The following is a 144,179-nucleotide window of genomic DNA, read 5'->3' as shown; positions in this document are numbered from 1 at the left end:
CTTCAGTGGTCTATGCTCTGTTGACCTCACATTTGGAGTACTGAAATTCATTTTAATTTGAATACAATCCAGAAGATGTAGCTAGTGCAGAATACGGCAACAAGATTATTGACTGGGACCAAGGTTTATAAATATATTGCACCACTCTGATCTCATTTGCACTGACACCCCAGGTTTGCTTCAGCAGCACCCAGCTGGTTCTTCAGGGTGCAGGGTTTGTGCAGTACATTACATGCAACCTGGTTGCATTCACATGACCAATAATGAAGCATACCCCTTTGTGAACGTTCTCCCCCAAAGCACACAGTCTGGCTTTTAGTGAAAACAAGGTACATTTAGAAACAAGGACAGAGTAGGGAAAAGGTCAGATTCAGAGAACAAAGCAATATGCACTTTAAAGTGCTGATTCAGTGGAAGGTGAGAAATAGAAAATCCAGTCGAGTTAGCACAGCCCTGCACTAAGGCTCCCACTCAGTTTCTGAAGACCTGCAATTTCCATGGTGAAGTTCTAGTGACTGTGTCAGGTCTTTCTCTCACCTTTTTGCGGAAACCTGCAACTAGGTTGCCTGTATTGGGGTGGGGGGGGAATACAACCTTGGTGTGATCTTCTCTGGTGCTAGCATACAGCTCTTCCACTTCCGGGAAATCTGTTCTTAACACCTGTAACAAGACAGAAAGACTCTCCACTTCCTTTTCCAGTGGGGTACATCTCCTTTAGTCCCTCCCCACACATATCTGGATGGAGATTCCAGCAGAATCTCTTGTTTTAGCTCCTCCTTGGAGGTGGTGGAAGATTCATGGGTACCCGATGATGGGTTAGTGACTGCACTTGTGGCAGGGATGTCTCTTTGCTTCTGATAGGATCTGCTTTACAGCTGTAAATAAAACAAGTATCTCAACGCCTCTGCTCCATTTTATCATCACAACAATCCTGTAGGTAGGTTAGGGTGGAGTTAGTGGAGTAACTATGACCCTGGAAGAATTTTGAGTCAATGTTAACTCTGCTACGTGACAGAATTTGGTTTTACCAGCAAAACACTGACTGGATAACTTGAATGTGTGAACCAGCCATTAAGAAAGGAAGAAAAGAAGCTTGATTGGAGAAACTATGCTAAAATTGTTAACACATTAACAGCACAATCATTTGCCTTAAGGCTGAAAGAGTTGATGGATGATATGATAACAGCCCCCTGACAATCTCATTACCATTGTAAATTTTCCATCCTAAATAAATTAATCTGTCTAAAGTCATCTTTGCCTTTACCTTTTACAGCAGCTGCACAGCAACTCTAGGGTTTTGTCTTTGTCTGCTCTGTTTGTGTGTCAATTACACTAATCAGAAACTCATCGGCTGCCATGGGAGCAGAAGATAACAGACTCCTGGAGGACTATCCACTGACATTTAAAATGCCAACAAATTTCTGCCCAAGGTAGATACATTCAGTAAGGTCAAAGAACCTATGCAGACTTCCCTTCAAGCTTTATAAACTGGAAATAAATTTATCCATCTAGTAGGAATATATCCCCTTCTGCTTTTACTGAAAGGGCCAGTAACATTTGAGAAGTGATGAGGATGACTACTCAGTTTCTCTCTTAACTGATAAATCACCATATGTTTCCAAACAGACCCTAATTAGATAAATGGAGGGGCAACAAATCTTATTCAAAATGTATTGACTTTTATCCTGTGAAGCTAATAAAAATGCTTGAGGTTTATGTTCAGCTAGTTCTAAATTCAGAAAGATAGTAAACGTCCATCTTGTGCTTATGCCAACAGTACAAATGTACCATTTCTCTACCTATCTGTAATGCTCATGGCTTCCCCCAAAGAATCCACCATGGAAACTGTAGTGAGGCGGAGGTACAGATTATTCTGTTAATTGGTCTGACTAGTTTCTCAGAGACCTGCAGTTGCAAGGAATTCCTAGAAGACAGAATAAATGTTACCCCAGTTCAAAGGTGTGACATAGATATGTCCTCAGTGTAACACACCAAAGGCAGCTAATTAATTAATTAATTAATTAATTAAAAGCACAGAAACAAAGACCTCTGCACTATTTTCCCCTTCCTCACTTCAGTTTGCCCCTCCCTTCATATGACCTTTCATCTACCAGACAAGACGGAGGTCCTGTTGGTTGGCGGTTCGGGCTTCGGAGAGGGTGAATTGAATCTTGTCCTGAACGGGGTTGCACTTCCTCCTAGGGACAAGGTCCGCAGCTTGGGAGTGCTCCTTGACCCGGAGGTTTCACTCGAAGCTCAGGTAACAGCAGCGGCGAGGAGCGCTTTCCTCCAACTTTGGCTGATTCATCAGCTGCGCCCCTACCTGGAGTACGACTGCCTCGCAACAGTGACTCATGCGCTGGTGACTTCCCATCTTGACTTCTGTAATGCACTCTACATGGGGCTACCCTTGAAGACGGTCCGGATACTTCAATTGGTTCAAAATAGAGCTGCCAGGCTGCTGACGGGGACTGGACGTTATGATCACATGACTCCAGTTCTCCGTCAGCTTCACTGGCTTCCCATTGAAGTCCGGGCCCAATTCAAGGTGTTGGTTATGACCTATAAAGCCCTAAACGGCTTGGGTCCTGGTTACCTGAAGGAGCGCTTACATCCATATATGCCCAGCCGCCCCCTGAGATTGGCAGGAGAGGCCCTTCTCCGGGAGCCCTCTGTGAAAGAAATTAGGAGGGTGGTTACTCGGAGGAGGGCTTTCTCAGCGGTGGCGCCTAAGTTATGGAATGCGCTCCACAGAGAGGTCCGCCTGGCGCCGTCGTTATTTGTTTTTCGGTGCCAGGCGAAGACCTTTTTATTTAAGCAGCATTTTAAATGTTAATACTATTGAATTTTATCTGGCCAGGGCGGCTTATTTTATATTGTATATTGTATCATATTGTGTGTGTGTGTGTATTAAATTATTATTATTATTCTAATATATATATATTAATTTTTATTTATGTGTTTTAAGCCGCCCCGAGGCTTCGGTGAATGGGGCGGCATAAAAATGTCTTAATAAATACATAAATAAATAAAATACCACCAGTAGAATATTTTTATTTTCCCTGGCTGCCCCCACCAAACAACTTAAAAAGCCCCTGGGTCTCCTCTGAGATTTAGACTGATGGCAGCTTCTCCCCTCCACAAGGGTGGGTGTCCTATTAAGATGGTCTTGCTCTAGAGAGGAATGGTACTGGATGGCTTCCAGAGGACTTTGGGTGATTTTCCAGCTGATGGAGCTCGCACTCTTGCCAAACTCCTCATCAAGCTTTGAGGCATAGCAGTTGACATAATCGCTCCTAAGCACCTATCTGTGGTAGAGCTCATAGAACCCCATGGTATATCCCAAAGCTGAGAGCAAAGCACAGCAGGTAACCTGAGTGCAGATGGATGCAATCAAGCCCTGGTGGGTGCCTACAATCAGGCATATTTAGAGGCAGTGAAGGTGATAAATCACACTGCCTCTATTCAATTTTCCATTTGTTGCCCAGTGGAGATTTTTAGGGTCATAAGGGCCTAGGACAATGCTGGCCCTAAGGACATTTTAGATCCATCTGAGGTCCACTGTAATATGTTTGCTGGGCATTTCCAGGAAAAATCACTTGCATCTGCTGGAACTCAAGACTCACCAGTTTGAGCAGGTGAATCTACTGAGATACCCAGAGCAAAGCTAGTCTAGTTTTACTGGATAAGTTTTAGTTGGTGCAGCTCAAGGAGGTTGACACAGTACTTGAACAGGTTCATGCAACCACCTCTGTACTGGATCATTGTTTCTCCTGACTTACAAAAGCCCACAAAGGAGGAAGAACCAGCTGGGCCAGGTTAATTGATACTGATTAATACTTCCTTGAGAGGGAGTGCTCTGATGCTGCCTGAAAGAAGTGATGATGAGAACACTTTTGAAGTAAACCTCTGTTTTCCCAATAGAACTTAATAACTTCGGGCAGGTAGCAATTTTTACTTTCCTAGGAAAGGTTCTTGAGTGGGTGCTTGCCAACCAACTTCAGACACTTTGGGATGATTACCTGGCTCCATTTCAGCAAGGGTTCAGGTCTGGTTTTGGCACAGAAACTGCCTTGGTCACCCTGTATGATGACCTCTGCCAAGTGAGAAACGGGAGAATGTGACCCTGTTGATATTCTTGGACCTCTTAGTGGCTTTCAAAACTATTGACCATGGTGTCCTTCTGCGAGTTGGGAGTGGGAGGTACGGCATTGCAAGTGGTTCCACTCCTACTTGGAGTGCCATCTCTAGAACATGATGCTTGGGGAATACCGTTCAGCTCCATGGATTCTCCAGTATGGAGTTACTCAAGGGTTTGTTCTGTCCCCCATGCTACAGGTCTGAATATAGAAGTTCAGTTCTGGCCCACTTGCACTGGCTGCTTGTAAGCTTATGAGCACAATTCATGGTGCTGGTTTTAACCTAGAAAGCCTTACACAGCTTACACAGTATTGGGACCACAAAACTTGATGGAGCACTTTTCCCAGCTTCTCTCTACCTGGACACTGCACTCAACAAGTGGGTAGTACTAACTGGGTTTTGGTGAAGGGGGGTTGGTACTGTCTACCAGGACTTGTGTCCTTAGCACCAGGTCAACACAGAAATATGTAGCAAATCCTTCATCTGAGAATTCCAAATTCATGCTAAACTGGAGGTGAAATGAAAAGCAAAACAAAACAGTGTAATATGGGAATGCCCATTCTCTATCATTAAAGCATATGAATCGATATGGAGTTGTTGAAAGAGGTCCCTTCATCCCCTGGTGTTATCTAACCCCCACCCTGCATCCTACTCATTCATCACTACGGTGGTGTGAGAGCCAACTGCCAATGGTGATTCCCACGGGAAAGGCAAGGTGATAAGGGAAGAGGCCACTTCATGCATGTGGGACACCAACACAGAGAAACCATATCCATTTTCCTCATTTGGCCCTGATAGGGACCAGTTGATGGTCACTGCACCAAGAAGCATTCCTCATGAGCAGCTTTCTTCAACAATGTAAGGACCTGGCTGCAGCCTTTTATGCCAGACGTTCAGATCAGCCATCTCAGGCCCTTGAGAAGTGAAAGTCCTTAAAGTTCAGATCTCTAGCCTGGAGCCTAGTGCTCCTTCTCCCCTTTGGATCCCTTCCAAGCTTTGTCAGCACTGATGGACCAACACAGGGTCCATGGCCAGTTCCTGGGTGAGCTTTTGGAGTCCAGCTTTGGAGATCAGGGTTCAAGGGGTCCCATGACATGCACTCATGCTCTGCCTCAGGTCTAGTCATGATGCTAGGCTCTGGGTTGGTCTCTACCACATCTGTGGTGAGTGGAGCAGGCACTCGCTGGCTTTAGAGGCAATGGGAGGGCAGGAAGATGTGAGGAGGGGAGGGGAGAAAACTGTGAAGCCCTATTAAGGCTGTTGCCTGTAGTTTCCCAGGCGGTGAGAACAGACATGCTTTCAAGGAGACTGTAGGGGAAGAAGAGGTGTTGCCTTGTCTGATCTCTGATGAAGTGTCAGGAGAGACGAGTTAGAGGGCTTTGGCAGGTCTCTCCAGCTGGCTTTCCAGCAGCAGGAGCCACCCTGAGGGTGGAGCCTGCAGCTTTAGTGTAAGGGGAGAAGTCCCCAGTTTAGGCTCAACCATCATGCACTCTTTAAATGAGCAGGGACTGTCATTCAGCCTGATAGAGCATTGTCTGGTTAGCTGCGAAGTGCCAGTAAAGATCTGCAATGTACAGGACTGACAGGTGTTTCGGAGTCTAGGGCAGGAAAGGAAGGGTTTGGCTCAGGGCAGCATCTTCTGGTAGTGCTTCTCTTACTGTTGGTTTAATGGATCTGGCCATTAATATTTTTAGTGAATAACTTCGTTTTCGTATAATTTGGTATGTTTTTGTTGTGAGCCGCCCCGAGGCTTTGTTGCGATGGGGGCGGCATAGAAATGTTTTAAATTAAATAAATAAATAAATAAATAAATAAATCCAGGATCCCTGTAGATCAGTCACTGGTTCCCAGCTCTTTGTGGCAGGTAGAGGAAGAAGGGAACGCGTGCAATTTGGCTAAAGATGCAATCATCACAGCCTAGAATCCCCTGCTGCTGGGAAGCAGAGGATCCAGCCTGCCAGGTGCTTGCCACTGCCTGCTGCAAGATGCTCAGTGCTGATGTGTTCCTTCAGTCTGCATCAACTAGTTGGTAAGGGTGACCATTGCAAGCTGTCCTTTTGCATCACCAGGCTGTCTGTAGATATTGCCGAGCCCTCAGACCCAGGCATCTGTTTTGGGTAATCAGAACACCCAGTGAAAAGGCTGAAGTGAATGAGAAAATTACCCGTGCAGAAATCCATTCCTACAGAACTGTAAAGCTGCCTTTCCTTGGAAATCTGTAATGCAGTTCAGACTGAATGAAGTTTTATTGGCTGAGGGTGACTACTGGTTACCTTTCTTATTTCAAGAATTGATACTTTGCCCCTGCAACAAGAGTTACCATAGAAACAGAGTTTCTGTTGCATCTCATGTTTATATTCATATCATAGCATATGTAACCTGAAAATTGTACCAATATGAGATTACCAGGTTCATTCTCCCACTGATTCCTATTTGTCCAGAAAGTCATCCTTTCCCCTTCACCTGTTATTTCTGTGGATTCACACTGTCTGATAAATTTCCCAGTATAATTCCATAAATTTTGTATGCAAATGTGAATTGAATGAGCTGAACTACATTTCCATTTATCTGTCCTAAAACATACTGAAATAAAATATTATTTAGCATTTTATTTTGTATAAGAACAGGAGAGTTGAAGTTTTTTGTGGATACATTTGGAAATCGGAGAAGCTGTTGTGAACACTGCCACAAAATGGCTGCTACAGGGCCTGCCTTGCCACAATACACAAACTACTTGCCAACATTCCCCGCCCTCAGTGTCTGCACATCTCCACACTTGGGGGCTTAGCTACATCCAGAATGCAGAGCACAAGTGTTCTTTGTGCCTTGCACTTCAGCCATCTAGGTGAGGAGGCACGGAGGGGAAGGGAAAGAGCCTGGGTGGCTTCTGGTTGCTGCCGAACCTCCCCCCTTCCTGTGCCCCAGTGCTCCCCGTTTCTTCCCCTCTGAGACCAATTTATAGCGTCTCAAGTCCCAGCACCAGAATTGCAGGCCTCGAGATTCTGAGTAACCCTCTGCCCTGCCCCAGTGGTGTTGGAAAGCCTCAGGCAGGGTTGGGATGGACCCTAGTAGAGTCTGACCCTCTGGCATCTCACAGACTTCCTCTTGTGCTCAGCCCAGTCCTGCAAAGTGAGCTGAGAGGAAGTCTGTGAACGCCTGTGGAACCAAGGTTGCACAAACCCGCAACCTTTGGCATCAGGTGCAGCGGCAAAAAGGCTGCCGCTGGCGCAGGAGAGGGAAGCTGCTGGTGATCACACAGGACTTGCCAGGAACAGAGCCCCATGCAGCTGCCAGCAGCATCTCTCTTCTGTGCTGTGTGACTTTTAAAGAAGTCTGTGGTTTCTTTTTGCAGTGCTGGCAAACCCCTCATTCTGAATTGGGCCTGCATAACATGCAGGTTAATGTGGCCATAACTCTAGCAGAAATACAGATTCATAGACTAGCAGGGGCAGAAAGGACCAAGAAGGCCATTGGGTCCAACCCCTGCTGGTGCAGGGCACCAAGTCACACCATCCCACTCAGATGGCTGTCCAGTGATGCCTTGAATATCTCTAGTGTGAGAGACCCCACAACCTCTCTTGGCAACTGGTTCCACTGCTGTATTGCTCTGACAGCAAGGAAACATTTCCTGCTATCTAGCCTGAATCTGGTGTGCTGCACTTTCAATTAGTTGATCAGTGTCCTACACTCAGGGATGAATGAGGTCTTTTCCTTCCTTTTTGTGACAACCTTTGAGTTACTTGTACAATGCTGTCATATCCTCTTGTAGTCTTCTCTTCCCAGGGCTAAACATGCCCAGCTCTCTCAGCCTCTCGTTGTAGGGCTTAGTTTCCAGACCTTGGATCATCTTTGCTGCCCTCTTCTGAACACTTTCTAGTTTTTTGGCAACTTTTTAAAACCTGGGGGCCCAGAACTGACCACAGTATTCCAGTTTTCCAGTCTGACTAGGGCAGAGTAAAGGGGAACTACTACAGCTCTTGTTCTGGAAGTGATGCTTCTATTTAGGTATCTCCAAAATAGCATTTATCCTTTTTGCTGCTGCATTGCGTTGCTGGCTCATATTTAGCTTGTTGTCTGCAACAACTTAATCCCCTCAGAAATATTCCAGACTACTTTTCCGAATGTTTTCACTTTTTAAAAAAATCTAGCCCCTTTATGTGTTAGAAAATGTGGGAAAATACATGAGGAAAAGTGCAGGCAGTATTCATTCCAATTTCTAAATAAGAAGGAATCCCGCTCATATATTCCATTGTTCCAGCCAGTAAGTGCAAATGACTGGACACTTATTTTTTAACTCATTACATTCTTTAATAACTGTAAGGAGTTAAAAAATAAGTGTCCAGTCATTTGACACTTATTTGATTGTGTCAAATGACATTTATTACCGTATTTTTCCGTCTATAAGAGGTTCCCGTGTATAGGATGCCCCCCACTTTTCTCACTGATCTCTGAGCAAACAAGCTGCTGCCGCGCACACGCACACCACCTCGCCGCTCCCCCCTGCGCCCGCATGCCCGCGCCAGTCTCCACCCCACCCAGCGTGCCCGCGATTCTTCTCTCGGGCCCCCATGTATAAGATGCCCCTCCATTTTTAAGTAAATATTTTTAAGAAAAAGTGTCGTCTTATACACGGAAAAATACGGTAAATTTATTGAATAAATTGGGCTGCATTCTCATACTCACTTCCCTGGGAGTCCCATAGGACTGACTTCTGAGTAGACACATACCTGATTGCAGCATGCAAAAAATTAATCTAAATATATGAGACAACTTGCATTTTGGCTTAACTATTTCACGTATTGATACATGATGCTTCCCTTCATAGGGTGTACTTGGATCACACACACATGATGCCAGCACACAGCATTCTCAGGCAAAGGCCACGGTGCTCATTTAATACCTCCAACTACCCATGACAGAGCATCACGTTTTGCAGCACTATGTTGGTGGGATGGAGCACATTAAAAGCGGGTGTCTGGCCAGCTAACTCAGCCTGAGTGGAGCTCTCTGCACAACTCCCTACAGAGAGTGGCGAGGGCGCACACTTCTTTAGGCGGTCTGTGCATGCAGGCAGCCAGCCAGGCTGCACTGGGCTCTGGGCATCCCTTTCAGCCTTGCTGCTCCAGACCGTGAGGCAGGCAGGGCAGCTGTGCTCAGTGAGCAAATGGCCTTTATTCTCCTCCCAGTGGCCCCTGACAAAGCTTAGGGAAGAGAATAAAAAAGTCTCTTGCTTAGTGCAACCGCTAGCAAGTCTCTCCTGCAGAGGGGTGCTGGGCAGCTACATGGTGCAAGAGAATGAGTGGGAGAGAAGAGAGGGAAGAAAGGATGCCTTTCTTCCTTTCCCACAGCTTGCTCAGTGCAGCCAGCTCTCACCATCCCCACCCTGGCTATTCTCCAAGCTCCATGGCCCAGTAAATCTGGAAGGGTACCCTGAAGGCATCTGGCCAGCCCTGTCCACTCACAGGGTTTCTGGGGCTCAGCCTGACCCCACCTGTCACAGCCCTCCAGAGTTTATTGTCATCTTTGCTAATTAAGACCAGCTAGAAAACATGCAGGATATGACCCACAAAAATGGGAGCTCCCCAGTTATGAGGGAGATCACATGCAGAGAGGAGGAGGGGAAATTCCATCAGCATTTTTTCCCTGACCAAGTATCTGTACTTGTAAGTCTCTGTAACAAAAAAAAAATGGGGCTGCATTAGAATTTATCTAGTTCAATCAGAATCAAAATAATGTGGGATATTTTTTTCCAGGCCACCATCAATTATTTTCTAGAAACGACTAAGTTCACAATCCATAGAGTTGCATCTAGCCATGTGCCCAGTGGGGTTTCCGGCTTCTTCCTTTTTCCAAAAGTGGCAGTCCCCTCACTACTCATATGCATATACCATTCTTCAGTCTAACTTTAACCTGGCGGGATGCAGGGGTTAGTAATCAATAATGCATCACAAAGGACTGCCATTCAAATAAAAAAGCCACTGACTTGAATGCACAGAGTGCCATTAAGCTCTGCTTCTAAAGGAGATGGCGGTTAGAGACTGTACTCTTCCTTCTGCACACAAAGACTGGAAGAGCTCCTGTAGGATTTCCTAATAACCCCTCTGGCATAGCACTTTACTGTATTAAGCAAGTTGCTTCTGTGTGGAGCTTGCTGCACCCCACCAGGCCATTCATAGCAAGCAAAATCCTCCTTGTGCCACGCTGTGAAGCATCCAGTGGCCTCTTCCTGTAAAAGGCCCCAGTATTCCTCTTGTCAGAAATGTTTGTGCAATTCTTCCCATCCAGATTGCTCACTAGAGTTTAGGCTTCCTAATAATCTGATCTAATTTTCAAAGTACCATCAATGCTTGTTCAGTTCTGATTTCCAGAGTTTCTTCAGACTGCTGCACAAGTACAGTTTTCAGTTCATGTCTTCTTGCCCTTCCAGTTTGCCAGTGTTCCCCTTTGCATATGGATATCAATCAATTCCAGCTCAAAAAGGAATTTGATGCACTCATTGGTTCATATTGTTGGGTCCAGGATGTAGAAAGTAGGTGCCTATAGCTGGGAGACCAGGACCGGGGATGATGGACATAGATGGAAACTCTTGGTGTGATGCAAAGAAAGATCAGAGACAAGCAAGGTCAGGAATCAACAGGGCATGGCAAGTCCAGAAGCAAAGACAGAATCAGGAGCAGGTAAGGGTCAGACACTGACAAGCTGAGGCAGAATCAGAGGCAAAGGCAAGGTCAGGAAAAGGCAGGATCAGATACTGACAAGGTACAGCAGCACAAGAGATGATCAGGTGCCTTGGCAAGGCAGAGTCAGACCGAAGGCAAGGGCAGGAGACAGTATCAGAAGCACCAACTGAGCAGGACAGGGAAGCCTTATATAAAGCTTTCCTGGCCTTCCAGATGTGCAGCATAATTCTGGATTCCAGTGCTGCAGGCACTTGCAGGATTCACCCTGCTGCTCTTCGCTTTCACAGCACCAAGAGACCTTTGTGCCCTGCTTTCATCAATGTCGATATGGATGGCTTTGTCAATTGCCCATAGGAGATACAAAAAAGTACACCAAACTGTACATGTACCCGTTTTGAAATTAACTGCAGAAGTTCTGCCAGGTTAAACCAGAGTGCAAGTACAGAAGAACATGGGGCAATGTGAATCCAGAGGTTGGTAACAGGGATAACATGTTCATACCTACATCCTGTTGTGTCATAAATTCTTGGGGTAGCGCTGGGTGCAGGCTAGCCTTTGTTTGATGTACATTGTCTTGGACAAGACCAGGCAGTACTCAGTACTCAGTCGGCATGCCTAAGAGTCAGGGTTGATAGGAGTGGCAGGCCAGCAACCTCTGCATGGCCGGGTTCCTTATCCCTGCCCTAATAGCATGCTTGATGCATGTGTGGAATGGTGAAGTGGGAGGAAGAGAGAGCTATGAAACGATATATATGCCCCCTGCTCTTTCCAAAGAGCAGGAGCAGGTTGTGGCCTAGATCGTGTGTGCTTGATCCATATCACCCTCAGTAATGCATATGGACATATATGAAATAGGCTATATGGCTGCGCATGTGGCAAATGAAATTTTGTTTATAGAGAGACATTTACCACTGTACATTTGAGTGTGTGATTACTGCAGTCAAAGCCCCCCTTGCATATGTGATGGAAAGTCCTTTACTTCCCATCACAGAAAAAAGGATATATTTTAAGAGAATCTGTACCAGTCACTGAGCATTTAGACACATCCCTGATGTTAGCTTCAGTCATTTTAGATATTGAAAGATGACAAAAAAGAAAAAATATTGTTCCAACTACCTAAGCAAACAACATTTTGTACCAAACAGCTCTTCTACCAAGTAGCTAATATATTATACAGAGCAGCCGAACAGACCTATAAAAGAATGTGCAGATATCCCTCTGTGTTGTTGTTGTTGCTAGTTGCGAAGTCACGTCCAACCCATCGCGACCCCATGGACAACATTCCTCCAGGCCTTCCTGTTGTCCTCCATCCCCCTGAGTCCACTTAAGCTCACACCAACTCTTGAAAAATGGCACAACAATAAATAAGATTAGTTGAGGAACCAGGATGTAAAGGAACGTATTACATATAAAAGTTTTAGAAGGTTGGAAGAGGTCCAGGAGATAAAGCTCATTAGAAAGGGGAGGAAGGAAAAGAGTTTGGAACTGAGCCATGTGGAGTTGTATCCAAGATACTTTTTTCAAGTGTTTACTGCTGTCCTTGAAAGTGAGTTTCTCCTTTGTTGTGAAGTACCAAGCTACCCAAAGTGTTCACATGACTATCCGAAGGAGAAAAATCCTCCATCTGTGCAAGGCCCTATAAACTGGATGAAAGCTCTGCAACAGTGCATTGGTATTCCATGCATGTCCGTGGAAAGCACAGAAAGCATTTTGGTTGTTTCCACCCTTTGCTTTCTTTCCTTCCTTTTCCAGGTATGGTGATGATGAAAGAAAGTCTTTGTTTTCCACAAACTCATTCACAGAATTTTTAGGTAATTGGAAAGCAGTGGTTATCACAAATTATGCCATCTGGAAAAGGCTCCACATGGGAAACCTGACTCATGAAAGAGCATGGGTATAAATATGTTACAGAGACCAAATATGTGGACATGTTCAGACCTGGCTTCTGTAAAGTCCTTGGAGAAAGGAAAGAGTGGGAGCAGTGGAGTGATAGAGAAGTGAAGCAAGACAAGGCAGGTAAAGAGTTGCAGGGCAAAGAAAAGGAGAAACCAAGCAAGGTATGGCTAGGAATGGATTAGGGCCAGATTCCCTTTATAGTGCTGAAAACAGACAGCAAACCTGACCTAGAAAGTTGGTTAAAGCTGAGGCCTTACTTTGGCATGCCCCTGTGAAAGAGGCCTTCTTGTTGGTCATTTAGCGGCCATTTGGCATTCCCCAGGCTGCAGTCTGATGCTCTTGGGTATTCTTCAAGCGGGAGGCACCTGGCAACCTTTCCCAAGCCACTGGGAGGCTTTTCTTTCTTCTAGTCAGGCAGAGACAGTGTGTGCAAGACTCAGCTGGTGGAGGCCTTTTCAGGCCATCAATGTTTTTCAGTCAGTCATTAGGCAGGCAAGTTCTGACAGACTCCATTGCTGCTTGGGTAAGGGTGAAACTCTTTCTCATCACAGAAAGAGGGCTTTGCTCTCCTCATTTCTTCGAAATCTCCCAGCACAGAAGAGTCATGTTCAGTCAGAGTCATGGTCAATCGTGTCTAGCAGTCTGTTTGCACAGTGCGAAACTAGCTGCCCATGGGATCTCACAATATGGCAACCCAGGATATGAGCATGGCAACTCAAGTTCCTCAGCAGCTCGTATACACAGGTACACTGCCCCTGATACTGGAGGTAGCACATCCCTCAGGACTAGTAGCCATTGATCACCTTCTCCTCCATGAATTTGCTTCAACCCCTTTTGAAGCTAGTTACTGATCCATAAGAGGACTTCTCCTCTAGTGCTGTGTCTGCTTAGGAATCTTTGCTGAGAGACTTTGATTTAAATAAAGTTTTTAAAGTCCAAACAAACAATGCCTGTGAAATTCTTAGAGAACTCCCGAAGGGAAGTAAAATAGGACTTTCAGAAGCCATGCTGATTCTTTTACAGCAAGACTTTTCCTTCTATATGACTGATTATTTTAGTTTTATTGTTCAGTTTCCAAGATGGCTTACAACAAAATGTTAAATCCATGTGAAGGATGCAACCAATAAAACCCAAGCAACGTTAAAAACAAAGCAATAAACAACAATAATAAAAACAGCAGCAGTGAAATAAAACCCAGAATATGATCATCTTAACTTTACAACAGAATAAATGAAAACAGAAGTAAAGTGTTATTTAAGCAAAAGTGACTAGAGGCCTTGTAAGAATCTAGCAAGACCTTCTGTTCCATATTCCCTTGATACAAAACTATAACTTTTGGACTGTATATTTATCACAGCTGGAGAGCCTGGGGCTTGGATATCATGGGTTCCTGTGGCAAGAGCAGTTCCACTTAGCAAAGGTATAGCAACTGCAGAAATGCTGTGCCAGCATTAGGGTCAGAGGTGTTCAGTATGAAGAACATGGAAATGAACTGCTGTAAGTTTGGATTTCACCAAAACAGCGCTGAAAAGAGGATGTGAGCATTACAGTCTGTTGCTACATTTTCCTCCCTTAGAGTAGTGCCCTTACGAAGCTTGGTGCCCTGAGAAGAGGTCAAAGGAAACCTGATTTTAGGTGGCACAGAATATGCTGGGTATCAGTTGTAAGGAATGCTGGTGGAGGGGTCCCTCGTGTGGGGATAGGGAGCTTTCACTCTCCCCCCACATTGGGCCTGTTGTGGACCGCCTACCTGCAATTTCTATGGCAAAATTGAATACATTTGCTGAATCAATCGATATTTTGCAGTAGAAAGTGGATGAGTCTAGAAAGCATTCAAGCCACCTTGCTCAGTCCCCAGTTTGGATCAGGCCATCTGCACCTACTCTAGAATAACAATGAAAACATATATAGGATCCTTCTCCATCATTAAGTAATGTTAGCCTTGGTCCTGGGTTTAGGCCTGCAGGGGAACCATGATATATTTTCTAGAAATGATCATTTCAGTTGTAACAAGTCATCCAAACCATTCCATTCCAAAATCATAATATAAGTCAACTACAATGGATAATTACATGCTGCAATTAAATAAATGCAGAGATATTCACTTCATTAACACAAGAGCTTCAGCTGATGGGAGGGATATAAATTAAATAAATAAACAATGTTTTTATTATTTTACTATCCTTTTCTGATCAACAAATTTGTATTAATTCCATTTTTGTTCAGTTCAGCCTATATACTGATCCTTTCCCATAAAAAGGACTAAATTAACACTTAGACATCATAACACAATTCCCATAGATCCTTACCTTACATTCCATGTTTTCAATTATTATTCCTTTAATATTTTCTTCTTTTATCATATCATGGCTTCTAACAGTTCCATACGTAAGTAAAAAGAAGGGCTGACATTCAACAACCTTGTATTGTCCCCTTTGGAAATTTAGAATCTTTTCCACAAAGTGCATCACTTTATTCAAATCCATTTTTTCAACTTCATGTACACCAGCTGAAGTCAACTCATTTTATTTTAAAATTGGTTGACTCCATAAAGTTTACTGCCAGTGGTTATGAAAAATTCAATTGACTTCCCATCAGTTCTTCAGAGCAATCTTATTTCATCCTGCATCCTGCAGAAAACTATGAAAATTATGTTGGGCTAGGTTAAAAATCACCCTATCTGCAAGTAAGATATAATATGCTTAACAGATTTTATAGGGCTTTTTCCATACAGGAAGGTCTTAGCCACCAGAAACATATTATAAATGCAACCCTTTACAGCAAGTTCAATATCATCACACATTTTTAAAAACTCTAATGTGTGGCATAAATTTAGGAAAGTATAAAATTATAGCATTGTAACACTTCTGCAAACACCTTTCAAAATCCTTACTATTAGTAATTTTTTTCTACTTCCTCCTTGATATTTGCACACCTGGTATCAACTCAGCCTTGCTTGCTTTCCCTCCAGATGGTCTTAGGAATCCTCTACTTCCCTGGCATGTAGGACAAATATTTTGAGTATATAAGACCAATGTGTTAAGGGATTGATTCTGGCCCTCATGCAATGAGGAGAGAGTGGGGCTCTACGCCATGAGGCAACGGGGATGTGCCAGGGGATGGGGCCACAGGATAGCTTGGAATCTCAGTTCCAAGACTGGAGAAAACACTCCACCGTCAGAGATCCAGTCACGCTCTGCCACCCACTCTCAGCTGGCAAGGAAAGAGTTGTGTTGGCTACTCCCGAGGTTGAAAAAGTGACCCTGCAGAAGGTCTAAACAGGGTGGGGAGGGGAGTGAATAGGATACAAGCCATCCTGAATTTGTTCCAGCCGCCTTTCCTTCCTCTCCAAAAGGCTCCAGCTAGAAAGGCAAAAAAATGCAGAGAGGATGGGGAGGTGAAAGTCACATCTGCTGTGGACCCTACTCAGCACTGGATGCCTGTAAGCCTCCAAGTTCAGATGCTTATGGGCATCCTAATAGGATTTTGCCCCAAACTATTACAAAGTACGACTTGTATCAGCAGATCTGTCCAAAATCTCCATTACCTGTAGCAGCCCAAATCAGATGGCTTAGTTGATGGTAACGTCAATTAGTAAAGTATGCTTATTGAACAGAATGGCTTTCAGTTATTAACTAGAATGCAATTGAAACCATGAACCATGAATTTTCTCATTAGAGATCACAAGGTCAATAGAAGTCAGAGTAGGCATCACTGGCCTTAAATTGGTTGTGTGCGTCCCACAACTGGGTTGCCTGAATGGCATCACCACTACTAATTTTTCCTAATGCAGACAAAGGCGAGAGAGAGAAAGGTCAAGGTAGTAGAACAGAAAGAGACAGACAGACAGACAGAATGAAGGAGAAAGTCATGCACAAATAATAGAACTGTAACAATGTCCGGTGCAGCTAAATATGTTCTGAGGCTGGAAAGATTATATAATTTCATGAGTTAAAGACCATACTGAAGGTTAAAGGCATTCTGGCCCTCATGCAATGAGAAGAGAGTGCGGCTCTACGCCATGAGGCAACGGGGGTGTGCCAGGGGATGGGGCCAGTATGTGGTGGTGTAGCGGTTTGGGGCAGAGGACTGGCACTCTGGTGCTCAGCCATGGAGCCCGCTGAGTGACTTTGGGCCGGTCACAGGTTCTCAGCCCAGCCAACCTCACAGGCTGGTTGTTGTGAGGATAAGACTGAGAGCAGGAGGAGAAGAATGATGTAAGCCGCCTTGAGTTCCTTGGAAGGAAAAAAGAGGGGTATAAATGTGTGCATGCATGCAAATATTTATACCCCTATGCTGTTTCCCCCACTTTCAGCACAACAGCATGCACATGTGTGTGATTTTCACTGGGAGGGGGGCACAATGAAGTGTGCCATGATTCCAGGCGTGATTCCCCCTACCCACTGCTGCCGCCAGTATTATTGCTGAACAGACTTGCTAAATATGTTCACATATATGGCCCTTCACTTCCAGGTCTGAAGCACATGGTCACTGCCCCTTTATCAGCACAAGTAAAGCTGCTGACAGGCTTGTAAATAGGTCTGAGATGACTGGGGATCATTGTTATGGATGCTGATGTTATGAGGGCACCATCCCACCTAAAGCAGAAGAAAGTAGTGATGTCCTGCCAATTCCTGAGGAAAGGCATTTATGCCCTGGGAATACACAATTCAAGAATCTCTGATATTGGAAGCAACCCACTGGACAGCATCCAACACTAACACAACACTAGAGCAAATGGTGTTGCAGGGCTGCAGGCTGTCCGAAAATGAAGGCAGATGGCGGCAAAGCCTGGCACCATCACCTGGCAACTGCAGATATCATTTTATATTGATATCTATATAATCCCTCTTTGATAATTGCTAGATTCTTTGCCAGTTTCCTTTCGCAGGGAGGTTTGTAAGGCAGCTTTCCTCAGATTAAGTGCATATATGAGAGCCAGTGTGGTGTAGTGGTTAAGAGCATGGATCTGGGACTCCGGCCATCTGGGTTCTAGTCCCCACTCGGTCAGGGAGCCAACTGGATGACTTTGGGCCAGTCTCCTGCTCTATGTGCTGCTGGTGCGATCAAAGTCGCCAGGGAAGTGAGGCTGTACTGCCCTTCCCAGTTCCATTGTGGCTGCATCTCATCCCAACCCCAAGACAGCCCACTGGTTCTTCTCCAGCTGGCCTGGTTACAAGTACTTACAGGTTAGGCCTGGATCTTTACCTGACCCTCAACTTAACAACATGGTCTGGAGTTCAAGTACCTGCTTGGTGTCTCAGAATCTGTGCTCCCATGTCCTGCTCCTTGAGCAGACCAGATAGATTCCAGTCTTCTTCTTATGCCAGTCATGCTTTACCCTGCTTTATTCATGGGATTTTCCAGCAAGATCAAGCAATGCTGTTTCTCATTTGTAACCCCTTTGCCTGCAGGATCAGACTCAACCCTGAGGTCAGTTATGGAGCAAATCCATGTGGCAGAAGGTCTAACACACAGTATTACCAGTCCAGAAGAAGGCCAGATTTATCAGGGTCTTCACAGGGCTCCAGTGGTAAGCAGGACAGAAGACAGCCCAAGAAATAGCAGGGTCAAGGAACCAAGGTCCCCAGGTACTGGAATCTATATAGTCAGGTCTCCCAGCCTACACCCAGTAGAGAGTGTTAACCTAAGCTTGGGAACCTCCCTACTTCTGAGGAGGTCCTTGCTCTCCAGTAGACCTGTACTCTTAAGGAGTCTTGTTGTTTTAGGTCTTGAGAGATATGCTTGAGATGTCCTTGAGAGATATTCAAGGAGTGCCCTGTGCCTGCAGCTTCTGTCCCCATATGTTCTCAAGCTGAGCAGTGGTCCAGGCTCCTGCTTTGACACCTGGGTGAGAAACATTCCACAAAACCCCATCCATGGCTTCCTCAGGCCCCACTATAGCTTCACAGAAGATGCTGGTGGAGCCTGGGGTAGCACTAGTGTCCGGCTCTGCAGTGTCAGACTCTGAAGAATCCACTTGCCCTGTCTGAGACACAGCAGCCTCCTTGTTTTTCCACCACTATTTTGTCTTTTCTTATCAACAAAACAAAACATTGTTGAGGAGGAAAAGATCAGATGGCCGGCCACCCCAGGACCTTTTGCTAGTACTAGAAGCCAGCCAACTGGAATCATCCTAGCCCAAGATTCATATCAGATGGCAGAGCAAAGAGGTATCACAATGTTCTCATATTATACATTACTCAACCAAGCTTAGTGAATAATGACTTGCAGAAAGTGACCTAGAAAGATCATGAGAGGGCTGAAATTTCAATCCACAAGTTTATAGCTCGCAACTCAAATGTTTCAGTGCTACTCTGGGCAGAAGATATTTCTGAGTATAGGGATAGCTTTTTGAGTGATTAGTGGTAGATCAAAGATACATATCTGGTGCCCTGTTGTCCTATAATGGCAATAACAACATTACTCTCCTGCAGCCCCACCCTAAATTATACTGTTGTGATAAAACTTGCAGGTGCTAACTGGTTGTGCAGTTTTGTGCATGAGAACTATAACTTCTGCTCCATTCTGGTATTAAACACAATTTTTTTGGACTCAGAATCCTTTCATTTTCAGTAAATGCATTTTGCACTTACCTCCAGTTTGTGGATCTGAAAGTTCTGGTTAAAGAAGTTGTTCCCAGAAGAAGCCTGTCTGTCTTTGTTCTATGCCATTTCCTAACAGTTTCATAGAGAATATGTGCAACATGAAAATGAGGTAGTAGAATTATTGTCTAAGGACTTCATCACTGCACAAAATAAGGAGATTCAGGCCCAGCCATTAATGCTTGCACAATGCTGAGATAAACAGCGAAGTGTGGCAAGAGCATAATTCTGGGATACCCAGATCCATGCGTGCCATTTTTTAAATGTTTTAAAAAATAAAATAAATAACATTCACATTTCAGGAGAATCTTGGTTTAGACTACAAATTATGTTGATGCAATATTTTCTTTTGTCCCCTCAATAACAGGGAAGGTTTATCTCAGGTTCATGAAACCATTCCACCTCCAAATGTTTTTTAAATACCCAAGTATAAAAAAATGAGAAAATAATTGTAGTGAAGGGAAAAGCATTTTGCAGGGCTGGGAAAAAGTAAATGGCAGATGTTGATTCAGGAATGTTCCTTCTCTGCTCTGAGTTCCCCTCCATAAAAGTGTTATGTATGTTGTTCTGGAAAGTGTAATTAGTTTCCCCATTTCGGATACCACTCTGGAAAAAAGTATTAATGTAACAGAGTATATAATCATGATGATATGTAAGCATGAGTTCCATTGATAAAATCCAAGTGCAGGTACAGAGCTCCCTCTACAGGGGGTAAGATTGCAGAAGTACCATTCATGTACAGGGGTGGGAGGGAAATGTTATTGGCATGCTAAGCTGGTGCCCTAAATGGGAAAATTTACTGGCAATAACCTAATTCTTCATCACATCTCGTGCATGACAGATGCATCCTAAATGCCCACAGCACAACAACCCAATTCACAAAGCTTTGTTCTTGGCCCTGTTGCAGCTTCCTTCCTTGCTGGACTTCTCCAAGTAAGACATGAGTACCTGGCTCCAAATATGAAGATTATGCCTTTAAAGTATTTCTGTTCATCCCAGAGAGGGCAGAGCCTAAAGTAGGTGGCCATGGATCCAAGGTCCTGTACCTCCTGTTTGACCTTACCTGATGCTTACTAATTTATGTTAGTCATCATTTTCACTGATCTCAACTGGGTCTCTCTACTCCAGTCACCCAGAGAGCTTTCTCTGGCCCTGTGAGCTCCACCTTGCAGGCAGGATAGAACATCTCATGAAGAATGTCGCACCAGTCCACTAGGATATCTGCACAGTTCCAAACATTCTAACCTGGTTCTCATGACATGCCAACCTGGGATGGGTGATCAACCCTGTGGGTTGTAATCTCATGCAAGCCTGGCATGGTTTCTGCAGAGCAGCTTATTTTTCACAAACAAACCACCCTGGGAACCCACAGCTTGGTTTAGGGTTTCTGATACACATGGCGATTAGCTGTGTCATCTGAACCTAGTAGGGCGAGGTTATCATGGATTGCTGGGAAGAGTTGAAGAGCTTCCGAGGCAGAGTGGAAAAGCCCACTGTCCCTCTGGCCATCTTGCTTATGTTGCTACTATCATCCCTTGCCCCTTCTCATCACTCTGCACCACATGCCCCTAAAATTCATGAATACCAAGATGTGGGTGCCAGCAACGAAAGGAGGAGATGAGCAGGAAGGAGAGTGGGGAGCCTAAACTGGCTGGAGGAAGGGTGCTTTGTAAGTGGGTGCTCTCACTTCAACGCAAAGTGCAGGTATTCACTAATGAGCGGTAGCGACAGAAGGGAGGTGGCAAGGAGGAAGGGAAGGGAGAGACAAGTGGCTGGTGAGAAGGAGCAGGTGCTCTTAACTTCATTGTAAAGTGAAGCAACCTTTTAAAAAGCATGGTCCAACACGAAGGATAAAATGGATTAGCACATCGACAAGAGAGAGAGATCAATACACTGGGCTAAATATTGGAGAGTGGGTCTTGTGCAGAAGTGAAAGTCTCTAGAAAATGAAACTGATGAACCTTTTCTTGTTTTTATAAGGACTCTGCTAATCAATTCCAGGTGGTACTTGGACTTTCCAAGAACCTTAGTAGGTGGCAACCCTGGTGACTAATTGCTAAATGGGCGTTGATGCAGAGACTGAAGCAAGACATCCTGCCACAAAGGCTCTGGATTGCCCTCCTACAGAAACCAGGTTAGTGCCTTCCCAGTTAGGATTGCATAAGCAGGTTAAAACCTGTTCATTCCAGCAGGCATTTAGGAATGGGCTATGAGTTAGGGTTATTTTTACTGCTTGGGAGTAAAATGGCAGGGTTACTTTTACTATTTATATTTTTGTAGTGTTTTTAAGCTAGTTTGTGATTTAATAGCTAATTGATTTAAATATATTTTTAACTTTTGTAAGCTTTTGAATGTTTTAATTGTGTGAATTTTCAGGTTGTGAGCTGCCTAAAGTCCCAATCTCTGGGAATAGGCGGGATATTAAAAAATTGTGATGATGTCAACGATGACAATGACGATGATGCTTGGGATATTTGCCAGAGCAAGTGTGAGGGCTGAGAGGAATGGGCAGTGGGGAGGAGGAACAACCCTTGACAAGCATTCTTGTCTGCCAGAAGCACCGTGGGTTGTTCAGCAAACCACCAACCCATGATGGCTTATTAGCAGGGTGACATTATGTATGAACTTGCCCTCTCTTTGCCTAGCCTTGTAAAGAGAGTTTAAAATAACAAGTACTAACTGGCTGCTATGACCAAGACAGATTAGTATTTGGACACTGTGTAAAGCCTGAGGGGGTTGCAATAAGATAGTATTCCATGCATGTCTGTCCTTGAGGCATAAGTGCAGAGTCATTAAATCTTGACAATAGTTCCCAAGAGCTATACTACGTTACAACCTGCTCTTTCCGATTCCTGATGCAGTAACTGCAGAGGCACTGCAGAGAGGATGGCAAGGTCAGGTGAATTGCCCCTTTTTGCAAGCTGAATTGTTACAGTTGTGCTACTCAAATTTAACATTGAAATTTGAAATTAAATGTGTTGATGCTGTTGCTGTTGTTGTCATTGCTCCTTAATTTCTATGCCACCTGACAGCTGAAGCTCTCATAAAAAGTATATGAATCCAGGTGTGCCAGGGAGTGGGGTTCCTCTGTTATTCTGTTTGTGTGCTGCAAATCTGATTCATCATACGATGGCACTATTGGTGGGTTTGGTTTCTCAGGGATATATGTGCCGGGGGGGGGGGGGGAATTATACCTCCCTCCTTCCATGCAGATCAGCATCCAGTCCCAAGGGCATCACTCTCCACTGTAACAAGTACCTGCAAACAGTTTCATGAGTTGAATATATGAAATAGCTTGGTATTCAATACACTCCCAAGTGCAGGGAACAAGAAACAAAGTAAAAAAATACATATGAGGAGAATGGTCAGAAAGGCTGAGCCTGCTTGCTTCAGTTGTGTCACTTCAAGACTCACTTCCTGAAAAAGTCAGTTCAGGTACCAGCCTCTGCAGAAAAGGCAGAGGCAAATACTTGCACTGTTCTCCAATTTCCTCATCCTTCTTTAGCACAGCTTAACGTCCTTGTCACCCAGCAGTCCGACCACCTCCCTAGATGATTTACAGCTTCTGATGTAATAAAAGAAATATTTTATTGTTGATCTTAATATTTTTAGTGACATGCTTCTCAAAACACTTTGGCATCCTGTGTCAGTTTGATGGGGTCTGCTGGTTAACTGTGTACTCTTTTTTGTTTTCCTCATTTGGGCAGGACTTTCCTTTACTAAAGGATGCCTTCTTGGCCTGTATTAGCATCCTTGATTGTATTTGGCAATCATGCTGATCTCCTCTTGGATTCAGTGCCCCCTTTCTTGATAGATTCCAGTAAAACTTTTATTAAGCTTAAGTGGTTTTGAAGGACCCCTAGTCTGAACTACCCAGAGAGCTTTGGCTATTGAGTGGCATTGAATTAGTATTCTTATTCTTATTATATTGTTTTTATATGCCGCCTTTCTCCTCTTCTGAGGAATACAAGAAGGCTTACATGACTCTATTTTATTCTCACAACCACACTGTTAGATGGTTTGGGCTGAGAAATGGTTACAATAATCTTAGGGGAGAGGTTCAGCTATCTTAACTATCCCCTTAGTATTTATTACCTGTCCCTTCATTATCCACTTACATATGTATTCAGTTTAGTATCACTTTACATTTAGAAGGGATGGCACCACAACCAAACAACTGTTATGCCAAATTCATATATTGTAAAGAATTTAAAGCACAGTGTGGACAAGTGGAAAGGCATTCTGAATTCTTCCCCCACTCACACACACATCTGCAAGAACAGTAAATGAGACCTGGTTTTGAGAGAAAAGTATGGGTAGGAAAATAGTTCTGTACCCGCTTCTGCCTACCCGTAATCTAAGTTGCCCTCTCCTGTGTTTTATATTCAGAAGAAACTTTTGCCATAAGATAGATTGGCTATGCACAGTTTTTCTTCAGTAATACAACAGAGAGATCAAATAAGGCATCAGTAATAAAACTGACCAATTGTTATACCAGGATTAACCTTTGAACTAAATTCTGGAGGGGTAATAATTTAGCATTATTACCTTGGCTACCCAGGAGATCTGCGTGCTTATTTGTCAGGAGCTAGGCTTCCCCCTTTGCACCTTCAGAACAGCAGGCCATTCTTTGGCAAAAATTCTTTATTCACCACGGCACTTCCAGTAAGCACAACCAACAAGGAATGGGCCTTTCAGCATGCACAGAGCAGGTCATTGAACCCAATCTATCAACTACTTCTGAGAACCCTCCTTTTGAATAACCCTGGGCTCCATCCCTCTAGGAGGGGTCTTTTGTGGGTGAACAAGCCTTTTACCTTTAAGTCACCCCTCTAGTTGGCTAGCCCTTCTCTCCTGATGCCACGCCATGTCAGGACTCATAGCAGGCTCATGTGACTCCCGGACCTTCTGTCCCATGCCCCCTCCTGGCAGTTACAAATCCTGGATATTCTCAGAGTCCCCCTGGAGAGAACAGCCTTGAGATAAGGCCTCCCGCCTCCTCCATGTCAATATCTGGAGGCTCCATTTCCCAGGGCCCACCCTCCCCATCTGAAGAATCTGAGTCTCCCTAGCCTTGAAACACATGCCAAAAGCAACAGTCTCTTTCATTCACAACATTATTAGAACTGTGTCACCAAACGCCATTTAGGCTTTTTATGGGAAGACTTCCTTGGAAGAAGAGGAGGAGCTGGTGCCAGACCCTGCAAAACACCATAGCACAGCTAAAGAGTCTGCTGACTTACCCAGTGCCAAAGACATCTTGTCAGCAGGACCTTGTGATCACTCAGCTTCAGCCTCAGTCTCCTTTATTGCCTAGGCCATAGGAATGGAGCCAGTTGCTGACCTCTTGGGAAGTCTGGAGAAACTCTGCTTCTCAGATTCCAAGTTGCATCTTCTATCACAAGAAGAAAAAGAAGAGTTTTGGTTTTCTAATGGAGACCTCCTGCCTTGGGGTTGTGGCGCTGTTTCTGGCACACAAAATATAACTTGCCTGCATGTTATATTGACTAGGGTCCTGTTTCCTGACCTGGTCTCTCTAGATATTCTGGACTTCTGTTCCTGTCACTCCCAGATAGCTTTCCCAATGATCGGGAATCCTGGCAGTTCTCAGCCAAAATGTCTGGAGGACACCCAGCTGGGAAATGTTGGGCTAGGGCGAACAACAAATTTTAGAACAAACATTTTGCACCATTTATTTTCTTAACTACAACTACAACTTTGATTTTGTTCTGTTTCTTAGTATATCTACCTTAAAGTAGTTAAAGTTAGATATGTAGTTAAAGCAAAGTGGGATCTTCTGATCTGTGTGGATTCCAATTAATCTTACCTCACCCTCATGGGGGCCATTAGCAATCAGATATGGCAGAGTTGAAATGCAGTACTGTTGTTACATGGGAACAGAAGAAGTTCCTTGTACCAGCTCAGGCTGTCTGCAGCAGTGCTGCAGTACTCACTCCACCTCCCACCTCCCTCAGATGTCCCTGTTCCACTTGAACTTACTTGCAATCCTCACAGAAGCTGCAACAGTATGTTCCTGTTGTAATGGAACATGTTTGGGGTGCCTTCATCTCAAATGGGCAATTAAAAGGCAGTACTTTAATAAAATACCTCCTCCTGGTGGATAGAAAACTGCTAGAACAGGTGTGTATTTTAATATGGATCATGGTAGGGCCTTTTCTGCAGTGGCTTTGGAACCTGCCTCCCAGAGAGGTGCGTTTCGTGCCAAAGTTTTATTCATTCATTTATATTGTTATTTATTTTATATTGTTCATTTTATATTGTTATTTTTGTATTTTATTGTATTTTATTTTGTGCTGTGAGCCGCCCCGAGGCTTCGGCAAGGGGCAGCATAGAAATGTTTTAATTAATAAATAAATAAATAAATAAAATTTTGGCCCCAGGCCAAAAACTTTCTATTTTCCCTGTATTTTAAGGATTAATTGGTTTTTTTTTTAATTGTTGGTTTTATTAAATATTTACATTCTATTTTTTGTGCCACCTCCATACTGTATTGTATTGCTGTCCTGAGACTTTTGTATAGGGTGGGATAGAAATGCCAATAAATAAATAAATAAATAAATAAATAAATAAATAAATAAATAAATGTATCTGTCTGAATTTCTGAACTTTCCTTGGAGGCATGGCTGTGAGGAGTGACATAATGAGCCACAAATGGTATCACTACTCCACAGCCTGACAGCTCAGTATTGTCTATTGTGCGCTATTCTTTCAGTCTTCTTGCAGCTGGCCCTTCATTTTTATTGACTTGGGGCCTTCTACATGCAAACTACGTGCTCTGCCACTGAGCTGTGGCCCCTCTCCAATTAATTCCACAGACATTTAAGTATCCTGGTCTTATTGCTATTGGATATTTTGGGTTTTTGGAATAGATCTGTAGCTAAGCCTGGGAAAACGAGATGCTCATCTACCTTGTACCTTGGAGAACCTGGGTAAGGAAAGTGGTAAGGTTGGTGAAAGGACACCAGGGACAGCATACTGAAAAACAGTTTGGGGTTCCCCCCAGGAAGCATGAATATTGCATACATTTTTCTGCATTGAAGATAGTGTCATCATGCCCCCCACCACCCCCAATGGACAGTACTTCACAGTGTTATGATAAATTAGTGCAGAGTCAAATGTTTTACAGATCTGATTTTTCACCTCAAAAGTAGCAATTGGGTCCTCATCCCAAACTACCTGAATCTGACATTTTTCATGGCTGCTCAGCTATTGTTCATAGTAATCTTTGTCCCCTCTATAGTGATCATTTTTCCTGTTTCATCTTCCCCAACTGATCCAGACAAACAGGAATCACTTACTGGACATGAAGACTTTATAACACTGAATAGACATAATGTTTTGATGCCACTGAGGAAAATAAAACATCAGAATCGAGAGCAATTATTCCTATCCTTGAGAGATTGAATCTGTTCAGGAATTAATCACTCTAAGAATGAAACATGGAAGAGCCAATGTCCCATTGTGTAGGATGCTTACAGTAACTATAACCAACATTCCTTTTAGAATATTAATTTGATTTTTTTCCCCTTTAGCATGTGTATGTGGAGAATTTCTCTAAGTTCAGCAGACAATTAGAAACATAGCTTAGGACAGCACAGATTTACGGTGCAGCCAATCAAAGAGAAACTCTAACTTCACAGCCCACTGAAATATGTAGAACTTACAGAGTTCAGGGTACTCAGAGCAACCCTTGGAACGGGAAGTTCCTCATCCAACTGCTAATGACAGGCTCTGACCCCTGATACAGCTGCTGTGCAAGGCCCAAAAGATGCCCGGTGGTCTACCACTGCCACCGCGTGTGGCAATAAAGGGAAAGGGTGATAAAGCCACAGTTTTAGTTCATCCCACATTAAGGGCAAGAATCCAGCTAGAGCAGCAGGTTGGGGCATGCTGGGAGTTGTAGGATCATTTTCTGTCTAAACATGCCCAGGATTGGGCTTTAACACCTTTTGCATTCTAGCAGTGAAAGGCCAGGTGAAAGAGAAGCCACAAAGACAGGCGACTGAGCAAATACCAGGTCTCTGTCTACCTTCAATAACTTGACTAGAAGATCACCCAGAAGTCCCGCTTGGTGGGCCTCGTTCCAGCTACTCTAAGCCAAACTCTGCAACAAGTTGGAGAGTCCAAGAAGTTCCTGAAAAGAATTTCTTCCTTGCAATCTTCTGTTGTAGTTTTTCTCCCACTTGGTGTGAATGATGTAACTTCAAGGATGAACAAATGTGCCTGTTTTGCTTTCTATAATGTTCACATTCTTTGCAATTATAAGTTCATCTTTTTCCATTTCCACACGAAATTGCAATTTTGGTAAGTCTCCATTAATAGTCATATGACTTTTTGGTGCATTTTCATACAAAGTAAACTACTGTGCACTTCCCAAATAAATCTGAAAATTATCCTTTGGCTTTTGCTTTAAAAAAATCTTGTGATGCAGTTATTCAATCTACTGGAGTTCAGAGAACGGTATCACAGAATCTGGAGAAGAGAAGAAGCTAAGGGATAATTGTGCTCCAGCTTGTATATTAGATCAGGAAATGCAAATTAGATTGCTTCTTATTAAAATGTGAACTGGGCAAATTCTGGCCCCATTCTTTCATAATTCTAGCTTAATGTTTTCCAATACACTTCAGAAAGTCATTTCAGATACCAGCTCTTCATCTTCTGCAAAGACAGAAACAAATAATTACATTAATGGGCAGATTTTAGGCTTGCAGGAACTACTTTGGTTTTTATCAGAACCTTGAGACCACCAAGCAAAGCTTGGTCCAACTGCAAGACAAACTCTCAGGAGCTGATACCATGTGCATTTTAAAAACATATTTAATGAATGAACTAGTATCCAAACATTAAAGATGAACTCTAGCCTAAGTGCTCAAGTTGCTTAAAATTGTGACACACACTGTGCAATGGGGGGGGGGGAGTACAAGTACACTTCTTTTAAGGAGCAGAGATTACAGGCAAAATATTGCCACCTGCTGGCAAAATGTATAACAGCAAGTAAAAGCAAGGGCAAATTTACATAAGCAAATAAAGAACAAAGGCCTTATTTGTCTAGTCTTACAAATGTAAACCAAAGGGCACTATTCAGGGATGTCAGATGGGCGCATAATCTATTTTGAAGAATGTAGCTGACAGTGAACAAACACACAGCAGCTGATGCTGGAGTTCGCAACAACATTCTTGACCCTCTAGAGTGGAGGCTGCAATGGATTGTTAGATTGCATGCGGTATTCTCAGGACAAAGGAATGTGTGGTCAGTATTGCAGGCTGTGGGCGCAGAGGGTGTATAAAGCAACAGAAGAACGCACTGAAGGCATGTTGCCGAATCTAATTCTGCTTCATATACAATCCATGTGACAAGAGAAAAACCAGGCTGATGAGAAAAAAAAATCAAAGTCTGCTGGGGGTGTACAATCAAAAGAGCATTTACAGTTTATTCTGACATGTGTGGAATACATGCAGCATGTAGGCAGCCCTTGAACCAACTATCAAGATGGACTCTGTGCAAGCTGCATTTATAATTTATCAGTTACATACAAAGTTTGGGGGAGGTGGGGGATTGGATAGGGGAGTACAGTTTGGTAGAGGCACATGAGAATAAAACAAAAGGCTTGAATGTGATTAAGACAGCATAATACAAAAAGAACCTTCAGGACAAGTAAACAGTTAGGATATCTAAGAGTGTACCTGAGCAGGACAGGCAAACATTAGCATCTCTGAGATGTACCTGGGGATGAAGACCTGTAACATGGAATCCTGATCAGATCAGGAATTCCATCTTACAGTCAAAAGCAGTTCTTACAGCTTACAGCCATTTTATGGCAGAGCTTTTGTTCATTTTGTCCTGACACAGGCACATCTATTTTATACCACGTGTCTTAAACCTGGAAGAATCTTGTAGCACCTTAAAGACTAAGGGCACCATCCTAGGCATGGTTAGGCAGGAGGAAAAAACTGACAGCTCCCAGCATATTCCAGTCAGGCAGCTGTCAACCTTTTCTCTGTCTAAACATGAATAGAATTGCACCTTAACACATTGATTATTGCATAAAGCAGACTTTCCCAACCTGGTATGCTCCAGATGATTAAGACTACAACTCCCATCAGCCCAGATGATTGGCTATGCTGACTGGGACTAATGGAAGATGTAATCTAAAACAACTGGAGGGCACCTGATTGGACAAGACTGGCATAAGCTTTTTGTGGAGTAGAGTTTGTTTCCACAAAGTTTATGCCATAATACCAGTGGTTTTCAAATTGCCACAAGGCAGGGCCAAACTCCATCTTCTACACTGAGCCTCAGTTTGTGAGCCCTCACCCAGTCCATTACCATCCTCAGACACCAATTCAAAATGGCCACTGCCCTCACCTGGGTTTGATGAAAAAGAGAGGTAGAGCTGAGTGTCACCTGTATATTGGTGGTACCTCAACCCATTCCTCTGAATAACCTCTCCCAGTGGTTTCACGAAGATGTTAAATAGCATAGGGGTGCTATGGTGCAGAACAATAATCCTCCAGCACCACCTTTTGGAATCAGCCTGTCAAGTAGGAGCAATGCAGTGCCTCCTACTCCAGTCCAGCCAGCCTATCGAGAAGGTTCCCATGGTCCTTGGTATCAAAAGTCATGGGGAGGTCCAGGAGAATCAACAGGGTTGCACTCCCCCTGTCATTTTCTGGGGAAAGGTAATCCCACAGGGCAACCAAGGCAGTTACTGTTCCAAAACCAGACCTGTAGCTTGATTGAAATGGATCTAGATAATCCATTTCATTCAAAAGTGCTTGGAACTGATCAGGAAGAAGATGTTGGCTACTGACCTGTAGTTTATTTATTTATTTATTTCCTGCATTTGTATGCCACCCTATAGCCTGAGGGCTCTTTGGGCAGCTCACAACCAGCAATATAAACCTTAAATAAGCTCATTCTGTGTTGTCATTGTTGACATCTTCTGAGTCCAGGTTGGACTTTTTCAGGAATGGCTTAATTACAATCTCTTTTAAAGAAGCTGGCACCACTCCCTCTCTCAAGGAGGTGTTTACAGATTCCTGGACCCAGGTATAAAACCCTTCCTTAGTCCTTGTAATATGCCATTATGGACAGGGGTTGAGCATGCAGGTGGTGGGCCAGACTTGACAAGGCACCTTGTTCACATCCTCAGGCCTTGACAACTGAAGCATATCTGATAAAACTGGACCAGACTGTGCTCTGTCTTGGTTGATTATGGTGTTGAATTCACGATGAATTCCAGCGATTTTATCTTCAAAATATTGCACCAGTTCATCATAGCATGCTACCAAGGGCTCCACAATTTCTTTCTCTGCCCAGAATATAGTAGGTCATGCACCACTCAGAAAAGTTCTGCTGGATGGAACTGAGAAGATGCAATGCTGGTGGAAAAGAAACTGCCTCTCTGCCACCCTCACTGCCGCAGAGTAGGCTTGATAATACGTTCTAACCTGTGTTCAATTGACTCAGCATGAGTTTTCCTTTACCTGCACTTTAGTCACCTCCTCTCCTGCTTCACTGACCTCAACTTAGGTGTGTACCAAGGAGCTGGCCGGGCTTTGCTCAAGAAAGACAGTGCAAGGGTACCATCATGTCAGCCACCCAAGCCATCTCCATATTCCACAGAGCAACCTGGGCTTTGACATGAGCAACAGCCATACCAGCCAGAAACTCTCATGGAGCCCTCTGGAAACCAGAGGTCTTATTCTGGGTCAATTTGGCATTCAGTAGCAGCAGTACCACACAAGGGCATGCTGGTAAGGCAGCCTGGAATCATCTGGTGGGAGAACCAGCAGAAAAGGGGATAGCTGTGAGATATCTAGCCCCTCTTCTATTCAGTTGGCTAGCTGATCCCCCAACACCATAACTCTTCCTACCCATGACCACAGTAATAGGGGCACCCCCTGGCTCCTCAGTGTTACCTGGGGGTAACATATTAAAATGTATATGGTAAAAACAATAGAAACACTAAAATAAACCAGCTGTTATACCTCTAGGCTGATCAACTGTAGCTGCTGTGGGACTGTCCTGTGTCCCCTCCAAGAACCCAGGGTGACACCCTTTGGCACTGCCCTCTGGCTACCCAGGGCCACAGCCTTGGCCCCGCCTCTGGGTCACAGCTGCAGCCTCTCCAGCTGGGGCAGGCAGGGGGCCATACCACAGGGCAGCAGCATGCAGGGCAGGAAGGCAGCCCCCTCAGCCGACCTTGGTTGTGAGTCCTGGTGAAGTGGCCACCAGTGGTGAATGACCATCACATTTAAAATGCACCTCTGGACAATACCTTTATTAGGACCACTGAACATTTTAAAAAAGATGGTGCAAGCTTTTGAGGTCTTCACAGAGAACCCACAGGCTACTATAAATGCTATGTGATCTGTTGACTTCCCTCAGCCTGTGCAACCTGTTCCTGGAGAACTTGTTCCTATGGCTTTTGGTCATCTGGCCTGCCTTGATGGCATTTGTCCACCCTCTGGTCTAGGCAGCTGATGCTTGCAAAGCTGCTGATATGCGAGTTGAACTAGGGACGGCATAAGAGATTCATGAGACATTAACAACTTCTACTTCTTATTGTAAGCCGTTCAGAGATGAACCATAATGGATGGGATAGAAATACACTAATAAAAAGATAAATAAATACTGCTGCTACTATTACACATGAAAAGCAGCAGTAGCAGGTAAAAGCTGATCAGGGAAATGGCATTGTTGGAGGCAAGAGTTAGCCCTTTCCCCCATGCCTCCCCACATGCACCTAGTGCTATTGGTCACCAAAGGGGGAAAAGTCAGATGGAATATGGGTAGTGTCAGAGTTCATGATCCGCATGCAGACAAACCTAGGCTCAACCCTTGCAATCCCAAAGTAGAATTGGGAAGGCCTAGAAAGCTCCTGCAGGTCAGCATTGGTAGATAGTTCTGAGCCAGAACAGCCAGATGATCTGCATAACGATCCACATACCTGAAATGATAGTGTCTTTCTTTCTTCTCCTACTGTGGCTAATAGCAGTTCCAGAAAATGATTTCAATTAGGGACATGGAGGAGGAGAAAGGATTAACCCACACACATCTGCCTCTTTGCCACAGCTTAAATCAAGTTCCCCATCGCAAAAAAGACATGTTGAGAGATCCAATTGCCCTAAGCATGGCAGCTGGAAAAAGGGTTATGCTGGGGGCTAGATGGGAACCCCACGAGTTTGATGAAGCTCCTGAGCTATGTATTGCACGCTTCCACTTAGTCCAATCTAAAACTAAAATTACTACAACACAAAAAGGATTTTCCATGGCAACAGAATCTCTGAAACATCAGATGCTTGTTTGTATGCTAGCGCAGTATTGTTTTGATTGCGTGTTACATGCCTTGCAAAGAATATGGTTTTCTAAGTAATCTTTACTCTAAAGCATTCTCCCCTCAAGATTTCATCTCCCTCCAGTTAACTGAACTGGTGATGCTAACTAGTTTGCACCATTGAGCTTGTATGGGGGATAGAATGATATCATTTTGCGTATGTGTGTGTGCACGCACGCGCATGTGCGCACACATGTGTATGTTTAAAATTATGATGGTGAGATTTCTGCCTTGCAGAGGAAGACTCAGGGGAGACTTAGCTCAGTGATAGAGCACATGCGTTGCATGCAGAAATTCCCAGGTTCTGCCTCTAGCATCTCTAGGTAGGGATGGAAAAATCTCGTCTGAGAGAAAGCCTCTGCTAGTCAGTGTGGACAATACTGCATTAGATGGACCAATAGTTTGGTTCACTATCAGACAGGTTCCTATACGCCTGTTTGAGTTACATTCTTCTTTGTAGAATTTTGGCTTGTGTTATGTTCAGGCTCTGGAGCTAGTTCACAAATCAGTTGAGATGCATATTCAAAAGACAAAAATTGAGCCAGGAATACCAACAGGAGGATTCTTCATATGTAAATGTCTTGGCCTTTGTGATTCCCAAGAGTAGACTGAAGAGATTCAATTTAGGACAGACTCCACTCTAGACCTTTCTGAGGAGAAATTTTCTGGAAATTTCCAGTGTAAAACAAGCAGGTAGAGGGCCAGCAATACAATCAATGAAATGCTGAGCAAAATTTTTAAAATCCCACATTAAGGCCCCTGGAGAAGGATCAAGTAGATTTCTCAGGGAAGGAAATATAAACAGTTTAAGGCCATCACTGACTGACTGAGGTTACTATTAGAAGAAAGACTAAACCACCTGAGTCTCCTAAGTATTCTGGCAGTATTCCAAATGAATCTACTCACGTATTATTAAACGTTTGATTTTCTTCAGAAACTTTTCTTCAATTTATCCATGGTTGGCCTATGGGGGGCGGGGGCGGGGGGAGCGCAGTAAGTTGGCGCCCGGTCCAGAGATATAGGTGTGTTTAGTGACTGATTAGCAGGTAAACAGTCAAGTGCTGTGAATTGTGACAGGTCCCAAGCACAGCTTTTAACATTCAGATGAAGGAGATTACATTGGGACAAAGAGAATCTTTTCAGCAGTGTTTCGTGTAACATGAGAGCCTGCAGGAAGCTTGTTTATCAGAGGAATGTAGCGATTTACTTAACTAGCTGATTTACTTAACTAGCTAGCTAAGTTCCTGAGTGGAGCTTTGGGCAGATCAGCAGCTGCGCTGGTGAGTGTTTTGAGTGACGGAGCCGCAGCAGAAGGGTTCAAGAGTCATGCGCGGCTCCAGAGCCGTGGGTTGCCAACCCCTGCCTTAGGCCATATAATAAATTAATGTAAAGGAAGAAACAGAATCAAGGACTGGGTTCTGGGTCACAGACCAGTCTGATGTAACCCGAGCCTATGCATGCCTATTCAAAATTAGTCCCTGTAAATTTGATGAGGCACTCCTTAGCAAGTGTAACTCTGGTTGCAGCCTGAATTATTCCAGCTATGGATTAATTGTGAAAATTTACAAGACTATTGTAAGCCCTCCTGGGATGTTTTTTTCATATAGGATGGGGTAAAAATATTTTAAATAAATAAATATTCAAAAGGGGTTAGTAGGGAAATGTGTAGACTGCTTTGCTAGGATCAGGAAACCAGTATGTGGAATCCAATTTGCAGAATACACATATAAAATTGGCAAAAAATACAGTGGACATTCCTGATTAGAGAAAATAATTCCACAAATCAACACATATCCAATATTTATTAAAGGCAGAGCCACATGCATTTGACAAGTGAAGTAGGCCTCCTTGGGCAGAAGATTTTTAGGAGAGCATTAAATAGACAGCAAATTATCAATTACTATATTATGGCACAACTCTGTTGTGATAATCATAACCCCTCAAGCTCAGAGGCTTATACTCATCCTATGCAGGATGTATCTTCACCTACCTGCCTTCCCATTGGCACTTTTGCTAGCTATATAGTGACAGCATTCCAGAGGGGGAAGGAAGCAGGCAGTGAGGAGCTTAAGGATAATTTATATCCTGTCCTCTCCAGTCTCCTTCCCTCCCACTCACCAGAATGCCCTCTTTTCCATCTCTGCAAGGTTAGAAGGAAGGTGGCAGTAATTGGGAGTGGGGAGGGGGACAGAGCTCCAATTCCCTGCTCTAACCTCAGATTTGGAAACCTGAAACATCCTATGGCAGTGGTGGTGAACCTATGGCATGCGTGCCACAGCAGGCACACACAGCCCTCTGTCGGCGTGCAAGCCAAGTCACCCCAGCATTGACCCAGCAGCGCACACAGGGGCCATGCACATGCTTGGAAAGGAGTAGCAGCACCAGGCAATGACATCATGAGCCGCAATTCAATCACCGCGACTCATCCGAACTTTTGCATGGCTGGTCAGTACACTGCCAAGGAGAGATATATATATATATATATATATATATATATATATATTTACTTGGACTGGCTGTGAGGGGTTATATTCTGAACTAAAACCTCAGCTTTCAGGTTTTATTGTAATGTTGACACTTTGCGATAAATAACTGGGTTTTGGGTTGCAGTTTGGGCACGCGGTCTCTAAAAGGTTCGCCATCACTGTCCTATGGCCTTTCAGATACTGTCTATGATTACTCTTTTATTTAGCACATTCATTATATAACATAGTGTATAGCCAGTGTAACGAGACAATGTATTGATTTTCTACCTCAGGCACTAAAATATCTTGGGCTATCTGTACTTTACGTTCCTTTATAAAATTATCAAGATGTTTCTATCACATACAACACACCCCAATGAAAATTGCATTGTTGTATGTCCATTGGCAAAGCATGCTGGTTAAGGCTGGATAAGGCCCAAAGAATTCTGTGGCAAAGCACCTGCTTGGTCTGCCACAGATCCCTTGTGATAGGTATAGGTTGCGAACACCATGTTTCAGTCCTCAGTGTCTCTCACTAAAACACTGGGCTGGAATTTCCATGATCTTAAATGGTATCCTCCATAAAACATACAGAAGTCCTGCAAATACTTGGAAATTTTGCAGTCCTAATGTGAGGCTGTAGAAATGACAGATCCTAACTTCCAGTTCTACCTGCTTACTAGGTGTCCCTGGTGTCAATTTTCCCAACTGAGACTGGCTATTAAGCATAACTGACCCACTCATTCAGTGCACATTGAAATCAGAAAAGCTTACACTTCTAAATGCCCCCAGCAGAAGTGGCCATGCAACAAGTATGAAAGCTACATGTGGAGATCTGACTACAGGAGAGCCCTGTGAATCCAGGTAGAAAACGTTGGTCTCCCTTATTATATTTGCTGCTGCCAAGAGGCAGTTTCAGGATTTGTGAATAAACAGAACCATCATTCATCAAATCCCAATTTAAATTTTCTGAATGACTGCTCCAGAAAATTCCTTTTCCTTTTGCCAGCAGCCCAGGAAAGAACATGTAGCTCCTGGGCTGAATTGTGTTGGACGTACCATATGATTTTGAGGAGGTAATGGGTTTCCGTAAAGATAGCTAAAAATTACATACATACTTAAAAGTATAGTAATTTCAATAGATTTTTTTTCCTGAGAGAATTAGAAACAATACATTGAAAGTTGCACTGCCCAGCACAATGCCCAAGAGCGAGCGCACATGTGCGTTTACATCTTTTCATCCCCAGGTGTTAGGCTGGCCTTATTACAGGCCAGATGGAGCAAACACTCCAGGCACTGCAAAGAACCCCCACAAGCATGTTCTGTCCTCTTTCTAGGTGCCAAGAAGGGGAGGCACCATGAAGCGACAAAACAGGACGTGACCCGTCTCCAGTTCCTGTTGGGTCCGAGCATAGCCATGTGTGTTTCCAGAGCCTGGGAAACAACTTCTGAACTGACACAAGGGCTTTGAAGGACTCACCTGATGCACAGCTGTGGCTGTCTCTTCTGAGGCAAGATCCACTGTGCTCAGGGGTCTTCCCATATAAGTGTGCATAGGTTGCAGCTACATTTACCTGAGAGACAGTGGGGGGGGGGGCAGGAAGGGCAGCCATGTAAGTGGTTGGAGAAGTGTGTGATTGGGTGGACACAGAAGAAGTGCTGTGGAGGGTGAGAGAGAGAGAGTGTGTATGAAGGCTAGAGCTGGAGGGAGGGAAGTGCTATAGTAATAGTGATTCATAACTAATGTCTCAGCATGGAGGGGGGTCAAATACAGCCATTTTAAAGAAAAATGTCCTTAATCACCAATACCCACTTAATCACTTAATCCCCAGAGAGGTCCGCCTGGCGCCGTCGTTATTTGTTTTTCGGCGCCAGGCCAAGACCTTTTTATTTAAACGCAATTTTAATTGTGAAGGTTTATTTGTTGATTTTAAACTGACCAGGCTGTTTCCACTATTTTATGTATTTTGTTTATTCTATGAATTTTATATATATATATATATATATATATATATGTATGTATGTATGCGGGATTTTAATGATTGTAAGCCGCCCTGAGGCTTATGCAAGGGGGCGGCATATAAGCTGTCTAAATAAATAAATAAATACTTTAATACATACTTTTATAAACAAATATGTAATTACAGTTTGTAATTACAATTATACATATTACATAACTGCATTACTGACACTAACAAGAATGCTGCATGGTGACCATTTACAAAAGATCACTGGTTTTGTGCATTTCAGGTCATATTATAACCTGAAGATCTTTAAGACACCAACCACAGAAGAGACCTTTCTTATTTGTGACTGGAGTATAAAGGTAGAAGAAAGTGGATAAATAAAACTATGCAAAAAAGGAGCTTTGGGAATAAAAACAGGAAGTTCTAAAAGAAGAGATGGCATAGAGAAGCAATTTTGTTCATCATGACTGGCGACAAAGTGATGCATACAAGCATTGCTTTAATTCTGCCAAAATGGTTGCAAAAAGCATAGGGATGTCAGTGCTAGACAGGTGGTTTCAAGTCAAAGAAATGCTGTTATTTCTGTTTTTGTTTTGTGCAACTACAATTGATAACTCTCAAGTACATCAAAGGGTTTTTCAAGTCTAAAATATTCAATTTGGTAGGAGTATTAAAGATATGTGTAATTCATGAAATGATGAGTGAACAGCATGTATCTGCTGCTACATCTCTAGCATCAGGTCTGTGGCATGAACATCTGCACTGGTGGCCAAATTCCATTACCTTTTGTAAGGCACAAGGGCCAATTCTGTGGCCTCCCAGGATCATCAAAGAGGTCACAAGATTCCTTGGAATCCACACACCAAGGTCCTCTGATTTCAATGCCCAGGTGCTGAAGGCTGAGCTGCTGCCCGCCCCCGCATCTCCTTGCAGCAGATGCAGATAAAAATACAGTGACTACCTCCCTTCAGGTCACAACTGGGCCTCAGAGGGAAAAGGTGGGAAGGGGAGAAAGCTCAGTCAACAAACTTCTGCTGATTCCAATCAGTGGTCCTGGTTCTTTCCTTCTTGCTCATTAGCCCTAAATCTAGAGAAGGTTGGGGTTCAAAGAAAATGCATGACAGCAGTACAAGCTGCCACCACCATACCTTGTTTAGGGCATAAGATGCAAACTTCCTGCATCTGTCTTGGGTGTAATAGGATTGCAAACTAAATATGTCTGAACCTGCAGAGAAAAAGATAGACATGAAAATGATGTCATGCCTGAAGGACAACAATGAAATCACTACTATACTGATCTTACAGGTGAAGTATTGGAGCCATACATGAAACAGTGCATGCTCTTGAATATTTTAAGTGGGAGAATGGTTATTAGGGAGATTTCTGATTCTGTAACTTTGAAATGAAAGACATCTGTTGTATTGCAGGAATACTACCAACTTGAAGCATGGTGCAACAAAAAAGAAGAAGAAATGCAGTTAATAGCAACTGCAGCAACACAGACCGGTGCAAACACCTAAAAATCATTACAGCCTGCATGATTACGTTTTGTAGAAGATGTTAGAAGCCATTATCTTCCAAAGATCCTGGCTGTTTTCCTGGCTATATTTTTTTCTTGGGAAAAACAACTCAAGTTAGAATACATGCAACTGGACAATTGATCATGCAACATGTAAGACTGAGAGTTCTATTATCTTTCCTGCAGGTGGGATTGGCTATCTAACTATACAACCCTAATGGTTCCTGTCACTCTACTGAAAGTCTAAATGCTCTGTTGTTGTTGTTTTTTTGTTCTTGTTTTTTGCATCTTTGAGGACTCAGTGGAGGTCACGTCTTACCTTGGGGAAACTGTTTTCCCTGGTCTTTCCAGAGTGGTGAGGATGCTGAGCAGGGTAGAGATGGGGTGGCAATGGCCCATAAAGACAGAAAAATGGCCACAAACCCTACCAAATGCCAGCTGAAACTGCAGCTCAGCAGCTGAGGATCCTGCCAGCTGAAGGCGCCATGAAGGGAGGAATGAATTGTGTAAAGTATCAGTTAGGGGTATAGCAGGACAAAGTGGGAGACAATGTTGGAGCTGAAGGAAAGAAAAGAGGGAAGGTACACCATAGAGGAAAGAAGAGACTTACAGAACATGTAAAGAAGCAGGAGGCAATAAAACAAGTACAGAGGGAAATATTGGGCAGGTTCATATTAGCCTGTGCTGGCAATGTCACAGGCTAGCATGCCCAGCAAATGATTGGATTCACCATTGCTTGTTCAACTCCTTTGTCCTCTTGTGGGTTTCCCAAGGTGTAGTGACGGGACCCTTTCCTCCTATAGTACAGCTTTCTTAGGTTGTTGACTCAGATTCTGATTCAGAAGTAGAAGATGGGCAGGAATTCACAGCTGAGTTGCCAAGGCAGGGCCCAGAGATAAGCCAAGCAGTTGCTAAGATCCAGCCAATTTCAAGTGGAGGGGGAGGGGTTCTGGGGAATAAACTGAGATGGATGGGGATAGGCTGCACCTCATTAGTCCAATCATACTCTGTCAGATTGAGAGGGCAGGCCAACTGAGAAACACCAAACATTCCCAGGACCTGGCCCACAAGCTGCACAATCCACTTTGAAATTAGGACCATTTCTTTTTGGGTTGGAAGACAGGAGAGGTATTCAGTTTAGAATCAACTTCGTATCATTGACCTGCATTTTACTAATTGGTTTTTGTCTGTGTCTTTTGTCATTGACTTCTGCAATACTTTTCTTTTGTATCACAAAGCCTGCCTAGCTGTACAGCTTCAGCTGTTCCATAATAAAGGCTTCAGTTACAAAGCCTTTGCTCCAGATATGCCTGGAGGAACAGGGAAAAAACCTGCCACAGAAGGGAGTCTGGTGGGACTCATTTGTCTGCTCCTTATCACTGTGATCACAAGCCCTTTTTTCCAAGCTTCAAGATTACAGTCTCCCACCTGACAACCCATTTCATAATGTCCATTGACAGCAAATAACAGTACCTTCAACATTTCCAAGTGGCACATTAGAGAGGGTGTCCATGGTTGCCAACCTTTAAAAATAAATGTGCCCACAATGTGCAGAAATATTTTTGTATATATTTAGCAGCACTTGCACAACTGCAGACCTCTGCACTCTTTTGGGTGCAAAATTGGAAAGCCTTAGCTGGGAAACGCCTAGGGGTACCCTCTGTCAAAATGCAGAAGGTAGCAACCCTAAAAATTGACCCAGAGAGGGTCTGAATAGAAAACCGTTTTTCATACCTTCTAAAAGGCAATGCATATTTTACCAGAGACCATAATATTATTAAGTCACCCTTCATGCTTTAGTATGGCATAGCATGTTCAAATGTGTAGACTCTTCAGCTGTTGGCTAGTGCTCATTAGCAGGATATGCAGTTTCTGGACAGCTCTTGTCACCAGAGGATGTTGCAGATTGAAGTATCATATGCAACAAGTGACTGACATAAGGAAAGCAGAGGCCTGAGGCCAAAAAATGGAAGAATGTTCAGACAGTACTTGAATAGCTAACAGAATAATCACTCTTTGAAGGTGATCATAAGCCACAAGAATGCTATATAGCGGGCATCAACACAGCCACAGTTAAGGGAAATGGCGAAAATGATTGAAAGGACTGCCAAAGCCACTTCTTTTCAGTGGTAATAAAATATTCTGCAACTATCACTTCTAATCAGGATGAATTTGATTTAAATCATATCAATTTCAAACCATGAGTTCAATCACTAGTTGGCAAGACTAGATTTAAATCATGGTTTTCTACATAATATGCATGCATGCATGCCTTACCAGTAGGTAGAGGAATTTCATTAAAATATTCCCAAATTAGTCACTTTTGGGGCCTGCTGCCATTATAGGTTTCCTCATCCAGGGAAAGAATAATATGATAAGCCTCAGGCTATACACAAAAACCATCCAGAGCCTTGTGCAGTAGCCTGCTCAAAAGGTTTCACTTTCATTTTTCTGCTTGCCCATCCCTCCTCACACAAAGCTTCTGGTGCAGGTCTATTCTGCTCCCAACAATCTTGTATTCATTGAATTTTCTGTAACTTAGCACTTAAGAGGTAAGGGGTTGATTCTGCGTACATAGATTTGCAAAAGAACAATGGGATTGAGGTCTTTTTCTCAACTCTGTATATTTTATGACATTTTTGCTGTAAAGAAGAGACATGTGATCTCAGCAGACATTCATTCTCAGTTTTGAGAAGTGTAAAACCAGGCATCTGTGATAATATCTTCTAGATAGAAAAATTGCCCAATAATGTTACAGAAACCTCTGGAAGAGCATGACATTGTGAATGCATTAATAGAATCCATTTACTGAAAAAAAAAATTGCATGAATATACAGGCTCATGCTACATAATTAAAAACTAATTCTTATTTCATGATTATTTCACCTTTGGACTATTATGTATCTTATTTCACCTTTGGACTATAATGTATCTTAAATAGAAAACTAACCTTAGGTACATTTTTCCTCAAAAAGCATTTTACTTTGTAAAAATCCAATTCAAATACAAAAAACAATTTAAATTTTTAAAAATCCTATTTTTATTTTTAAAAAAATAATTGATTTTTATCCACCCTGCCTCTGATTCTCATTACCAAATCTTGATTTCTGAAGACTGTTTCAGATTGCACAGTCAGTATCCCAACTTTCTTTTCTAAAAATCAAATAAGCCTAAACTTCTACATGCTGTTCAAACAGCTTATCCAACAAACAGTACTGTAGAATATACGCTAACAAGTACAACCATGTTTAGGCAGGATGGTGGTCTCTTCTGAATTGGATCAAATGGACTAGGATCAAATGATATTCAGCCAACATGCAGTGATATTCTAATTGTATCAACCAAGAACTACAAGAGTGTTTGATGTATAAAAAATTGGACAGCCAATCAAGGACAAAGCACACTCCAGCAGATCTAGAAGAAATGGAGCTTTTCTGCATGAAGCTGTTAATTTGCTGTACCTACTTTTGGTGTTCTTACAGAATTGCTCAAGAACCCAAGGAGTTTTTCCTTTCCTAATTTCTATTTTATAACTTCTGGATGCTATTATGCTATCATTGAATAATTCATTTGAGCAAGTAGTAAAATACATTTTTTTGCTTTCAGAAATATTCCATTTTTTCTGCTCTAAAAACAGAAGTGAAACTGGATGAACATTCTCTGAAGAATCCATATACAGCCAAGGAATGGCAAGTGTATAATAAATGTCTTGAGTAGAAAAACTCTTGATAGAGAAATATGTGCTAACTAAATGAAGCTGAAGATCAATAATCATTTATTTTCATGCAAGTCGAACACCAATATATCACTGCAGTTACAATGCATATGAAGAAGGGACTCATAGTACTTCTGTACTTGGGATGTTGATGTTATTAGTGATCAAAGAACTGCCAAGCAAGGCTGGTACACTGGCACCATCCTTGCTGGAGAGGAACATCTAGTTGTCCTGCTTTGTTTTCATGTCATGCCATAGGAAACAAGACATTGTATTTTTCTCCAAAGCCAAAGAAAGGAGGGATAGGTACCAAAAGCTGGAAACATGAAAGCTGTGCAACAGCAAATGGGTGAAGAAATAGATGAAGCTTATTTGAATATACCATCTTTGGTTATGGCACAACTTCATGGTTTATGGACTTAGTTAAGGACTTAATGGGGTTTTTTTTTAAAGCACCGTTTCTTCACCTAGAATTGCCTCAACTACTGTTGCTGCAACTAGTAAATGCACCAGGAATCCTATACGGTGCTTCACATCAAATAATGAAGGATGAATATCATCCCCAAGTATTTTCTGAACAAGTGATTAATCTTTTAACATTTGTTCAGCCTCAACAAGTGTCTCAACATATGCTGTATGAAATAAAACAGCCTGAGAGGGTATTACCCAGGTACCTCTGTGAACTGGGAGGGGCATGTCAAACATGAAAAGAGTATAAAAGAAACCTGGTAGTATGTTGTATCCAAACATTACAGATCTCCTACCAGCTTGTATATATGAGTGTACCTTGAATGTCTGCAAATGTTGAAAGAAGACAAGACAAGCTTACTCCCTTTGTTCTATGCTTAGAACCACTAGCTACAGCTAAAAGAGAATGGTTAAAGATATAAAATACTAAAAGCTAAATCAAGTTCTTATGCAGATAATATGGTGACTCGCAGGAATGAGTAACTGTGCCCCCCCCCCATGCCTTAACTTGTAATTCACAATGTCCCTCACCACTGGCTACACTGACCAGGACTGCTGGGATTAATAAACCAACCTTCTGGAGAACTACAAATTGCCCAACTGTGGTCCACAGAAATAGATTCTTTTAAATATGAGAAGCTAATGGACCTAAAGATCAGTTCCCCCATCGCAAAATAATTAGAACAAATTTATAAAACATAGTAAAAATCAGGGAATCATTATGATAGCAAGTGAGTTCGATAGCAACTGCGAAACTTTTTGTCTGGTAATGAAGTAGATAAAAAACTATAACAAGAACAGTAGAAACAATAATATAACATCTCAAATTTATTCATAAGGGAAAATGAACCTTATTTTTCATCAGGATACTCCTCATAATTCTCTTTTTGTTCCAATATTTTCAATAAGAGTAGCTGTCAAGCAACTATAGACAGGCAAAAAATTCTAAATAGGCAAAATGAATATGAACAAAATCATTTTATATTACAAAAAGAGAGTAATTTTATGATTCTGAATCTCAAGCTATACTATCAGTCAAGTTGTTTACAATGAGTTATGGATTGGATCTTTATAAGTAGAATAAAATTCAATTAGCGGAATAACTCGTCCCCATAAATATACAGCCATTGACGCCATGTGAATTAAATGCGCGCTCTTCTGCCATCATCAGCGCAAAACATAATGAGGTACATTAATTCTGAAGAACCGTCGGGCTGTGTGTCTCATTACTTTGCTGGACGTTGGCAGAGCAAAGGTCTATCAAACCTCGGAACGCTGCGCGCGTCCCCAAACGGCATTAACGGCACAATCCTAGGCGAGTTTGAAGAGGGAAAAAGTCCTGCGACTGCCAGCATTCCCCAGCCATACAGCTGGGTAGGGAATGCTGCCAGTCACGGGACTTTTCCGCCTCTAAACATGCACCAGACCGCCTTCACGTAGAGAAACCGCGGAAATTATTTCGTTTCCGTCAGTGCGCAGAGGGATGCTCCCACTCAGCGGCCGCGGCTTACGCTCGAAGTCATGGGGGGCGGAGGCGAATTAGCTCATTGGCCCTTACGCCAGAGTAGACACGTGTAGGGGCGCCCTACACGTTCTTCCGTCCTTTCGCCGCGCCCCTCTTAGCGGAGGCCCCGCGGCCTCCATTTCCGGGGAGGAAATTTGCGCGAGGGGCGAGGATTTGGGAAGGCACTTGGGAGACCGCCCCTGTGGCGTAGTACGCATGCGCGCTTTGCTCGGCGAGAGATCGGTCTCGAAATGGTCAATGGCCGAGAATTCCTCTTATTGCCCCTTCCCTTCCGACGTTTCCTCGTCGGGCGCTTCCGCCTGCATCCCTTTCCGCATCCGGGGTTGTGGGTTGTGAGAAGAGGGTGGAGCATCGCTTCCGTCGCTGCCGCTGCTCGGTAACAGGTCGCTGTGGGAGGTGCCGCCGCCATCATCATGTCCGGCAGCGGCAGCACCGTCGCCGCCACCGTCGCGACCTCGGCAGTTCCAGCCGCAGCCTCGCCACCGGCGCAGCCGCCGCCGCCTCCGCCGCCGCCTCCACCTCCGCCGCCGCCTCAGCCACAACCTCCACCGCCGCTTCCTGGGACTTCTGCGGGCGCCACCACCGCCGAGCCCGAGCTGGTGTCGCTCATCCTCAACCGCCTCAAGAGCCAAGGACTCTTTGACCAGTTCCGCCGCGACTGCCTGGCAGATGTAGACACGAAGGTGCGGCAGCGGGAGAAGGCTTGCCTTCTCTAGGTTTGTCTTGTTTGTGGTGCAGTCTGTCACGGGGATTGGGATCCTTCTTATCAACTATGCTTCCCTTCAGAGACATGCACACTTTTGCAGGACTCAATCCCTGTGTCTTTCTAAAAGGGGCTGGAACAATAGCCTGAAGTTCAGTAAGTGATTATTTTCCCCAGCTGATTGGCAAATGCCATTGTTGCTGCCTGGTTGTTGCCACATTTTCTGATGCTTAGACCCTGAAGTCGTGGGTGAAGGTTTCAGGGTGGTGGAATACTAGACCGAACTTAGGAGACAGTAACAGTTGAATTGCTGCTTATGGTTCAGGTGCAGAGTCTGCTTGTATTGGATAGATCTATTACGGGGTAGCCAGTAAAAATATTAAAGCAAATAGAAATTAATATTCTCTTACTCCTTAATTATGCCTCCCACCCCTCATCTTTCAGTCTTCCTCATCTGGAGAATCCTGAAAATCCTGCAACTGCCAAAGACATCAAAGCTTTGCCCATGTCTGTCCCTCATGGCTAATCCCTGCTCATCTTTTCTGTCCTCACATTCTATGCCTGCCCCTATTAGTATTCTAACTTGCTGATCACTGAAAAAAGCAACTTATTTGGTTGTATACCATCAAGTTCTAGCTGTGTTGTTTACATTAAAATAATTTGTTTCCAAAAAAAAATCCATGCAGATGAAAAACCAGATGTTGATAGTGAAGGCTTTGGTCAACCTATCTTGTTAACTAAGGTTTCTATCTGTAGGAAAATATTTTTAAAGGAGTGAAAACTCCACTCCCACCTGCTGTGAAAAGTGATCCTGGATAGACATTGGTTTCCTAACTTACTGAGTGCTACACTGTTGAGTTTCATTAAGAACTTCCTTGTTAAACTAGAGGAAGCTTAATTTAGTCCAGTGTTTTGCTGCCAGTTCAATCACCAGTCAGATAGTCATGGCTATAACCTTGCATATGTAGCACTGACAGAGAAACAAATTTGTTTGGTAAATTTCAAGACACTGTGTGCGTGCACAGTCCCTTTCCCTCACTTTGAGAAATGGGGGGCTGGGTGGATATTTTTTAAAGAAAAAGCTAACTTATATATAGTACTTGCAGTACTCATTGAATTCAACCTTTACTTGGCAAAGTTTCTCCTATAGCATGTATAGGCTGATCTTTATGTAGTTTGAGACTCAAATAGTCTTTATGGGGAGGCTGATATAAGTACTGTAACTCTGTCTTGGACAGAGATCTAGACCAGTATTCCCCAGTCTTGTTGCCCTCCAGATGTGTTGGACTACAACTCCCAGCACTACTCAGCTAGCTATTTTGGCTGGAAGATGCTGAAAATTGTAGTCCAGTTCATCTGGAGGACACCATATTGAGGAAGGTTGGTTTAGTTTGAAAGTTAGGTCCTAGGTGAGACAACTGCAGTGTATTTTATGAGGGACTGCTTTTGAAAACTTTGGAAGCTGCAGCTATTTCAGGAGAGTCTGGTTAGACTGCTGATCAAGGCTTTGACAGAACTTTCCTATATTGTTTGTATTGAAACAATTTCAGCACAGCTGTATTTATTTGTTATGAAGTAGCCCCCCATAAGTTTCTGAGCTCAGTTTAAAGTGCTGTTGTTAACTTTTAATGCCATGCAAAATGTAGGACTCAGGTACCTGTCAGACTACTTCCTTCTATATTATCCCAACCAGGCTGCTGAAATGTTCATCTAAGGTCTTTCTCCAAGTGCCTTCACCTGAAGGGAGGCCTGCATGGCACCATCTAGGCACCAGACAAAAACATTTGTTTTTTTCCATCTTTTAAGAACTGTTCATGGTAACATTTTGACTAAAAGCAGTTTTTAATTTTACTCTCTGGTTGAATGTTCTGTTGCTGCCTTAGGTTGTATGTTTTATCTAGTATGATTTTATTATTTCTTGCTAATTTGTTAAGAATATAAATGTATGTTGATGGTGAGAAATATCAGTTAAGTAAATAATGATAAATCTACTGAGAACAGGGAATATGCCATGCATATTTCATAGCATTGAAAGAAGCAGACCTATGTAGAGGTAGATGTCAAAACAAAACAAAAACCCTCCAACTTTCAGCATGCTCCACCCAACCATGGTGGCTTTTATCTGTCTGTACTTGTACAGAAATATGCCCTAAATGTTTTTTCTTCTTTTATCTTGTTCTTGAAAAGTTTGTGTCAATGTAAGTTTGTGTATTACCATGCAAGAATGGAGGAAATACGTGTTTTAAAAATTGCTCAGAAAATAAGCATTCTGTTAAGATTATTAAGTAGTCAGGATCAGGGTAGATTTGATTTAAATCAAATCAATTTCAAATCATGATTTAAATCTCTAGTCAGTAAGACTAGATTTAAATCATGGTTTCCTACATAATTTGCATGCCTGCCTGCTTGACCAATAGGGTAGAGGAACTTTATTAAAATATTCCCAAATTGGGTTTATTTTATGGTCTGCTGCCATTATAGGTTTTCTCCTCCAGGGAAAGAAGAAAATAGGATAAACTTCAGGTGATACACAAAGAGATCCAGAGTTGTGTGCTGTACCCTGCTCAAAAGGTTTCACTTTCATTTTTTGCTTGTCCCTCCTCACATAGTGCTTCTTGTGCAGCAATCTTCTTCTATTCATTGCATTTTTTGAAATTTAACACTTAAGAGGTAAGTTGATTCTGGGCATCGATTTGCAAATGAACAATGGGATTAAGGTTTTTTCTCAACTTTGTATGTTTATTTTACGACATTTTTGCTGTGAAGAAGAGGCATGTGAACATACATTCAATTTTGAGAACTATAAAACCAAGCATCTGTGGTATCTTTTAGGTCAAAAAAAAATTGCCCAATAATCTTACAGAAACCTCTGGAAGAGCATGACATTGTGAATGGTTTAATGGAATTCATTTACCAAAAAATTTAAACATTGCATGAATATACAGGCTCATGCTACATAATTAAAAACTAATCCTTATTTCATGATTAATAATCCTTGTATTATAGTCTATTTTAATAGAAAACTATCTTTAAATAAATGTTTCCTCAAAAAGTATTTTATTAAAAAATCCAATCTAAATAAAAATCTGATTTAAATTAAAAATGCAATTTTTTAATCATTGATTTTTATCTGGTCTGGATTATATTATATAATACCAGAAACATTTTACTGGAAGTGAGCTTTATTGAGCTTTGTGGAGCTACTGCTTCCACCACTGACATCTGCCTCTTGGTGTTCTCCTCCTCCTCCTCCACCACCACCACCACCACCACCAGTGTTAGTGATGAAAATAATATTATTTTAAAATACTACATTGTGCATTCTAAGTGGACTTACAGTTCCATGTATAAAGACTTACAGAAGGCTATAGCTCAGGGGTAATGCTACTGCTGAACATATGAGTGTTGATGATACTGGGCTAGATCGACTAATGGTTTGACTCAAGTTTAAACGGTTTCCTATGTTACTATCCTGTATAAAATCTTGTTCTGGAATTTTAACTGCTTGTGCAAAATTTGATTTTATTTTTCTTTAGATGTTTTCAGGTCTTCAGATTGATTTTTTGGTAATTTAACATGTTTTTATATTTTGCAGTGATTTGAGAATTGTCCCATAAGATTGCTAGGTCAAAATATTTTAAGTAAAAGAATAAAAACAAAAGACTGATCCCTGTACTTAGGTGCTCTAACATGCTGCTTTGTCTTGCAGGGTTTATTGTAGAAATTATTGAGTTAAGGAAACACTTGAGTGACTAGGGGGAAAGGCTAAGCAAATAAAAAATATGTTTGTTTATATTTTGTCTAGAGTAAAGAGCTGACTGGAATAGACTCACATTGTACCTTCTGGGTTAATCAAGGTGCTTTGTGACCTAGCAACTGAGACACTTACCTGAGGCTTTAAGAATTCTTGGAGGAATTTTTAAAATTGATTTTTTCTGCTATAGAAAATGTTCATTGAGGAATTTAAATTATTTGCCTCCTCCTTTGGGAATTTCAGGTATGTTATATCAGGAAGCTTCATAAAGAATCTCTTGTTTTCCTTTTAGCCTGCATATCAGAACTTAAGGCAGCGGGTGGACAACTTCGTTTCCAACCATCTAGCAACGCATACATGGAGTCCTCACCTGAACAAGAACCAGCTAAGAAATAATATTAGGCAACAGGTTCTCAAGTAAGTTTTGTTCTTTAGGAAATGTAGTACTCTCCAAAGAGGAGCTGATGTTTGAGAGAAACTAGGCAAAAGTGGAATTCAAAGAGCTACTAATATCCATGCTACATCATAAATTAATTTTTTCTTAGTTTCAAGAGTCGTTTGAGATGCAGCAAGAAGGAAATTGTTAATTGAGGGAGGCGGTGAAGACTTGTCATATAATTGTCACTGAAAAGAAGCAGTTGAAATGTGAGCAGTGAGAGGGAGGGAGGGAGGGAGGGAGGGAGGATGATTCTACATTCATTTTCATTTCAGTTATCAAATTTACTTGTGTTAAAATGCCTAATTACATGAATATACATATTTTATTAGATTGGATAAATGTGAACACTGTTTTATGATATGACTTTTTCTGTATTACTATCCTTTAAAACTGTTTTCATTACTAGGAAAGTAATATTACAAACATATATGAAGGTACTAATCCTGACCTTGTTGGTCCTAGTGCAGTGTTTAAAAACGGTTTCTAACAGGAAAATATTTTTTTAAAACCTCAGATATCAAAGTAAGTGAGGCAGCTTGGCCAATATACAAAGAATCATATGAGTTAGTTCTGTGAGCCCTTCTCAAGAATATTGTTGGGGTGTATCTTTGATAAGCATTAGTCTTTCAAATGGACAGCCCAGCCCACCCAATTGTGCTTGAAACTAAGGAAATGTTAGTTTCAACAGTGGTTAGAAAATACAGTGATAGTAAGCATTTAAAAAAAATGATATGAAAGGGCTTATGAATGTCTTTGTATTGAACTCGTTATAACCTTTCACTTGCAATATCTTAAAGCTGAGTCATGGCCATTTATGGCAGGGAGGAAGAATAAGAAAAAGTATCTGGAAAGGGTGCGGCTGGAATTTTGAACTCGGCTGCTGCACAGTGCAACTCTTTCTTGCATATTTGATGTGTTTTTACTCTTTTAAAAATATGTGATATATTGCTTATTCTTAAATAACCTTTATGATAATATCCATGATTATATTAAACAGCATTAGAAATACATATTTCACACACATAGCACATGGATTGTACCTTTATTAAACTATTTCTTATCATGTGACTGCTTCATTCCATCCCATGAAAAGGTTACTCAATGAATGGCCTTCTTATTTGATTGGTAGTTAGTCAGTACTCATAACATTTATCACTAAGCCAGTGACAGATACCAGATGCAAATAAGGCAAAAAAAAACCCCCAGTAAACTCTGGATGACACCTGGGGTGACATCAGTTTCTGTCCCAAGTATCAAGCCATAGTATAAGAATATGAACTATTGTGTTGTGTGATGACTGGCGGATACCATTTCCCTTAGAAAAGTAAACAAGACCATATTTTGATTTTAATGCTTTATGTGAGCTGAAGTTCTCCTTTCAAATTTTGCTGCTGCAATGAACTTGGTATTTGGTTTTAGGCTAATGCTATCTCTTGCACCCTCCCTGCCCACAATATGCAGGAGATAATTATTTTCTACATTCTGATGTTATATTTAGCAAAATAATGTAAACTAAGATTTGTATGCTTGAAATGTGCTGTAATTCATTATTTTCAACTTCTTAATAGATCTAATATATTTAAACCAAATGAATCAGTATGAGAAATCAATAATAATAATGAGGACAACTTTTTAGGAAAAAAAGGAAATATTTTTATTTTGTCATTTTGTTTCAGATCTGGAATGTTAGAATCTGGAATTGACAGAATCATTTCTCAAGTTGTAGATCCAAAGATCAACCACATATTCAGACCACAGGTAGAAAAGGCTGTCCATGAGTTTTTAGCCACATTAAATCACAAAGAGGAGCCCAGTCCCAGCACAGCACCACCTGAGGAAAAGTCAGATGCTGCTTTTTTGATTCAAGGTATTTCTTTCCATTGCTTCTGGCAAAACATACACTGTTTAGGCTTAATTTGGGACTTGCCATTGATCAAATTGATGCATACAAACAAGTAAAAATGAATTAAGGAAGGCTACTGGAAGTTGAGCCTACTGATCCCAAAAAATATTTATGTGGAAATAATTTCAAGTAATTCTGATGAAACCACCTTCCAAACAAGCATATGTAGAATTCTGCTATCACTAGCATACAGCAATGAAAACAGTTTCAAATGTATTTGGACCATTTAAATGAATCAATTTCCCACAAGGATTTCTGGGCATTCTTTTTGTGAAGATATTGACAGTCATTGGATTCATGGCCTTCATAGAAGTTGAATGAATACAAGAAAAATGAAATTATGGTTTTAGCCAGTGACATGGGTTTGAGGAATGTGTCTGTTCTGGATGGGATCCCACTTTCCTTAAACACTTGGCTTCTCATTTGGTCATGCTCCTGAGTCTAGCTCTGTTTCTAGATGCACATATATTGCTTGTCACCAGAACTACCATTTGTGATTGCAGCCAATACATGGCTGTACCCTTTACTTGAGGACAAAGATCTGACCACAGGTAGGTATCCGGGTCCGAGTAACCTCTAAAGCTGATTTCAGTAATGACTCCTTCCTGGGTCTCCCTCCTAAATCATTGGAAACTTTGGCTGATACAAACTAGGATGTCTGCTGTCTTACAGAAAAAGTAGGGACTCTTTGCTGACATACACAAGTGTTATCTCAGTTTTCAAGCATAATCCAAAGTAGTGATTTTTACCTTTAAAGCAACATTGATACAGTAATAATCACACGTTTTCTTAGTTGACATTTAAAGTCAGTATCACTATAAGGATAGCTCATACTATAAAAACAAACAATTCAATGTCAGAAATAACTTATAAAAGCACATTAAACTATCTTAAACTATTTTAAAATAAGGCAGTTACAATAAAATACTATTACAAGATATCCAACAACAGCATACCATAAAGTATCAGAAACATGCCAATTAAAAGCCCTCTTGAAAGTAGCAGTGGACGGGAGCTGTGTATTTCTCAGAAGGGAACTCAGTAGATGAGGCCACAATGGAGAATGCCTTATCTCTAGTAGCCATTAATCATGCTCATCCTAACACTGAACCAAGAAGTAGGCTTGTATGATAGCTGCAAGGTAGCATATAAGAGTCATAATAAATTGTCCCAAAAGCCTCTCTAGCACTCTGGTCATACAAACCAGCTGCCTGTGGGGAGCCTACAAGTCTCCCATTTGTGTTCCCTGGTATCTACCTCTGTGGACTTTCAGATAATCTGGCTCCAAGCCATTGGGGACTTTGAATTGTGTCCAAAAACACATTGTCAGCCAGCACGGTTTGTAGGCCAGTGTAGAGTGCATTACAGTAGTTCTGCTGAATGTCACATGAACATGTATAATTGAGACTAGGTCTGCTTTTGCTAGATAGGGTTACAGTTGATGTGGCAACTGAAGTTTGTAAAAGGCTCTCCTTGCTAGTGCCATCACCTGTGCTTCAGCAGTCAGCAAAGTTCCGAATTTTGCACTCTCCCCTGCAATTAGTGTATGGAAGACAGAAATAGAGCTGTGTCAGCCACATGTACATACATACATACATACTGGTGACATCAGAAGGACAGCACAAGGGGTTACATGCTCATGCCATGGCATCGTCCTTCTCTAGGTTGGGCCAGGCTTTCTATGAGATGAGAGAGAAGGCAGCAAGAGAAGACCTGCATTTTTCACACTACTCTGCTGTCTTCCATATTTTTCCAACCTTCTACTGGGGGGCAGGGAATGGGGAACATGATAGGAGGCCAAGGGTTGCTCAGCCTTGTTAGCTTACAGCACACCTTTACCTCCTTGGTGGTAGTAGGGAGAGACAGGAGAGGAGAGGAAGATAAAGACCAAGAAAGTGGCCCTCTAGCCTGGCTCCTTTTATCCCAGATGAGGTGTACAAGGAAAGGTGCTTGGTGGGAGCCAGTGTGGTGTAGTGGTTAAGAGCATCTGGGTTCTTGTCCCCACTCAGCCATGCAGCCAACTGGGTGGCTTTGGGCCAGTCACAGACTCTCAGCCCAACCTACCTCACAGGGTTGTTGTGGGGATAAGATGGAGGAGGAGATGTAAGCTGCCTTGAGCCCTTTGTAGGAAAAAAGGCAGGATATAAATCAAAAAATAAATAAACCTTGTAAGTCACCTTAGGTTCCTTACAAGAGGAACAAAGGCAGGGTATCAATGCAGTATAATAATAATGCTTACTACAGATGCACTGGTAGCTCCGTGTACCGCCACAGCATTTAGCACAGATACTAACACAAGATTTTTTATGGCAAATGAGTAGAAATGGCACTAAGTACTTCGGTTATTTTTCCCCTAACTGCACATTTCAGTTAATTAAATCCATCTTCTCTCAACTCAGGTAACTTTGGGCAAAGTAGGTAGGAAATCCTGAGATCTTCCTGAGATCCTTTGTCATCATGTTTTCAAGTATTACCTACATTAGTATGTTACTTTTAGAGCTTGCCTTTTTTCAAGTACGTTCTTGGGAATTGTAGAGGATCTCCTCCTAAGGATTGATTTTTTGGGGGCCTGCTTCATTGTGGAAGGGGCTCCAAAGATGACCTTAGTTTCTTGGTAGGAATATATGGGAGGAGGCAATCCTCTGATAACCTGGCCCAGGCTGTTCAGTTCTTTGAATGTTAGCACTAGCACTTTGAACCTGACCTGGACTTCAGTTGGCAGACAGTGGCAGTCCTGGAAGAGGACTGGCAAAAAGAGAGTTCTCCTCTAAAAAGAGCTTGCAGTTTGTCTTTTCAGTTGGGGACCAGGATTAAGCAGTAGGCCAAAGTACAATACCCCCTTTAAAAAAATGTATTCGTTAACCTTGTTGTTTGTGTTAACAAGATTACATCAATTATTAATGAAATGAGATGAAAAGCGAATGATTGCAGCAGGCTGAATCCAGCTGTGTCACTCTATTAATAGAAGCAGTTCCATCAGTGAAACAAATAAGTGATTGCCACTTCCCTCCTTTGTGTAAGCTCAAAGTGAAATCCAAAGGGCTGGAAACATCTCCAGAACAGATTGTTAGGTGGCACAAGGGCTACAGGAGGGAAGCAAAAGAGAGAAATGTCCATTGCACTAGCAGGCTTTCCTTAGTATGATGTTGTATTTGACCCAGAAAATTCCCAAGGAATGTCAGTCTACACAATAAGATCAGACTGGGAAAAAAATACACTGTAGGAATTTACATTGAAAAGTTTTCCTTTATATAAGAAATGAAGAGGTACTAGTTTGTATGTGTAAAAAAGAACAAACAAGCATCCAATATTGGGCTTAACTATGCTTCTGAATAGGGTGTTGCATATCACAAAATCAAGACTTCAAATAACTCATTTTATTATAATTTAATGAGTTACTAGTGCTCTCAGAAAAATGTGTATATGAATGGTATACCTTCTTGACAAGTAAATTATGGAAATAAGGTAAATGGGTACCAAAAGCACTGGTAAATGTCAGAATTTCTTAATATTTTAAGAGCATCAAAGGAAACCCTTAAGAATGAGCTGATATTAACTTCATCTACTATTTTCTGACAATGTGTATAAGCATTCAGTTGAACTGAATTTGTTGAGATCCATTTGAAGGAAGAGAGAAACTTATTTTTCAGTTTCACAGTTAAAATATGTACATGTATGAGCAGGTTTTTCTCACAGGAAATGCTATTTTTTCCTCTTCTTTGAAGGTGTTTCTGCTACCACTCCAAGTGCAAATGTAGCTAATGATGCGATGTCCATTTTGGAAACAATTACATCTCTAAACCAAGAAGCAAGTGCAGCCAGGGCCTCCACAGAAGTAGCAAATTCAAAGACTAATGACAGAGTTTCAAAGAAATTCTTGTCTCATCAGAGCATGGATGGCAGTATTGAGAGAGACCGGAATGTTGAAGATATTCTAGATGGAGAGAAACCTCCTTGTAATTCTACAGAAGAAAGCTTTGAGCCAGTTGCAAACTGTGAAGATGTAAATAATTTATTTTCTTCAAATGAAGAAGGAAAAACTGTGTCAAAAGACATTAACAGTTTGGTTAATTCAAGCAAAGACATTCTGCAGGAAGGTGATGAGCAGAAAAATAAACTGATGGACAAATGTGATAGAAAACCAGAAAACTTAGAGAAAGGAGAGAGGAGAAAAGAGAAAAAAGAAAAATCTGACAGAAAGGTGGACCTCTTGAAAAAGAGTGGAGATGACCTTAAACCAAGAGAAGAAAAAACAGTGAGAGACAAAGAGATAGAACTCATAAAATATTCAGCTGTGGAAAAGAACAGTAGTAAACATAAAGCAAATGAAAGTACAAAAGAAGGTATAACAATCTTAGATAATTGCACAGTAACCATGTCTGTACAACATTCACAATGTGGGTTATTTAGCCCAGGACATGCCAGGCTGCATAAGCACTCCACTTGAGAGGTTGACACGTCATGCAAATCTGATGAGCATGGGCTATGTAGAGATGTAAAACTGATCTGTGAAGGCTGTTAACCCTTGCAAAAGCCAGGTGGGGGTTACATATTTAGAATGAGAGCCTCATGCACCTTGTGCTCAAATGCAAAACTCGCTGTTCGTTAAATAATTTGTGCCATGTTTTCCCATGTGTTCCCATGTGAACAACCAAAGTATGGGTGGGTAAGAGGTTATAAAATTGAGAGGCAAGTTTTGACTTCCTTAGAAAGTGTTGCATTGGGTAAACAAATACTGACAGTAACATTCTGGTGCTTGTGTACACTTAACAGCAGCATTCTTTTCCTTTGATCTGCAATTTGGTAGTAATTTTAAAGAGGTTAGATGTTTACTTACCTGACTTACCTAGCTCATTAGAATGAGGGCTGTTTCATATATTACAGAATTTTTTATATCAGAATGTTTGCATGTTAAGTTAATTAAATAGACTTCTATATCTCTGTTATTGTTTAAAATTTACCTTTAAGCAGTAAATCTATATGGCGTGCTATACTGCCATTTTTGTTATTTATCTGTGCAGCCACATACGGTTAGCCTGTTTACACATAATGGCACATTGGGTGTTAATGAACCGATGTTTTGCTATGCATGAGTAGACGTGAATGAGCACACTGGCTTCTATACATTCCTCACTTTTGCTTTCAATAACAGCCTAGAGTTGGCTGGGTAATACATTGTAAGCATGATGTGTGAACCTGGGATGCTAAAAACCCATGGGGGTGTTTCGTGCCTAAATGATCTGGGTCCTTGTGTCTTTTGGCTTCATTTTCATAATCTGTCAGTGCCTGTAACATCTCCTCCTTTTCACTCAGTTACTTCTTAGATCTCTTTTTTTTTTTGCTTAGTACTGCCTAGATTTGGGGGGAGGGAGGTCATACACATAACCCCACCTAAGGTCCTGCCTTTCAAGTCTTTTTTTCCTTCAGTGTTTACCTTGGGTGACTTCTCATTTTCCAAAGCTGAATTTTGAGAGTTTGTTTTTGTTTTGTCCTTTGCCTCAAATGAATCCTCAGATTCTTCTCTTTCTTTCCATGATATTTATGTTTTCCGTACTTGATGTGTCAGAAGCCTGTATATGTTTTGTCAGTGGTTCTTTATATTTTTATACATTGTCTGTTCCCTAATTTAATTATCAAAATTAATATTTCTAAAATAGATTTATTTATCTCTGAAGATGCTGCTTAATCTTGATAACTGAAATAGATCATCCTTAATCTCATCTAGAGCAACTAGTATCATCTATTCTCCTTTCCTGACTTGAAACATGACTGTGGTTCACCTCTTCTTTTCTCCTTGCACTCTCTTTATCACAGTCATTTTAAAATAATACTTTTAAATGCTTGCACTCTGTTTTTGCATAGTCTTCCTCTATGTGCACACTCACTATGGCCCCTTGCACTTTTATGGAAAAGGTCTCCCAAAACTCAGGTTCTGCAGTAATATTCCATATGCTGATGAATATGTTAATTGACAGTTATTTCCATATATGGTAGCAATTTCTGTTTATGTGATCCATGTTCTAAGAAAATTATGTTCTTCTGAACTAGCTTTAGAAGATTCGGATGTGGACATACTCAGCGATATAACTGTTAGCTCTGTGCACACCAGCGATCTTTCTTCATTTGAAGAGGAAAGTGAAGAGGAACTTGCACTTTCTGATAGCACTGAAGAAGGGGAAATTGTTTCTGATGGTAAGTTAACAATCTGAAACCTAAACTGGAGTTCCTTGCCTATCTAGAAGAAACCAAAATGTTTTAAAAATGCAAGTATTACAGTACAGCTGTCCATTTTACCAAGACAAAGATCACATGCATGAATGATTTCCAATTCCATCTACTCAGGTATATCATTCCAAAATGCTGTCACTAAAGTGGGTTAAAATAAAACTGATTTTACCCCAAAATGTAGCTTAGGAACCTGATAAACAGTTTTCATGCTGAGCTGAAGAGTGCATTTGGATGACAGTTGTTTGGATTTAGAGCCCAAGCAGAGTTTGGTGGGGGAAAATTTGAACATGAAAGAAGAGTGCATTCATTCCTGTGGTCTCATCACATCTGCGCATCTACATCTTGGATAGTTGTCCCTGTTGCCTTAATATTGATACTAGTAGCATAGTTTATACTCTGTGGGTACTGACTTAAGCTTATGTCTGTTCATCTTTGGTAATTGCACACTGATGTCTTGGTACTAACCAGATAAAGTGATTGTTATTCTAGACAGGCTCCTAACCCTGTTGGGTCAGTGGTAATTTTGAGACAGTTTGTGGATGCTTTTACGAAATGCTTGCTCTTGCTGGTTGCCCATTCATAAAATGAGTACAACATACTCAGAACCCAGAAGCAAGCCAGTAAATTGCCCAAGAAACAAAGTTCAAGGCAGAAGCAAGGCCTGAACTCCAAAATACAAAAGCACTATTTTGATGGCACCAGGAGGCAGCCCTTCAGTTTGCAGCATGCCAGCCTTCTAAGTTTAAAAAAAAAATCAAAATCTTAAGTAAAATAATAAAAAGCGACAGGTAGCTTCGTGGGTGCCAAGAAAGAGATCTTTCTACACACACACTGGCTCTCCCAGCCCCGGAATGTCACTGTTCTGGTGATTATACTAACTTCAAAGTATGAGGAGAATCAATTAGCCAAATCCAATTTGTGCAGAAGTGATCAAAAGTGGATTGAACATACCCTTCTGTCACAGATCTTTCACCTTGTTAGACATCACATGGAGAATAGAGTCAAATTTGTGCTGTTAATCTTATGTTAAATGCTGGGCTTAGTTTGGATATTTAGAGTGGTGCATTCAAGTATCATATGCAAACTTCTATGGAAATGCTAGCCACTTTTTATCATTGCTTTAATTCCATGTTGTCTTATTGAAGACATGTTTGTATAATCAAAGTGAGGTGTTCATTAGGCCTTATACTCAAATTCAAAAGTTACATGTTCTCTGTTTTTATTAATTGACTAGAGAATATCACAAATTTAAACTAAATAGGATTCGCTCAAAATGGTGGCACTTATAGTTGAGAGTACAGGGGATTCTATCAGAAACCCAAATGCAATGCTATAACTTCCAGGGTATTTTGTTAGCAATTTTGCTTATAATGTAGCAAAAATAAGCTTATTTCTGTTGGTCACTCTGACATGTCCTTTGACATGACAGTTGGATTGTTAAGCACTGTGTGTTTTTTAAGAAGCTGCATTTCTCCAACAGATATTTCGGGTTTAAATTGCATCTGGGTTTTACCATCTGGGGGTGGGGGGGCAGCGGAACATAGCTACAAGATCCGTTTATGCATAAAAAGTGCTTTTATACTTGCACAGGATTGTTGATTTTGCAATTTCAACCCATATGTCCATCAGTATCAGCTTTTGAGGTGCTCTGGGTAGAGGAGAGGGAGGCAGAAGAATTATTTTGTTCAGATGAGACCTGACCAGGTTCACACAATTACTGCAGCAGCACATTGTTTTAAGTATGATGACTTGTGGTGCATGCAAGTAGCCATTTTGAATATTTAACTCTAAAACAACCCTTCTCTCCCATGTTTGGACAGCATGACAAACCCACTTTCAGAAGATGAATATTCAAAAAGACTGCTGGCAGGCATTGTGTGGACACGATCGCTCCCAAGCGTCCTCTCCCACCGGGCAGAGTCCGCTCTTCCCCTTGGTATACACCTGAATTGCGGGCGATGAAGCGGGTTGGGAGACAACTAGAGCGTAGATGGAGGAAATCACGGGATGAATCTGACCGAACACACTTGAGAGCCCACTATCGGGCCTATGCTGTGGCAGTGAAGGCGGCGAAAAAGAAGTTTTTTTCCGCTTCCATTGCCTCCTCACAATGCCGTCCGGCGGAGCTTTTTCGAGTGGTACAAGGCCTGGTTCGCCCGGGTCCTAAGGAAGATCCGATGCCACCCTCAAAGGCCCGCTGTGACAACTTTGCCAGGCATTTCAGGGAGAAAATTGCTCAGATTCGTCACGAGCTGGACTCCACTAATGAATCAGAGGTCTCTGGGGAGACGCCAATGCTACCGTCTGTTCCAAAATTATTGGAGGAATTTCAATTATTGCAGCCCGATGATGTGGACAAGGTGCTTGGACGAGTACGTCCCACCACTTGCCTGTTGGATCCTTGCCCGTCTTGGTTAATAAATAACTCCAAGCATGGGATTGGGACCTGGATCTTGGAAGTGGTTAACGCTTCTCTGAGGGAGGGTCGAGTGCCTGCCCCTTTAAAGGAGGCGGTAATACGACCGGTCCTGAAGAAAGCGTCACTGGATCCAGAGATGGCCACTAACTATAGACCTGTGGCCAACATCCCGTTTCTGGGCAAGGTGTTGGAGCGAGTGGTGGCGGGACAACTCCAAGCACTCTTGGATGAAACTGATTATCTGGATCCTTTTCAGTCCAGCTTCAGACCTGGGTACAGTACTGAATCTGCCTTGGTCGCCCTGTACGATGACCTGTGCAGGGAGAAGGACAGGGGGAGTGCATTCCTGTTGGTTCTTCTGGACCTCTCGGCAGCTTTCGATACCATCAACCATGGTATCCTTCTGGATAGGCTAGCGGGATTGGGGGTTGGAGGCACTGCTTTGCAGTGGTTCCGCTCCTATCTCAACGGTCGATTCCAGAAGGTAGTGCTGGGGGACCATGTCTCTACGTCATGGCAGCTATGCCATGGAGTACCACAAGGCTCCATTCTATCCCTTCTGCTATTTAACATCTATATGAAACCGCTGGGAGAGGTCATCAGGAGGTGTGGGCTGCAGAATCATCAATACGCTGATGATACCCAGCTCTACCTCTCGTTTTCCACTAATCCAGGTGAGGCAGTGGCTGTGCTGAACCAGTGCTTAGCCGAGGTAAGGGAATGGATGAGGGCCAATAAACTGAAACTCAACCCAGACAAGACGGAGGTCCTGTTGGTTGGCGGATCGGGCTTCGGAGAGGGTGGATTTGACCTGGTCTTGAATGGTGCAACACTCCCTCTTAGGGATAAGGTCCGCAGCTTAGGAGTACTCCTCGACCCGGAGCTTTCTTTGGAAGCTCAGGTGACAGCGGTGGCAAGGAGCGCCTTCCTTCAGCTTCGGCTGTTTAATCAGCTGCGCCCCTACCTGGAGTACGACTGCCTGGCGACGGTGACACACGCGCTAGTGACTTCCCGCCTAGACTTCTGTAACGCGCTTTACATGGGGCTTTCCCTGAAGACGGTCTGAACACGTCAATTGGTGCAAAATAGAGCTGCCAGGTTGCTGACGGGGACGGGGCGTTATGCTCACATGACTCCAGTCCTCCGTCAGCTTCACTGGCTTCCCATTGAAGCCCGGGCCCAATTCAAGGTGTTGATTATGACCTATAAAGCCCTAAACGGCTTGGGTCCTGGCTACCTGAACGAGCGCTTACGTCCGTATATGCCCGACCGCCCTTTGAGATCTGCGGGAGAGTCCCTTCTCCTGGAACCCTCCATGAAAGAAATTAGGAGAGTAAGTACTCGGAGGAGGGCTTTCTCTGCGGTGGCGCCCAACCTATGGAATTCACTCCCCAAAGAGGTCCGCCTGGCACCGTCGTTACTGGTTTTTCGGCGCCAGGTAAAGACCTTTTTATTTAAACATCATTTTAATTGTTAAAACATATGATCTGGCCAGGGCAACTTCTTCTTCCTTCCCTTTTCTCCTCCTATATTATTTATTTACTTATTTTATACTGATAATTTTAATTTTATATTATTATGTTTGTAACTCAGTGTATTTTTTGTATTTTTGTATTTAATGGTAATTTATTATGTTCTATTGTATTTCAATGTATTTTATTGTGTTGTAAGCCGCCCCGAGGCTTCGGCAAGGGGAGGCATAGAAATGTTACAATAATAATAATAATAATAATAATAATAATAATAATAATAATAATAATAATAAAAATAAATAAGCCACGATGGACTGCAATGATCATGTAAACAGGTCAACTGATTGGTGCTTCAGAGCCCAGCCTAAATCTGATTTTAAAGTTGATTTTTCTCTAAGTTGTCTTTTTCTCAATATTTCTTTAGTTGATGAAGAAGAACACAATCAGATTAAAACAAAGCCAGAGGCTAGTGCAGCTAATGATAAAAAGACAAAACCTGGACGACAAGCTTATGTCCACAAGCCTTACCTTTATTCCAAGTATTACAGTGATTCTGATGATGAAAGGACTGTAGAGCAACGACGCCAATCTGTTGTAAGTTTCATTTGAACAGTTGCTCTTTTACTGATGGTTCATCAACAAATACTGCAGCAATCTACCTTTCAGGATGAGCACTGACCTGAATAAACTTTCTATATCAACTGCTTTGTTCAGCTAGTAGATGTGTTCTATATGTCAGATATTGTGAGCTCCCAAGTCACACAACTTGTATTTGTTTTTCTTATGAATATGTAGCCTTTCTTACATGAAATGATGCATTCAGCCAAAAATTAAAATGCTACACCCAGGCAATCCAGCTTATGTATTCTTAAAGCTATATTCTGAGTCATCTTTGCTGAGGTAGTTCACACAGTTACTTTTTATCATTATTTGTTCATTGTATTAATAAACAGAAATGCTTTTTGAGATAGTTACAAGGATAGAAAGCTCAGTTCACACATACTGATAAACTGGAATTGTTTAGAATTCTGCAGGGCAGGCAGGGAAAGTAAATGAGCAAACAAGCAAATGAGTCAATCATTCCTGTTTGGCTCCATAGCTGAACAAGTCAGGTACTCTCCATGTGAAGTTTGTTTGCAGCAGTGTGCAAACTGGAAGCTCTGGTGTGCTGATCTCCTATAATGAGTTAGCGTGACAAACTAAAAAGTTGTTCTTGACATGCTAGGAAAACATGGGTTACCTCCCATGAACACTGTCGCTAGTAGAAAGCCTGTCTATACATTTACCTAAGCATAGAATATTTTCCCTCCCTGACAGCAAAAAAGAAATATAGAGTAGGTACCAGGCAAACCAATTTGGAGAGAGTATTCTATGACTAGGGTGCTGTCAGTAATAAGCTTCTAGTTATCAGCTCCCCATTCAATCTCATTTGGAGGTGATACTTGGAATAGAGCCTTTGTTGAAGGTCCAGATATCTCCCTGTTCTTCAAGAAACCTGGCGTCAAACTGTTTAGGACTTTAAAGGTTAAAATAAGCACGCAGTGTGTTTATTTAATACAGGAGCAGGGTAAGGCTGTGATCTAAACAAGCCTGTGTATGGAGGGAGGGGGTTGAGTTGCCAGTTTTACTTTCTGGCAACAGCTACTTACATCTAAGTAGGAGCTACTCCCAGTGGTCTCCTAACCTTCATGGTAGTTTTGTCTGTGTGGACAGGAGGGGAAGACAAATATAAGTAGTATTGTTGCTGGAAAAGGCAGCAACATTTCTGTTAATTTACTGTTTTTCTGTTTCAGGCTAGAGAAAAAGAAGAGAGACTTTTAAGGAGACGGCTTAATAGAGAAAAGCTTGAAGAAAAGCGGAAACAAAAAGCAGCAGAAAAAACAAAAACTTTGAAAACTGGAAATCAAGGTGATATGTTTGACTTTAAATAAACCCTTATTGTGCTGTTTTTCTTTGATTTAGTTGCATTTCTGCAACAATCCATTCAACTTGCAGCCAATATAATAATATAAAATAGTATGACTTGACACTTTACTATTTGGTTATAGGTAAAAGCATTCAAAACCCAGAAGAATCTTCAGGGAAAGGCCTTGAACTGAAAGCCAGTGGTGCCAGCATTAAGGATGTGCTTAAAGAACAAAGGTTTTTGGAGAAAAAGGTAGCCCTAAGTAGGAAAAGAAAGAGAGAATCAAGGTACTATTATGTTTTCTTATACAATGAATTAATTGCATTAATGTTTGCATATTATATAGCTTGTTTCATCTTTGAAGGGATGGCAAAACCCAAAGGAAAATTAATGCTCTTTATAATACTGTCCTCAAAATCAGTAAGATCTAAACTTTTAGTGGGGATGAAACATGAATCTGACTAATTGAAATTGTCCAGTGCAGCCTGTCTTGTGATACTTTGATTTTATTCCTTCTCCCATGTACTTTAGCAGCAGTTGTCCTGCAGGTGGTTGCACACCTGTCCAGGACGGATGCATGGAGAAGGGAGTGGAGAATGCAAGACTGGCTTACTCTGTTAGGATCTCTGTGGTGTCTCTCCAGGGGTGTGGCAAGTGTAGCAATGGCAGGGTTGTTTGTTTTTTTTAATATCAGACAAAACCTTGGACTTGGTTCTCACATGATGACAATCCATGGTTTAAGTAACCATGTTTTATTGAATTATAGAAGTTTTTCTATACTGTTCTTTAGCAGATACCCTCAGATATGAACCTCAAACTGGGTAGTTAACCACAGGTAGCACATGAACCACAGGTAGCACATGATCCTATGGTTTGTGGATCTGTGAACTGTGGATTGTTTAACCATGGGTTGTTGCTGTGTGAACTGAAAATTGTGGGCTGTTCATGGTTTGTTTTACCAGGCTAGAGGCAAAAGGCAAGAGCAGTTTAAAAAGGAGCAGCCTTTTTACATGCCAGTGCTGTAAAAGCAGTTGGACTACAGAGATGGGTGGGTAAAGGAAAAGGGAAACAGTTCAGGAAATGAGAAAACCAATAATCATAAATAAAAACCAATCACAGTTTGATGACCTCTTTGACCATTTGCCAGACAAATTCTTGGTAGGGCAACAAACAGTGGTTTAAATTATGGGTTACTGTTGCATGCAAATTGGGTCTCTGACTTCATATTTGCTTTAATTTTGCCTGCTCAGTTGGGGAAGCCAAATCAGTAGCTGGCTTCTGGATTAGTTTGCAGTCTAGCAACAGGACCAGCCCACTACCTTCCTTGGAAATTTTTCTGCACCTTCTGGCGACAGTGCATCTCTTGCTGATTTGCTTGATTGCTCCTAAAGTCATATACACCTTACCACCCACTCTTAACCACTGAGCAGTCAAGGCTCAGTATGCTAGCCCAGCCACCAAGACAGTATCAGGGCTCATCATGTGAAACTTTCTCATCTCCTTCTAGCTAGGTAGTGCTGTACTCAAGGACCAACTAAATCTTACAGGGCTTTTCCCATTGCTTCTGTGGTATGGAAGAAAACTGAACATGTTTAAATAGGTATGGTAGGTTTGTTCTTTTAGGCATCAGAAAAAAGAGCCAGAGAAGAGACTGATTTCTCTCCTATTTTAAATAATAATACTAATGGGAGTTTTTGCATTTGTATTTTTCTGTCTCTTTGTGTTTTTCTATTCTGCTTATTTTTCCTTTCTTTCTGGCTTTAAAGGAGACATATGTATGCAGCAAGTTTCACTTGCTCTGTACTTTAAAACAATGTCTTCTGGTTCTTTTCTAGATTAGTATCCAGCTTCCAATTTTCCTACTTTTTCAATTTCAGAATCAATGGGAGTTGGGAGAGATTTTTATTTGGTGTGTGTACTGAAAGGAGATTGATTCGCTTTCATTTCTGTAGCTTGTAGCAATCATGGTCTGATTTTCCTGTTCAAAACAATTTGGGTTGCGGGAAGGGGTGCTGAAATCATTCATTATTTTCCTTTATTGCACACCTTGTAACATATACAGCTGATATACCATGGGTCTAATATCTCATTCCTGTGCATGTTTACTCAAAAGTAAGTCCTACAGAGCTCTCTGTTTTGAGTTTACTAGATAAGCTTATATTATAGACAAGCCTCTGTTTTGATTCCCATCTGCAATGTGAGGCTCATACAGGACTGTTAGTTTGTGATAATGCAAATCTGTATGATTAAAAGGAGAGGGAAGCTAAATGGAATCACTTAATATTTGCTTGACTAAAAGCCCATAAATGTGAGCAAGCCCTGCAGCAGCCTCTGGGCTGGTTTCTTATAACAAGAAGAAAGCTAGAGGATGAAATAGAGCAACACATTTTGCACTCCTTTTAGCCCTGCCAAAGTTTGTTTCTGTCTTCCTCCTGGCTATCCTTTTCATTCATTGTCTCTGCTGCTGAACATCGAGGGCTCTGTGTGGTTCTGTTTGCTGCACATCTCCCTTGGTGGATGCAGTGATTTGATTGATCAAGTGGGGTTCCATTTCTCACTCATGAGTCTCTTCTTTGGTGGCTTGGAGAGTCTAGCAGAATACTGCTTAATTTTAATTTAATTTAATTAAAACATTTATATGCTGTCCTTTGCAGCAGCCTCAGGACAGCTTACAAAAATAAAAATTCCAATATAAATAACAATATAATATTATAAATAGCATAAAACATTTCATGATAAAACAGATTAACCACAACATACATACTTGCTGCGTACTTTTTCTTTCAAGGTTGTAAAGGGTATCATATCTAAGGTTACTATTTACTATATTTACTCGGACTGGCCACTTGAACATGAATATGAACCTGCAGTGTATTTACTGTATTCTTTCCTTGTGGACTGGTGGACATAACTGGTTAAGTTGTACCCCTTGGGACTAGGAAGGCATTTTCCGAAGGACACGAACTATTTCCTAATTTTGAGTTTTTCTTCCTGTGGAAACATGTGAAACCTTGGAGAAAGACTGGGAGGAAACTAAAAATATGGAGAAAAACAATTTCCCCCATATTTTCCAAGAATCCCAGGAAAAATTGGGGAAAACTTATTGTTCAAAATACAGTGGTGCCTTGACTCACAAACTGAATCTGTTCCACGACTCTGGTTGTGACCCAAATCAAATTTCCCCGTAAGGTTAATCCATACTGTAACTATTTTTTTTATCAGAAAAATTTGAAAAAAGGGACGAAGAACAACAAATTAACAAAGTACTGTACCGTGGAGAACACTAACCTAGTGTGAAGGGAGGTTATTGTTTTGAGGGAGAGTCCCCCTCCATAAGGACTCTCCCTCATTGGGGAGATCTCTTTCAGGGGTTTCCTCTCTTCTTTGTCTCTTAGCTGCAGGGTCAATTTTGGTGAAAAATCTGTCTATAGTCACTTGTTTTTTGTATAGTCACTCAGAGGGTGGGGAGATGGCTGCAATCGTGCTGGTTGCGGGGGGGGGGGGAGATAGCCGAGATTGCGCCCATCTTTCCTGCAGGAGTGCGCCCGTGATCACACACGTCTTCTCTGCACGAACACAACTGCGATGGTGACCATCTCCCCACTTGGGGTGGGTCGGGGGGAGATGGCTGCCATCTTGGTCGCCACCCAATGCGGAGTTCACGACCCAAGTCAAAATTTTCATGAAATTTCTGTTCGTGACCCAATTTGGTCATGAACCAAGGCATTCAGGAGCTGAGGTACCACTGTATTTTACTGTATTTCCCCTTTTTTTCTGCCCTACCCCCTACACACCAGTCTTCACATCTCTATGGCTTCCTGAGAGATTTTTCCTTTCACTGCTCTAGATTAAAACAAATGTGAAGCTTGTTTGATACTTAGTAGTTCAGTCAGTGTTAGGCCCCTCTTTCTTTTGTATCTCACTTTTCTTGCTCCAGTTCTGTGGGCAAGAGCCTGGATTTCTGCTCCACTTTGTATTTGTACCTGTACTTCAGTCAAGCTAAGGTAAAAGGAAAAAGCCATAAGCTGCACCCTCTCCTTGGGAAAGGAACCACTGCTCATGGCCTCTTAATCCCACCATTGTTAGGAGATACAATGAAGTGTTGAATTGCTTCATCTGTAAGTCTTCTCTCCCACCCCAAGAAGGCGAACTGTTCACCTAAACATCATCAAGTTGCTCAAAGTAACCTTAGATTATTGCCTCTCAAATACTGACAAAGACAATTCCTCCACCCCCATCCCCGTGTTCCTTGGAGTGCCAGTGTCATTCATATGTTGCCCTCATAACATTGTCACTCCTGCTGAGAGCAAGAGGAAGAAGTCATCTAGTCCCCACAAGCAAATGATGTTGGTCTCCAGGGTCTGACGGTACGGGACTAGTTTGCCCCCTTGATACAGATTCACAAGTAAGAGTCCCACATATTTTTGCCACTCCCCACCCTTCTTTCTATAAGGGCAAAGTGGTGAACCAGTCTCTCCCCAATGGCTGCTAAGATTAATTTAGAGGGAGTTACCTAACCCTCCCCTATGTCTTAAGTTCACTGATCTTAAAAATGTAAAGTTGTTACCACTCTGCATTGTCTAAAAGCTCCCCTTTCATTCACTTTTCAGCCTTATCTCTTGAATAATCTAGTGCTTCACAATTTCTTCCTTTTGAATGAAAGAATTTTATGTCAGCACTTACCCTAAAAGTCTAAAGCAGAACATCAGTTTGATTCTTTTCTTGTGCGACTACTCGAAAGATGGTTTACAGCACAGGTAGCCTTCCTTGAGTTTACCATGTAATAAATAAAAAGAGCATTGTGAACTTCATAGACACCCCATCTAAACCCCATGCTGTTTTAACTGTTTTTACTTCTGCACTGTAATGGAAGAACAAGAAAATATGCCTACAAGCATTATCAGTAGAATGACTTGCTAAAAATTTGTTAATTTAGTGAATCAATCAGTTTGTATTTCTAGTTAAAATGATTAATCTCAGTTGCTGCATCTTCTGAATCTTTCAGACATGATGAAGAAGGTAGGGAAAAAAAACATGAACAGGCAGACGAAGATCTTGGAGAAATTCAGAGGATAAGTGAAGTAAGTCCCAAGTTTAAAAACTTTAAAATCTCTTCTGGAAAACTGTTGCATCCATCTTTGTAGAATATGAACTTTAAACAATGATATTCATACATTTAATGTATATAATTATCTTTCTGAATTATTTCCTGTTCTTCATTTTAGCAATATTGATTTAAAGAGTTTTAGTAAAGCCATTAGTATGGGAAATAAAATACTGGAGGATCATTATGAAACTGTTACAGCAATCCCCTATTAAAATCAAAATCTTTGTTAATTATTAGGACTTCTTACCTGTGAGCAAAGAGCCAGAGTTAGTCAAACACCTCTTGGTGATGGAACTCAGATTGACCCCAGTAAGTCATGTTGAAGCCATGACAGTAATGATTAGTAAGTGATGATAAGTAAGATTAAGACAACCCAGATTCACACAGTTGGGAGAGGCTTCCTTGGAGTTAAATGTTTATGGGAGAGCTATTTCTTCAATATGGCAAAGTACAGAAAGGATGCCAAGTCCTCCCTCCTTCAAAGAACATCCTTTGATTTGACCAAATCTGGAGTCCTCTTAGGAAGAAGCTGGGCCTCAAGTAGGGGACATGACAAACCTTTAAGAGAAATGGTCTGTCAGTTAGCCATCATTTTTTTCTGGCTGCTTTGAATTGTTGACTTGGCCATTGTTTACTTGGCCTTGAAAACGCCTTTGACAAAGTCCCTCATTGAAGACTCCTAAGCAAACTTAGCAACCATGGAATCTCGGGGGGAGCGGGGGCTTCTGTGGATCAGTAACCACTTAAAAACCATGGAGCAGGAAATGGAAATAATTGGTAAACTTACCCAAAGAAGAGATGTAAACGGTGGGGTCCCAGGGGGATGTGCACTGGGACCAAGGCTTTTCAACTACATCTGAAACTATTTGAACTTAGAAGTGAGTGGGAAAGTTGCCAGATTTGCACATAATCATTTAGGGTGGCACAAAAAAAAATTGCATAGAGCTCCAAAAGGGTCTCTCCAGACTAGGTGAACGCACATCGAAAGTGCAGATGAGTATTCAGCTTCATATATATGCTGATGGGATCTGAACCAAGAAAGAGATCATGCAGTTATTGTGGACACTTCAATGAAAATGTCTACTTAATGTGAAAAAAGCAAGTCAATGTTAGGTATAATTAAGAAAGGAATTGAAAATAAAATCATGCAAATCTATGATATGTCCACACTTTGGATACTGCGGTCAGTTTTAATCACCACATCTAAAAAAGGATGTTTTGGAGTTGGAAAAAGTGCGAAGAATGGCAACTAAAACAATTTAGGTACAGTAATTCTCTTATGAGGAAAGATTACAAAATCTAGGATTGTTTAGCTTAGATGAAAAGCAAGTGAAGGAAGACATGAGAGACATGCACACAATTATGCATGGCGTAGATAAAGTAGATAGGGAAACATGCTTCTGCCTCTCTAAGAATATCATTATCAGAATGTGGAATCATTTGATGGAAGTGGCTGGTGGGAGATTCAGGACAGGCAAAAGGAAGTATTTCATCATGCTTCACAGAGTTACACTATGTAGTTTACTATCACATGTAACACACACACTCAAGATAGTGACCTGATTCAGACAACCTGACAATCCACCTTTGTTTGCTATCAGAGGTGGTTTGTCATGTCTTGTGAACAGAGGCTGCTTCACAGAGGTGGCCTTTTTTCCTCAAGAAAGCCACCACACAATGCTCATGGGCAGTTTTAGGACTGTTGTCACACAGGGTGGGTTGATGTGTCATCGAAAGATGGACAGCACAATCCACCGTGAGTGACCTCAACCAGCCAACCAGCCAATTGGCAAAAGTAGCAAAAATCCCTTACTGTTCTTTACAGGTAGCTGCCAGGTGAGCACAGCTGACAGCAGTCACCAAAGTGCTCATAGTCCCAGCAACATGAACTGGCCATCCTTGCTGACGGCTCTGAAGTAGAATGCTGAGGCCACTGGCAGTGATGGCTGGGAGGCAAAAGCTGGTCGTGTGCTCCACAGTGCAGCCCACTCTGGGAGGCAGCATGGAGCTGATTGGGTACCCTTGCCTCCTGCACCAGAGTCTACTCTTGGGAAGAGGTAGCAGTGGCCTCTTGGAAGCAGGGTCTGGCAAGCCATTTGCCAGGGATGCTCAGTCCTTTTAGAGTGGATTACCAGCTACTCCCTCCTATCTGAATGATCTACTCTTGGGCAGGAGGAAGGAGCTAGCAGTCTGCTCAGTGGTGCTTCCCCATCCTTGAACTGCAGCACCAAACTGATTGGGTGCCCTTGCTTTACTCCAAAGTGAGCAGGAGGCACAGGTATCCAGCCAACTCCCCCATTTTTCTCATTGCACGTTAGGGCAAGTGTCCTGTTTGTTCTACAGGGACTAAAAAGAAAATATTCTTCTTTGTCCTTGTAGCATGAACACAGCTCCCACATTTAACGGCAACAGGAAGAAACTCCCAGCCTCAGCTGTGCAGCATGCAGGACGCTGCTCACTGCATCGGTCCCCCTACATGTTGCTGCTAAGGCTGGAAGTTTCTCCTTGGTGTGCTTCAGGGCAAAAGTCCCCTGTTTGTATAGCAGGGGTTCTCAGACAGTTGTGGAGAGCTGAAATAAAATCATGGTTCTGGCTGCCAGGGAAAGGAAACTTAATTCCAACTTCCAGTGCCTTCTGGGATACTGCCTGGAGGAACAAGGTGGAAGGAACGTGAGGGAGGGAGCAGAGTACCCATGATAAGTCTGATTGTCTAGCTTGCTTATTGTGGTACTTTACAAAACAACCAGTCCACTGAGGCTTATTGCCAAGATGGATTGTCATGTGATACGAACTCAGCCTGAGTGTCTGTTGTTGAATTATACTTTGGTAAATAAAACCAACCCAATCCATGAAAAGGACCGATGCTTTTTTATTGTGGATTGTTTGTGATTCACAAACCATGGCTTCACAAACCATGGCTTGTTATCATAACTTGGGTTTAGAAAAGATCACCCATATTTCAACAATAACCCACAGTTCAATGACAGCCTACACTTAATCACAGGAAGTATGTCTATATATACCAATTGTTGGAGAACACGAGCAGGAGGGTGGCACTTAAATCCTTCTTGTATCCTTCAAGGTGTCCAAACATGGCACCGTGATCTGATCCAGCATGGCTCTTTATTTTCTCAATTCTGGGTTGATCCCAATTAACCAATTTGCTAATTCACATTTTGCTTTGATTTTCATGTTAAAACTCAAAATTTGCCAGCATTGACTGCTAAGCTGTCATGTTTATTTATCTCTGCTGAAGGAGAAATAATGTGTTATTGACTTGAATAGCTGTGTAGTTACTGATTCTTACAATTAAATTCAGTATTTGCAATTAAAACTAGGTATACAGCCCTGCAGAATGGGTTATATTCACACTTGCTCCTCAGTGGATAGAAAGCCTCCTTCTGTTTGTAGAGGGAACAGTAGTCAAGTAGAGACTGGCTGTGATTTTCTCCACTTCCCCTTTTCCCCAGTGACCTCTAATGGCACCTGCCATGCTGTTTCAGATGCGAGATCAGTGCTCCAGAGCAGTGTGGGAGATCACATTAGAGGAGGAATATGAGGAAATTGCCCCCTTCCTCAGTTGCTGAAGAACTCTACTCAGCAAAAGTTTGGATCTAACCCATGGTAGAGAGATAAATAATTCACAGTGTTTACTAAAAACTTACCTAACAGCTTACTACATATTTTTGTAGAGTGGTGAAAAGTCTTCCATAAAAGATGTGAAAGCCAATCAGAGTAAAAATGAAGGAAATAAGCCTGTTAGAAGACTTCCAGAGTCCGTGCACTCAACTGATGAAAACAGAAGTGATTCCAAGGGGGAAAAGGAACACAAAAGAAAAACATCTCTCTCTCTTCTGATAGATGGAATACAGCAAGACACTGAATCCCGAGATCTAAAACCTTGGTTTGACAGAACAGAGGCCTGTTTGGAAGAATCTCAAAAGCAAAAGAGTGTACTTAAAAATGAAAAACATCTCAAAAAGGATGATTCAGAAACTCAAACTTCTAGAAATGTTCAAGCCTCCAAGAGAGAGGCTAGATCATCAAAAGATAAAAATGAAAAAGACCGAAGTCTTTCTGAAGATAAGTCATTACTGAAGCATAAAGCAGCTGTTCATAAAGGAGATGGTGTTCATAAAGCTGGTGATGAAGTAGAAAATTTGCCATCTGAGAGAGGCCTAAAGAGTGAGGAGAGTGTTCAGAAACATAATCAACTAGCAAAAGCTTTGTCAGATGATAAAGCTGAAAGGAAGACTAAACACAGAAGTGAACGGAAACTATCACTAAATAATAAAGATGTGAAAAATGTTGCTGAATACGCTTCCAAAAATGAAGATAATTCACGTAAGGAGAATAGAAAAGACAGACAGGTTTCCATTGATAAAGTAAAAACAGAACACAAGTCAAAAAGGTTGTCAGGGGATGCTAGGCCACAGAAAGACTCTCAGAGTGCATTAAAGCAACATAGTTCTGTAATAGCAAGGAGGAGTGAAAGTTACTCAGAAGATAAACATGATGCAGAATCAACTAACCTTGATAATACTTTAAGACAAGGTGACAGTACACACAAAGACAAACGAAGATCAAAGAGTGTCTTGGAAGAAAGGTCCTTCTTAAAGTCCAAGTCCAAGAGTCACAATAAACAAGCCAAAGTACCTGAAAGTGAATTACAGGAAAGCTCCACCAAGCAGGAACCAGGGCAGAAATTGGACAAGGATAAGTACACAGAAGAGAGTGATCCAGATAAGCAGTATAAATCCAAAAATGAAATTAAAGTTTTTGAAGAAAATTCTGTAGAATTGGAGCTTGCAGGTGGAGTGCATTCAGTTAGTAGTTCCCAAAAAGATGCTAGTCATAGAGTTAAGTTGCAGTCAGGAGAAAAATCATCCATGAAGGAGAGAAGCAGAAGTGATAAAGATTTGGGCAGTTCTAGACTGGAGAGGAAATTGCCTACAGAAGGTCACAGAAGCAGAAATTTGAAGCATAGTAGTAAAGACATAAAAAAGAGAGAGGAAGACAACAAACCAGAGGATAAAGGTGCTAAACAATTAGAGAGTCATGCAAAAATACAAGAAAATAATGTGCCCACTGATAAGAAACCCATTAAAAGATTAACTAGTGAAAACAGAAAGGGAAGTTCGTCAACCCAAGAAGTAGCTATAGGAGAAGAAAAAGTCACACCTGTAAGCTGGCTTTTTCCAGCTCCTCAGAAGACAGTCTGGACTAGTGAACATTCATTACATTCTGAACAAAGTCAGCAACCAATGGAGATTGAATTAGAACAAAGGCACAGTAATACACATCATCAAGTATCTCAAGGTGAAGAAGGCAGCAGTAATAATGCACAAGAACCTAAACTTAAGAATACTTCCAAAGATCAGGTCCATCAGAGTTTAACACATGAATTGAACAAAACTTTGCATATAAAGGAGGTATCAAAATCTGTCCTTTCCAGTTGCAGTAATCCCAAACAAAAGGATGAATCTTTTCTTACAGAGGAAATGGATGCACCCAATGATGCCTTTAAACAACTTCTAAAGGATGTAGGCCCCATTGAACAGGAGCAATATCATGCAATCACTGAGAATGAAGCAAGTGATGAAACCCTGTATGATGCTTCTAAGGAGAATGAAAAGCTGAAACACCGAAGAGTAGCTGAGAATGCTCAAACTCCTGAGAATCTTAAAAATGTTACTGGTCCACCTGAAGCAAGCTGTTCTCCAGAAAACAAAGCTTCAAGAGAGGATGCCGCCCATCAAGAAACTATGGATACAGAGCTGGTAGAAGGTCCTTTGAGTTGTGTCTCTAAGGAGGAATCTTTTAATTTAGATACACCTTGTAGCGAAGATACCATTTCAGACAATCAAGCTTATACTGTTGAAGTGCAGCAGCATGATACCACTACACTCAGTAGTAACATAAAAGAGGGTAATACTGCCAACATGAAAATTATAACAGCTGACGGTCAAGTACCCCTGAGTCCTGAACAAGCAGGCACAGAAAACATGAGTGCTTTAACAGGCATTCAGGAAGCTACTGCACAAGAAAGAATTGGATTAATTGGTGTTATAAAGAATGATGGTCTGACTGGCCTACCAGTAGCCTTTATGGATGTAACTGCAGGAAAATCTGCCCCTACCAATTTCAAGGAAAATCTGCCTCCACCAATTTCAACAGAAATTTCAGGTGAAGGTTCTTTTGTAAAGAAAAATAAGGGTGCTACAGAATGCAAAGGCAAAACAAAGGACAATGAGAATACCAGTGTTATAATAAAATTGTCTTCAGGGTCACTGGCCAAAGATGTTCTGGAAGGAATAAGCAGAGTTTCTGTAGTGGCCAGTGAAGCAGAAGGAGTTAATGTAAAAGGAGTTGTTGAAGATAAAATTGAAAGCAGTGTAGTTGGTAGTAGTGTAGGAGGCAGCAGTATCCACAACAGCTTGGAGATTGATCCAGTTGTAATAGGAACTAGCACAGAAGGAACATCTGGGAGCACTGTAGCAGCTACCAGTACTGAGGAAGGCATACATGAAGGTACATCAAATTTGCAGAAAGAAGGTGATGCCACCATTACTTGTTCTGAAGAAAAAAGTAAGACAACTTTGAGATGTACAAGTATAGAAGCAGATGAAGGTTTCAGTGCAGGCAGTTGGGCCGAAAATAATAGAAGTGCCCATTCTGTAATAGAAAAGTGCTTTGGTGAATGTACTGTCACAGTAACTGAAGGAAGTGGTGGTGTTACTGAAGGGCTTGCAGTGTGCGAAAGTTCCTCAACTACTACAAAAGAAGAAGAAAGTGGTGAGTGCGTTGTCAATTATGTAGAAGAAAGTGCTAAACTTTTAGTTAATGGAAGTAGAGTTCAACTTGATCAGAGTGTGAGTAGTTTTGAAACAGAAGAGAAAGATGATGCTGTAACCAGTGCAGGCTCTGAAGAACGGTGTATGGCTTCCGCATGTGGTGATACAAGCAACTTTGGCAGTGCTTCTACAGGTATTAGTGAAACAGAAAGTGATGGTGCTGTAACCAGTGCAGGTACTGAAGCTCAGGATGGTTTTATGATCAGTGAAACTCCACATGAATTTCAGAGTAATGCAGCTGGAATTGAGCAGGTTAAAGCAGTGGAAGGTGCTGTGACTTGTACAGGTGCAGAAATAGGAAGGATTGGCTCTGCTCTCTGTTCAGTGACTGGTACAGACTCACAAGAAGAGAGTGCTGTGACTGGAGTGAGTGCTGAAATGGCCAACAATATAGCAGCCAAACCACACACTGACAAAGGTGAAGACATTGTGAATGGTGAGAGTGCTGTCACCAGCACGGGTATAACAACAGAAGATGACCCTGAAACAGCAGCTTCTTGTACTGGCTTAGACAGCAATGGAAGTTTTGTGGCAGCTTTAGATACAGAAGAAAAATATGAGCATGCCACTGACAGTACTGAAGCTAGAGCTGAAACAAATGCCATTGAGGTCAGTCAAGGCTCATATGATGATGAAGGTTGTGTGACCAGTACTGGTGCAAAAGAAGATGATGAAGAAGGGGAAAATTTTGTTACTAGTACAGGAAGGGGCAATGAAGAAGCAGAACATGTTTTGGCCTGTACAGGAACAGAAGAAAGTGAAAGGGTGCTGGTTTGTGTGGGCGCCACAGAAAGTCAAAGTTCTTCTGACTGCCTAGTTGCAGGCCACCTTGGAACAGAGTTAGGCAAGCGTATCTCAAATGCAGATAAAGCTACTGTTGACAGCAGGACAGCCTTGGAGAAAGAAATCAAGAGTGATGATATTCACAATATTGCAAAGGGAGTGGTTGAAAGTAGCACAACTAGTGTTGGTGTAGGCTGTGAAAATATGATGGCCTTACTTGCTACAAAGGAAGAAGAAACTCTCTTTACTCAGAAATATGAGTGTGACATGATTAGTGCAACCTCAAATAATGAAAGTATTGGTCAAGTGTCTGAGGAAGAGAGGAATGAGAGTACCACATCTTCCTTAGATAACAGAAAATGTGAAGGCCTATTTAGGATTGTCTCTAAGAAGGCAGCTACACCTTCTGCATCTGCTAGTGAAGACGATAAAGGTGAAGGTGAGAGAATCTCTACAAGTGCAGTCAATATGTCCCCTACATCCCCTACACACAGGTCTGCCAAGCACACTGAACAGACATTGCCACATGTTGCAAGAACAGTTAAAAATGTCAATAAAACCTCAAGTCTGACAGGCACAGATTTCAGTGCCCCTATGCCGAGTACAGCTATTGATCACATGAATCAGGAGGAAGCTGCTGTTAAGCCAAATAAGGTTTCTACAAGTATCTTGGAAGAATTTGAAGCTCCTATGCCAAGTGTAGCAACAGAAGATGGGGACAGTCTACTTGCTACCAAAGGAGCTGTAGAAATGGCCCCCAGTGTGGAAATGTATGCTGTTCCCATGCCCAGTGTATGTACTGGAAGAAGTGTTGAGAAGCATACAGTCCATGGCAAAGAGGAAAGAGACGAGTGCACTGTGATTTCTACAAGCATAACTGAAGAAGCAGAGGCTGTCATTTCTCAAGAGGACACTGAGGGCATAGCTCAGCATCTTAGCTTAAGATCAGAACAAACTACTAATGTAGCTATGATTTCAACTAGCTCGATAGAAAACTTTGAAACGTCAGTGTTTCCTACAGAGGATCAAGAGAATAATCAAGTCTTCAGAACAGAAGGAAAGATTGAAACATTCACTATCTCTACAACAGAAAGTTCTAACAGAGCCACTCATGATGTAGTGGTACAAATGGAAACTAGAGAAAGAGATGAGGATACTATGATCTCCACAGAGCTAACAGAGGAATGCAAGGCTTTTCAGGATGCTGTCAGTCAAGAGTCTGAGTTAGTTGTTCAAAGCACAGAAAAAAGCAACCAAACTCTTATAACTTTGGTTGAAAAGGAGGTAAAATCTGATGCCCATGAGCTTAGTGTAGGTAATACTAAACCTGACCAGCCATTGGTTACCTTGAGTACACAGAATATGATTGCCAGAAGAGTGGAAGAATGTGACAGTGCCTCCTTTGTTGCCACCTCAAAAGATGTTCCATTTGAATTTGCAAGCATAGAAAATGAAAGGAAAATTGTCCCATGTGCCAAAGAGTTTGAGTACACTACATTGTTACCTTCAGAAAACAATGATAGCTCTTCAACTGTGCTTCATAAAGAAGGTGAAAGATTTTATAAAGGAGAACATGAAGATACTCTCAAAGAATCAACCACATTGAAAACCACAAGTGACACCAAAAGCACAGAAATGCCAATGAAAACAGACATTAAAACATTGAAAACTGAAGGGGAAAAACTATGCACTGAAATATGTTTAGACTTCTCAGCTGATAAGGCATCCACTGAAGTCTGTATGCATGGAAATGGAACCCAAGAGGATGGGCAACATACTGAAGTTCCATCAAGCCCTTCTGGAGGCCCTCTTGAAAGAGAGAGAGGGAATGCGACTCTAACAAGAGATGATATTAATAACAAGCCAACTTTAAAAAGCGGTGTGGCTGAAGAAAGGAATCTGCCCAACAGTGAATGCTCACCTTTACTACTTTCTGATTTGGGAAAATTTTCTGAGGAAAGAACATTCGCTAGAGGAACAGATTTGTGCAGGCAATATAGCTCAGCTGAAATAAATACTGATCAAGAACCGGAAGCTTTTTATCAAGGGAGCACAGCATACAGTAATGGTAAGGTTTCCTGACTCTTTTATTTTTAATGTAAATGCATTGCTTTAGGATTTCAGAAACTGATGACTTGGGTAATTTGTTTTTATACTTGGGAACATTTAAAATAAAAGGGTGTCAACAGCTATGGAAAGGGAAAAAGTAAACAATGCTAAAATATATTAAATGGGAAGTTCAGCTAGGATCAGATTAGGGCAACTTTAGGGTATTAAGGATAGCAGTTAACATTGACCAGCAACAAATATATTGCTAGAATATATTTATTTGTGTACTGAGCATCAAATCAAAATTTCCGGGATAGATTGCAGTAAGATGCAATAAAACCACATGATGAAGACAATTGCAGAAGTAGGGAAACACAGGAGAGGTTTGTTTGTTTGTTTATTTAAAACATTTCTATGCCACCCCCCATCGCAACAAAGCCTCGGGGCGGCTCACAAAGAATACATAAATACATAAATAATAACAATGCAACAAATTTTTAAAAAATGGTTTAAAAACCCCCGGTGCATTCTCGGCTAAAAATTTAAAATCCTATTAATTAAATAATTTGACAATTAAAATAAGTTTTAAATAAAAAGGTCTTAGCCTGGCGCCGAAAAACAAATAACCAGGCAGACCACCAGGTTGAAAGTCTGGGAAAATAAGACATTCTTTTATGTTATTTTAAATTAATTTTCAATTCAACAGTTTTATCTGTTGTGTTTTATTCTTATTTTTTGTTGTACACTGCCAGAAAACTTCAGCTACAGGCTGTAGAGAACTGTTCAAACTTTCCCAGAAAACCTGAGTTTGAGCAATCCACTGGTCAAAGAAGTCTTCATCCCGAAGAGGTGTGGGAAGAAGCCTTTTCCCACTGGCATATATGACTTTAAATGCTCTGAAAAGAGAAAGTGCAGAGCACTCAAAGAGTGCTGCTAGCAAATCACCATTTCCCCGGAAATCATCCTAATACAGGTGTTACAGAAATGAAATGAAATGAAATGAAATGAAATGAAATTACATTAATAATAGAAATAAACCATTTTGTAAAATGGAAATGGGATGGTAATTGAATTAATGCCTGTGTGATGTACTGTGTCAGTAGTTTTCAACCTTTGCACAGCTGGGGACTTGTAAAAACAGGAAAAACACCTCAGGGACCACTGAAGCAGAAACAAAAAGCACCATACACATAATACAGTATTCTGTGTATTAGTCTCCAAACACAAGGCCAAAAAAATGAAAATCCTCCAAAACAATCAGAAACCAAGCAACAAAAAATGCCAAGAAAAGAACAAAATGCTGAAATCAGCACAGGGTGGCTCCCAGCTAGCTCCCACCGAGCCATCTCTTCCTTCCCTTCCACACCTCCACCCCAGCAGCACTGGTGAACCTCCCGCAAACATGGTGCCAACCGAGGAAGAGGTGGTAGAGCACAGCCAGCCCCCATGCCGGTCTGCGGCAAGCAGGTTGCACCCTCCCACGGACCAGCACAAAATCTGTGGACCAGGCAGTTGAAAACCACTGTGCAATGTGAATTGCTAAAGTAAATAATGGAATAGCTATAAATAGAAAGCCTAGGCTTGAATACTGATGGAGACTTAGAAGCCAGATGAGAAGGTTTTACCCATCACTAGGCTTGGGTAACTTGGCTATAAAATTTTAAACTCTGTTTAGGCTTAGGGTTACAGGTAGGGATTTAACTGTGCTTGCAGCTTGATTCCAGTGCATGCTTACTCACTATTCTCATTGAAACAAATGGGCTGACTTGATATTTTGTGAGCCGCCCCGAGGCTTCGGCGAATGGGGCAGCATAGAAATGTTTTAAATAAATAAAATATTGCTATGATTAAACGGTTTTTCCTGGAAGTGCAGTCTAATCCTAACTATACTTACTGAGTTCTTACAACACATTGACCTCCACTATGTACTGTGGTTAGATTCCTCTTTGTCCAACAATCAGTCAGGCACAGCAGGGGCTGTGTGCCTCTTCCTTCCTCTTCTTCACCCCCCACCAGCCCTCCTGCAATATCCCAATGGACACTATAGGAGCACCTAGATGTCCTCTGAGCCCTGGCATGCCATTTAGTGCTGGCCACACCTTAATATTTTTAAGTGCCTTTGTGCTATCCACTCTTGTGCTACTGTGTTACTTTCATTAGATGTCTGAGGATTAAGCTGCTGGCTTGCTTAAACTCATGTTTTTCTGCTTAACCACATTGTTTCAGAATTTTGCAGCTAAATGTGGAAAAGCACACTTAAATTCTCTCTTTATTCACTTAAAGAATTTGAGTGATTTTTCCACTTGAGTGCTCAGTGTTATGCTAAAGGAAGAGAAAATCTGTTTTTAAGAAAGTTTGTTTGAAATATTTTTAGAATTGAATTTCAAACTTACTGACTTAATAAAATTCTAGTTAGTCATGCAGCTATATAAGCATGAAACTTTGCAAGATAGCAGTAAGGTAATCTAGTATACTATAAATATTTTAATTATGCAAGATAGTAATAAGATAATCTAATGTACTCTAAATATTTTAATTACTCTCTAGATAAAGAGATTCTTCCAGTTGTGGCTGAAGAGCTGGAGCAAAAGATGAAGGTAACAGCTGATGAGGTAATATTGCAGTCATTGTAATTTTGTACAACCTTTAAATTTAATGCTATTTCAGCCTTATTCAAGAGGAAACTTGAGTTCTAAAAACTCAAGTTCTAAAACTCTTGAGTTCTAAAAAAGTCACATCCCGGCATCTGTGTCATACCCCACAGCTGTCCAGTCAATTTGTGAAATGCAGCCAAAGCCACATACCGGTAATCCTATCTATCTATCGTTCCAGGCAGTAAGATGCAATTCAAATGTGGGCAGACTTGCTGAGAAAGACTATTAAAATGACCCTGCTTCTCTTGTCTTTCCATTTTAAATTGCAAACTCCAACCATTGTCATTTATCACAACATGCAGAATGATGGGCTAGAATTGTATTCTGGAAGCAGTTGTGCTTTCCCAGAGACTTCTATAGTTGTTCTGAGATTCAGACAGATTTGTTATGATACTATTTCAACTCGAACATCATTGTATTAAAAATATTTACTTACAAATACTGGAAGATTTATGCCTCTGACCCTTCCATATGAGTATCTGCCTATCATATAGAATGTGTGTGTTTAATATTTATATGAATGCACTGGGAGAGGTCATTGGAAGTTTTGGAGTAAGTGGCCACTAGTATGCAGCTGTGTTGATCTTTGTGACCCAGCACCAAGGAATCCCTTGAAAGTTGCCTGGATTCAACAACCATGTGCATGCAAGAGCAGTTTGGTTTGTTTTGTCTCAAAGTCATGCCCGACCCATCACGACCCCAAGGACAACATTCCTCCAGGCTCTCCTGTCCTCCAGCATCCTCCCAGAGTCCACCCAAGCTCACATCCGCTGCCCCAGCGACTCCATCTAATGAGAGAGAATAAACTGTTAAATTCAGACAGAGAAGTTACTAAAAAGCCTGATTCAGGGTTTGGGTTCATCCTGTTCTGATAGGAGTTGTGTTCCTCTTGAAGGATGAGGTGCATAGCTTGAGAGTGCTCCTGGATCTTCTGCTGGTCCTTGTTCTTCAGGTGGCTGTTGTGGCAAGGAATATTATTTATATAGTTATACTTGATGCCCCTGCTGTGAGATTTTCTCACTAGTCTAACTTGGCAACAGTTATCCATCCCTTGATTACATTATATTTGGACTACTACAATGCCCCGTAGCCCTTCAAGGATCACTGCCTTGTCATGGCGAAGGGGCTTGTGTAGCTCAATGAAGCTATGAGCTATGCCGTACAGGAGCACCCAAGACGGACAGGTCATACCAGAGTGCTCTGACAAAAGTTGATCCACTGGAGAAGGAAATGGCAACCCACTCTAGTATCCTTGCTATGAAAATCCCATGGACCGTACCAAAAGACAAAAAGATATGACGCTAGAAGATGAGCCCCTCAGCTCGGAAGGTGTCCAATGTGCTACTGGGGAAGAGCAGAGGGCTAGTACTAGTAGTGCCAGAAAGAATGAAGTGACTGGGTCAAAGCCGAAAGGACACTCAGTTGTGGATGTATCTGGTGGTGAAAGGAGAGTCTAATGCTGTAAAGATTTATACTCCATAGGAACCTAGAATGTAAGATCTATGAATCAAGGCAAGTTGGACAAACAAGAGATGACAAGACTGAACATGGACATCTTAGGAATCAGTGAACTAAAATGGAACAGAATGGGTGAATTTAATTCAGATGACCATCAGGTATACAACTGCGGGCAAGAATCCCTCAGAAGAAATGGAGTAGCCTTCATAGTCAATAAAAGAGTTGGAAAAGCAGTACTGGGCTTCCATCTCCAAAATGACAGAATGATCTCAGTTCAAATCCAAGGCAAACCATTCAGCATCACAGTAGTCCAGGTCTGTGCCCCAACCATTGATGCTGAAGAGGCTGAAGTTGACCAGTTCTGTGAAGGCCTACAACACCTTCTAGAATTAACACCAAAAAATGATGTCCTTATCATTTTTTTGGAATGGAATGCTAAAGTAGGAAGCCAGAAGATAACCAGAATAACAGGCAAGTTTGGCCTTGGAGTACAAAATGAAGCAGGGCACAGGCTGGTAGAATTCTGTGAAGAGAATACAATGGTCATAGCAAGACGACTCTACACATGGACATCACCAGACGATCAGCACAGAAGCTCTATACAGTCAGTAAAAACAGGACCAGGAGCTGACTGTGGCTCAGATCATGAGCTTCTTGTTGCAAAATGTAGGCTTAAATTGAAGAAAGTAGGGAAAAGCACTAGGCCACTCAGGTATGACCTAAATCATATCCCTGATGAATATACAGTAGAGGTGACAAATAGATTTGAGGAATTAGACCTGTTAGACAGAGTGCCTGAAGAACTATGAACGTAGTTCCGCAACATTGTACAAGAGGTAGCAACTAAAACCATCCCAAAGAAAAAGAAATCCAAGAAAGCAAAATGGCTGTCTGAGGAAACTTTAGAAATAGCTGAGGAAAGAACGGAAGCGAAAGGCAAGGGAGAAAGAGAACGATACACCCAATTGAATGCAGAATTCCAGAGAATAGCTAGAAGAGATAAGAATGCCTTCTTAAATGAACCGTGCAAAGAAATAGAAGAAAACAATAGAAGGGCAATGCCAAAGAATGTTCAAACTACCGCACCATTGCACTCATTTCACATGCTGGCAAAGTTATGCTCAAAATCCCACAAGCTAGGCTCCAGCAGTATGTGGACCGAGAACTACCAGAAGTACAGGCAGGATTTCGAAGAAGCAGAGGAACTAGAGATCAAATTGCTAACATACGCTGAATCATGGAGAAAGCTAGGGAGTTCCAGAAAAACATCTACTTCTGTTTCATTGACTATGCTAAAGCCTTTGATTGTGTGGATCACAACAAATTGTGGCAAGTTCTTAAAGAGATGGGAGTACCAGACCATCTTATTTGTCTCTTGAGAAACCTATATGCAGGTCAAGAAGCAACAGTGAGAACTGGACACAGAACCACTGATTGGTTCAAAATTGAGCAAGGAGTTTGGCAAGGCTGTATACTGTCGCCCTGCCTGTTTAACTTATATGCAGAGCACATCATGTGAAAGGCCAGGCTAGATGAATCACAAGTCAGAATTAAGATCGCCAGGAGAAATAACAACCTCAAATATGCAGAGGATACCACTCTCATGGCAGAAAGTGAAGAGGAACTAAAGAGCCTCTTGATGTGGGTGAAAGAGGAGAGCACAAAAGTTGGCTTGAAACTCAACATTAAGAAAACTAAGCTCATGGCATCTGGTCCTATCACTTCCTGGCAAATAGATGGGGAAGAAATGGAGGTAGTGACAGATTTTAATTTCTTGGGCTCCAAGATCACCGCAGATGGGGACTGCAGCCAAGAAATGAAGACACTTGCTCCTTGGGAGGAAAGCCATGGCAAATCTAGACAGCATACTAAAAAGCAGAGACATCACCCTGGCAATGGAAGTGCATATAGTCAAGGCTATGGTTTTCCCAGTTGCAATGTATAGCTGGAAAGCTGGACCATCAGGAAGGCAGATGCCATTGAGGCCTTTGAATTGTGGTGCTGGAGAAGACTTCTTTGAGTCCCTTGAACTGCAAGAAGATCAAACCAGTCAGTCTTACAGGAGATCAATCCTGACAGCTCTTTAGAAGGCCAGATACTGAAGATGAAACTCAAATATTTTGGCCACCTAATGAGAAGGAAGGACTCCCTGGAGAAGAGTCTAATGCTGGGAACAATTGACAGCAAAAGAAGAAGGGGACATCAGAGGATGAGGTGACTAGATGGAGTCACTGAAGCAATTTGTGTGAGCTTAAGTGGACTCCAGGGGATGGTGGAGGACAGGAAGGCCTGGAGGAATGTTGTCCATAGGGTCACAATAGGTTGGACGCAACTTCGCATCTAACAACAATGCTCAGTACACTAGAAGAGTGGCCAGAAGCTTCAGCTGATGTAAAATGTGGCAGCTAGGCTTCTAACTGGTGCACAGTTGCAGAACTGTACTACCCCTGTCTTGAAATACTTGCCCTGGCTGCGAGTTCACTTTTAGGCAGAGTTCAAAGTGTTAGTTTTAAGCTTTAAGGTTCTAACTAGCTTATGACTCTGTCTCTCTGCATACCTACTCATGTATTGAGATCTGCAAGAAGGACCCTTTTGAGAGCACTGTTACCCACAAACAGCAGACATGTCCAAAAGGGCTTTCTCCTGTGTTCTCAGACTGGAATCTGCTCCCTGAAGTACTATGACTGACCCACTATAACTGACTCATAACTTTTAGAACAGTTATGAAGATTCATCTTTTTAATTTAACCTTTTAAAACCTGTGAGGGTGGTGTTTTGATGTTTTACTTACTGTTTTTAAACTCTTGTTTTATTGTTTTTTTTAATTTTTGTAAGCTTCTTCAATGGCTTTTTAGCAGATTAGACTGTATGTAAATGTTAATAAAATCTCAAGTTATACATCAGTTGTATTTCTCCCATGGGGCACAAGACACTGAGAAGTTACATCTCATGGAGTAGAATGAACAAGAGCTGCACAGTAGTGTTCTTGGACATCTTCCATTCATTTCAGTAAAGTTGACCCTCAATAGCCTCTTGATGGATTGTGCTCTGTGGATCAGATCACTATAAAACTCACTTTGGTTAAAGGTTTTAAGGATGCCACAAGCTTGCTAAAGCAGTGGGGAGTGGGGTAATATGGATTTTCCACTTCAAACACCAAAATGTTTCAGCAGAGGTAAAATAAAATGGCTCAGGCTATTGCTTCCTCTTGTAACACTTTCAGGAGGAATTACTCTCAATCCTTCTGTTGCCAAAATGGCATCATCCACACTAAAGAGGGAGGTATTTGCAGGTATTTTTGAGATTTGCAAAGCTGGGGGGGGGGGGGAGTGAGGGTGCTTTGAGGAAAAACCCTTAGAGGAATCCCAAAAAGAGTATGGTATGTGAGTATGCCCAGTAAGTATGGAATGGTGAGTTGGCTGGAAAAGAGCTATTTGGCTGAAAGTGGCAGGTCAACAAAAGGCCATAGTGATGACTGCCCTGAAGGCTTCAGAATGCTACTGATCATTTGGCAGGCAAGCAGGAACTGCTAACTAGGAGAGGAGAGTTGTACCAAAAGGAGAGTGGTAGGTAGGCATATATCTCTGTATCCCTGCTGTCTTTTGTTCTAATTGTCTTTGCTCTTTGGAAGGAAATGAACAGAAGAGGGTAGAGAGAGAGAGAGATGTTGAGAGAGAAAGCTTAGACTACCATTGTTGAAATGAAGTCCTCTGTTAATATCACAGGTCAAAGGTGGAAGTAATGCTTCTTTCTGTTCCTATTTGAAAATCCCTTCACCACTGCCTGAATGTTGTTTGTAGACTAGATTTAGTTCATTATATTGCTGGTGACTTGTGTTACCCTTTCTCCTGTGTGCACAACTCTGGCCTGCTTGGTTAGGGGATCCTCTGAAGTGGATTTGCAGCATGCAAGGGGATGATGAGGTCCTGCTGTGCAAGATTTGGATCCAACTCAGAGCTTCCCCAAACTTCTTGCTTGCCAAACAGCCTGCTGGTGACTTCCAAAGCAAAAGACTATACCTTGGAAAGCCAAATTGGGCTCTGGGCAAGCATTGAAGCCTAATTAAAATGTGTTGATTTGTACTGAGGATTCAAATCATAACTTGATAAATACTCAACATATTTTTGTTATCAAAACAAAAGGAGCACAACTTTGTTATTCCTCCAATTTTTGTTTGCAGTTAAAGGACCAAGGATGAAAATATTTAAAATGTTTTGCCCAGCCGTCAGGATAAAATGGCTGGATAAAAATGGTTAGAAATAGCAGGAAAAAAGACAAGACTAAGTTCTTTTTCATGGTCTCTGTACATTGCACATATGGGTTTGGGCATCTACATGGAGCCTGTTGTTGGGAAGAGTCTACTCTTACGGATAGTTCCCTCCCTGTTCTCTGCATTGGTGGGAGGGGTTCCTGCCCATTCCTTCAGTTCCTTTTCAACCACCTCCATGCTTAGATTAGATTAGGAAGCATTTCTCTCCTCAACTTGAATATGTTTCCAGCATTTATTACCTTTTCCTCTCTACTATTTTTTCTTCCTTGGCTCCCTACTCAGCCTCCTTTTTACCCATTTTTCCATGAACTTCATTTTCACTCTTTACTTGTAAAATCCACTTTCTCTGTGATCTTCTGCACCCTTCTACCAGTTCCTCCTCCTTTCTCTGTCTTCCCCATCTACCATGAACGTATCAAAGGCACCCTTAGGAAGTGTATCCATGGTGGGAGTCATCCCCACCCCCATAGTCAGAAACTCCCTCCGTCTTCTTGGTGGAGGGACAGATCATCAGCTTGTGCCCCTATTACTAGGCCTTCACAAAACAGGCCTGGAAACATAGGGCCAATTGACTGAGGGCCAGGGCCTTGGAAGCCATGTGCTCCAAATGCTCGACCTCTTCACACAGGAGCACGTGGTCAGGAAAGCAGCCACGTGCGCAAAACAGATGGCCAGCACCCGCAAGCAGAAGCACAGAAGCCATGAGTGCTCCTGTCAGCCATCGACACTAACGGCCTGGTTGGTCCTGAGAGAGCACTTAGACCTGAGAGATGTTTCATTCATGAGAAGGAACCCACACTGACCATCGACACCCGAAGGCCAGATTGACCCCAGGAGAGCACTTGGGTGCGACCCCAGAGCAGCATGAGCACCTGGTACCAGTTGAAGATCTGGGCCTGGCAGCATCGGTATCAAAGGGGAAAATACATTCACACAGCCCGCCCAATGGCTCCACTTGGTGTCAAACTGAAGACAGCTGGCCCCCTTCTGCAGGAAGCACAGGGGCAGATGGGGGCAGTACAACCCTCCTCCCTCAATCTTCCTCCTAGGACCTAGATGCGGTCTCAATAGAACTGAGAGAATGGGCAGGACCCCCTCCCCTTTCTGTTCCCTGCATCCATGAGAGGAGCTCCCATGCTTAGCTTAATTGAATGCTTAGCTTTAGAATCTTCCCAGCAGCAGGCTCCACACAGGTACAGAGTCCATATGTGTGAACACACAGATAACCACTTGAAGACTGGCCATTACAGGTAAGCAATTGACTTAAAACAAACAAACACTGTTTCACCTGTTTATCAGATTGATCTATAATGTGGTCAGAATATGATTCCTCACACGTAGGTAATCTATACCAAATTTTATTAATATTACAGATCTTTAATCCTCTTTACATATATTCCCTTACCTGTGAAATCATTTTGTGCAGAAGGGTAAGCACTGGATAATTTTAACACACTGAATATTTTCAGAGGGTGGTGTTATCTAACTAGTGTCTTCCTTTGATGGATCTGTATCCATTGGCAGAATTGTTTCCCCCTCCTTCATGCAGTCCCAAACTCTGAAATCTGCACTGGAGAATTGGGGACCATCTGGAGCAGATGTAGAGGGAGGGACTGTAAGAGGAGAGGAAGAAGGGAAAGTTTCATTGCAGAGTGGGAGTCCACTCAAGCAGTTTTGAATATCACTTAGAGAAAATGTAGGCTTACAGTATGATAGCCTGTTATGACAACAATCAGATGTCAGTAGCTTCAGGTGTTCACAGTATTGCATGTATGTTACACTTCAATACCTTTATTAGTGACTGCAGAGCTCTATTAGTCTGCCATTCTACACACACTCATTTTTCTGTAGTATTACTGCAGCTTATTTCATGACATATTTTTTTTAAATCAACTTGGAAGCAAGATGTCCAGAGATTTTGATATTAGTATTTCTGAAACATTTTTCTTTTACTGTTTACTGATAGGATCTGCAAAGTCCAGCAAAGGAAAATCTCTTTGAAGACAGTCAGCCAGAAGAGATTTCTAAAGGTGAATCCAGGTTTCTAATGATGGTAATTCACTCATGTAGGACAAGATCTTAGCTATCGGTCAGTAGGACTGCATGTATCATGTTTAACATAGAACTTCATAAAACAAATAACCCACAGTGTCTACATCTCCGTAGTCTTAAATGTACCAAAATAAAAAAATGTGGCTGAAAAAGCAGGAGCACAGAAGCACTTAGAATAAGGGATTGACATCCACACTTCATTGAGCCCCCCACATTTTAGCTATATGTAACATATCTCGGTAGAAAACAATAAAAGAAAAAAGCTAGCTACTCTCCTCCATCCCCTGAGCTATAAGCAGTGGCATTTGTGAAAGACAGTTAAGCTGTCTCGTCCCTATTCCCAACAACAGCATCTCCCTCCCATTCTCAGTACCTCAATTACCCCCTTTGGGTGTCTTGGCTACTCTCTTTGCCCTGTGAGTGAGTTGAGCTTAATCGCATTTTAATTAGGTGATTCTTGGCTCAAATTTTATGTTTTTTCCCAAAAAGAATAGCTAAATTGCTCTTTCACAATGCCAGATATTTACAATGGAATACATATTGTGATAATATAAATGCTGTTAGACATGGCAAGTCTTAAATTAGTAATCCATTTCCCATTACAGAGACATTTTTAGAATACCCGCTTTTCTTTGTTTGATATGATTCAACCTAGGTAAAAGGAAGTTGTTTAAAAGAGACTCATGTCTTCTGTCAGAGCTGAGTATGCACAGCAGACAGGGAGTTTCATAGTCCAAGATTTCAAGGAATGTAAATAACCTGTTGCTGTGCTGGTTGTATACTTGACAGTATATTTTAAAAACCGAAAGATTATCTCTTGTATCCGAAAGTAGTAACAATAAAAGAAAGCATGTGTGCGTTTTAAATGACTTTTTAATGAGCATTCTGTTCACAAGGAAGGGTTGGGCTAATACCAGTAGTTAGTCATATTCTAAGTTTACAGTGGGAAGCTCCAATAAATGGGATTTTTAAACATTTGAACTTGGAATAAACATCTGGGAATTTCAGACTACTTTTCTGGTGCTTAGTAGGGTCCTCCCCGCACCCTATGGGCCTCCATGTCTGCTTGTGCCTGGGCAGCAGCAACTGAGGTGCATAATGCAGGGAAGGCTCTTTGCTGCTGAGCAGAACAAGTTTAAAGAGCCGTATATTGTCTTGTAGTTCCTGGAGAGTGAACCAATGTCCTGATTCACACAGCACAACCCTATGGGTCAAACGACCCATTTTAAGTCAGTGCTGCATAGGAGACAGAGACCTCACTATTTTCTGTCTGCCTCCATGTCATTTTTGGGTTGTTAATTGTGATGTATGAACCCAGAGGGGCAGACAGCAGAAATAAAGTGGAAATGGCAAGCATGTAGGAAGCAGTTCACTCACTGCCTACAGTCTTTGTGTTAAACAACCCATCTGTTGTCACTACCTGAGATCCAAGTTAGCATGAGGAGGCAGTGTTGTAAAGAAGAATGGCAGTGAGGGGGAGGCAAGCTAAGGGACTTTCCTTACACACAAACTGTAGTACGTTCCCCACACACAGTGACATTTCCATGTGCATACACAGAGTATCTCAAAGATTTCTTTTTATGACAAATGATAATAGAGAAGTAACATATTTGGTAGCCTCTGCCATAGTATGCCACAACCAGAAACATTTGGAACTAGTGCTAGAGATCCTAGTGAAGGGCTCAACTAAATTGGTGATGTTGCTTCTCCATTTACAGATCTTTTTTTCTACAAAATTATAAATAAAATGCAAGAAAACAACAGATTCTGCTTTTTTCTTGAGAACAAAAAGTTGATGTATATATTGAATCTGTGTTCTGCTAGAGCAGTTTCCTCTAAGAGAGATGATCCCCAAAATTATAGTAGAATTTATTTCTAAATTGTTAGTGAGGGCATTCCAGAGCTGATGGGGAAGCGAAAAAAATGTCTATAAATAAAAGGGCAGGGTAAATACTTTCCCAACAACTCTTGTACCATTCCCCCATTCCAGATCTATTATTTGCAATCCAGAGGTGACATGCTTGCCAGATCCATTTGCACATCTGTTTTTCCACCATCTGTTTCATCTCTGAGTGTAGCTGCAGGGATTTAGATACTTAATCCTCGGTACTGAGCAAATGCTATCTACAAATCAACCAAAGTTCATTTACACTGTTCCAGCAGTATTTTGTGATAATTGTTGGCAATCCATCTTGATTACTGAGGTTGTGTAACATTGTGCTTAGGAACTTAAATCAGGATATCACCACTTCATATCTCAGGTCTGCTGTGATCTCATTAGGTGGTCTTAGATTAAACAATATTTTCAGTCACACATGCATAATATAAAATTAGCACTTACCTTTCAGGGTTCTTGGAAAATTCGAAATAATGCATGAGAAGCACTATTAAGTGTAAGGGATATGTTATTATTGATAATCCTTATTTTTCTGCTTTTGTGTATTAGCTCCTGAAATTTCGGGTACTTCAGCCCTAGTCGAAGCAGTAGATGATCAAGTTCCTGATGAAAAAGCATTAGAGGTTTGTGTTCCTTTTCCTTGTTTTATACTTCTCTCTACTGAACAAAACATTTTTTTCTTTAAACTGTCTTTCCCTGTAACAGGCCTCCAGACTCAGTAGTTAAAATGAACTGTAGATAAGATTTTCAGATGCATGTTTAATAGACTGGCAATCTTTTCAAGAAGGATCACACATTCATATAGAATTAGTTGGAACAACAGCATATTAATGAAGCCTCCTTGCTCAGAAATAGTATCTTACTGAACAGTAGATACCAGGGACAGAACAGTGGAGGGGTGGGTTTATGATCTGCTTTGATTCTTGTGAGACCAGCTGCTGTTTGGAACAGAATACCGGTCTAGTTGAACTTCAGTGTGATTCAGAAAGTCAAAGCTTTTCTCCTTTTTCTTTTCCTTTTTATTTGTTATTCTGAATTTCAAAGGGTTGCAACAAAACCAAAACAAATTACAAAGGAGAAAGAAAAGTCTCCTGCGTAAAGGATAAGTATATCACTTGCAATAAAAACTTATATAAATATGTTTATTTATATAAACATATATATAAGTTTGTTTATATAAGTTTATACATCTAAGGAAATACACTGCTATCAATAGAAATAGTTACAAGTTTCTATAGGGATCAGCCAAATATTTCTATATGATGCACAGGTGGTCTCTAAATGCCACCCATTCAAAAGTTGAACATGTCAATAGATCTTCATTGCATTATCAGGGGTGGTTGGTTATCCTTTCAGTGTTGTAATCAGGCTTATAGCTGTTTTAATAGTGTGGAAAAATCTATTTGCATTGACCTTATATTAGATTCCAAGAAGCAGATAGTCAAACATTTATCGCTGTTAGGTGCCATCAAGTTACCTCTGACTTATGGCAACCCTATGCATGGATGCCCTGTTCAGCTCTCATAAATAAATAGAATGCATTTTCCCTTTCCTCTACTTCTAGGTAGAAATACCTTATCAGAAGAAAGAGAATGACAAGCTGGAAACAGAAAGACACCCTGATAATGAAGAGCATAAATCAGGTAGCTGACAAATTGCTCTTATTGTGCCACATTACTCTCTGGTAGAGAACATTTGACTAGATTTGCATGATTTGGCTTGCAGGCAAATCTGAGATATATATATATATCATTTAGGATAGTTATATGCCATCCTTTGCAAAAGCCTCAGGACAGCTTACAAAGATAAAATACAAATACCACAAAACATAAATAAATTAAATTATTGACCCACTCTGACTGCGGTTAAAATATAATGGTAAATAATACAATATTAAAACTTATTAAAATGTTGATTAAATAAAAAGGTCTTAACCTGGCCAAAAAACATATAATGACAGTGCCAGGCGGACCTCTCTGGGGAGCGCATTCCATAGATGGGGCGCCACCGCAGAGAAGGCCCTCCTTCGGGTACTCTGTCTCCTAACATCTTTCACAGAGGGTTCCCAGAGTGTTGTAATCTGGTACATATAAAGTTCTGTACCAGGTTACAGCACTCTTGCCTCTAAGTCTTTGAAACACATTTCAGAAAAATGTTAATATTATTTTGCAGATGTTGGTCTGGTGTGCCAAATTTTGGAAGAGGAAACTGAACGGAGCCATTATTTTGAAGCTACAACAGAAATTAATGCGGTATTGTTAATCTGTTGTCAACTGTGTGACTTTCTAAAATACATTGGTGTAGAAGGAATGTTTGGCACACATATGTATGTTTGGCACACATATGTGGTACTTGCTAATGGCCGGGTGGTTTTGCCATTCATGTATTTAGTTTACATAGTTTGATTTTAGAATTCTTTGTATTTTTCCATAAGCCATTTTGATTGGGATGGACTAATTTTGTATCCATAACACTCAAGAAGAGTCAACCTATTCTGGTCCAATTTAGAATTTATATAAAATTGTATGGTCCAGTACATCCTTACAAACAAATGCACACAAAAAAAACTAGCTCACAAAACAGTTACTATTTGGCTTGTCTGCATATGTGCCTTATTGACAGCCTGAAGTGTGTGTGTGTGTGTGTGGATGGGGAAAGAACAATTTTTTAAAACGTAACTAAAACTGTAAAAACAGTGTATGAAGTGGAGCCAGTAAGACTACCAGTTTACTGTATCTATGCATTACTACACAGTGGTTTGTTCTTTTTTTTTAAGCTATTACACGATCTCCTTTGAGGTCTCTGCATCACACATATGGGCTGTGCATGCATGTGTGGAGCTGATTCAGAAATCTTACAAAGCTAATTAATTAGTCCTCAGTGGACATTTTTATATATAGCAAAACTTTGGAGGGCTTTAACTAAGCTTCTGTCATGTTCCTCGTGTGACTGAATGATTGCTTGTATTGGTAATGCAAGCCAGACAATCTTGAGTGGGTCATGTCTTGTCCTAATTCTCTAAAGGCAGCTTGTGTTCCCTGCTTTGCCCCATGATATTCAGATGTCATATTATTAGGATTAGGATTTTTATATATACTCGCAGAGTTATTTTTGGATTTGCCCTAGATCCTCACCCTCCAAATTGCAGGCATTGTGTACAATAAGTACTATATTTTAAAATATGACCCACAAGTAATGACTGTTGAGATGTAGAGTCATAATACCTGTTGTTGCTGGACGAAGCACAGCAGGGAACTTTTGGGGAGAGTAGTAATTAAGTGAATGCTGGGGCCCTTGCATTGTGGACAATTCAGAAAAGGGTGATGCCAAGGGAGCTCAACCTTTAGATCAACTGAGGGCAAGGGTACCACTCAATTTTATGTGGCCTGCATTGTAATATACAGTTAGTTTCTCAGTAAGGGAGAAGGGCAGGTGGTACTGGTCACAGCAGGTGTTCATTATTTAAAAACGAAGGTAGAGCTCTCGGAACCATTGTCAGTTCTCTTTAAGAAATCATGGAAGATGATGAAGTGCCAGATGACTGATGGAGAACTAATACTGTTCCTCTCTATCCTCAAAAAGGCTAACAAGAAGGAAGCTGGGAAAATTCTAGAGCATATTATAAAACAGTCAATCTGCAAACACCTTGAAAACAATGCAATGATTACTAGAAGCCAACATGAATTTGTTAAGAACAAATCCTGCCAAACTAATCTGATCTCAGTTTTTGATCAAGTTACCTCCATAGTGGTCTCTGAGAATGCTGTGGACATAAAATATCTTGACTTCAGCAAAGTTTTTGATAAAGTGTCCCATGATATTCTGATTAGTAAATTAGCTAAAGGTGGGCTAGATCAACTATTCAGTGTATCCACAGTTGACTACAGAATTGGACTCAGAGTGCTTATCAGTGTCACTTTCTCAATCTGGGGAGAAGTTACAAGTAGGGTATCAAAAGATGCCATCCTGGGCCAGTGCTCTTCACCATTTTTTATGATTTTGTTGAGGAGGAACAGGGAGCACTTACCAGATTTTCAGATGACACAAAATTGTTCGGGATAGTTAACACCTTGGAAGACAGAAACAAAATGTAAGGTGATTTTGATGGACTGGAGCACTGGGCTTGGACAAGGACAAATGCCAAGTTCTGTACCTAGGGATAAGAAACCAAATGCATAATTGCAAGAAGGGTTGTACTTGGATCAACAGTATTACCAATTAGAAGGATCTCAGAATTGTTGTAGATCACAAGCTGAATATAGTCAACAGTGTGATGTGGTTACAAAAAGGCAAATGCTATTCTGGGCTGCATTAATAGAAGCCTCACTTCCAAATCATACATACTATTGGTTTCCATCAACTTAAGCCTCATTCTGGATACTGTAACCAATTCTGGGCACCACAGCTTAAGAAAAATGCAGGCAAGCTGGAAAAGGTTCAGAGGAAGGCAAAAAAGATGACCAGGGGACTATGCCCTGTGAGGAGAGACTGAAAGAATTAGTTTCAAGAAGAGAAGATTGAGGAGACATATGATATCACTCTTCACGTACTTGAAAGGTTGTCATACAGAGGAAGGTCAGAATCTCTTCTTGATCATCTCAGGAAGCAGGACTCAATAAAGGCTCAAGTTAGAGGAAGTCAGATTCTGACTGAAGAACTTCCTCACTGTTAGAGAAATGCATCAGTAGAACCAATTACATAGGGAAGTCATGGACTCTCCCACAGGCGAGGCATTCACTATGCAGCTGGACAGTCATCTGTTAGGGATGCTTTGCCTTGGAATCCTGCATTGAGTAAGGAGTTGGACCTTCCTGTCCCTTCCAACTTTACTATTCTAGTTACTGGTCCTTCTTATAAAAATGTTATCAGTTATTATCACATAAAACATACATGAATCACGGCTCTAACTTGCATTGAAATGAAAGTGCTCCATCACACTGATCCTTAACTGGTGGGTCAAGTCTTACTACTAAGTCACAGCCTGATTTAAAATGGGTTTTAACACAATCAATTACCACGATTCAAATATATGATTTTAAAAATTAAGAAATGGGTCCCCAAATATATGTATGGACTAAAAGTGGACTCCAGGTCTGTTCTAGAAAATAGCTTGAGTCAACTGCTTTATTGTAAATGTATTGTGAGATTTAACATCAATATTTAATTGTGGAGGGTTCAGGTCTGAAAGGCTGCCACTTAAAATTCAGTTATTCTAAATTCTGAGTATGAGTAATGTCCATTGAACGATATACTGAAGTGTTGTGTCACTGATTATATGGTTGAGAAAGGTGTTGGCAGCACAGATTATGTATAGTGGGGAGAGATGGTGAAAGTGTTGATATGCCAGATAAGGCGAAGGAGATCTGAACAACCTTCTGTTATTCTCCTGTCTGGTACTTACCCTAGTTCTAGGGAATCTTACCCTAGTTTGCATATCAAAAAAGGCTTATCTGTACATCAGACACGCCCTTCAGGCCTGCTAGCACTGCTACTGAAATACCCAGAATTTGAACCTAGATCAGTCACTGGCCTGACATGTATTACTGAGAACTGATGCAAGTGGGATTAATCAAGCATGTGCGCTCATTTTTCCTCACTGTGATGCCAGCATTGGTTTGATGTACATGGAGGAAACATTGATTTGTCAGCCTGTCTCATCTCTGGCATAGCACATTCAACGGAGACATACTTGAAGGGAAAAGTGATATGTTGGTGGATAAACCTATTTTAGCTTTTTCCTTTACCTGACTGCAGGTGGCACAGTGGTTTAAACTGCTGAGCTGCTGGGCTGGTTGATTGAAAGGTCAACAGTTCAAGTCCGTAGACAGGGTGAGCGCCTGTGCTCTGTCCCAGCTCCTGCCAACCTTGCCTTTCGAAAGCATATAAATGCAAGTAGATAAATAGATGCCACTTTGGTGGGAAGGTAACAGCATTCAGTGTACCTCGGTGTTTAGTCATGCCAGCCACATGACCACGGAGACTGTCTGCGGACAAATGCTGGCTCCCTCGGCTAGGAAACGGAGATGAGCACCGCCCCCTAGAGTCAGGCATGACTGGACTTGACCTTTACCTTTACCTTACACTTGACTGCAGTTCAGAGTGTGGCCTTGCCCACTGCTGCCCTTCCTTGCTTTTGATGGTAGAGAGGAATGTAGACCCACTTCCCGTCTCCTATCCGTGAGATACTGCTGAATGTTATAGTTAATCGCCCCATCAAATGCTGGGCATGCAGAATTATCCTGGAGCATCAGTTTGTTGTAGTAAAAAACTTTTACACTCAGTAATCTTATAGATTATTTTACTCTCTTGGTCCTCAGTCTTCTCAGGTCTTCTCCCTGTTTGTAGCACCTTACCCTTTTCTATCTCTGAATGTTCCTCTGGGTTCTGCTCTCAGCTGTCTAATTCTCTCTTTGCACTCTGCACTCCCTTTGCGTGTTCATCTCAAGTGTGTCTTGGTTGTGTGTTAGCTTGGGAAGCTTATCATCTAAGCTAATAAGAAATTGCAAGAATGGGTTTTGTTTCAAAACATTTGTTCTATATGTAGTGATAACAAGCATGTTTTAAAATCTCAGTAGTTGATGTCTGTTGCTACTACAGTAATCTGAACCTTTTTTTTTTTTACAATTACTTAGGAAGCAACTGCTGGAGACACAAAAGAAATGCCTGACGATGGCCCTAAGTCTGAGAAACCTTCATCAAAAGCTGTAGAAGAAAAAGGTGATGTCAAATTCACTATTTTGAAGTCTCCAGAAAGGGCTGCCATTTTTCAGCAACTAGTTCTGGTCATGTCCCACTGAAAATGAATTAATATTTATCTGCATGCATCTGTAATTTTAAAAAAGCCAAATAATGTATTTTAAAGTGAATAAACAAATAGAAAGTTGTTTTAATGTGGGATTAAGATTGGTAAACTATTTATTGTTTTAACATGGGATTAACCTTACAAACAAATGGCTTAAATGCTCAGGCTTAATTTAGGGGTACCTTTTGAGCAAGTTGGAAACAAGCAATATACTGTTTCTTCCTCTAAGCATACCATTATTGACAGATGAAGCCCTGAAAATGAGTCTGCCACCTCTGTTTTGTATGCTTTTTAGATCTCTTTAGGCACCCTTGAAAATTATTTCTCCTTCCTTTTTCTGTCCAGTGAATCAGGCATTAGGTAGTTTTCTCTGGGTCAAAGGAGGCATGTTCTTTAGAAGAAATACTTGATCAAGGGGTAGACTGGGAAGCCCTTCTCCTTGTGGGTTACTTACTACTGACATAACTCTTTGAACAGTATGATTCTTGGTGTTCTCAGCCAGAAGGCCTTGTAGAGAGGGAAAGGTGCCTCTTAGTCCAGTACTGGCCAAAGCATTTTTCTAAAGAACTTGTCTCTGGTGGATAGTAAATAGATCATCAGTCTGGGCCACAGTCTAGCGAACAAGTAAAGCTACTACTCCTAGATAAGTGAGTCTTCCGTTCTCTGGCATACCTATCATTTAAAAGCATGGTGCTAATTTGTGTTCATTTAATATTCCATTTCTGTTTCTTAGAAAAGGAATGTTGTTTAAGTCTGTGATACAGCAAAATATAGGACAAATTATAGAAACATTACATTAGCTTATGTTTATCTAAGTCAGAGTGGTCCAACACGTGGCCCGTAGGCTGCATGTCGTCCCTGACACATTGTTCTGTAGCCCTCTTGCTGCTGGGAACCCTCCCCGCTCCATTCCTGCCTCCTCAGTCTGACTCTCGGTAATGGCATAGGCACAACTGCAGTGAGCTCTCCCAAGGCCCACTCTCTTCCTGAGGCTAAGCATGCCCTGTGCTGCTCCAGCTGACAGGTGCAGTAGCTCAGTGCACCAAGAAGGAAAGGGGGCCAGGTAGGGGGTCACATGTGAGAGTGTCTGAGCAGGAGAAACAGTAAAGAAAGGTATGGGCCACCCCAGAGGAGCAATCGTTGTGTTTGGACTGTGATCAGAGAGGGAGAATTCAGTTAGTTCTAAAATCATCTTTAAATTAATTATCCTTCATTTAATGGTTAAGTGAATATATTAATTGTATATATTAACTTAAATAAATATATTGCAAACACTTTAATTTATGATATAGTCACTTAATTCATTGTGCAGCCCCAAGGTTCTTTGTCAAAGTCCTCATGCAGCCCTCAAGGTACAGAAAGTTGGACCGCCCTGATTTAAGTTGTCACAGGAGTAAAAATGATAGGGTGTATTGTGAAAACCGCATTGGAAATGGCCAGTTTATACAGTTGCTTAAAAATGATAATAGGGCTTTAATTTGGTTTTGGTTTTTTGAACATTTTATTCCTACAGATGAGAATGTTGGCAAAGTGGATATTTGTGAAAAGCCAGGTCTGGCATCCAGTTTAAATCCTGTTGAGGCAAGTAACCTGGTCTACTCTAATGCATTGCTATTTCAAATGTGCTTTCATATGGTCCAAATGATTATTTGCTTGTGCTTTTTTGACTGCAATGATGGTGAATTATTTCACCAATACAGAAATGACAATGAAAACAATGCAGTAGAATTTTTCCAAGTAATGAAAGAGTCACACTTCAAAGGCTATTCCAGTGATTCAGTCTTGAGCAGTTTTGTCTCCAACTGAAAGTTTAAAAAGCTGAAGACAAATTCAGAATTCATGAACAAGTTTTAGATATGTCACAGGAGTAGTAGTTTTATGGCACATTACCCTAATCACTGCAGAGGTATTATATGTATTAAATATAATGTGTGCAATGCAGACAATGTTAACTATTTTAAATTCAGTAGACCATTTCTCTGTTGACATCAAAAGGATGCAGTGTTCTTAATGTTGGCTGGGCATTACACAATAACCCGTTAAAAGACAGGCTCCTTCTGCTATGTGGAGCTTACATTTAAATTATAACAGCACAGCAGAGAGAACTGTAGGGCCAAGGGCAGGTAACAAGCAGGCACCCCATGTACTTTTTTGTGGCCTGCTGCCGCCCTGAAATCATCACCACTGTACTTCTGTGCTGCAGTTATGTTGGTTTTTTTTAAATGTATCTATGCTTAAACAAGGCATGTATACATGTCTTACTTTAAAGGGAAAACAAAGCTTTTATTTTGCCAAAACTTGGCAGCAGTTTCAGTGTGTCATTTTTCATTGGGGTGAGGACCTAAACGGTTAAGCATTTGAAAGTGAGGACTGTGTGAGGTGGCATCACATGGCTTTTTTGGAGAGAGCCACAAGGAGGGAGCAACAGTTAAGACAGAATGGACAGAGTGAATGCTTTAAGACCCTCTTTATATGGGCAAATGATCCACTTCAACAACAGTTTTCACTTCAGTTCTATTCATATTAAGGGATGGGAGGTAAGTTAAGTACACTGTTACCTTTCCAATGAAATAAGAGTTCATGGAACTTAAAAGTGGTTGGCTTGATCTGCATCAACCAAGATCCCTATTGGTTGGGGTTGTTTGGAAAAATTATATATTAACTAACATATTTTTCCAAATTATATAACTATCAAAGGACTATAATAAAGAATACAGCACCCAGAGAGGTAGTTGCATTGAGTCCATTACAATCCCTTCCTCCAAAACAGTCTGTAGGAATCCCACAAGGCAGATTTCTTGCAGAATACATTTCCATGGGCACTAATGTAAAAAAAGCTTCACACACACCAGCCAGTGAGAGCTGAAAACCAGTGTGGTGCAGTGGTTAAGAGCATGGGAACCCACAGGGTGGGTTCTAATCCCCACTCAACCATGGAGCCAACTGGGTGACTCAACCATGGAGCTCTGCCCAGCCTACCTCACAGGGTTGTTGTTGGATTAATAGAGCAGCACGAGGAGAACGATGTTAGCCAATTTGAATTCATTGCAAGGGGAAAAAAGTGGAATATAAATCTAAAACAGTCCTTTCATGTGCCAGAAGGCTCTTAGTTCTCAGTATAGTTGCGTTAGTGGTCATTTTCACTTGGCTTAAAAATAAATTGCCTTCTTTTTGTTCTTTAGGTAAACCAGCAAGTAATAGTTAAACGGAAACGAGGAAGACCTCGTAAATATCCTGTTGCGATAATGACACCGCAGGGTAAGTGCAATGCTGCATCTCTATGGAAAATATACTTGAATATTTCATTAAACTCAGTGGATTTTTTCCCTTTCAGCTCAAGCTTCTGAAGCTGACACAAGCACTGGGAATGTAAGCATTCAGCTGTATATTCTATTTGGCTAGAATGTTGCTTTGCTATGGAACACTATTGTCGCAATTGCAAAGACTTAATAGTGTTAGGATCCAGAGCAGTACTGACCTTGTACCTTTATCCTCAAGAACCTATTTTCTCTCATAGAGTAGCCCTGATGCTACATACCAAATGAATTTTGAAATTGAAGGGAGTTTCAGAGACAATTGAAATATTCAGAGAAGTCAACATTTCCACTGGGTTAGTGTGTACCATCTAGGCAGCAGGAACTTCTAAAGACTAGGGAGTGAATGTATCACCCCAGCAGCCCTCAGGGGACATGTGAGCACCCCTCAGGCTGTATACAACCCCTGGAGCCCTGCCCACTTTTCCCCACTGCCCAGCTGAGCCAGTGAAAAAAAGATAGCTTTTTTAGCATAACAACATTAATCTTCTCTGCTTCAGAATTACTGGCAGAGGGGCTGTGAGGAGTTTTAATTTTCCTAGTTGTATACTGTAGAGATATTGCTGCTTTTATTTTTAATTAGGTGCTGCAATCTTCAGGTCCTAGCAGTAGACAGAAGATTACTCCAAAAGGTAATGATTTAAATGTTTGCTGTTTGTAAAGGATAGAGTAGATAAGATCTTTGCATTTACATCCCACCTTTTTTCTTCTTGTGAGAAACCCAGTGAAGTTGACATAGCTCTGTTTTTGCCCTCACAACTACTCTGTGAGGTGGGTTTGGCTGAGAATGAATGACTAGTCCAGAGTCACCCAGTGAGCTACAGGGGTGAGTGAGGACTAGAACCTGGATCTTGCAGCCCACCACTCTGCCCCCACCATACCACATAGGATGAGATGGACCTCCAGCTTAGCAATTTTTATTTAAAGAATTATTATTCAGAACATCAGATACAGTCTTCTACAAACTTTTCTTGATTCAAATGTCCAGAGAAGCAGGTTTCATTTTGAGGAGCTTTTCAACTGCACAAGAAACCGGTACAACCCCTCCATCCCCAAAGTGTGAACACCTCACCAAACAATTAAAAGATAAACATTTGAAAAAGAAGAGTGAATGAGAATGATTAGAGAGAATGATTTAAAAGGAAGAGTGGCAGGAAGAAAGGATGGGAAAATAAGGGAAAATGAAGATATCTTGCAAAAATTGGTGATATCTTTCCCCCTTAAACAATAGTTCACAATTACGAATCCTGCCCCACAAAAAGTATAGCTGAGGCTTTGAGACCCTCTTCTGATTATAATTGTGATGGCTAGCATTTAGTCTTTTGCAAGATGATTGCTCTCCTGTTGAAGGGCCTGTATGGTACATTAAAGATAATAGGTTCTAAAGCTGTAAGAGAATATTTAACTTCTGCACTGCCCAGTAGCTGAAGCTTTCTGAGTGGTTTACAGCACTCCATTAAAATACAGTCTAACATATGCCACATAACAAAACATCATTAAAAGGTTGCCATACAGAATTTAAAACACACATAAAAAATCAAATAACTAAATAAGGTAAATCTTGGAACCTGATTAAACAGCTAACAAAGTGCTAGTAAACTAATTAAATGCCCTGGAGTAGAAGACATATTTAACCTGGTGCTGAAAAGATAGTAAGGTCAGCATCAGGCAAACCTCAATAGGGGACATGTTCCATAACTAGGGAGCCAGCACTAAAAAGGCCCTTCTCCTTGTTGCCACCAACTGAACCTCCCTCAGAGGTGGGATTTGGAGACAGGCCCCAGATCTTGATCATAGTGTCTGGGTAGATGGCTGTTGGGAGAGACATTCCATCAGGTATTGTGTTCCCAAGCCACATAAAGCTTTATAGGTTAAAACCAACACGTAGCATTGGGCTTGGAACTATATAGTCAACCAGTGCAAACTATCTCTGTCCAGATAGAGCATAGATGGGTATAAGGCACTACAAGCCACTGAAGCCATGTGGGCATCAAGTGACAAAGATGACTCAAGGAACTCCCCAAGCTGCTCCTTCAAAGTGGAATGCAACCCCATCAAGAACTGGTTGAATTCCCATCATCCGGTCAGATGAACCGCAGCATATCATTCTTGTCTGGATTGAGCTTCTGTTTGTTAGCTCTCATCCAGTCCATTGTTGCAGCCAGGCACCTGTTCATTGCACCCACAGCCTCACCTGCTGAAGAAGAAAAGGCGAAATAGAGCTGTGTGTCATACTTAAAACAACAATAGTTGACATACTGATGACAGTGCACTCCAAAACTCCAGATGACTTAAACTCCAGTGGTTTAACGTAGATATTTAAATAGATGGGCAAGACTGACGCCTTCTGGAACCTGCCATCCAAGTAAGAGCAACTCCCAGTCAGTGCAGAAAGTATGATTGATAGTATCGAAAGCTGCTTTTTGAAAGAGGCCCAGGAATACCAACAGAGTTGCACTCTCCCTGCCTCTGCCCCACCATAGGGCATCATACAGGACAACCAAAGCTGTTTCTGTGCCAAAATGGGGCCTGAATCCTGACTGAAATGCATCCACATAATCGGTCTCATCCAAGAGGGTCTGGTGTTGATTGACTACCATTCGCTCGTTTGCTATTGGCCTAACATTATCAAGTTCTTCTGGGTCCATTATCTATTATTTTTATAGGTAAAAGGAAAAAAATCAAGAAGTATCATGAAAAAGAAAATAGAAGATACCAAGGAACCTTACCAAAAAATCACATATAGTGCTAAGTGCAGGAAATTACACAAAGTCTGTAATTATTATTACATCGATCAATTTTGTAACTATGACCACTGGGGCAAGGATCCTCACAAAATGGCAACTCAAAAACTAATAAATCTGTTTCATTGGGAGCAACTGGTACAACAGGAAGATCAGGCCTGGCTTTAACACAAAGAGATGTAGTTTTTGTGCTAAAACATTTGAGAATAAATCCTCAGGACTTGGAGGAGAACTGTTTAGAAGCCAGGTATAAGTGGTAGTGGGGAATCTGAGTTAGAAGACAGGGCAGTTTCTCTATTAGGAACAAAACAGATACTGTTGCAGTGTACAGAGAAACTCATGTCTTGTTGACAAAGTTCTCTGGAAATGGTTTTCTATACATGGAAACACCATATATATTTATTTATTATTATTTATTTAAAACTTTTATATTCCGTCACCACATGCCTCGGCATCTCGGCATATATATAAAACATAACAAACTGGCCTTAATAGTGTCTGGTGTCTTTTACTCTGTCTGAACGGCCTGCCAATTCAGTTGGGCTGAGCCAAGCACTTGACTCACTCTGGGAGTCTCTTTGAGAGAAGTTGCCCTCTAAAAAATCTGTGCTGAGCTGAACTTGTTGGAAATCCCATCATGTGATGTTAAGATCATATGTTCTTTGGGAAAGGATAAAGAACTATTTCTGACAAGCATGTTTTTCCTTTAACAGAATTAGTACACAGGACTGAGATGAATTTTCAATATTTGATTCCAAATGGCCACAAACAATTTATGCAGTGCATTGGAGAAAATGACAGACAGTCTTGTCAAGAAATTGACTTAAGGTACAGTGGCACTGTCCCTGAAGTGTGGTCCAACTAAAATTGACAAAATTTATGTAATACAAAATCTGGAGATGAAAAGCAGTACATTCTAGCTGCAGCCACAGTGCGAAAGGAGAGCTGGATGCAGCTGAAGATGCCTGTAAGAAGACACTTGTTCCTGCAGCAGGTAGACACAGCTTCATATGTGCAACCTGCTTGGTCACAGATAGTGTCTGCCAACATAGGCAATAAGTCTTCCAATCCATAGGGCACAATAATCCAGGAGTTAGGGTGTGCAATCTACCAGACAAATCTTGGGTGGAGATCCACAAATAACTTAGCTGGTCAACTTGGACTCATGTTCCAACAGCTTATGGGTCTGAACATGTATTTCCACACATCAAGGCTTAGAACCAGAGAACTTTATGGCATTGCAGAAGTCGACAACTGTTGTCACCTCACACTTCCCCAAATTTTTGAGAACACTTTTCCTTCTCACTACCACATGCAGTCTGAGTATTTCCTAGTCCTCCTTATGAAGAAGCCTGAGAGAACATAGCATACAGATTTCTTACATTTCTCCTTGTTGAAGATAAGTGCTTGCTTTTGTCTTTTCTGGTTGATGCAGTTACAGTTTGCATTAGTACTAGAAGCAGCTGCAAGAAGATGGACCATTCACCATTCTCAATATAGAGAACCTGACACTGTTGGTAAATCAAAGTTATTGGTTAGATGGAGCTAGATGCAACAGTGATATTGAAAGGAATTCAACTGTTAACAAAGCACAAAAACAGGTGCAAGGAACACGAGCAGTATATGTCTGTCAGAAGAATGTTGGTGCTGCCTATAATGAAGTATTTGGCCCTCTTGTTGAGTTCTTGAATCAATGCTTCACTCATTGTGAAGCCCTCTGCCATCTTAAAACTTTCAATAAACCTGGAAGCTGTTCATAAGGTGCTAAGTACAGAACTTGATGTGGTAGAAATCCCACTACAATTTGAGGAGGTGCTGAAGTACCTGATCAGTGAAGCTTGTAAGATGACACTGCCCCATTTGATTCACATTCTTGTATTGACCAAAGTGTACAGAAACTTGACAACACTCATGGCATGTTTTCTAACAGTTAAGCCTTACAGAGCTGATGTTGGACATCTCATCAGCAGTAGTATCACACTGAAGTCTATAACCAAAAACATTCTAGTTGAGTCAGAAAATGAATGCCTCTACATTTACCACAATACTTCACCTCCCATTGAATGGAATACTAGGGCATGGGTGCTCCTATGGATGACTTAAATGAGAAGGCAGAACAAAAGACACAGCTTAACAAAGAGAGCAGATGTGACTTAATAGATTTTTCTCAGAAGTCTTACTGCCCACCCCATAGAATCTGACCATCTTTTGAAAAAGGAAATGTTGATGTGATAGGTATAGTGTGAAAGGAAGTGTGGCACATGGCACAGTTACGTATGTTCTCTGCGTTTGTACTGCTCTTTGGGTGTACTAAATCATTGCCTGGCTGCAACATCAGACTGGATGAGTTCATTCCAGACATGATTAGGGTGCTGTTAGTGGGTGGTTCTTCTGATCACTTGCAAGGTGTTGTTTTAGTCTGTTTTGAATTGAGTCACACTCCTCTTAAAGATTCTTAGCTTAGGGGTACTGCTGGAGTCTTCCTTGCCACTTGATGCCCTGTCTGCAAAGGGCTGGTTTTGTTTCAATGATTTATACTCTGTTAAGCACCAAGTTCAATTATTGCAATGCACTCTACATGGGGCTGCCCTTAAGACTGTAGCTCAGAAGCTACAGCTTCTGCAGAGTGGCAGCCAAACTAATAACGGAGACCAGAAGGCTGGGGCATATAACACCAATTCTGGCCAGCTTGCATTGATTACTTGTAAGTTTCTGAACTTGATTCAGGATACAAAACCTAACATAGCTTAGGACTGCAGTACCTGACAGAGCACCTCTCCCAACCAGAGTTTGCCTACTCAGGACACTACAGTCAACATATGGGGCCCTTCTCTGAGTTCCACCTCCAAAGGAAGCAATGAGAGGACCTTCTCAGTGGCAGCCCCTTCCCCATTATGGAATGAACACCCCACCAAAGTCTTCCAGGAACCAACTCTCTCATCTTTTGGTACCAGGTTAAGACTGGCCTCTCCTCCAAGGCATTTAGTAGCATCTAAAGATTTAATGTTTAATAGTGTGAGAACAGCTAAGCAGAGATGTCATGTCATTTTTGGAGGATACCATAAGTTGGAGACAGCACATAACCACTAACAGTGTGATGGGGCATTTGTGTTAACAGTTTTTGACTGGTCTAATTGTACTGGAATTGTTTCAGCTGTAGATTTTTAAACTTTTTATATTGAAAAAATATGTTTTATGCTGTTGTATTGCACGGTGCTTTGTGAACTGTCTGGAAAGCTTCAGCTATTGGGTGGTATAGCAATGAAAAAAATTTGTAAGTATGTAAAACCATATAATGTGTCATGTTTGTATACCTGCTGATGTATTGATATAGACACTTTGAACTAGTCAAGTAGTTGGTCCCAATAATATATGATTAGTGTGAGGTTATGAAGATTGAAAGGAAGTAGTAATAATCTTAGTTACCTATTTTTAAAATACTATATTTATTTGCTATATATAGGTAATGTAGCTATTACTTTAAGGAACAACCTTGTTCCTTATTAAAGTCCGTATTCCCAAGTACACAAAAATGTAGTTTTTACTGTACCATTGTTTCCAGATACACATTGGAATACACAAAAGCTCTAATGTGTTTGCCAGGGCATTCTCTTCCACTTCAAAAGCACACTTCCCTATATTGTTGCAGAGTGATTTTCACAGCTCTTATCCACATACATGAGCATTCCCATTTAACCTTTGTGACCAGAAATATCATGATACTTAGGCCTAAGTGGCAAGGAAAGCCAATGACATAATAGTTTCCTTCACTGAACCAGTCATGTTTGAAGTAAAGCAAACCAGTAATGAATATTGGAAGTGAAGCAAACCATTGAACTAGTCATGTTTAACGTCTGGGAAGTAACTTAAATGTTGTTTTAGTATGATGTGGCAGAGTTTTGAAAAACAGTTTGGAAGGGCTATCCCCTTTTTGTGTGTGCCTATTTAAAATGTGTGTGACCTTTAGTTAAACAAGGATTTCTCATCCTGGTGCCCTCCAGATGTTTTGATCAAAACAGCAGCCAAGAGGAATCCTGGGGCTTCTGCTGTAAAGTATCTAGAAGCCACAAAGTTGGTTAGACAATAACTAAAGTGTGTGTGTTTGGAAATATACTTTATACAGAATTCTTAAACTTTGACTTTTGCTTTCATTTTCTAGTCAAAGGTTCATTGAATGAGAGACGCAGTGTAAGTACCTTGTTTTAATGCAAGTTTCTTTGTACCCAGATTCTCAAAATGTTTATTAAGAAGCAAATCCTTTTGATTTCTGTATAGTTATTTTAGTTTCAGTGTGCTTAGAATCATTGCTATCTAAATCTCTAATGAACATTTTCAGTAGAATTGACTTGGTTTGATCAGGCAAAGGTTCATCTTTCATTACTGGGCAACAGCATGTCTCTGCATACTTTAAAGTAGAGCAATAAAGTAACAGATTTCCTCCATCTTCAGCCTCTTGTAATCACAGAATATTGCTTTTAAGCATAGAGACTGCATCAACCTATTGACAGCTGGAGTTCAAATACTCAGGCATCCAGCAGCCATCTATACCTAAAAAACTAGGTAGTTTTTAGTGCTCCAGATATTAGAAGGCAGATGTGTGCAAAAGTCTTGTTGACCTGTAGATTTCATGAAATATCCTCTATCCCCAAGCATAGCCAACTGATGTAACACCTGAGAAGATGTCTAATTGTTTTTAAAAACTATCTCAAGTATTCTTCATTTACATATCTTATTACATATGTTTTCCATAGCTTCGATATATGTTTTGTGAAATTATTATTTCTGCCAATCCTGAATGCACTGCAAAATGTCCCACTCTTTCTATGCTTTTTCTAGTTTTAGAGACCTTTCCCTTGTCTTCTGCTTGTCTTTTTGTTCTCAAAAGTTTCAGTTTCATTAGTGGGGTTTTTTTTTCATTTACTTCCAACTGTTAGGAAGCTGAAGGAGGGAAGACAGAGGTAGTTTTGCGTCGAAGAGGAAGGAAGCCCAAACGACCCCTTATTCCATCAGAGGAAACAGGTAAGACACACAACCTCTGCTTCTTTTTATTGTTTAAGGTGTACATTCGCTTATATGAAGATCAGCTTTATTATCTTTATTCATTGGGGGGGAAAATCATTGGATTATAGCTAAAGTAAATATTATGGGAAAATGTGCAAATTGCTGTAATCTCTTGTCAGGCTTGGTACATCCCAGCTGCTCCCCTAAACCCACTTGAGTTTTCTATGAATTCTGGCTGTGAACTGAAGAAGTAAACTTCTGCAAATGTGTTTGGAAAGATTTAAACAAGTATGAATTAAGACACTAAGGAAATGGAAAATTACTTGTTCCACTCACAAGATCCATTTAGAATTCCTCATCTAAATTAGTGTCCATATCCTTACTGGAGACTTCGGTAGACATTTAAGTGTGTGAATAAAACTTTGCAGGAATGGACTCAGTTGAGCCAGAGAGAAAACGTCAGAAGTTAGCACCTGCAGTTGAAGGAGAAACAAAAGAGCAAGATGACCGCAAGGAAGGTGGTGATAATAGAGAAGAGGATGGTGGTAACGGTGATGCCGATGAGATGCATTCGGGAGCCACAACTAGGTCAGCTTCGCGATTAGAAGCTCAAAGGTAATGGCAACTCTGTTAAGACTTGGATATTAAGTTGGATGCTTTGCAAGAAGCTCTCTTTGAGTGGCTTTGCATAGGATAGGAAGGGTTTCTGCAAAAAAGGGTGAGCTGCTATGTTCCAGAGTGTGGGACAAAATAACCTAGTAATGCTTTAAATCTTGTCCACTGGCTCAAATAATGGATGGAGCTATCTTACATTCAATGAAAATATTGAAGCCAATTCATTATCCTATTGTTTTTAATCCAAGGGCAAGAACTTCCTATATACTTCTGACAGTTTTACCCCATCTTTCTATGTTAAAAAAAAAAGCAAAAACAAAACTGGCTAACAGGCAATAAAATGATGGTCAGCTGAAGTAAAAATAATTTACAAGGCTCTAACCTTAAACTTAAACCTTACAAGGATTTTAATTTTTCACAAGGTTAAAAATAGCAGTAGCAGTATGACCTTTAAAAAGTTGTATCCTGGGCAGGCCTGGTCTTCACTGCTCCAAAAATGTTCAACAAAAGGGCCAGGTCTCCCTCTTGTGGAGGTTGTTCCAGACTCTGAATGTGCAGTTGAAAAAGTCGCATCTCATCCCATCAATCATACGGCCAAGGATTAAAGGGCTTCACTGATAGAACAAGTTCCAGTAGAGGCTTCTATGTAGGGAGGCAGTGATTGAGAGACCCTGGCTATTTAGAGTTTTAATTATTTAAAGGTCAAAAACAATATTTTTGAATACCAGTGATTCCAGTAAATAATTAATGTAATCTGATCTGGTCTACTAGATCCAGAGCAAACCCTGGCAGGTGCTTTATGAACTGGAGTTACCCCAAGAAATAACTCCAGCAGTGATAATTAGTGAATAAATTTTCCCTGTTTCCTGTTCCAATTGACATGACTAGATTTGCATCATTTTTATAGCATTGCTAAATCTTTCAGTATGGGTACCTGCACATTCAAAGTAATGGAAAGGAAACCTAATATGTGACAAAAAATCATTTTTCAAGCAAATCTTCAGATAAAGCTGAGTTTCACGATATCTGTTTCAAAGTTGTTTTCTGGAAATTAGGTCAAACTTCATGAAAAGAGGAGCCATGGGCCAAAAATGGAGCACATACATTGCATCTTGGAAGCTTCAGGCTCAGTTATAGTGCAAAGGATCCCTGGTAGCAGGGCTGATAAAGTCCTTTGCCTGAGAACTTAGAAAGCGAGTGCCTGTCTGCATAGAAAAGGGACTGCTGGCATTGTTTAGTCATTGCACGCATTTGGACTACTGTGGGAATTGTGGACACTTTTACAAAGTGGTTGCCAATGGACTTGGCATTTTGCAAAATGGCTGCCATGTTGGACATGGCCTCTCATAAAACTCCCATTTCCAAGAAGGAAAACTCACAAGGCTCACAGAAAATTAACTCAAAGAAACAGAGAATGTAAGGCATTTTCTCACACATACCCGCTGGTCTCAGCAAAATACACAAATCGCACAGGCACAGAGCATACTTCTTGTATACCCCTCACAAAAAGCCCACACACTACTGACAAAACCTTCAGGGTTGCTGCCCCACCCTCAGGATATGCCCTACCAACCCCAAGCATACTTCATGGACAGCCGGGCATGCTTTAGAACACAGGGCCTAGGAACCTTCTTGGAAATAAAGGTGGCATTGGAGGCTGGTAGTTAACTTTACGGCATGCCAAGCCTTCCAGTTAAAGAAACAGAATAACTTTTCAAAAATAAAGGACAAAATTAAAAATCCAGAGGAGAGAGAGCCTTGCAGGTGTCAAGAGAGGTGCTATGAGGCACTGTACTGGGGTTCCCAGATATTACAAGTTTTAAGCTAGACAAATCTATGGTTTTACAGCAGCTTCACGTGTTCACATAAACGGGATATTTAGAAGTGCTGTATAGAGGGGCAGACTCCTTTCTTCTCATGCCTACCATTTTCCCATTCTACTCCACCACCCCCACTGCTTTTCCATCTGCTGGGTGCTAGACGCATACACTGGACAGAATGCCTTAGAAGTGCAGTTGGGACTTGCAGCTCCAGAAACCACAATAACCAAGATATAAAAGTTAATAGATTGCAGAGAGTTATTTCTTTCTTCAAAGTGGTTGGTGTAACAGTGTGTTTCCAAAAGTATCGAATGTTTTCGAGTTATTGCTTTCCCCTTAACTGGGTCTGCGGTATAATCTATATTCTGTACATTCACAGTCTGTGCTCATTATTTTCAGAAAGCAGCCCAGCAAGCCAACTACACGTGCAGCATCTAAGAATCAAACCCAAGGTCCCACTCCTCCTACAAACCGCCGAAAGTTAGCAGGGAAAAAGCGATCAGCTGCCAATGCAAAATCTAATAAATCTCCTCTCTTGGCACAGTAAGTATGGAAATGAAAGTCACTTCTGGCTTGGATATCTTTATATCCCTCTTCTGTTTCCCCTCCTCCTGTCACTTTATTTGACAGTTAGCATTAGTTGTTCGGCAGAAGCATGCATCTGGACAAAGTACCGGGGAGGACTCTCGATTTCGTAAAAGCATGAGAAAAGCCATGCTGGGTCAAACAAAGGGTCAAGCTAGTGCAACATTCTGTTCACACAGTGGCCAATTAGCTGCCTGCAGGAAACCTACAATTATGACATGGGTGCAACAGTATTCCCATGTTCCCCAGTACACAAGCATATCTCCTGATACTGGAGGTAGCATATCACCATCATCCCTGCCTAATCCCTGTTTAAAGCCATCCAAACTAGTGGCCATACTTTTGTGATGCCAAATTGCATAGATGATGTACTGTATGAAGAAGTACTTCCTTACCTGCTTCTGAATCACCCACCAATGAGCTTCATGGGATGATTCTGGTTCTAGTACTGAAGGAGATGGATTAGCAAGGTACAAAAGGGTCCAGAGGAGGGCAACAGAAATGATTCAGGGTTTGAGGAGAGACTGAGAGTACCGGGCATGTTCAGTCTTGAGAAGAGAAGACTGAGCGGGGACATGGTATCACTATAAGTACCTCAAAGGCTGTTACAAAGAGGAAAGTCAATATCTTTTCTTGCTGATACCAGAATGTAGGACACGGAATAACCAATTCAAGCTGTGACAACCCAGATTCAGCCTAGATCTCAGGAAAAGCTTCCTCATTGTCAGAGCAATACAACAGTGGAACCAGCTGCCTAGAGAGGTGGTGGGTTCTCCCACACTAGAGACATTCAGAAAGAAACTGGGCAGCCATCTGAGTGGGATGGTGTAAATTGGTGTCCTGCAACAGCAGCGGGTTGGACCCAATGACCTTCATGGCCCCTTCCAACTCTACTATCCTATGATTCCATGAAGTATTTGTAGCATGAAGCACTATTGGAAACTGGCTTTGATCCAACAGGTTTCTTCACAGCAACAACAAAAATGATAGGTCATCATCATATGACAGATTATCCAATTTTTATGGTACAAGTACCTGCAGGCACCACCTTGCCTGCCCCTGCACTATACTGAATTGCCACCTCCTCCTAGCATCTTTCAGACAATCCAGCCTTTCTCTCTTCCCATTCCTGAGGATTTGTTCCCCACTCAAGAAAAATTGATGGTTTGATTGGTATATTGAGCTTCCTACATTCCTTCCACAAAATGTCATCTTAGGTTTTACTCCCAGCACACTGTGAAAGTCAAACATAATGGTGTTTCTGACCCATTCTAGATCTTTTCAGGGTCAGCTAATACATTTTTCATATGGAACCTTGGAGCATTAACTCCACTCTTCAGTCTGATTTCCTAGCTTGTCTTCAGAGGAGCCGTATTTCCAGCGCAACATTTGGGCTGCTGACCACTCTGTGATTGGGTTCACACATCACAATAAGAGCCTTGCATGACTTCCATGGTGCACTTTTTTTTCTTTTTGCCCTGGATATGCTTGACAGATGATCAGGCGGTTTCTACACTAGCATAGGTTCCTCGCTCCTTGATCAGTCCTTCCACTGTTGCTACATATCCCATCAGCCATGCTGGCTGGCTGGAACAGCTGCTGCAGCAGCTGCCACTCATTCCAGGGAACTCTGTGATAGCTGCATACCAGGTAGAAATCAACACCACAATACCAAGACGAGAGAAACCATGGCAGAGTGTGGAAATAATAAAATAGACTGTTGCTTCTCATCATAGTTTCCAAAAATGAAATGCACCATGCTGAAATATTATGCCAGAGTACAGCCAGCACAGCAGACCATCCTTCACGAGAAATCACTGTGGCTGTTTTGTCACGCACCCTGTACTTTGTGTGTTCGCAGGGTGCACAGCCATCATCACCTCTTATGGGCATCACAAAGGAATGGCAGTCCTTTCCTGCTCTGTGTCAGTGGGGCTGTTTGCATAACATGGCAGCCCCCAGCAAGGGTGCTTGTGTCATTTGTCTGGTCACTGTTGGAATCTGGGTTTGGTTCACAGCATCAGTGAAAATGATTTGCCATAATCACATAATAGCTTACCTAAAGTTTGAGTGAGGCTGCAGCACATGTGTCCACCATTTCGTGAATATTCTAACCCTACTCGGGTTATCATTTCATACAAACCTGATGAGTGTGGCTTATGCAAGGGTTAAAAAACGGTCACGCAATATAATAGCCCACTGAATGGGATGCATCCTGCTGTTCATGGGTGCTGTGGGTTAAATAACCAACAGTGAGCCACTGCATGCCATCTGGGCCTAGTTATTGTGGCTCCTACCTATAAACATATCCAGGTTACTGAAAGTGTATTAGAGAAGTCATTATCTCTATTGTCAGTCTCGTCCAGAAAGTGTCATAGGGCAATCCTTTAAAATAACAGTATAGTCCCTGATTTGTACTGCATTATTGGTGTACATGTTACTATTTGCCATGGCACATCATTGTCCTGAGGTGCTTGCAATTCAAATGAAGGCATATTTGCATAGTGATAGAGGGGAACTGTAGAGAGTGAGAGAAAGGCAAAGCATGTACAGTTGTACATACTTAGGGTTTGTTTTACTTGGGGATCAGAACTAAAAGTTAGGCAAAATTCTTCATGGAAGAGGTGGCTTTGAGGATAGGGGTTAGTGGCAGAGTGGTGGCACAATGCATATATGCTAAATGGCCATTTGAGGCACAAGGCAGCTTAGGATCAGTTAACGCACTAGGAAGCTTCAGGATGACTCAGTGGGGTGGAGCTGGAGAGAAGGCTACTTCAGGAGTAAACAGGAGAGGGACAGCTGTGTAGGGTAAAACTGTGTAGTTTTTAAAATAAGCATGAATTTGTCCTGACTGCAGAAAAGCCAGTAAGTCAATATTTGAGAGCATTATGCTAATCAAGCAGTATAGAAATGCATTGGATGGATGGATGGAGAGTAGGCAACCTGCTGGCCTCCAAATGGTTTGGAGTACAACTCCTATCAATCCGTGGCCAATTGTCAGGGAAATTGGGAGCTATTATCCAGAACATCTAGGAGACATTGGGTTGCCTATCCCCAGATGGAAGAGGTGAATGCTTTTGGCGGCAGACATAAAAATGAGATGACTGCAATGAATCAAGGGAACCCCAGGGGGAAATGTTACAGTAAATATAGTTACTGATCCTCCTGTGGGCTGTTTCTTAAGTTCTTAATGGGAAACTGTTCATCACTGCCATTACAAGGCAGTTGAACACTCAGGATTCAAGAATAGCTCCCTACTGAATTCACTGCTTCCCTGCTTAAAACTGGATCTAACCTACAGGATAACCCAGTTCTGAAACCCCACAGAATTTATGGTTTAACTGTGAGTTTTTTCAATGTCCTGGAGTAATTTCCTTGTTCTGTTTTTCAGATCAAAATTGCAGCCCTCCAAGCGTAAAAGGGAAGTCAGTCCTTCAGCAACACACAAGAAAGGTCATCAGAGGGCAGAGGAGACTGAGGTGAAGAGGTCTAAGCGGTAGTTGTACCCCATTCCAGATGAAGAATGGTCTTTTCTGCTTCTGTTTTGCATGCGCTTGTTTCCAAGGTATAATATATGTTACGTGTGTAACATATTTAAACAGCTTTATAAATTCTTTGTTTATGCAGAAGACTATATGCATTGCAGAAGTTTACTTTATATCTCAAGCAGACTGGCAAGGGTAACTCACTTATGCTGATGCTTCCAATCCACTCATCACCAGTGGCCTCTTAATGATACCTTTTGTACATAAACCACGTATTTTAAAAAAATGTATTTTATTTAAGTGTATGAACCTAATCATTGGGAACACTTTATTTAATAGCAAGGACTGGTCTGTGAACTGTTACATTATCTTATGTTAGTCTTTTTAACTGGACTTTTAAATGTTGTGCAGCCGTCATTAGCATTATGTAGGACTGGGGGGAGGAAGAGGAGGAGGAAGGCCCTTTTACCAACAAAATCAACAGATCTCCAGTAACAGGCTAAGTACTTTCACGCATGTGTTCAAGTCAAGTAGAGTAGTGTAAGAAAGAACTCCTGGTTCCCCACCCCATCACATTTGTGGCTTTCTGTACGGTAAAATTTATAATTGCATTTACAGTGTTAAGTAAATGCACTCTATTCACTTTGAAATATATTTTCATCTGTAAATTTTCTCCCAGCATCAAAGTAGCTAGGGCTCATCGAGGTAAAACTAGACCCTTTCAGCCAAAACTGTTCTGAAGTGAAAACTGTCCAACTCCACAGCTTTTAATTGTTCTCTCAGTATTTATCTTTTTTCAGTTGAAACACTGAAATTAAAAGTATCACCTGTAGAATTTAAAGACATTCTTTGTTTTATCAAGCACCATGTATCTCGAGCTTTATATACTGGGAATAAAAGACTATAGCACCTGGTCCAACTGCCAGAATCTTTAGTAAACTTGCATTTGCTCTCACAAGAACAAATCTTCAAGTTCAGTTCCATGTAAAGCTTTTGTATTGTTATCAAAAAGTGTCTCTCACAAATATGTAAGTTGCCAAATAACCTGAGATTATTTTAAAATGTTCATACTCATGTTTTATAACTAAAAACAGCATTATGTGTTTTTTATTTTATTTTTTGTTTGGGGGACGTTATTGTTGTTACGTGGATTTTTCTGTCAAATATTCTACTTGGTTTCTTACTGAATTTTTATATATAAATTATAAAATGTTTCCCAAAACTGAAGTCTCAGTACTTGTGCGGCTACACTCCTTTTTTGTTGTTACATGAGATGAGTCATATATGTCCAAGGAGCATAATCCAAAAAAACAACAACAAAAAACCCTTGAAGCACAAGTTAAATCTTTCCAAAGAAACCAGTGGGACTCAACAGCACTTAGGTTTGGTGATAATAAACTACAATCATAATGAAACAAAAGAAGGTACCATAACACAGTGCATGAGTGGGCAACTTCTGGCTGAAACATCTGGAGAACCACATGATATCTATCTTGTCATAATAGTTATTAATTTTATGTATTGTAAATTTGAATGAAAGAAACAGCACATAAACAGATCATAAGATGGAGCTGCCACAGATATTTGTCTTCTGTTCCATTTCCTTGACTTCTGAGAGACTGACACCTCAAGAAACTACAGCTCCAGTTCTCAGTGTTGCCTTTATCAGTCCCTTCCCACTGCCCACACTGCAGATCCTTGAGTGGTGCAAATACTAGAAAATGCTCCCCATAGCACAGCCACATGGTGGAAATACTGTCTGGCCTGGCGGTTTTCCAGGTATTTCTTCCTGGTGCTGATGTGCATATACACAGAGCATTAACTGGGAGTGCCACTTGCCAATGTGGTCACCATCACTTTTACCATGCAGTTGCATCCATGGAAGAGAGGGGAGTGCTTTGTGAAACATTTTTCAGCATCTTAATGAGCCCTTTGCATCATTTTTGGTACAAAAATGCTTTCATAAACTTCATTTACAGTTCAGTTAATCTCATAGAACCGTAGCTTGGTTTACTTGTGCAAGATAGGCATACATTATTGTATAATCAACTTCATTCCTGATCATTCCTTTTCAAGTCTAGTGACTTCATAATTGAGCAGTTTATTATTACAGCATTCAGTCATCAAATTTGGGCAGAACTGGACAACCATGGGCCAGTCACTCACGTATTTCTGTACTGGTGTGAGGTCTGTTTGACACCAAGTTGCTTTATGCTGCATAACTTCCTAACATTAATAATACATTTAACTCTGTTGTCTGTTATTTCACTCTTAGAAATAAAAAGGAATAGATTTCTTTCACTGATATAATTAAATCAAGGCAGGAACAGAATGTGTACAATAATGAAGGAAAGGTACGGATGAATTATACAATGATAGAATAGTTAATGAAAGTGAATGTTCTGCTTTCCAGTGGAGCCAAACTCAAGGAACCAAGGTTCAATTTGGATGCCAGGAAGTACTTCCTGACAGTTAGGACCCCAAGGTTGTGGAATGGGCTTCCATGGGAGGTGGCTGAGGCCCCATTGGTGAGAGTGTTCAAGGATAGGCTGGACATGCACATGGTAGGCATGCTGTGAGTGGAGCCGGCTAGAGCTGGGGGTCAGACTAGATGGCCCTTCTGACTTGCTCTGTTTCTATGTTTCTAAATATAAAGAAGTAGAAGCATAGGGAAATGATCTGCTAGCTCTTTGGCAGCAGTTTACACCTAGAATTCATGGAGTACTATAACTAGAAGGTTACTTATAGCAGTTCCTGTGGTTCCACTCATGCATACGAAGATGTGAAAACAGCAGAAAGTGGTGGGGCAAAAGATGGCAGAATAGGCTCTAGCACTTTAGACAAAGCGATCTTTTTCATTAAGAAAACTTGCAGAGCAAGCCGGAGACTGGGTTAGAGTATTATCCCTGAGGTGCTAGCTGCTTTTCGTCTGTCGTCTTTTTCTTGCAAGAATATGCTTTACCTGGAAAAGTGTTTAAAATATTTTACTTTACATGGAGTAAAACCTCCAGACCTAATAGGCAGACCCAGGCAGACCTAATGTGAATGCCCATGTGGTGTAGTGGTTAAAAGTGGACAGGGACTCAGATCTAGGTTCCAGTCCTCCCTCACTGAATCTGACTGGGTGACTCTTGGCCAGTCATGGACTCTCAGCCTAACCTATGGCAGGATTATCATGTGGTTAAAATGCAGAGGAGGAGGAAGACACTGGGGGGCACCTTGGATTCCTTGCAAAAGGAAAAAAGGTGGGGTGTCTGTGTGTCTTAATAGTTTACACAGTCATGGATACTGAGCCTCTAAGTTTGTGCAGGTTTTTTCCCTTAATTTCAAACTGCTGTTAGCTTTTTTATGTTGTGAGGCTGATGTACTCTTAATGGTCCTTGCATGAGAACCAGGATACAAATGAAAGAAATATGTATGGCTTTTTTGTGTGTGACCTAGTGCTTACAACACTGAATACAGATGTGTCACTATGCATGATAAAACTGGCTCAGGCTAGACGGAGGCAAGACTAAGAGCTCCAAGAGTCGGAAACTCTCTTAATCCGTGCTCTATGCGTATACTCACTGTGCAAGGGGTGGGCTTGGCCACAACATCACAACAGCCTCCCCTAAATCCCTAGTTTTGAAAAGGGTTTATGCATACTCCTTTCACACTCAAAGTGCAGATGTGATAGGATGGGGGCAGCATGGTGGCAATAGCTGATTCTGTCCCATCCCCATAGTCCTGCCCCAAGACTAGCAGAATCAAGTTAAAGTATGCACCTCAATGCATATGCTATATCAAAGAATAGATTATACACATCTAGAGCTCAGTCAGCACTGAATGAAAGCTTCAGCGAAATAATCTTACCTGTATGATATTTATACTCATGTGAGTAGCCTGGTTAATTTGCATACTGTTCGTGAGAACAAAAAAGTTAAAGGACCCAGCATATACAATTTGACTAATGCCACGTAGGATAGAACTAGGGAAGTGGGAACCTAATCTGAATATGCTTATGAAGGTTACAAGCACTACTTCTTTTTTAAAATTTAAAACAGTACTCCTGGAATTATTACACACATTACACAGTCAATAGACTGAGCTTGCCAAGGATATTGCCTGTCCCCAATTTCATGCCTATCACTGATTCCATGAAACTGATTCAATAAAATCTTGGTAGTGCATTTCCTGAGGAAGTGGTATTGCAGTTACTTTAGTAAAACCCAGGAATTTAGTTTAACCCAGGAATTTCTTGGGCTGAGTGAAGTGCAGAAGCCATTGCCTATTTAAATTAATAACCTTGGGCTGTTTTGTGACACTCGGACTAGTAAACCGTTACATGTGATATGTCATTGGTTTACCGCTGGATTGTTAAACCCATAAACATAGTTCACAGGTTCAAAAATCAAATAGCCACCTGCCTGGAGGCACTCAGAGGAGGGCCTCCAAGGGTTACCTAAAAGGTCTCAGCAGGAACATAGTAGAGGAAATTATCCTTTAGATATTGTCCCAAGCCATTTTGTACTTTAACACCTTGAACTCAATTCATAAATGAACTGCAAGACACTCTGGCTGGCAAAATTGATCCTTCCTCTGGATGAAGGCATCTGCTTTAAGGACTTGATACCCCCAGCTCCAAAAACTTGCCTATTTGGCATTTAGGGCAAAAGCGGCTAAAAAGGACTTGCCAGCAACATGACACTTAAGTACTTACGCCTGAAGCAATAAATTCAGAGGGTGGAACTAGTAATTCCTATAGAGCTATAAAGTGGCTGCCAAAAAATAGCATCACTATACCAAGTTCTCCTCATTCTTTTTCCATAACATGGAACAATGTTTAGTTTATAACCCAAAGTCATAAAGTAAACTTAGCACCATATAATTGTCCACTTCTGCGAGGTCAGAGCAATAAACAATATAATGAATTCAGGACACGGCTTACGTTGTACTTGATCTTACAGGGCAGGGATAGGACACGCACATGAGGCTACTAATTTTGGCACCAGTCCCGGGTCCAGTTACTCCCTTGTTACAAGAGCTCCATAGGGTACTGTTCTGTTTTGAAGCACAATTCAAAGCCATATATAGCTTAGGACCAGGCTGTCTGAGAACCTGCTTTCTGCCTTGGTTTTAAGATCTTGAGGAAAGGCCTTCTTTTGGTACTGCTGCCTTCAGAGGTGTGTTTGGTGATCAGAGAGGGCCTTCTCTGCAGCTGCTTCCAGTGTGTGGAACTCCCTCCTGAGTAAATGCCTAGGAGGCAAATGCATTCAGGCAGGCCTTTGGAGTAGAAACTGCACTGCTGCATTGAGTGCTGTGTTTGGTGTATTTGTTTCATTATGTTTTAATCAAGTTATTGTAAGTGTCCTTAAGTGCCATTTTCTTGGTAGAACGGCATACACAGATGAAATAAAACACTGCCATTTGTGTCAGCCCATGACAAAAATATGTTGCTTGAAATTTCACCTGTAACAATATGTTATAGGTGAAATTGTCCTAAAAGGTACATCTTACATTGATTCCTTCAAAACTGAAGAAGTGCTGTAAGAAAAGTAGTGCTGTAAGTTTTAGTGATGTGCTTGGTAGAATATTCAACTTAACTGTTGATTGATTGATTGATTGATTGATTAGTGGGAGCCAGTGAAACTGTTAATTAATGGGGGGGGATGTGGGTGAGAAAGAGAAATTTTTGGTTCTGATATTTGCAGTAAAAACAAAAAAAGATGAGCAATGTGTTTTCCTCCTAACAATGAATGATAGCTTTAGTTTTCCTTGTGTGAATGGCATTTAAAAAAAAAATCTTAACAAAGGTACAGGTTGGGGTTGTGGTGGGCTGTTTGTTGGTGAGATTACCCACAGCTACGGAGGGGCAACTGAGGCGAGAAGTGAAAGCAAGGCATTGGGGGAGGCGGGCAGTTCATGCAGCACTGTTGACACCCACAGCTACTGACTGTCTATTGATCTTGTCCGACATCAGCAACTTGTGGCAGGCCGGCTAACCAGGCAGCAACTGTCTGTTTGCACAGTGACAATGGTTATGGGGAGGGGTGTGTTCTTGCTCACTCACTTGCTTTCTATGGCACTATCACCAGCACACACTCAGTCACCCCACAAGAGTGGAAAACGACTTCTATTAAGAAACTGCCTTACTGGCAAACCATTTAATTGTCCTGAAGCTGAATGATTTGACTGACCAGTTAAAAGGCAGGTTATTAATCCTTTTTAAAATCCTTTAATTGGTTGCCAGAATTAAAGTATTTTAATTCTGTCTGATACTTCTTGCACCAGTCACCTATTTTAAAGAGGAAACACTTTAACTGCATTTTAGCACTGAGAAATTTAGAGGACTTAGTATCAGAGTGCAGGCATGTAAACCCTTTGCTTAAACAGCTCAGGCAATCGATGCTTCCTCCTCCTTTTCTGTCCCAGGTGCCAGGAAGTAATTGAATGTTACAGGGGAATGTCAGAACAATTTGGTTTAAAGATTTATTGTGACTTGTCACACACGTGATGCAATAATTTCTCTCTAAATGTCAAAGCTCATTAATGTGAGATGAGGAAGAAGAAATACAGGAAAGGGATAATGGCTACCAATCACATACATAATAGCCTATCACCATTTTCAAGTCTAAAATGGGCATTTTTTTCTGGTTCAGTCCCCAAAGAAAGCAGAAGTCTTTTTTTTTTTTTTTTGAGACAATGATCGGTTATAATCTTTTTGAATATAAGCATCAGTTTACAATGATTCCCAGATTTTTTTTTAAAGGCATAGACTGCAGTCCTGTACACACTTGATTCTGAGGCAGCATGCATAAGATTGCACTGGAAGTTGGTAATACGGATGCTTACAATGGAACAGTTTGTAAGAATCCTGCCTCTGAGCAACTCCTATGGTATCTGGAGAGTCTTCTTCCATCCTCACCCCCCTGTTGGCTCTACCAATCACTGTACAAGATCTCATTTGTTGTTAGTTGCAAAGTTGCATCCGACCTATCGCGACCGCATGGACAACATTCAGGCATTCCTGTCCATCCCTTGGAGTCCACCCAAGCTCACACCCAATGCCCCAGTGACTCCATCTAGCCACCTCATCCTCTGCCGTCCCCTTCTCCTTTTGCCGTCAATCGTTCCCAGCATTAGGGACTTCTCCAATGAGTTGTTCCTTCTCATTAGGTGGCCAAAGTATTTGAGTTTCATCTTCAGTATCTGGCTTTCTAAAGAGCAGTCAGGGTTGATCTCCTCTAAGACAGACTTCAGTCCAAGGGACTCGCAGGAGTCTCCTCCAGCACCACAATTCAAAGGCCTCAATTCTTTGGTGCTCAGCCTTCCTGATAGTCCAGCTTTCACACCCATACATTACAACTGGAAAACCCATAGCTTTGACTAGACAAACTTTTGTTGGCAGGGTGATGTCTCTGCTTTTTAGTATGCTGTCTAGATTTGCCATAGCTTTCCTCCCAAGGAGTAAGTGTCTTTTAATTTCTTGGCTGCAGTCACCGTCTGCGGTGATCTTGGAGCCCAAGAAATTAAAATCTGTCACTACCTCCATTTCTTCCCCATCTATTTGCCAGGAAGTGAGAGGACCGGATGCCATGATCTTAGTTTTCTTAATGTTGAGCTTCAAGCCAACTTTTGCACTCTCCTCCACCCGCATCAAGAAGCTCTTAGTTCGTCTTCACTTTCTGCCATTAGAGTGGTACCATCTGCATATCTGAGGTTGTTGATATTTCCCCCAGCAACCTTAATTCCGACTTGTGATTCATCTAGCCTGGCCTTTCACATGATGTGCTCTGCATATAAGTTAAATAGGCACGGCAACAGTATACAGCCTTGCTGAATTCCTTTCTCAATTTTGAACCAATCAATGGATCCATGTCCAGTTCTCACTGTTGCTTCTTGACCTGCATATAGGTTTCTCAAGAGACAAATAAGATGGTCTGGTACTCCCATCTCTTTAAGAATTTGCCACAATTGGTTGTGATCCACACAATCAAAGGGTTTAGCATAGTCAATGAAGCAGAAGTAGATGCTGTTCTGGAACTCCCTAGCTTTCTCCATGATCCAGCATATGTTGGCAATTTGATCTCTAGTTCCTCTCCCTCTTCGAAATCCTGCCTGTACTTCTGGTAGTTCTCGGTCCACATACTGCTGGAGCCTAGCTTGTGGGATTTTGAGCATAACTTTGCTAGCATGTGAAATGAGTGCAATGGTACAGTAGTTTGAACATTCTTTGGCATTGCCCTTCTTTGGAATTGGAATGTAAACTGACCTTTTCCAATCATGTGGCCACTGTTGAGTTTTCCAAATTTGCTGGCATATTGGGTGTAGTACTTTTACAGCATCGTCTTTTAGGATTTTGAATAGCTCAGCTGGAATACTGTTGCCTCCACTAGCTTTGTTTTTGCTAAGGCTTCCTAAGGCCCATTTGACTTTGCATTCCAGGATGTCTGACTCGAGGTCAGCAACCACCCCATTGTGGTTATCAGGGACATTAAGATCTTTCTTATATAGTTCTTCTGTGTAATTTTGCCACCTCTTCTTAATCTCTTCTGCCTCTGTTAGGTCCCTGCCATTTTTGTCCTTTATCTTGCCCATCTTTGCATAAAACCCTTCATATCTCCAATTTTCTTGAAGAGACCTCTTATCTTTCCCATTCTATTGTTTTCTTCTATTTCTTTGCACTGTTCATTTAAGAAGACATTCTTATCTCTTCTAGCTATTCTCTGGAATTCTGCATTCAGTTGGGTGTCTTTCCCTTTCTCCCTTGCCTTTCACTCCCATTCTTTCATCAGCTATTTGTCAAGCTTCCTCGGACAGCCATTTTGCTTCCAAGATCTCATAATAGATGCCAATATACAGTATATTCCTGCCTTCTATGTGTTTTTTAGGACTTTTTGTTGTTTAATTTTAGGTTGTGTTATATGGGAAGTGTGATCTTCCTCCATACTCATTCATTCTTGAGCACTAGGAAGTGCCAAAAATGGGGTAAGCTTTTGGGAGATACACTCGATGTCATCAAGACATTTACTAACATGGCAGGTTGATCACAAGAAGAACCAAGCAGGACTGACTTGGACAGGCCTACACAGATAGCAGATCAGGTGCTAAAATGGTCTGTGGACTGCACCACTTCACATGTTTGGTATGGAGTTACATATTTGATTATTTATTTTGATTACCCCTCCCCTGGGAAGTGAGTATCTAAACACAGAAGCTGGCATGTCCCTGTTTATTGTACATAAAGTTCTGCTTTGTTTTTTCCTATGAAGAATAAAATCATGGGATATCTGAACTGTAATCCAAACTGGTTCAATCCAGGAACCATTGTTTCATTGGAGATTATGTATGTGGGGCTGAGAACTCACTCTCCTACTAGCAGGAAGACTGTGGAGGTGCCAATAGACATTCAGGCCCAGCAATAACCACTGGCACATTTTGCTTTGCTTCTGGTTTCACACCACCTTAGTTACACTACCAGTCCCCTTGCTGTTAGATGCTGGAGTATGGCCACTATGTTCACAGTATCCACGCTCCACCTAAGAATCTCCAGGAGTGTGGGGCAGAGAGGCTGAAGCTTGGTCACAGACATTTCAGTAGTCAGGCATGAGGTTTGTATGTTCTCAGGTTAGATTGGTAGTGTCTCTGGGTGAAGAACTTGAGGCAGCTCTTTCTCTTAAACCTTGGAGAACCTCTGCCAGTCTGAGTGGACCAGACTCCTCCAACCTAGCGCCTTTTGCATGTGTTGGACTACAGCTCACATCAGCCCAATAGCCATGCTGCCTGGGGATGGTGGGAGTGTCAGTACAATATAGGAAACCTCCAGGGTGGAGAAGGCTGGAGTAGACAGTGCAAGGCTTGATGGACCCGTCTCGTCCATAGATGGATGCCCTCCGCCCAAAATAAAAATCAGTGCAGTGTCCCCACCCCAAGGCCAGCACTGAGTCCTGCCCTGTGTTGCATCAAGGATGCAGATGATGCACCTTCTGACTGGGGGACGGGGGCAGCTCCAGCTCTGATCGGGGGCCATCGAGTGCATCTCTTTCAACAGAGGGGTCCATGCCCGTGGTGTAAAGGAAATGGAAGCGGGTGGGGTTGGTACGAGGAATGCTAAAGTACAACTACAGGGCTGGCTGGAATTTTCTCAGTGCCCTAAATGCCAGAACTCGGTGTTTAGCTCCTGAGATGGGGTTACAAAAATGTCTTTTATTTTCCTTTCCAGCAGCTGTGGTATTGAGCTTTTAAAGATGACAAAACAGTTTTCTCCAGCACAGTCAGCAAGATTCAGACATTTATTTCAGTGAGGTTGTAAACTTCCATAAGGAATGTTTGTATTTGAGTCTCCCGGTCTTAAAAGAACATGCATTTTTCCCCATATAAGGAAAACAAGATGAGAAACATTAGACGCCTGCTATGTTAACCTTTCAAAGCTGAGAAGCAACCCAGCAAAAGTTAAGGAGGTTAAGTCTTATCGGTGTTAATGGGGAGAAGAAAGGCGCTATTGTTGCACACCTCTGCTGCTTTACTATAGGATGTGAGCTGGAAGGCACACATGGCTCAGGCCTGCCGTGAACACCAAGCCGCAGGCCTTGGCCTGTTTCCACCCACACTTGGCAAAGGCCCTTTAGTCAGGCATAAGGTGCATCCAAGCTAGGAGCTGAAAGGTGAACTGCACAGGCAATATACTGAGAGGGCTGGAGCTACAGCAAAGCCCCCTGACTCTATTCAAATCTTCCCTGAGGGATCCAATGCAGGAGAAATCCAGCCTGCTTCGTATTAGTGCAGCCCAAGGGTTTTGGACTACACTTACCATCCCTGACCATTGACCATGCTGGTTAAGGCTGACGGGAGCTGTAGTTCAAAACACCAAGACACATGGGGAAACTCTGAAAGAGCAGAACATCACTTTTTGGTAGAAAGGTGGGGCATATATCAGTTATATGCCTCAAACAAGCTTTTAAATTATTATTTTTAAATACATAGCTATTTAGTCATTTGAAACAATATATTAAAGCTGGACATCCCACCAGAAATATGAAAGAACTGTTGAAAAGGAAATCATTGTTGGCTTGTCAGGGAGGCTTGTGTGTTACTTGAAGAACTCACAATCAACTTGCACAGTATGGAAGGGGGACATACAACAACACCCATTTTTAAGTATCAGCAAACCATTCAGTCAAGGGTGGGGATCCAGGTTCAAATCACTGCTAAGCCACATAAACTGGTAAGGATAAATGCAGGAAGTACACAACGGTTGCACCAAAGCACTAGAAACACAGAAACAGCATGAGTCAGAAGGGACCTCCCAGGCCATCTAGTCTGACCCCCAGCTCCGCTCACGACATGCCAACCATGTGCATGTCTAGCCTATCCTTGAATACTACCTTCCATGATGTGCCTCACATTCTGCTTGTTTTTTGTCCAAGCCCACTGTGTTGTGGTTGGAATGGCTGGCAACACATGCTTCAGGTCATGAGATCATAATCTGGGAAGGCTGAGTCAGGAGGCAGCAGAACTATGAGGAGCTTCATCCCTTGGATCTTTGTGCTCTCGCCCATGTGGTGAACAATGAGGGCTTCTGGTTGCATTCACTGGGCAGCCTGAACATTATGTGGACCAAGGTTAGGCAGCAGGAACCTTAGGCAGCAGTTCCCGGAGAGGGGAAAGCATAGCACTGTGTGCCAGGTGGCCTGCCCTGAACCTTCCTCCCTGCAGTACTGTCCCATCATCATGAGTAAGATCCAGCATCCAGTCCAGCTGTCTTCTGCATGTGGATGTAAGAAGTGGCATCTTGTCTTTTGCCTCAGGCAGCACATTATCCTGGACCTACCCTGGCTTAGAAAGTTCCTGGAGCTGAAAATGTCTTCAGGCTGCAGGGCAACTCTTAGAAAGCACATGGAGATCCTACTGATTTCCAGCTCAGCAGCAGCTTCCAGGAGCTCCTGCCCCATTGCTCTGCAGCTGCTCATGGCCTGCACTGGCATCTGTGGAAGAGGCAGCCCTATCACGATGATGCCAGAGGCGACTGCCTCCATCAACTACGTCCTTACCTGAATGAGCAGAGTCTAGCAACAGCAATCCATGCTCGGTGACCTCCTGATTGGACTATTGTTGCACACTCTACGTGGGGCTACCCTTGGAGATGGTCTAGATACTTCAGTTGGTGCAGAATAAAGCTGCAAGATTGTTCACTAGGACCGGTAGATATGATCACATAACACCAGCCCTATATCATCCCCATCAGCTACCAGTTTAAGTCTGGGCCCAATTTAAGATGTGAACTTTGACATATAAAGCCTTAAATGGTTTAGGGCCTGGATATCTGAAGGAACCTCTCCTTCTATATACGAGATGTGTCCAGAAAGTAATGGGAACGATATTTTTAAATTTCTTTTATTGAAAATTTTTACAATTGAACACTGTCTCATTCAAAGTATATACTTTGTGAGTGTACACCACACTCCCAGCCATTCTTTCCGTTCTTTATAGCATACCTGGACATGTTCAAGTGGGATGGCGTTCAGAGCCTGCGTAGTGGCTCTTTGGACGTTATCCACACTACCGAAATGGTGTCCTTTCAAACCATTCTTCATCTCTGGGAGTATGAAGAGGTCACAAGGAGCCAAGCCAGGGCTGTAGGATGGATGGGGAAGGACCATGGTGTGTTTTTCAGTCAAAAACTCTCTGACAGCCAGAGCACTGCGACTTGGTGCATTGTCATGATGAAGGATCCAAGTTGAGCTGATCTCAGGATGCACACGAAAAACTATTTCAAGAACTTCCAGGTAAAATCTTGGATTCACAGTTTGACCAGTAGGTACAAATTACTTATGGACAATTTCACCTGAATTTTTTAAAAAAATGGCCATTAATTTGACTTTTGATTTACTCATTCAAGTTTTCTTGGGGCAAGGTGATGAGGGTGTATGCCATTCTGAACTTTGTTTCTTCATCTTGGGATCATACTCAGACACCCAGGATTCATCTCCCATGATCACTCAACTCAAAGATCAGGTGCTCTTTCTGAACGGGTCAACAGGTCTTGGCAAATGAGTTGACCGTGTTCCTTCTGATCACATGACAAGTTCTTTGGAACGAGTTTTGCACACACTTTTCTCATGTTCAAACCCTGAGTTACAATTTCATGAACAATTGACTCGGTAATTCCCATTTCCTCTGCAATCATCCTGATAGTGAGCCATCGATCACAATTGAGAACAGACCTCACATCCTGTTCCTTTTTTGATGAAGAGGGGTGTCCTGATCACTGTTCATCTTCAACACCTTCTTGTCCTTCCTTTAAGGCCTTGTGCCATCAGTAGACTTGTGCAGATGATAGTTCAGCTTCTCCATAAGCTTTCCTCACCATTTTGAAAGTTTGGATGCACTTTTACCCAATTTCACACAATTTTATCATGACCACTGTTCCAAACTCACTTGCATTTTTCTCAATACGAGGCAATTGAACAGGATGTCACAAAAGGGAATGTCTCAGCTCTGACAGGGCTGCAATGCAACTGATCCGTGTTCTAACGTATACCTGGCACCCCACCCCAAGTGACCTGGGCCAGCTTCTCTCTTCACAGAGCCCTTCCCGAGCGTAGGAACTTCATTCTCATTACTTTCTGGACACATCTCGTACCCCTGCCCAAATGTTAAGGTCTTCCATGAGGTTCTTCAGGAGCCCTCTCTAAGGGCTTTTCTGTGGTAGTGCCCTGGCTTTGGAACCTCCTTTCCAGAGAGGTGTGCCTGGCACTGACACTTTATTCTTTTTGGTGCCAAGCCAAAACTTTTTATTCACCCAGTATTTGACTGTTTGACTATTTGACTGTTTTATCAGATAAGTGGGATTATTTTATTGTATATTTTATATTGCATTTGTGTTTTAATTCTGCTGTTACACTTTTGGTTTGTAAGCCATTCTGGGTTCAGTTTCAGATAAAAGCAGAATAGACATGTTTTAAACAAATAATTGGCCTCAGGAAGCAGGGCCGCTTTGAGACCAAGCTGGCCCCAAAGGCAGCACGTTGCCCTGATGGTCTGACGGAAATGAGAGGGAGGATGGCCTCCTGGTGCAACTCCCAACTGTTCCAGTTAAACTTGCACAGGACCACTTCTGGAGGCCACTGAGATGTCTACCACATTCTCTACATGAAGGAAGCAGCCTTATATATTTTGGGCATGGGAGGCAGTGCTCCCTCCACACTGGCTGCTAGCTGGTGGTGGCCCCCAGTGGCTGTGCTCACAAAGAAGGGCTCCTCCTCACATGGGGATGCCAGTGCACAGGGCTCCTTCCTAGGTAGACATCTGCACTGCTGGTTTCTTAAATTCTAGGGCTTCTTACATTTTTTTCATTGCAAAAAGGTGTCTCTATTGAAATACTGCAATATTAAATTTGATTTATTTTCAGTAGGCTTATTTTAAACAGAGTCCAACTCCCATTAGCCTTATGCAACATGGTCAACAGTGAGGGATGGTGGGAGCGGTAGTCTGATAACATCCGGATGGCCATTTGGCCCCAGCACTGTCTGTATGTTTTTGCCATCATTCAGCCAGTGGCAACAGTAGAAGCTCACAAGACCATAAAATCATTACAGCAAACACCACAGGATGAGATAAATCCCTTCCTCAAAGCAATTGTAAAGAAAATCAGAGCAATGCCAGCGATCCACAGCAACTCAAACGCAACACAAAATAGCAGCAGAAAACAGATCCATGTTCCCCTGACCAAAGACCCACAAAAAGATCTCCCTTTATCTCCCACAGAGGCCTGGCTACTTCTTGCCCTGCCTCATCTCTGAACATGAGACGCTCTCAGAAGCCTCTCAGTGGGAGGTTTCAGCTCCCTGAAATCATATGGAAGAAGGTGGTCCTTGAAAAATTATTTAGGGTCAAACAAAACTGCAGTACATGCAAAATAAGCCAGGATATAAAGAGGAAAAGTCTCGGGATGCTGAAATAGCTTACTTACTTGCAGTAGCCCAGTAATTATATCATCTGCCTATATCATATATTTAGGCCTTTTTCTGCAGATATTTCTTGGGTGTGAGTGTGGGAGCATATTTTTAATTACAGGTAGTTCCTGGGTTATCAAACTGTCATAAATTGCATATGAATATATCCACAGAAAGCAGTGGATATCTCTAGGAAACTGCACAATACGTTTGACAGCACATCATCAGTGCCAGTCTAGTTCCCTAGAGATACAGTATTTAAGGCTTTTCTTTCTGCAGCCTCGGCTCGAGGGTACCCAAGCCAGTGCGTTTTGGGCATGTGTAGAGCACATACGTGGTTCCCCTTGGATTTTTCTGTAGCATTTGCCCTTGTATCCAGGCTCTCAGCTGCTACAAGAAAAAGAGAATGGCTGTTCAAACAACCCTGGAGGCCTGCTTCAAGAAAGCCACTGCAGCGGTAACCCCCCACCCCAACTCCAGCAGCACAGTCAAGTCCTGACTCTTCAGCACCAGGTTCATTTCCATCAACATCAATTAATGTTAACCCAAGATTGTTCTAAACTGTTGTAAGAACTTTTTTTTAAAAAAAAAATACTGTATTCCTACACATACATAAAGATTCTCTCTCTATATAGTGCCTGTAGTTACTTTATTATTACTGCATTATAATCATTACTACAATACTGCACTGTGTTTAAGATGTTTTAGTGAATATGGAAGTGTTTCCTTTGTTGTTGCTAGTCTCGAAGTTGTGTCTGACCCATCGCGACCCCATGGGCAACATTCCTCCAGTGTTTCCTAGGTGTTTTTTAATGCACAGAAAGGTAAAATATATACATATACTAAGACAAAGCTTTGGCTTACTCATGTGATCCGATTTTCATACAAATTCGTCTTAAAGATGTTTTCAGGAACAAGAACTTGTCTGTAACCCAGGGACTATGTGTATTATATTTATATCCTGTCTTTTTCTCTTTCAAGAAACTCATTGCAGCTTACATTATCCTCTATGTATATGTAAGAATGAATGCATTTATGTGTATATTTAAAATGCCTGTAGAGATCTCTGAAAAGTTTGTCTTCAAGACAAATCCTAAGCCCCTTTGAAATAAACTTAGCCAGGCTGAAGCTAAGAATCCCATCCCAAGCCCCTTCAGAGCGGACCCCTGCTCTGGCAGCAACAAATGGTGCAGTGACGCCAAACTGCCTCTAGGTGGAGCAAAATATCTGCGTGCGTGTGCTGAGTCCTTCGCCGGCCCTGCCGCTTCCTTTCCTTTTTCCTTCTTTTTGCAAATCTCTGACAAATGCGCTCTTTAGGATTGATAGGCTGGCCCTCCGGAGCTCTGTGGTGTGTATTCTCCCTTGCCCATAAAGCTGAAAAAACCCCGATGACCTTCCGTGCTTCCAAGGGAAGCTCCGCGCGCTTCGCACCCCGTAGAACCGCTTTGCGCCCGAGCGTGCAGATTTAGCGATCGGAGGCCACGGGCAGCCAACCCTCCGTGCCGACTCACATGGTGAGTACGTCCGATGTGACTTGGCGCCGCGGGCAAGTACGCCCCGTGCCCCCGGGCCGAAGTGCTGGGCTCTTGCGGTCCCCATCCACGCCGCGGTGCACACCGTTGCGCTTCTCGCTTCTCTTCGAGGCCAGCTGAGCCTCCCTCGATGCACCCACGGGATGGGACTCGGGAGCGCTTGGCCTCTTTTTCCTTCTCGAGCAGCAGCTGCAGCAGGAGGGAAAGCTTTATCCTTCGCGGCTGCACTCCACATCGACCTTCCCCCAAAGTCGCGCGCTGCGCCCGAGGATGAGAAATGTACGGAGTCCAGAGTACCTCGTTCGCTCGCGGCTAGCAGCCCGGGGCGGGGGAATTTAACTTGGGGGATCAGCGGGAGATGCAGCGGGAGATACTCCCTAGCACGTGGCCTCGATCCAATCCACCCATCCTCGCGGTTTTTGAGGAGAAAGGCGTGAGGAACGCAAGATTCCTGCAACTCTATTTCCTCCGCTGCCCTCTAAATGCGCCCCTGATTCGCATCCCCTTAGAATGGTGCTGAAAGAGCTAAATCCACACAGTGAAAAGCGAAAGGGTGGCAAACGTTTCCCGAAGAGTCGTTGCATGGAAAGAGGCCCTTTACCTATCACTGGGAAGTCGATCTCTGGATTACACTAGATTGACTTCTAGAGTCACAAAAGCCACTATCGGGTCCCACGAATTGCGGAGGGACGGAAAGAATTCCTCCTGAAGTTCGTGCCATGCGCACCGGGGCATAAAGGCGCGCACCTCCGCCACTGAATTTTGCCGGCCCGAGTGCACTTTTCTTGGTAGAAAGGCGGGATGCGAATCAAGTACGTACATTACACGGGGATATAAAAGTGCTTTGTTTTGGCCGCAGCGTGTCTCGTGATTTTAGGATCGGGATGCACCGATTCTGCATCCCAGCGGCCGCTGCTGCAATAGAAGCCACAGTTCTGGATCCGACTCTCCTGGAGACAGATCCGCTTTCCCTCAGGCGACGCCCGCATTTCTCGGAGCGCGTTCTCAATGGGGAGCTTTTCAGCGCCTGTCCTGTCCATCATTCGAAGTCCCACCCCCAGGCTGCCCAACCGTGAATCCTTACTCGGAAGCTAAGCCCACGGGATCCAGTGCGACTTCCAGGGAGGCTGCGGAGCCTGAGAAGGGGCGGAGATCCTCTCTGCCTGTTGGATCGGCTTTTCTCAGTCGATTCAATGGCCGCGCCGCCTGTTTGGGTAAAATGTCCCGCTGTCTCTCAACCAGGAAATGCCCCCCCCCCGCCGCCGCAAATCTTGGCTGCAAAGAACTGGGGTGTCCGGGCAGAGTGCGAGGCGTCTAATAGTAGACTATCCGTTTTGGTTGCCCATCCAGTTTCGGGGCGGGGGTTGCTGCAGTGGCCGACAAGATGCTTGTGGGAAGTCTACAGGCAGGGCTGGCCAGTCCCCGTTTAAAGTCACCTAACTTGGTGGCTAGGCGACCGCTCGTGGCAGCGAATTGCACGACTGAGCAACGCGCTGTGTGAAGGGCTTTGTGTATCTGCCGTGCGTGTGGTTCCAGCCACTTTGTCCAGGTCGAGCACAACTGCGCCTGCCTCTGTCCTGCCCTGCCCGGCCGCCGCCTCCCATTCACTGGCCTTTAAGGAACAAACGTCTAAACCACGTGCCAAAAGTGGCTTCTCCGCGTTTTGGTCGCCTTTCCTCAGACCTTTCGAGCTCGACCAGAGCCTTTCCGCGGTGCCGTGGCCAGGACGACACAGGCATTTCCACGTGCGCTCGCACCACGGGTTTGTGTAAGGGCATAAGACCTTGGTTTTATTCTCGGTGCCCGACCTGCGGGTCGGCGGGCGGGGGGGCGCTCGGGCCTCCGCGGGGCAGGGCAGGGCAGGGCAGAGCGCAGAGCGGGCCCGGGGCCGAGGCCGAGGCCGAGGCGCGTGCGGTGCCCCTCGCTGCCGCGGCGGAGGAGAGAGGCCTCTGCCGCCCCGCGCGGACCACCCAGCCGCGGCTCCGCCCAGCCGGGGGAAGCCGCGGCCCCGCCCGAGCGTCCCCGCCTCCCGCGCCCGGCCTGCTGGCTGCCCTGGCCGCGCGTCTCTCGGCCTCCCCCGCTTCTGCAGAGACTCTCCCGGCCTCTCCCGCTTCTCCGCAGGCGCGTCTTCTCCGAACGGCCGCTTGCCGCTTCCCAGGGGGCGCCCCATTCTCGCCGAGCCGGGAGCCCGCGCGGGGCGGCGGGGGCCCTACGGGAAGGATGGGCTCGGGGCTGCGCTCGCCGGGCCTGGGGCCGCCTGGCGGGCTGGCGGAACCAGGTGCCGGCGGGTGGGCTGCGAACCCCGCTCCGCTCGCAGATGGAAAGCGGCGCCACGCGAGCGGCGCCCTGCGCGGCCCTTCTCCCGCCTCCCAATGCCCGTCGATCGGGCGGTTCACCGAGGGGAGGTCCTGCTGGTGGCTCCGGGCCCGCGCCCGCCGCAGTCCCCGGAGACGCGCCAGCCCCACAGCAGGCCGCGTCCCGCAGGCGCGAGGGGCCAGGTCCCCTCGGCAGCAGCAAGCCTCGGTTGCCCCAGGGGCGGCGCCGCGGCTTAGCTTTGGCCCTGCCCTGCCCTGCCCTCCCCTGAAAGAGAACCCTTCTGCATTCTCCAAGGGGACGAGCAGGGATGAGATTTCAGTAGAAGGTCGGGCTCAGGATGCGCAATGTGGTTGAAAGGGCTCTTGCACACATTCTGGATTAAGCTGAGGTGCGTGAAGCAGCTTGTGTGTTGTGCGTGTGTGTGCATACGCATACTCAAGACGATCGATGTAATCCTCTTCCTCCTCGCCGTTTTATCATTAAAACGACCCTGTTAGGTCAGTCTGAGAGGGCGGGAGTGGCCCAAAGTCACCCAGGGAGCTTCAGGGCCGAACCGAAGAGAACCCGGACCTCCTGACTCCCAGCCCCACACTCTAAGCACGGTACTACACTGGCTCTGAGGCAGATGGACAGATCATCCTAACTTACAAGTATTTTGAGGAATAACAGTCTATGGTGTGAAAGAGGGGAGGAGAGGCCCACGCTCTCTGCTCTTCTGCTAAAATCGGTGCGCGCTCTGCCAGCTTCTCTTGCTCTCAGGCAACCTTATCAATTTCACCTCCCAACCTTCCTTACCTAGAGCTGTCAGAAAGGAAACTTTAGAAAAGTATATGCCCCCATCTCAGTTTCTGTCTCTCTGTACTAAACCAGGTTACCTCCCATGTCAGCTCTAATTCTCTCCCTTACGCGCGCGGGCACACACAGAGTTTTGCCCTTGCATTTCTGTGACATCCAACAAGTGTCCGAAGTTGAACATTGGACAAATAAAGTATATTTCCCTTTGCCAGATCAATTTATTGCAGCGTTTGATTTGCTCACAAATTGTTCTCAGATCAGCTCCTCTGAGAGCCGCCCAGTTTTCCTGGGCGGCAGCAGAGAGAAGTGCATTTTAACGGCATAGCAAGAGCGACCTCAGGTACTACATTCGGTGATTTTATAGTACTTTGAAAATCAGTCGACAAAGGTTTTGTTTAGAAACACTGATACTACAAATTGATTTCATAACGGCACAATGGTGCCAAAGTTTAGCATAGTTGCATTGCTTTCAACAGGATAAATTGTGCTCAGTTTTCCCAATAGCATCTGAATCGTCTCCTAAAATGACCAGTCATCAAGGTACCACGAGACTCCGTTGTTTTTATTGGCTTACAAAAGACGCTTCCATGCCTACCCCAGCAAAGAAAAACAAGCTTGATTTTGTAGGTCTTATCATGAATTATCAGTGGTCAAGGATCACTGTATATTCTATGTTCTTTGCTCTGTTGAGACGGCTCTCAGTTGCAAGAATAAAAATGGCATAAACATAATATCTTTTGATACAGTTTTTTGCCAGTGTGTAAATATAGTACGGATGTTGCCCTTTGGCGTCTGATCCGTTTGATTTTAATTCAGAGTTTGAATAAAGGGAAGGGGAAGGAGCTGCCACAAAACGGCAATGAAAAATTATTCGGTGACAGTCGCCCGTGGTATCTTATTAAATTGCCAAACAGACAATGACCGAAAAGCTGCCCCTTCCTCAAAGCACTGGGAAGTCCTTCTCTCCAATACCGAGGAATTCAAAAGACGACCCAAATCACAGTCGTAATTATACGGAAATGCCTGACATCAACCCTAACCCTAAAGCGATAGAATATGTTCGCAATGGTTAAGAAACACGTTGTGAAGGACGGAAGGCGGAGTGGGGCTAGACAGAAATTGCTTCAGTTCTTTTCTCCAGATCAAAGGTAGACCCCGGCTTCTCAAGGAGTCTGTTTTGCAAACAGTGTTTTCATCTGGCAGAACACTGCTGCCCAATCCCATTCATGTTTACTCAGAAGTAAGTCCCGCGCATAGGATCGTCCCGCCTTCCGCGATCGTCGTGTTGCAGCTCCTTGTGATCTCGTGGAGGAGGCGATGGTTGGGCTTAAGCGGAGCGAAACTCTTGTGCAAAGGCTCGGCCGGGAAAGGGTTAACGAGCCCGGGCCGGGGCTCCCCCTCGCCCAGCCGCTCTGCCTGGAAAAGATTAACAACGTCGCCGGACCGCGGCGAGAGCCAATCAGGAGGCACCCCGAGTGGAGCCCTGCCCAATGGGAAAGGCCAGGCCCTGGAGCTGTCACTCAACGGCGAGGAATGACAGCTGGGCTTGCAAGAAAAGGCTGCGAAGAGAAGAGAAAAGAAACAGAGGCGAGGCGAGGCGAGCGGAGCGACGGGGAGGGCTCGCAGAGGCGTCTTCGCGGCCGGGCAGCAGGCGAGAGGAGAGCGGAGCGCCCGGCCGGGGAGAGCCGCACCGCCTACCCAGAGCGCGCGGGCGGGCGGGCAAGCCGATCCGACCCGAGCCAGGCTCTTTATGGGCGGACCGCGCAGGACGCCAGGGGGGCCCGACGGCGCCGCCGCCGCCGCCGCCGCCAGAAAGGAGGCCATGCGATCGCCCAGCTGAAGGGCGGCTTCCCGCTGGACACGGCGCCTTCCGAGCTCGCGAAGGGGCACCTCTCTGGGCCTGCCCAGCTTGACGGCGGGAGACCAATGGCCGTGCGCAGCGGCAGCGGCGGCGGCGGCGGCAGCCCCCCGACCCCGACGCCTTTTTCCATCCAAGCCATCCTCAACAAGAAGGACGAGCGCAGCGCGCGGAGTTTCTTGCAAGGCCGGCTGCAACCGCAGCCGTTGCCCGCAGGGGGCGCCGTCACCAGCCCCGACGTGGCGCCCGCCTGCTGCTGGAGGCTTTTCGGCGATGAAGCCGCGGCGCTGGCGGCGGCTCTGCAGCAGCAGCAGCAGCAGCAGCAACAGCAGAACCCCTCACCCCTGGCCCCGGCAGCTTCCCGAGCGCCGAGTTCTTCCGTCTGGGACTCGGACTCGGTCCTGAGCGAGGAGGCAGAAGGCGACAAGGAGGACGACGACGACGAGAACGACGACGGCAAGCAGCCCGCCGGCCTGAGGCCACGCGAAGGGCCGCTCTTCTGCAGCGGCACCCCATCGCTGCCGGAACCGTCGGCACAAGAGGTCCAAAGTCAGTCGGCGGCAGGTCTCAGCGACGGAGAGCTCTCAGCTCGCGTCTCAGGTACGCAACGGCCTCTGGGGCCACTTTGCGCTTCTTTAGCCTGGGGCAAAGCAGCCGCCGAGGGTATTCGGCTGATTGCCGGAAAATGCTCGCTCGTTTTCGTTCCTTTTCATAGTGACAGTATGAAGGGCTGCGGGGGTGGGGATATCCACTCTGAATCAACACAGGTACCCTGCATATGCCAAGGGGACGCTTTTGCTGGGGTGACAGGTTCAGTGCGGACGACGTCGCTTGCCTTACGCGGGCGACTCGATTAAAGATCCAGGGCGACGAGAAATCAGCACTTTCACGAAGCAATCCTATGTAGGCTTCCCCAGGAGGAAGCCCCCTTGCATTTAGGCTTGGTCCTGGGTGAACATGCATAAGATTTAACGGGATTTAAAACGCGTGCTCTGCATCACGGCCAACTCACTCGGATTCGGTCTTTGAGCAAATCGACTTGTGCAGCACGAAGTGGTGGAGTCAGGTCACCCAGCTCGAGAAAGGATCACTTCTGTCTGCAGGCAGCAGCGGTTCTTTGCTGCTGCTGCTGCTGCTGCTGCTGCTGCGTTTCCCACATAGGAAGCTTCGTGCAAGTGATACACTGGCACATGAATCCTTGCGCCCGCTCGTGTGTGTGTGTTTGGGGGAGGGGTACCTTAACTTGGGGAAGCTCCCAAAACCGCCCTGTGTAGACTCAGCCGAGACAGGCCGGGAAGCTCCAGCGAGTTCTTCTACTGAGTATTAGGCTGTTCAACAAGACTTGACGCCCGGATTTTCTCATGGCTAGGGAAGGGGTTCTCCATCTACTCGACGTGCTGTAAGGAATCCAGAATAGATCATGTCGGTACAGAAAGCTGTGGTGTGAGAAGTGTGCGACTGGGAGCCCGTTATTCGAAGGTCTGAATGGACATGTTTTCTCTATGATACAGAGTTTGGTGTTGCCCTACAAAGCAGGAGCCACTCCTTTCAAAGAGGCAGAATGTTTTACCAAAAATAAATAGTGATTTGCTGCGTTTAAATGCAATATAGCAAGCCCCTGATTTTTCTCAACAGTGTGGCCTACAAATGGGGCACTAGTGAAGCCTGTTTTAAAGCCCCAGCAGGTAAAGCCTAGACCCACCCTTTTTGCTGTATAAACGTCTTCCATGCAGCAAACCCCATTGACAGACAGGACTGTCAGTCTCTTGAATTCCACCTTCGGGTCTGCCATGGAAGTAAGTTCCCTTAAAATCCATGTCATTTCCCTTAACACATTTAAGGGGAAATCCTAAATGTGTCTACTCGGAAGTGGGGCTTGCTTCCAGGTTAATCGAAAGGGAGCTGCAATTTGAGAATAAGAAAAGGGCGTACCTTTTTCCCTCTGTCTCCACCCGGATGATCTTCTGCAAGACCGGGAGATAGACAGGAAGTCGCTCTGGCCCATTGACCCAACCTCCCTGGTGAGCTTTTGCATTTCTCAAGATGCTGATTCCCATCCGGGCCGTTGAGAGTGCCTACTGCTGCAGGGGCTGGGCTGCGATCCAAAAGCATGCTGGAAAACCTCACTGAAATCAAGAGGAGCGAGGACAGGGGTGTTGCGGCTGATGGGTACTAAACCTCTGGGTACCCGCCTTCCTGGCGCGTTTGCGCCCCCGAGAATGGCTGTGCAACCTCTGCGTAGCTTGGCAACGGGGAGCAGTATCTTCGGGGCAGAGATCATCCGCATATGGAAGGGTATTTTCTGTTTTTCCTTCTCAGCTACTCCCTAAGCGGCAAAATAATACTTTTCTCCAGGGATCTGCCAGACCTCAATGTCTGCTTGCCTGGTTTTCATCGTGGCAGAGCCAAGTAACCAGAACCCTGGGAGCAACTTTGGGGGTCTGGCGCGAAAAGTCAAAAGGCCGCATTCTGAGTAGCTATGCAGACCTAATAACAAGAGCAAAGCACACTGGGTAGGACCCAGCTTTTACGTGCGCACGTTTCAGCCCCACTCCTTCAATGGGCAAGTTAGTCTAATTCTGGCAACTTCTGCATCGAACATAACTGTAGGGGTATTGTGGCCAGCATGACGTTTCTTAATGTTTTGCATTTTACTACAAGCACAACGTTACGATCTGCACCAGGATCCTTGAAAGGGGAGGCTCGATGCGAGCGTTGCAAGGGGGCTGCTCACTTAGGAGCCCCTTTGGTGCGACAGAGTTATTGGGGGTGGGAAGAGCGAGAGGGGGAGAACCTGAAGTTTAACTGGGCGTGGGTAGAACCCTGTTGACTTAACCGCACACATCCACTTGCACATGTTCAGGTATAGCAATGCTGGCACTAGATCCCATAGTCCCCGGTCATTTGAATGATTCCGACTTCCGTGCAAATACTGCTTTGGTCAACCCATCCGGTTCGCAGCCCAACGCGGTGCGAAACTTGTTTTCTCTCAAGCGGGACGCAAGTGCTTCGCGCCTCGCAGATCTGTGCGAACAAAACGCTCCGGTGGCACCGCTAAAACGGAAGTGAAATTTCCAGAGAATTTGGCAATCGTGCGGTCACTTCCCTGGGGGTAAACCAGCCGAGCTTAGTCGGGTAAATGCGCAGGATTTTGCTGAACGCCTTCTCCACACGGTCGGCCCGTCGCTTGCCCGCGCGTTCACAGCCCTGCCTGTGGATGCCACAGCTCTGACGGCCTTGGCCCTGAAGGGTCTCCTTTGGAGGGCCTATCTTAGACGGGCCGAGAGCAGTGTTAAAATAGACCAGGCGTCCCACGAGCAAACAAGATTGACTCTGGCTCCTGTGAGAACGGACTCTGCAACCGGACTCCAGCTCAAGCTGGGGGAGGGGGTGTTCTTTTTTCTGCCCTGAGCGGGGTAGTTTCCCCATGGCGAGCCCGGAAGGAGGCCTTTCCATCTTGGCATCGTGGTGGCTTGCTGTGGGTGCTTCCACCATAATCCTTGGTCACCTAAATCGGCCAGTCCTCCTTAAGAGTAAGTGGACAGAAATCTTTTCAGGCTGCGGATTCCTTGCTCCTTCTCCTGCAGTGGCCCACAGATGCTGCTGTCCGATGCAGTTATGGTGGGTTGTGTGTGTTTCGTTCTTTATACTGAGCCTTAAAAGTCAATCAGTGTCAAAGTATACCAAGGCGGCTGACAAACCTGCGTGCATAACCACAGACAAATGCAAATAGGACTGAGCAACGAACAAGAGTCTAGCATCAGCGGCAGATCCCATAATTCCGCCTGTCAGCAGAGAAGAGCAACTGTACCCGTCCTCGCAGGCTCCAGGGGCGCGAGGGTTGCACCTCCGCCCAGGCCCAGGCCCCGACCGACCGCGAGTCCTGGGAGCAGGTCCCGCGGCCAGACAGGGGCAGCATCCTTATTCCTTGCTAAATAACGTTTGGCAGGCAGGGCACGCCGATGGACACATGCACGTTCGGAGAGACTCATTTTCCAGTTACTGTTTTCCCTGTTGAAAAGCAATCCAGATGCAGGCCTCTCCCCGAGCGTTGCAGCGTGCACCGGATTGCAGCTTTAAGAGGCCTACAATTCCCAGCCTTCCCCAGTAAGCCATGTTAGTTGCGGCATTCTGGGAGTCACCGGGCCTTTTTCTGTCAGTTCCACGCTCCGTATGTTTAGTATCAGTGCGGCAGCCTCGGCAACAAACTCCATTTTGTCCCTCTAGTCGTAACGCGCTATGATTTAGGCGAGTTGTAAATGCCAAAACGCGCGTGCTCGAAGCTTGGTTGGTTACTTTAAACAAACAATGCAAGGGTGGTAATCTGTATTTGTTTTGCTCTAATGTACCAGGAGTGCAGAAGCAGATGCAAAGCCTAGAACTGGGGTTGGGTAAAAGAAGACAAGTGCTAGGTGTGTGTTTCACGACCGAAAAAGAGGCTGGGCTTCTGATCAGCCCGCGCCATCGGGCCCGTGCGCCAAGCCACAGATGCTGGCCTGAACGAAATAGGTCCAAGGGCCCGCTTCAAAGAGCAGCCGAAAGCAGGCGAGCCTCCCCTTTCAGGTGGCCTTCTGTCCCTCATCCTGCCTGCCCCAGGCTCAGGGAAGCCCTGCCCAGCAAGAGAAGGAAGCTCTGCCTGTCCAGTTCACTGCATATGGGGGGTGTGAGGGGAAAGGGCGCCTATTCTTCCTGTGTGATTCGATTCATGTCTACATGGAAGTGCCACGTTCAATGGCACTTACTCCTAAGGGAGTGGGCACGGAATTGTAGCCAGAGGGTGTTTTCACATGAGGAACTAGAAATGCCGTTCAGACCATGAGCTAGTGTCTTGGGTATGTGCTTCATGGGCAGCCCAGAGCAAAAAGGGGGCCATCTGGAAATCCTAATCCCAATCCTAGAATGGCCGCTGCAGATTGGCAGAAATGTTTGCCCGGAACCGAGTCCTTGAAGTAAAGGGGAGCTACTCGCAGGTAAGTGTGCAACTTTAAATGACAGCCGTTCAAGATCGGTGGGAAACTAATGCAACAGCCCTCCTCCGGTTTATGTCCACATGTAGCTCTTAATCGGAATCCTATTTCTTTGGAAGTCAAATGTAGTCGTAGAATTCGGCAAGGGAGAGGGGCGAACCGGAACGCAGAAAACACCATTACTGGGAAAGGAAGACCTGAGCATTTGAGGGAAGTTTATTTCCAAAGGAGGAGTAGACCCCCTCCAGTTTGCAAGAGAAGTTCTTAGAAAAGACGCCTGGACGGCAACGCAAGTCATGCTCATTAGAAGCCAGTTCAGGAATGTCAACAGCCCGGCCTCTCTTCGCATCAATTGGGCACGGGCGCTCTCTGAGGAGGGCAGGGACTTGCCCCCTCCCCCCCGCTCCTTGTTTTATTGTTATTTCTCAGACCTCGCAGCATTATTTCTCACTTCTGCCCAAGTCTCCAGTTCCACACTGAAGTGATAAGCAATGAAATGGCAGGCATTCCAAAGGAACGAATAGGGCGGTCGGGTCGGTGTGCGGCTGCAGACATCATGGTGTGTGTCTCCGTGAGAAACAGAGGCAGGGAGGGAGAGACCCTGCTGGACACTTTGCTCGCCTCTCCAACCCAGAAGGGGCAGCCGGTGCGGGATGCTGGGATGCGCCCCCTTGCCAGGATCTGTGTACATGCGTGCCGGGCGAGGGAGGTGAGAGGATCGCGGGTCGTCAAGCGCTTCACCTCTCTTGACGCTGCGGTTGTTTGTGCCTCCCCACCAGCAGATCGCAGCCACCCGGAGGAGCTGGACGAAGACGACGAGGAGGAAGACAACCAAGGCGCCGGTAAGTACGCCAAAGCGCTCTCCGAGGAAGACGAGGCGGCAGCGGCGGCCGCAGCCCCGATGGCGGCCTCGACGGCGGCGCCGAAGCCGCGCAAGAAGCGCTCCCGGGCCGCCTTCTCCCACGCGCAAGTCTTCGAGCTGGAGCGACGCTTCAACCACCAGCGCTACCTGTCCGGGCCGGAGCGCGCCGACCTCGCCGCCTCGCTCAAGCTCACGGAAACGCAGGTGAAGATCTGGTTCCAGAACCGGCGCTACAAGACCAAGCGGCGCCAGCTGGCCGCAGACCTCCTGTCCTCGGCGCCCGCCGCCAAGAAAGTGGCAGTCAAGGTGCTAGTCCGCGACGACCAGAGGCAGTATCACCCCAGCGAAGTCCTTCGGCCGCCGCCACTGCTCTCTCTCCAGCCCTCCTATTATTACCCCTACTACTGCCTGCCGGGCTGGGCTCTCTCCGCCTGCGCTGCAGCCGCGGGAGGCACGCAGTGACGCTGACTCGGGATTGCCGGCTGCCTGCCTGGGCTGGGATTAGGAATCGTGCCTTCGCTCTAAGAGATTCGGACAGCGAGACGGGGCGGGAGGACCAGAAACGCGACCTCGAACCCTGGTGTCTCCGAAGGCGAAGGGGAGCCCTGCTCCCCCCCCCCCCCCCCCCCCCCCCCCCCCCCCCCCCCCCCCCCCGCTTAGGTCTTCCGGCGAACCTTTCGTGGGCCTTTTAGACGGTGCTGAATGTAGGAATTGTCGGCTCCACGCCTGCCCTCGACTCCGCTCCGCTCCGCTCCTTTCTTGTTGCAAGACAATCTAGACCGTGCCGGAGTGAGATTTTTGTTGAAGAACGAACAGGCCAAGTCTGCCCCTGGGCAGGGAAGAGGAGTTCTCCTGAGCGAGCCCTACTGCGCTGGAGGAAGTGCTCTTGAGCAACGCGCGCTCGTTTCGGTGGGACTTGCGCAGGAAAACTTCCCTCTGCACCCTGCATTTTGCGTTGTATTTACGGCAATTATGGAGAGGGACTTGGGCGAGTTACGATTTTAGCACTTTGCGGTTGTATTAAAATTGTTATGATGATGATGATAATTATTATTTTTATATTCAATGTGAATATTTTAGACCATTTTGCGGGGTGGGAGACTTTAATTCCATTCCGTGCTTTCTTCTCTTGTCTCTTCTCTCTCAATTTCCGGGTCAACCTCTGCACCATTCTCTTTGGTGGACATCTGCACTTGACTCAGTTACAGCTATTTACTTCCATTGAATTGTGAATATTTGTTCGTTATTGCCTTCCCCTGTACCTATTTTTTTTAATTTATAAAATTCAGTTTAACCCTTGACTATTGTCTCATTTCTCAGCTTAAAAACAGTTTCAGAGCAATAGACCCTGAAATCTAGATCTATTCATAAAATAACCCTGAAGTAGTGGACTTTGAATCGATCTTACTTCAAAGTAAAACTTATTAGCATCCCTTTCTGCATGGTTTTGTTTACATGCATTGTGTGATAGGAAGGAACTTGACTTTCAGGCCATTCCGTTTAACCGCTGGCTAAATCTATGATCCACCCAACGGAAGCAGCCTGAAAGCCATATCCCCACGCCTAAAGTCCAGTGAGCAAAGAATGGGCCACTTCCAAGTAAACATAGGTAGGAGCGGCCTGCATCTTCCTTGGATTCGGTGCACACTCGTTTCTTCTGTTTGAAAGCCTGTTTTGGCCGGGTTGCGGGAAGGAACTGGGTCGATTTCAGCAGCACGTCCAGCTGGAACTGAAGTCTCCCGCGGGCCGCACAGCCACGGCGTGTGTGCGCGACAGCGAGCGAGGAAAAGGCTTTCTAACGGAGGCTCGGGTCCCCACGGTCCCTTGGCTGCCGTCGCCGAAAGGCTGAGCTGCGTTCAGCTGAAGCTTTGTAGCCTGAGGCGGGACGCGATCCTGCGCACGTGTCCACAGGAACAGCGACTCGCAGCATGGCTGGAGCAGTCAAGCGCACATGGCCGGCTGGGGCATGCCGGGAGTTGTAGGACTTCTTCCGGTTTGCCCCTTGGCTGTTATCCTGCAGCCTTTTACGCGGGATTCAGTCCCGTCAGCTCACACGGACACGCACAGGGTTGCGCTGTAGATGAATCCAGACTGCGAAAGCATGCATGGGCGGCTTATTCAAAATCCGGCGGATGACAGTCGCACGAAACCCGGGAAACGGGATAGATGCCGATCGACACTCTGATCTGCCGCGGCAAGCGTGGAAACGCATTTGAGATCGGGGAGTAGATACACCTGGATCAAAAACACCCCCGTGTAGG

At 43.0% G+C, this 144,179-nt stretch overlaps 1 protein-coding gene across 6 annotated transcripts; it reads left to right on the top strand.

The window, feature by feature from the left end:
* Positions 1–44,611: 44,611 nt before the first annotated feature.
* On the top strand, positions 44,612–115,877 carry BOD1L1 (biorientation of chromosomes in cell division 1 like 1). Of its 6 annotated transcripts, XM_044417634.1 has the most exons (26): positions 44,935–45,057; positions 49,091–49,215; positions 49,344–49,443; positions 50,914–51,104; positions 54,866–55,483; positions 57,189–57,332; positions 61,684–61,853; positions 63,053–63,167; positions 63,308–63,452; positions 68,171–68,246; positions 71,965–77,977; positions 80,506–80,570; positions 88,307–88,370; positions 90,839–90,912; positions 91,854–91,932; positions 92,462–92,541; positions 96,922–97,006; positions 98,605–98,672; positions 100,274–100,349; positions 100,426–100,460; positions 100,989–101,037; positions 107,309–107,337; positions 108,084–108,168; positions 108,579–108,765; positions 110,985–111,128; positions 114,562–115,877. In XM_044417634.1, the coding sequence occupies exons 4-26, from the start codon at positions 50,921–50,923 to the stop codon at positions 114,668–114,670; spliced, it is 8,694 nt and encodes a 2,897-aa protein (XP_044273569.1). In that variant the 5' UTR covers positions 44,935–45,057; positions 49,091–49,215; positions 49,344–49,443; positions 50,914–50,920; the 3' UTR covers positions 114,671–115,877. The 6 variants fall into 6 exon arrangements, 5 of the variants coding, with proteins under 5 accessions (XP_044273571.1, XP_044273567.1, XP_044273566.1 ...); XM_044417632.1 differs by lacking the exon at positions 49,344–49,443 and having other exon boundaries at positions 44,622–45,024; positions 80,506–80,555; XM_044417631.1 differs by lacking the exon at positions 49,344–49,443 and having other exon boundaries at positions 44,623–45,024.
* The last annotated feature ends 28,302 nt before the right edge of the window (positions 115,878–144,179 follow it).

Source organism: Varanus komodoensis, unplaced genomic scaffold (genome assembly GCF_004798865.1).
Source record: "Varanus komodoensis strain SLA01 unplaced genomic scaffold, ASM479886v1 scaffold9, whole genome shotgun sequence".
Taxonomy (NCBI): domain Eukaryota; kingdom Metazoa; phylum Chordata; class Lepidosauria; order Squamata; family Varanidae; genus Varanus; species Varanus komodoensis.
This window is presented reverse-complemented; position numbering and strand designations above follow the sequence as displayed.

Bases quoted from the DNA above. Each gene is read 5' to 3' on its own strand.
- BOD1L1 (XM_044417631.1), top strand. From the start codon at position 44,755: ATGTCCGGCAGCGGCAGCACCGTCGCCGCCACCGTCGCGACCTCGGCA. The intron at 90,913-91,853 runs GTTTGTGTTCCT...CTCTACTTCTAG, and splicing joins CTGATGAAAAAGCATTAGAG to GTAGAAATACCTTATCAGAA. The intron at 108,169-108,578 runs GTAAGACACACA...AAAACTTTGCAG, and splicing joins TATTCCATCAGAGGAAACAG to GAATGGACTCAGTTGAGCCA.